Below are 129748 nucleotides of genomic sequence, written 5' to 3'. Positions count from 1 at the left end.
TTCAAAACAGTGTCTCTTCAGGATGACTTCATGCTCACTGATGTAGTGATGGTACATCGCCCCATCTTGGAGGTGAGCAGTGATGGAATGATACACAAAAAGTTCCAAAAAAGGACAACACAAATGAAAGAAAAGAATGTAGCACAATCCAATAAGGCATACAACTGATGAATGTAAACAAAGTTATCTTCCTCATATAGTGTCCTGTGGTGACAAAACCAAAAAGCATTGTATGTCAAGTACATCATAAACCAAGGACTTTTTGCTTATTTATATATATATATATATATATATATATATATATATATATATATATATATATATATATATATATATATATACACACACACACACACACACACACACACACACACACACACAATTTTGACAAAATCAGATATGGAAACAGGTCACTATAAACCCTGTTTGAATCCTGTAATATACAACAAGGTAAATACAGCTAGGTAAACACACACAGACACACACACACATACTGAGACAGACGCAGAGACACACAAACAAACACGCTCGCGTACACACACACACACACACACACACAATGGAAGAAAATAATCAACCGGTTAGCCATATTGATAGAATTTTCAGAGAGACGTATAATTTGCTAAGGAATATTGGAGTAGCATTTCACTATATGGACAAGGAAATGATGAAGAAATTGATAAGTACTAAAATAAGACCTAGATTGGAATATGCAGGAGTTGTGTGGACTCTACAAAAAGAAACACATAAGAAAATTAGAGAGACTACAAAAAATGGCTACAAGAATGGTTCTAGAATTTAAAGGGATGGCATATGAGGAGAGACTAAAGGCAATGGATCTACCAACCTTAGAGCAGAGAAGAGAGAGAGGGGATCTGATACAAGTTTATAAATTGATTAACGGAATGGATGAAGTGAATAATGAGAAACTGATCCTGAGAGAAGAATATGACTTTAGAAGCACAAGATCACATAGTAAGAAACTAAGGAAGGGACGATGTCTGAGAGATGTTAAAAAATTTAGTTTCCCGCAAAGATGTGTTGAGACTTGGAACAGTTTGAGTGAGGAAGTGGTATCAGCAAAGAGTGTACATAGTTTTAAAGAAAAATTGGATAAGTGTAGATATGGAGACGGGACCACACGAGCATAAAGCCCAGGCCCTGTAAAACTACAACTAGGTAAATACACACACACACACACACACACACACACACACACACACACACACACACACGAGCATAAAGCCCAGGCCCTATGAAACTACAACTAGGTAAATACACACACCTCTAGCTGGACATAAAAAAGGCTTTTGATAGGGTCCCTCATAACAGATTACATTGGAAATTGGAGAACATAGAAGGACTGAGAGGAATAATATTAGATTGGATAAGGGATTACTTGACAGACAGAGATGAAAACCGTGATCAGGAATACATACTGATCCTGGAGTAAAGTATCAAGTGGAGTGCCACAGGGGTCAGTGTTAACCACCATTATGTTCCAGGTACAGTAAGTCCTCGTTATACGGTACGTATGTGATCCTGAAAACCTTACCGTATATCGAATTTGCCATATACCGAACCCATTATAACATGTAATAATAAGGAATGTGTTCCAGCACATCAAAAGTCACCCCTACAGAAATGAAAATACATGAAAATAATCATTAAAACATATAAAAAAGTGAACTACTGTGCAAAAGAAATAAACAAAATATTTTTATTTACCTTTCAATCACTATATATTCTATCAGATGATGTCCTTCCCGAGGCTAAGGGACAATAGGGATTTCAGCCCTTACTCATCTTCCGCTGAGTGGGCAGACAAGGACAAGACGTCGTCGTCTGCACTGTCGGAAGCAAATGTAGAAGCTGTACTAGGGTTGGCACGTTTCAATGGTTTGAAGAAAGAGGATATAGAGGAAGGGCCAGCTGTACCAGGATTGGCAGGTGTGACAAGGACAGCATGTCTGATTGGCTTGAAGAACGAGTAGATGGAGGACTGGTTTTTCTTGTTTTTTCATCATAGACTTCTTGATAAATCTTGACACTTTTCTCTACGTCATGAGCCACTTTGCTACTCCTGGCAGGATTTGGGTCACGTTCCTTCAAAGTTTCCCGAGCTTTTTCGATACCAGCGAGACATTCTCTAAGAGTTTTGATGTCCAGGCCACGCACAGGTTCCTCCTTGTCTCCCTCTTTTTCTGCCTCCTGTGATGCCTTGTCTAGCTTTATAAGTTCATCATTTGAGAGAGATTCAGCATGGCTTTCCAAAAGATCTTGAACATCATCATCTTCAACTTCATCGAAGCCAGCCCTATGGCACAGATTTACTATGTCATTTCTGATCGCACCGATGTTGTCTTCAGCGAAGCCTGGGAAGTCATGTGCGCATTCTGGCTATAATTTATTCCACGCCAAGTTCATGGTAGACGTCTTCACTTCATCCCAAGATGACTTGATGCTATCTAAGGCGTGCTTGATGTTATATGACTTCCACCATTCTCTGACAGTGGGCTTGCCAGGCCCATCTGTACCCTTTATCAGTTGCTGCATGATTCGCCGCTGGTAGTAGGCTTTTAGTGTTTTCCATGATTATTATGAATATATTTGTGCTTACAATAGACCCTTTAATATTCTATTTATTCATCTAATTAGTAATGCCTGTAGGTAATATGTAATGCAGTTAAAAAAAGGGGAGGGGAAGAGATAACAGGCTCCAAAGGTGGTCAAGTTAAAGTCAGTATTGTGAGTGGCAGGGAGGTGTTTACCCCTGCTCCCCTGCGCTGGCCCCTCTCGGATGACGAGCGGATACCGTATCTGTGAATTTTTCTTACCGTATATCGAATTGAAGGTAGTAATTTCCAAATACCATAACTGTGAATTTACCGGATAAAGAACTACCGTATAACGAGGACTTACTGTATATGTAAACGACGTACAGTATGGAATGACCAGCTATATCAATTTATTTCCTAATGATGCAAAATTGTTAAGAATAATTAAGACCCAAGAAGACTGTTTGCTACTGCAGGTAGATATAGACAAAATTTACGAGTAGAATAAGAAGTGGAAGTTAGAATTCAATGCCAAGAAATGCCATGTAATGTAATTCGGAAAGAGTAAGAGAAGACCAGTATGGAACTATTTGATTGGAGAGGAACAAATAATGAAGACTAAAGAAGATAAAAGATCTGGGAGTGGTTATACAAGAAACGCTGAGTCCTAAAAAACACATAAGTATAATATTTGCAACAACATATAAAATGATGACTAATATTAGGGTGGCATTTCACTACTTGGACAAGGATATGATGAAAACAATTAATACGAGCATGATATGTCCACAGTTGGAACATGCAGCAGTGGTGTGTTTCACGAGCTTGAAAAAGGATATAAGAAAATTACAACGGATCCAGAGGATAGCTACAAAGATGGTGCTGGAAATAAAGGATCTAACATATGAAGAAAGGCTGAAGGAAATGGGACTGCCAACCTTACAAGATAGAAGAGAAAGAGGGGACCTAATAACAATGTATACAACTAGTTAATGACACTGAAAAGATAGACAAGCAAGACCTGGTGCTGGTGACAGATGAAGCTGGAAGGACAAGATGACATGTAAAGATCAGGAAGAGGCAGTGTGTGAAGGATATTGGAAAATACAGTTTTCCACATAGACCAATAGAAAAGTGAAACGTATTGAGTGATGAAGTTGTTACAGCACATAATGTGCATAGATTTAAAGGAAAATTAGATAAATGGAGACATGGAGATAGGACACTATGAGCCCCGCTCGAACCCTATACAATACAACTAGGTAAATACACACACACACACACACCATATATTTCTGCATGTAAAACAACACTTGAGTCATCCTAAATAAGACACAGGTGAGAGAATCATCCTGTACCCCAAATACAAAAGCTATGACCTTCATATTTTGTTCAAAATACTATTTTATGTAAAAATCAACCTTATATTAGGATTTTTAGGAAGTTAGACATAGTAAAATAGGAATCTGTTTGCAATGTATACAAATGAATAAAGCAGAAGGCAGCGAAGTTTTTTATTTTTTTTCCTAAGAGCTGAAGAGGAGATATATTAAGCTTACCAAAGATATGGAACACCAAACAAAGCAACAAAGGAAAGAAAAAAAAAAAAAAAACGGGAGAATGTATCTCTCCAGCTTGCAACGATTTATAAAGACAAAGCTCATATACTGAGAATCTAATGAAAAGAAATAATATGAGATTATGCCAAACAGTCCAGCAAATAGCAGTGGTGCAAGGCAAGAGTTTGTATGTGTTTAGGAAAACTGATAATACTCCATATAATTTTTCACCATCTTCATTCATCCATCCTTTCTCATGATAATGTACAAAAATACCTGGTAGATTTTTGTTTGGTTCAGTTTTGCACTTTTAAGATTATGATACATATCTTATTACTGGTGTTTTATTTATTATACTGCTTTCTATAGTATGTAACCACCTCAGTTGTCTGGTGCCCTTTGACACTAACTTCACCACCAATTAATTTAGTAGTTTGGTTGTTGCCTTATAGCACTGATATTACCTAATACCATGAAATTCTACCAGAAAGTTGTCTTATCCATTAAAAGATATGGTTTGTATTTACCTAGTTGTAGTTTTGTGTGTGTGTGTGTGTATTTACCTAGTTGTAGTTTTACAGGGCCTGGGCTTTATGCTCGTGTGGCCCGTGTGTGTGTGTGTGTGTGTATCTATTTACCTAGTTGTATATTACAGGATTCGAGTGAGGCTCATAGTGACCTGTCTCCAAATCTACGTTTATCCAACTTTTCCTCGAATTTGTGTCAACTTTCTGCTGTCACAATCTCTTCACTCAATCCATTCCAGATGTCTACTATCCTTTGTGGAAAACTGAACTTCTTAATGTTCCTCAGACACCGACTTTATCTTTATCCTTTGCCAGTGATACCAGGTGTTGTCTATCTATCTTTTCCATTTGGCTTACTAACTTATACATCATTATTAGGTCTCCTCTTTCTTGTCTATCCTTCAAAGTCGGTAGTTCCATTTTCTTCAGTCTTTCTTCATATGGAAGATCCTTTATTTGTGGGACCATCTTTGTAGCAGTCCTTTGGATTCTTTCTAGTTTCTTGATGTCTTTCTGCTGGTATGGTGACCATACCACTGCATATTCTAGTCTAGGTCTTATCATAGTAGTTATGATCTTTTTCATCACACTCTTATCCATGTAATTGAATGCCACCCTGATGTTAGTTAGTATAATGAAGCAAATAGTCCATTTAAGTGTTTTTCTGCAGTCAGGGTGTCTTGTATAATCACTCCCAAGTCTTTCTCTTCACTCCTTTTCATTATAATCTCTTCCCATTTCATATTCCCATGCAGGTCTTCTATTACTTTTTATCTATTTCAATTACATAGCATTTCCTGGTATGGGCAACCCCTGTTTAATGAAGGTTCACAAAGAAATTTCGCTACAATGAAGGTTTCATTTGACTACCATCTGCTCATTTAACGAACATCAAACTCGCTTTAACGAAGTTTTATCCAGGTAATTTTTTCAAGTTTGAAAGCCCCGCTGTATCACGCAAGCCGACAAGCTTTTGAATACACCAGCGCCTCTCGTGGACAACACGCGCACCACTCACTCCCCCTGTTCAAAACAATAACAGCATCACCAGCAGCTCGTCTTCCCTTGCTCAACTTACCACCAAAACACCCTGCAATGTCACCTAGCATTGCTAAGAAGACCAGGAAGTTTCTTACTCTCGAAGTGAAGCTGTATATTATTCACAGACACGAGAGATGAGAAAACTAATAGCATTGCTCGCCACCATGGCTTCACTCCATCTACTGTCTCTACTATTTTCAAGTCAGCAGACTCTATTAAGAAGGCTGGTGAGACTGTATCTTCCTTGCAAGCTAAAAGAACCACCTGAACTCGTGACTCTACAATGGATAAAATGGAAAGCCTTGTGGAAATGTGGTACATAAGTTTTGTATGTGATACAATGATGCGCCCTTTGTTTACATTCCACAGGTTGCCGGTTAGTGTCTTTCCCATCTCACTCTCCCTCCCTTCATAAATTTAAGATCATCAGCATTATAAAGTTACGTACATACATACATTAGTGTACATTATAATGACTTAAATTAAACTGCCTAAATGTTTAACTTCATAATTTTTACTTTTATTAAACCTTTCACTGTACTATGATGCACTCTCGCTTTGTTTACTCTCAATGGAAGTTCAAGTCAGGGGTTATACTTGTTATAATCAGTTCGCTTAATGAAGTTTCACTTAACGAAGGGTTTTTTAGGAACGTAACCCTTTTGTTAAGCGGGGGTTGCTTGTATTAAATTCTAATTTCCACATTTGGTTCCATGCCCAGATCATGTCAATCTGTGTGTGTGTGTGTGTGTGTGTGTGTGTGTGTGTGTGTGTGTGTGTGTGTGTGTGTGTGTGTGTGTGTGTGTGTGTGTGTGTGTGTGTGTGTGTGTGTGTATATATATATATATATATATATATATATATATATATATATATATATATATATATATATATATATATATATACAGGCAATCCCCGCTTAACGAAGGGGTTACGTTCCTAAAAAAACACTTCGTTAAGCGAACCAATTATAACAAGTTTAACCCCTGACTTAAACTTGCATTGAGAGTAAACAAAGCGAGAGTGCATCATAGTACAGTGAAAGGTTTAATGAAAGTAAAAATTATGAAGTTAAACATTTAGGCAGTTTAATTTAAGTCATTATAATGTACACTAATGTATGTATGTATGTAACTTTATAATGCTGATGATCTTAAATTTATGAAGGGAGGGAGAGTGAAACGGGAAAGACACTAACCGGCAACCTGTGGAATGTAAACAAATGGCGCATCATTGTATCACATACAAAACTTATGTACCACATTTCCACAAGGCTTTCCATTTTATCCATTGTAGAGTCACGAGTTCAGGTGGCTCTTTTAGCTTGCAAGAAAGATACGGTCTCACCAGCCTTCTTAATAAAGTCTGCTGACTTGAAAATAGTAGAGACAGTAAATGGAGGCAAGATGGTGGCGAGCATTACTATAGTTTTCTCGCCTCTCTCGTGTCTGTGAATAATATCCAGGTTCACTTTGAGAGTAAGAGACTTCCTGGTCTTCTTAGGAACGCTAGGCCACATTGCAGGGCGTTTTGGTGGTAAGTTGAGCGAGGGAAGACGAGCTGTTGCTGATGCTGTTAATGTTTTGAATAGGGGAGTGAGTGGTGCGTGTGTTGTCCACGAGAGGCCTGATCTTGATCTTGATCTTGATTCCACAGGTGTCCCAGGATTTCTCCTGAGGCAGGCCTTAGTATTGGCAGTTCCTGGTGTATTCAAAAGCCTGTTGGCTTGCGTGATACAGTGGGGCTTTCAAAATTGGAAAAAATTACCTGGATAAAACTTTGTTAAAGCGAGTTTTGTGTTCATTAAACATTAAACGAGCAGATGGTAGTAAAATGAAACCTTCGTTGTAGTGAAATTTCATTGTGTGAACCTTCGTTCAAGGGGGTTATATATATATATATATATATATATATATATATATATATATATATATATATATATATATATATATATATATATATATATATATATACAGTCAACCCTCGGCTATCGCGTTTTATTGCTATCTCGCACCCATGAAAAGCTGCTAAAATTTCATTATCGCGACCTCAGATGCCTGCTATCGCGTGCCGCGCCATGACGTCATGGAATATCTGAGCACTCATTGGCCAAAACCGCCTTCCCGCCAAGATCAATTCGGCTATCGTGTTTTCGGCTATGGAGCGGCTATTTCGGCCGCTATTGGGCGCGACAGCCGAGGGTTAAGTGTATATAATATATAATATATATATATATATATATATATATATATATATATATATATATATATATATATATATATATATATATATATATATATACTAAGGATGTAACTTGAGTTTTTACAGATATTGCTAGAGGCAAAAGCACAAGTTATTCTAAGTAAAAAAGTGTTTTATACACATGCATTTCAAAGCCTTGTTTATTGGAAGGATTAAATTTGAATGTGCAGGACAACAACAGGTAGTTTAGTGTCTTGGTGGGACTTATTGATACAGGAAGTCTGGTGGTGAAATTGTGAGTTATTCAGTCATCATTTCTACAATTATTGGGTATTACTGTAACCTATACTGAAATGACTATCATTGACAGACTGGTTATTTATCAATAAACACTGCACAATGTTAGCATCCAAGTAATTAATAATAAACAAAATAAAAGAGCTCCATGACACCTTGCCCTCCTGAAAGGGAGGAGGGAAGGAGCAAGACCAGCAGCAAATCAGCTGACTGCAGTTTCATGCCAAGACAGTGACACTGAATACCCTGTAATTTTACAGCAAGAATTTGAAAAAAATTTAATAAATAAATATAAAAAGAAATTTTTAAAGATGAAAATGTCACATGCTTACAGTAATTTGGAATAATATAAAGTAATATAGAATATGTTGACATGGTATTTTTACAACATAAACATCTGTCTGGTCTGGCCATTGTATTTGTTGCATCACCACACTCAAATCACAGCTAAACAATGCTTCAAAATGCATATGTACAGAACAGTTTCCACTTAGCATAATAATGTGTTAAACCCTGTATAGGAAATTAGAGAAGTTGAAATTTTCCATTTAGTTCTCGTTAATTTACTTCCATTTTTTATCTATTAGTTTTTAATGGAAACAAGGTCAATAGGTAGTGAACATGGTGATTTATTTTCTGTTTTCAGTATTACTTTCTGTGCTTATATTGCATTTTGGAAAACTAGTGACAGATAATGGGTTCAGTGGAGACATAGCTGGGTGTCTCTCATCAGCACAGGATATATTTGTTGATCTACTGGTGATTGAATTTGAATTTCTATTAATTGCAATGTGATCAATTGAGCCAGCTCCTTGGGACATTTTACTCACACTAGATAAGCTGTCATTTAATGGCAAATTTTTTGGCATCTTCCCATAATTAGACATACTTGAAACTGCATCATTAAAAGGTAGTTTCCCCTGCGCTGGCTTCGAGGTCATGAAAGATGGTGCAGTTGGATTTTTACTGCTAAGATGAGGCATATCAGTCCCAGGTGGTGGGTAATACACCATTTCTGTGGCAGGACAAATGGACAGGATGCTGCCGAAGAGTACGTGCTGCACAACTGGGAACTTGTGTAACACCTGAAAATAAGCACAAATTGTAGAAACACACACAAATCCTGTGGATTACAAACAACTAGGGGATGATATTAATAGGAAAAATTGCATGGCTCTTTGTGATAATAATGCATCAACTCTCTGGTTCTACAAAGAAAACAAAACAATAAAATGCGATGTTTGAGTTACTGAACTATTGTTCGAAAACATCTATTTTGAGTGAAGCAGCTCCAGTGCGGGTTTAGCTGTACTAACTGAGTGCACAATGTACTATCTGTGTAGTACTACGCCTCAGGGTATTGCTGAAACATCTCATTAAAAATGAGGCCCCATGCACATAGGAAAACACTATCCTCAAAATAGAATCAGCACAATAGCGCAGTAACCCCTACCTACAATCACAATAGCGGTCACTCCTACCAAAAGGAACCAAACCCCCCATACCCGACCTCCCTACGTCCTGTTTTCTATCTCTGGGTGTCACTCTCCTGATAATAAGACGCCGTTCCATGTGAAGCGTGAGAACAGAGATTGGCGAAGGATGACCGGGGGAGGGAGCGAAGCGGTGGAAGAGGGACCTGATCACCCGCACTGGAGCTGCTTCACTCAAAATAGATGTTTTTGAACAATAGTTCAGTAACTCAAACATCGCATTTTGAGGTACAATCAGCTCCAGTGCGGGTTTAGCTGCATCACAAGTGGAGGAAGGATCCGCCGCCAGACTATACTGAAAGGGAAGGGTACTGTAAACCTCTAACCTGGCAGAGTGAGGACGGTCCGAGAGAGCAGCCTACCTGGACCAGTGTGTGGAGGACGGTCCGGTAGAGCTGAGGCAACCTTTGGGAGGGGTGAGGTCTGGTCCTGTCGGGTGAGTGCAGACCTCCCCCAAAGCTACCATTTCCCCGTAAAGTCCGACCCGTCAGGTCGGAGAGGGGGGTCCGGGAGGAGTAAGAGGGGCTCTGGAAGCAGCAAAAACTCCTTCTACCGGAGGGTAGGGAAAGGGTCCCGTGTCGTTGCCGTGTAAGATGGGGGTGAGGTCCGGACCCGTAGGGTGGCTGACGACCTCCCCTGACGCTGCCATCCCCCCCCCCAACTCCGACCCGTCAGGTCGAAGAGGAGGGTCCGGGAGGCGGAGGAGGCCCTGCCATGGAGGTGCAAGGGACCTCCTCCAGCGTGTGATCCAGATAGTGGGCTACGAAGGAGCGGTCCGAAGCCCACTGTCCATGCTCCCGTACCTGGTCCAAGGAGAAGTGGCGAAGGAAAGCCATGGTGGCCGACATGGCCCTCACTTCGTGCCCCTTTGGTGCATGTCCTGGATCCGCCTCCTCTATCACCCCGCAGAGGACCTTTGAGATGTGGATCCTGGATAGGGGCTTGTGGGTGTCAGGCCAGATGAACAGACGGGTATGTTGGGAACCGGAAGTTGACCCAACATACTGTTGCAAGGACTCCACAGGGCAGAGGGGGTGGTGGTGAAGTCCCTCCATCCACGCCTGGAGCATCATGGGGCCCAAGGAGTGTCCTTCCCTCTCATTCTTGGCCAAGAACTTGGGAGAAGGTGCTAGGGAGACCCGTCGCCCATCCCTGGAGAAGACCAACCAGGAGGAGTGCCGGATAAGGGCGTGAAGTATGGAAGCCCTTAAGCCAGAAGCCATGGCCACCAAAAACAGTGCCTTCCGCAAGCTCTGTTGAGGGGTAGGATTAGTAAAAAGAGGGCCCCGAAGGAGGGTCAGGACTTTGGACAGAGACCAGAAGATCCTTGGTCTCTTCACAGGAGGCCGCTGGTAGAAGTGACCCTTTTTCAGTAAATCCAGGACCCGTCCTCTGATGGTGATGTTAAACTCCAAAGACATGGGGTCCGCCAGAGTAGCCGCATAGGTGGCGACGGTCGGGGCAGCTCTGCGTCTGACATGGAACATAAAGGACAAGAAGTCATAAACCAGAGGTAAGGAAATATATGAATAAGGGCGATTGAGGAGAAAAAGCTGGAAAGCCTTCCATGCCAACTCGTACTGGCGGAGGGTAGAATCCCTGGACCCCTTGATGACATCAGAGGAGACCGCAGGCGAGAGGGAGGTGGTTAAGCATGCGTGCAGAAACTCCATACGTTAAAGCTGGAGGATATTCCAGACTGACGGATGCCATGGCCCCATACCGCCAGTCTGTTGAGAGGTAGAGGGGAAGGACACCAGAGCAGTAGACGTTGGCACCAGGGCCAGGCCTTCCAGAGAGGGGCGATGAGAAGAACTCGGCCCCTGAACGTCTCCAGCTTGCGCACCACCGCCGTCATCACTGTCGTCGCTGGGGGAGGAAAAAGATAGACGAACCCCCATGTGTTCCAATCCATAAGAAAGGAGTCTGGCCCTTCCGTGGCCGTGACCATGCTCCTGGTGATGTACTGTGGGAGCTGATGGTTCTCCGATGATGCAAACAGGTCCACCTCGGGCAGACCGAACAACTCCACTAGATCCGTGAAAACGTCTGGGTCAAGCGACCATTCCACTGAGGAAGTATTGCTGCGGGACAACGTGTCTACCCAGACATTGTCCCTGCCCGGTACGTGCACGGCTGACAGCGTAAGATGGCGCGACGCTGCCAGGTTGAAGAGGGCCTCGGATGTCCTGAGGAGGGAGATCGACCGGGAGGAGCCCATCTTCTTCACACACTGGACTGCCAACTACGTTGTCCATGTAGAAGTAGACGTGGAGTTGTCGAAGGTCCACCTGTTGCTGAAGGAAAAGCAGAGGCACCATCAACTCCCTCACGTTGACGTGCCTCTGCGCGTCAGCCTGCTCCCAGCGTCCCCGGCCCTGTCGACCGTCGGACGCCTGGAAGCCCCAACCGCTGTCCAAAGGGTCTGTGTAGACTTGGAGCTGTGGCGCTGACAGCCTCCAAGGAACCGCAGTCTCCAGAAGGCCCGGAGAAAACCACTGACTCAGCAGCCGGTGAAGGTGTGGTGGAACCGGGCTCAGACGGTGCGGGGCCGTCCGCGGAAACACCCTGTTGCCTTCCCACCAGAGCCTCCTGCACCACAGAGGCCCCAGTGGTGTCACCTGGGCTGCAAACGTAAAGGAGCCCATGAGCCTCGTCCACATGCGGTGGGTGAAGGTGGTGGACCAGGAGGCCCTCCTGACCCGCTGCAGAACCTTCCTCCGATTGTCCTCGGACAGGCAGATGGTAGAAGTCCAAGTATCCCACCACATGCCGAACCACTGCAGAACTTGAGTGGGCTCGAGACGAGACTTGGGAAAATTGAAGTGGAACCCGAGGGATTCGCTGATGGTTGCAGCTTGGGCTTCCTCCCTCGACGACCCCTGGACGAGCCAATCATCCAGATACATTATGGTTCTGATGTTGACGTCCGCCAGCATTGATGCCAGAGTCTTCGTGATCTTGGTGAAGACCCGTGGCGCGATGTTCAACCCGAAGGGCAGGACTGTAAAACACAGGACGCGGGAGCGGTCCTGCACTGCCAGGTAGGAACGGAAACGCGGACCTATCGGCACATGCCAATAAGCATTGGCGAGGTCCAGGGAGGTTAGCCAAGAGTGCGGAAGAAGAGACTCCCTGACCTGCTTGAGCGTTACCATCCTGAAGTGATGACACTCGATGTGGGCGTTGAGAGCCGAAAGGTCAACGACCAGCCGGGGGTCCTGCCTGTCCCACCGAGGGACCAAGAAGGGACGTGACAGGAAGACAGGGCCGGAATACTCCTCCAGTACCCCATGGAGGAGCATCTCCTGCAATATCGCCGAGAGCTGAGGTGAAGTTGAAGAGAAGGGAGGAGGCATCCGTAGACGCGGGGCACGGCCTTGAGCCCACTCCCAGGAGAGGAACCAATGAACCACCCTGCCCTGCCCGCCCACGTGCCGACCGGCCACTTGTCGGCCGCGTTGGACAGGCGACCCAGTGCTGGGGAGTCACCGCCGCGACCCCCGGGGTGCTGCGGTGGTAGTCTGAAAGGGCTGGCCCGAAGCTCTGCGGGTAGAGAGACCGCCGTCCCGACCCAACGGAGCTCTCCTATCCCTTGAAGAGGACTGGGCCTGGCGAGAAGCTGACAGGTAGGGGAGGAATCTGTTGGAGGTCCTCTGGAAACGCAATGGGCCTTGGTATCGAGGAGGGGCAGCCCGAGATGATGAAGCGCGCGCTCTCGCAGAACCTGCGCAGCCTTGTGGAGCTCCCTGGTAAACCACTGCAACCAGCAGAGGACAGGGTGGATGGGACCGCCGTCCGAGAGCCCCGGACCATGAAAGCCAGGCGGAAAGCTTCGTCCTTCCAGACCATGTGCTTTCCCTTCCTCTTGGCCGAACGCTGCACCGCCTCCCACGATTGGCGAAGCGAAGTGTACTGGAGGCAAAGCTTATCCACCTTGCCCACACATTGGAGGAATTTCACATTTTCCCGGCACTTCTCACACTTGTCAGTGTCAAACAAGAAGTCCTTGGAAACACAAGGACGATGGGGCACACACAAGTCATGGCCATCGCATGAAAACTCATATGCGCACCCTTTGCCATCAGAGGAAAACTGGCACTTGGAAGTAGGCATGATGAACTGAAAAGAAATCACACGTAAAACACTACCTTATCGCTCCCAACACGGGCGTAGGAGACGCACAACACTCGGCGGCGAAAAAGACAGCAACGTACGTCAAAACGCCATAAAAGTGGCATCAATACACTGCACACGCACAGGGAGCCGGACAGCAAAGGCCATGAGCAAAACACTATGCCCCACACCGAACGAAAATGGCCACTAACGCACTCGAGAACCTTCGAGAACACCTGCCGGCTCCCCCACCATATGGTCACTATAAACACACATAATAAAAGCACCACACTGCACTAAATCACACGAAAAGGGCACAGCACAGAGTAATCCGTCCATAAATCCAAGATTCTTGCCAAAAAGCAAGAGGAAAAGCAGAAAAGAAACGCCCAGGTAAAACACCGGCTCTCAGAGCCGGCGATACAGGCGCAAGCGAGTGTAGGTCCGGCTACCACGAGCGCTGAAACATGGAATGGCGTCTTCTTATCAGGAGAGTGACCTCCCAGAGATAGAAAAAGGGATGTAGGGAGGTTGGGTATGGGGGGGGTTTGGTTCCTTTTGGTAGGGATGACTGCGCTATTGTGATTGTAGGTAGGGGTTACTGCGCTATTGAGCTGATTTTATTTTGAGGATAGTGTTTTCCTATGTGCGTGGGGCCTCATTTTTAATGAGATGTTTCAGCAATACCCTGAGGCGTAGTACTACACAGATAGTACATTGTGCACTCAGTACAGCTAAACCCACACTGGAGCTGATGGTACCTCAAAATGTGCAATTTTTCCCACTATCATAATACATAATAGTAATGATAATAATTACAAGCATTTATCTATAATTATATCTAATCTCACTACCATTGGGAGATTTGGCTTGCAGGCTAACTTTCCTTTTTGTGCCAAATTAAAGTACCTGATTTTTTTTTTTCTGTGAGTTGGTTAGCATAAACAGCAACACAATCTAATAATTTATTGATCTAAAACTTATATTCTTTACATAATTACAATAAACTACAGCCCCATTGCAAGCTTGGTACTATCCACATTTTATATGTACTGAGGAGCATCTCCATCCACATTGTGAGGAGAAAGTATACCTTACTGGTAAATGTATGATATTTCTCTCAATTCTCCCAGCTATCTTGGATCTTGATGACCATTTTGCTTTACAGTTTTTGTTGCCCTTGTCCAGTTTCCCCTCTTACATAAAAAAAAAAATAAATAAATAAATAAAATAAAAAAATAAATAAATAATTATAATTCATACAGAAAGTTACCAAACAGCCTCCTGTGATGCAGAAAGACAGACAGTGCTAAGCATACCATAAAATACTGATTTGCTGGCTAGAAATCAGGGATCAACCTGTATTTAGATATCAATCTATACTTGAGGAAATATTGTGTATTCTTTTTATGATTGTCTGCTACATCAACTTTGCACCTTAGGGAGATGTATTTACCAATGGAGACTTTTGCTAAGAGATAGGAAGGAAAAAAAAAAAAAAAAAATAGAATAAAAAAATAAAAGCTCATACATGAAACTATAGGAGCTGAGAACATAGAATTCCTGGAAAAGGCAGCTGCACTTGTATCTGATGTTTTACCTGAGTACATACCACATTTGTAACTTCAGTACAACTGTATCCAGATTAATAAAAAAAATAAATGAATAAATAAATTAAAAAAAAAAAAATTTTGACATCTTAGTCCAATGCTAAGAAAGACTTTTTTTTTCAAAGATTACATTTTTCTATTTCTCTAATCTACCTAAATGTTTTTGTTACAAGTGCTGAGCTTTGAACTGACTTCTGCATGACTGCCATCATTTCTACATGAATGACTGTGGATCAACTTCTCTTAATAATAAACTATTAAGTTTATATCTATTTTTCTATTTTCCAAGTAGAAAGTGCTAAAGGTGTACAGGTAACTCTTTATTTATGCGTGTTTGATTTACGTGTTTTTGTTATGACGCAACCAAAAAAATATTACAATTAATTCAATTTGCGCGATCGGTTTGCTTATACGCGATTTGGCCCAACCGCATTTTCAAACTGAGCACCAGACATGAATTCAAACTGTGCACCAGAGAGTTCCGCAGCTGGCCGATAGGTGGGAGCTCCGCTCTTCTCATGCTTCATTTGCAGTCTGCCAGCACTGAGTACAGACGGAATCTCTTCAATCTGCCTATAATTCACCAAAATGGCCCCAAAACATCCTTCATCTTCTTCTGCATGTGGGGGTTATTTTTGATAAGTGGATTTTTGATAAAGTGGTAAACCTCAAAGGAAGATGGTGACTGACTGTGGTGTGAGTGGTGAAGGCAGTGACGCAGTGAGTGTTGTGTTTATGTATTCTTTGTTTTGTTGCTTTCTCTTATTATTTTTTGCTTTCTCTTATTATTTCTTGCTTTTCCTTTACTTTAAACACACTTCTAGTATTTAAAATGGCAAATAATAAAAACATGTTAATTTAGCCAAATAAATAGAGTATTTTGTACGAATCTTTTTGGACCACATCCCGCATCCCCCCTATTTATTTATTCTTTCTTATGAGAATTACATGTTTGTTTTGCGTGAATTTTGATATACGTGATCCCTGGTAAACCCTGGAACGAGATCTCTGCCTATGTCTGTATTTCCATCTTCCTATGACTTGACTTCATTCAAGACATTGTCCTTATCCTTTGGCTAATTCTATCAGCTCTGTAAAAAGACTGGCAACTGAGTGGGCTTTTTCTTTATATTATCCCTGCCCTTGGCCAGTCCTCATCTCTTACAGAAAAATAAAAAATAAAAAATAAAAATTTTCTAAATTCCTTCTTTCTGCAAGGGTTTGTTTCATCCTCCTTTTCAGAATGTTTTGGATATGAGTTAAACATGTCATTACATGGTGCACTTGCTTAGAACTAATGGTTGAACCAAAATTTAGCCATCTAAATGCATAAAAACCACATGAGAAATGCTTCCACAGTGGGAGAAAAAAAAAAAAAAAAAAAAAAAAAAATAAAATTTTCTAAATTCCTTCTTTCTGCAAGGGTTTGTTTCATCCTCCTTTTCAGAATGTTTTGGATATGAGTTAAACATGTCATTACATGGTGCACTTGCTTAGAACTAATGGTTGAACCAAAATTTAGCCATCTAAATGCATAAAAACCACATGAGAAATGCTTCCACAGTGGGAGAAAAAAAAAAAAAAAAAAAAAAAAAAAAAAGTCAACTGAACATGTTGGATGTCATTGCGCTAAACAGTGGTGGCATACTTGAAGTTAGCTCGCAACTCAAGTTTTGACTCACAATTCAAAGCAAAAATCTGACTGAGTGACAGCTTGTACCTCGGATTTCTTGTAAGTCGAGTTGCTCATAGCTCAATGTTATACTGTACACTTAACCCTCTGCTATCACACCTTTCACAATCACATTTTATTTGTATCACACTTACTTAAAAAGCTGCACATATGTCTATATCATGTTACGCTATTCAAAATCACATTTTTCAAACATAATTTTCTGATAGACAATAATGGTAACAGGGGAGGGGTTACATCTTGGCCACTGGGAATCTACCTGTTTTGGAGATTTTGTTACTCAAAACCTTAAAAAAAACTATTAATACATTACTAGATCAAATCTTGCATGGGACATTGAAAAAAAAGCAGGAAATGAGGAAGAGGCGCCGCATTTTGTCTGCCACCAATCAGCATCGGCCACTTCTTATTGTGATGTCTAAAGCTTGTGCTTTAACCACAAGCTTTGTGTTTCCGCTCCTCTATTACCTGCTATAATGGACATCATATCTTTGAGTTCAATTTTTTTCTTTTTTCTAAGCAGGAGGGAAACCAGCCAAGGGCAACAAAATATAAAAAAAAGAAGCCCACTTAAAGTGCTGGTTCCCTTAAAGATTAAGGAACAAATGTCTTGAAAACTCCCTCTTAAAAGAAGTCAAGTCGTAGGAAGATGGAAATACAGAAGCAGCCATGGAGTTCAAGAATTTACCAGAGAAAAGTATGAATGATTGAGAGTAGTTTAACTCTTGCATTAGAGAGTTGGATAGAATAGGGGTGAGAGGAAGAAGAAATCCTTGTGCAGCGAGGCCAAAGGAGGAGGGGAGGCATGCAGTTAGCAAGATCAGTAGAGCAGTTAGCATGAAAATAGCAATAAAAGACAGACAGATAGATAGATAATCATGCCATGAGAATCACCTTGACTCTGTGATACTAAATAACAGTGAACTACCATTGAAATACCGTTTCCCTCGCCATGAACTTTCCTCTTTGCAACTTCATCTGACAGAGGAGGAATCAGTGGGGCAAGCAATTCTCACTCATACCTAAATTTTGCTTCACTTACTGACTATATGTGAGAACTGCATGCCCCACTGATTCCTCCTCTGCTAAATGAAGTTACAAAATGAAAAGTTCATGCCAAGGGAAGCAGTAGTTCAATAGTACAGGTTTCCCTCACAATCTGATGCCTCCTTATTTGATATTTTTATTTCCTTTTTTTTTATCTATTTATTTATTTATTTATTTTTATCTATTTATTTATTTATTTTTTTTTTTTTTTTTGTTAAGGCCTATAGTGCCTGTAGACACACTTGAAGAGTATGTAAGAAGCGCTGTTCAGCTTCTGCCCATTAATGACGTAGGCAATTTTATTTATAGTGGTACCCATATCACCACCCAAGCTCATCTTGGGTGTAAGGCAATTACACCTCCACCTAGAACCTGGGTATCATGGTGACATGTAGGTAACTTTAAACCACTTGACAAATGACATAGCTTCAAAGCAGTATGCGGTGGGATTCGAACCTACATGCGGATATCTGCCCAATCCCACGCTCACCACCTTATCCACTACACCCACCATTACCACAGTTTTTAACCTCTTACCAGTGGTTAAAAACATATAGGGGAAACCACTACATAAAAAAATAATGAGCCTATAACACTGCCTTTTTAAGTGGCTATTTGATCATTTGTTATTTGATCTGGTTTTCAGGAACATAACCCAATTGTAAAATGTAGTTCACTGTCACTCAGTGCCATGGAGTCAAGGTGATTGTCATGGCATGACTGTATGTGAATAAAGTAAGATATCAATTATAGCTGACAATAAAGGAGCGGAAACACAAATATTGCAGTGAAAGCAACACACTAGCTCAAGGGATCACAAAATGAAGCAGCCAATGTTGATCAATAGCGGACAAATGCGGCACCTCCTCCTCATCTCCTGCTTTGTTTTCGGTGTTCTATGTAAGATTTAACTTTGTGCTTCATAAAACAATTCTTTCTTTGTGGTAAAGCTTGTAGAAAACTAATAAAATGTTGTTTGGTGATCACTTTATGTACACAAAAGACAGTAACACCTCCTCAGGAGGTGGTGTTACCAAGATCCTGCTAGCAACCTTGTTACCATGGCAACGATGTCTCCCTACACATTGATGAATACATATCATGGCCGGAAGATGCTCCATTTCCTCTTTAGTTTCTTGGATCCCAGCCCAGAGCATCTCAGTGCAGTTCCCGCCAGAAGCAGTGTGGGTGTGTTTGATGTCATCGAGTTGAATTGACCCACATTAAATTGAATAAATCGCATTATTTAATTGTATCTCCTTAAATATCAAGTCATGTTAAATCAAAATTACTTCATTCAACTCATGTTAATCTAAAGTTGACTGTTTTGCTTAAATACACAAAAACTCTCTTCCTGAATTTGACTTGCTGAAATGTGTGAGCGTCTTTTATACCCATGTGTAATATATGCCGTCAAATATGCTAAATAAAATGTTATAAATATGTTGCTATTACGATTCTTGATTAATCTTTTTACACAGTATTATTTCTTCATTTTATACTATTACATGGTAAAGAAACTGGGCAAAAAGTGACAAAAAATGACAGTTTGAAGGTCCTTGTGTCAATTTCAATTATTACCATAGGTTCTTCACTTCTGCTATTGCAATTTCAGCTATTGCACAGTGACATGCACCAATCAGGCATGGTAGCAAAGGGTTAAGTGTATATATAAATGTCTCCACTGAAGATAATGCATTTCATTGAGGTTCTTATAATGGAAATTTGGGGAACATTAAAAAAAGAAGGCAATATGCAATATATCCATAGCATCTCAGAATGCATATGATATGAGCTCATTACATCAAATCTTTGAATGAAAACAGTTAGAATGTTTTTAGTTCATATTGGTGGAACTACCTTACCCTTTTTAGTGATACATTATCATAAATTTACATGTATTGATGATGATGATGAATGATTACCTCTGCTTTGTACATCTTGATCAAACCTTGGTTGATTTTGGTCCAAGACTGAACACCACTGATGTTCCAGAGCTGATTGGAATGTTCAGCAAAGGGTCCAGTTTTTACCTGGAAGGAAAGACAGACTTAAATAAAAAAAAATAAAAAAGTAAAGCAATCAATCACTGTCTAAAGCAGTGGTTCTTAACCTGAGGAGTGCACCCTCCCTAGGGGGACATCAGTAATTTCTAAGAAAGAAGTGAGCCCTTTGGAAAAAGCAGGAATTTTCTCTAATTATATTTGTCATTCTCTTAACAAGAACATGGCCAAGTAATGACTTTATGAAAAATGGAAAAGTATTGCCTTTTTCTTTAAAATCTGGGAGGGAATTTTATTCATAGATGTAAGGAGTTGAGTAAAAGGAAGGACAAATTCTTAGATGAGGTGTGGTAGTAAAACACTTAATATTAAGAACCACTGGTCTAAAAGTATCTATTAATGATAAGCTTTAATTTTTACAAAATAATGTTACTGTAAAATGTACACTTATGAAAAATTTATACCTGAGTTCTTTGCACATGATAGGAATGAGTAGACAGCAATTGTGAATAGACAGAAGTGATGGAACTTATGAGGCCTCTGTGGGAAATTTCCTCCTTGCTTGTACAGTGATACCACAGGTTATGTCCTTAATGCATTTTTTTTTTTTTTTTTATTATTTATACAATGTGGACTTTTCACAGGAATTTATGGTCTAAAGGGGATATTTTTTGAGGTACCTCCTATCTCAAAGCCCACACGCTAGGAAACCGTTGCCACGAGTGAGGAAGCCCAACCTACACTCAGACTGTGGACAGGATTCGAACCCATGCACTTGGAGACCCCTCAAGTCTCCGAAGAACGCATTGTTCCACTGTACCATGGCGGCCCCTTTCCATGACCTAAGGCACAACCTGATTCAGGAACAAGTCCAATCTTCATTTCCTATTGAAATCAATACAAGTTCATTCATTCATTCCACGAAAAAAAAAAACTTTATCACTTACATTACAACCAAATAGATATAAAATGGTAGTAATATGAGGTATCTAAATCATAAAGGTCATTAAATGAGGTGAAATGTTCTGTCATTGCTGGGAGGAGTGAGTGAGGGAAAGTGTGGGTAGGGATGGTGAGTAAAAAAAAAAATAAATAAATAATATAATAATAATAATAATAATAAAATAATAATAATGCATGATTTATTAGTATTACAGTATATACATACTGAAAATATACATAGGTCATGTTGGGGTGCTATGACCATCAGACATTAATGTGATTTATGTAACTTAGGTTAAGTGTAATGGTGTCCTGCAAGCAATGTCTATTGTTGTGTTATTATTGTTATGCTCCCAGGATGACTCATCATTTATCTATTTCATATATCCCTTTATTATTTCATTGTATTACATGTTTGTATCGCATGATTCATGTGTGTATTGTAATATTTATATAATTTTAGTAAGTCGGATTTCATAGGACATTCTATAGAGTTCGATGATGTCACTCCCTTGTGGAGAGGATTCATGCCAAAACCAATGAAATTAGTTCATGCCCTTTTTGAAAGCTCCAAGCGTTTAGCCAATGAGAGCATAGATCACACCATGTGGTGTAATATTTTACCCTCAAGCTGAGAGGGGCACCCACGTGAGCAGACATGTGCTAGCTGGCAGACTGTTCACCATCACAAACCCCGCACTTCCTTTTTTTCCTGGCTGAGTATTTTCTTTTCCATATTCTTGATTGGTAGGATTCTGTCTCTTTGGCACCGTTTTGGCCACTGTGCTTAGTGATTTTGTGAGAATATTTTGTGTTGGGTTTCATCACTATATTATTGTGATATTATCTTGGAGCAGCGTGTAGAAGCTGGCTCGGTTTTTTTTGTTGGTGTTTACCAGGGTGGTATTTTGGGTGTCAACCTGTTCATATATGGCTCAGCAATCTCACTCTATGTTGGTGATTTATCTATTTTTGTGTGAATCAGCTATAAGAGAGGACAAGTGTGTAGTGTGGTTATTTTCTTATTAATTCTGATAAAGTTTGTCCTTATTTATTTACTTATTTTGTTCTCTCATGTAGCAATTTATATGCATGAGAGCAGCCTAGTTACTAAATTTTCCTGTGTTGAACAGTTATTTCTCTTGTATATGTGACTGTGCTGCAAGAGAGGTTAACATTAAGTGTGTGGCTCTTTTTTCATTATAAGGCTGTTGTGTCTGTACCTATTGTCTGATTAATTTATATTTTGAAGTGAAATATTTTATAATTGTCTTTATGCTATTTTATTGGATGTAACTATGATTACTTTAACTGTCAATGAACTTTAGCTGTCAACTGTCAACTTTAACTTTCCCCGTCATTGTGATTAAACTGAACTTCTGCTCTATTTAAGTGTAAATAAATATTGTTAAGGACTTGAATCACTTTTCTTAAATCTCTCCCCAGCAATTTTTTAGTTTCTCTTATGCCCTTGAGTTAACCCTTAGCGTTAAACTGTTGCAACAAAGCCTCCTCACTCTTCATTCTTTTATCTCAATATTTTGTACTTTAAAAAATTAATTAGCCAACTAAATGACAGGTAACCCAGTCATTGTGGGAACCTTGTCAGGCTTAACTCTGGGGTTGTAACATGGGGCTTAAGATCAGTTCACTAGCCTAATGATTTATCACTTGCACCATGGTGGGGAGAGCATCAAGATGGTAACGGTCCGTGCGAGGTGCCTTCAGGGACATTATCTTGTTTTGGTGTCTTGTGGCATGGACTGGGTGAGGTGCATCAAGGGGGAGCAGGTGATCCAGTAAGCCTCTCCAAAGTTTCTCCAGAATCTCTCAATGTCTGGCAGACAGCTTGGGGAGACTCAGGGTGATCAGGGAGTCATCATAGGTTGTGTAGGCAGGGCCTGAGGATCAATCTGTATGCCCTCTTTTGCACATTCTCCAGCTGCTGCTGTTGAGAGGAGCTGAGAGAGGAGGACCATGCTGTGGAGGCATACATGAGTTTGGGAAGGATGAAGGTGAGATACACCCCCACAACTCATCTGCTGGTGCCCCAAGGAAATGACTCTGTACAGTATGTATAGCCTATAGGCCACTGACCTAACTGTGGTGGTGACATGCTACTTCCAGGTCAGCTGGTTGTCTACCATGACACCGAGAAGCTTGGCTGACCGGACTACTTAGAGGTGATGGAGGCCCACAGAGAGTTGGGGAGGAGGCACAGCCAATGAGGAGGCACAAACATACATCACCACAGTCTTGCTGTGGTTGATTGTCATCCTGTTCTCCTTGGTCCACACCTGTAGTTGCTCCACAGTTGCCTTTTTTTTTTCATGTTTTGGTCTATAGTGCCTATAGGTCTACTTGAAGAGTATGGAAAGCGCTGTCCAGCTTCCACCCATTAGCAGTGCAGGCAATTTTAATTACAGTGGTACCCATATGAGGGCCCATATCACCACCCAAGTGCATCTTTGGTGTAACCACTTAGAACCTGGGTATCATGGTGACATGTCGATAACATTAAACCACTCAACAAATGGCAAAGTTTCAAGGCAGTATGTGTTGGAATTCAAACCAACGTGTGAATGCCTGCCCAATCCCACGCTTACCGCCTTATTCACTATGCTACTGCCTTCCTGCTTCGAGTGCTGAGCAGTCTGGGTCTCTATTGTTGATTGGCATGCCCAAGGTGCAGTCATCTATGTACTTCTAGTGGTGGGAGAATGTTGGTGAGAGCGTCATTAATCAGAAACAGGAAACACAATGCATCCATCTTGGTGCCTGAGAGACTCCACAAATCAGTTGTTGGAAAGAGAAGATGGAGCCCTGATTTCAGATGGCCTATTGTCTCTCTGTCAGGAAGTTGGCAAGCCATGCTATCAAATAGGGAGGAAGACCCAGACTGATGGCCTTATTAATGGCAACAGTATGATCTACAAGATCAAAGGCTTCTTTTGAAATCCACAAATGCAACAGCTAGAGAGGTATTTCATTTGTCCAGTGACTATGAATGAATTCAAAGAAGCTGACTAGGTAGTGAGAGGTGGAGGTGGCTGTTGCCAGACTGTTGGTTGTCAAGAGTTATTAATTTTGTTATAAGCCCAGTCAAACACAAAATCTTCACAAATGAGGCTAGGGATGGGTGTGTTAGTGACTGGTCAGAGGTCACTGAGTGACTGTGGACTGGGTTTAGGGACTAATGGCTGAGTCAGATGTGGGGCAGTGGGTCTTGGTGACCGCTGGTGAGTGTGGGGTCCACAGGATGGAGAGGTGGGTGCTGCTGGATCAGGTCAGTCATGATAAGGTTGAGAGTTTGCTGGTGGGTGAGGAAGTCCACAACCTGGACAAAGTTAAGCTGGTATAAGATGCTGCTGATATCTAGATGATTGAAGTCCACAGAGACAACCAGCTTAGCAGCAGGATACCTCACCCTCAGGGAGGGAGGAAAGGGGAAGAAGAGAGAGTGATGGACCCTTGTGTTACCAACCAATGTCAAGGCTATTCACTGGCTACCACACAGCCACAATTCATCTCAAAAATACACAGATACACAGTTGACTGTGTATCAGAACACTCTCATACATTTTAAAACCTACAATATTTATAAAACAAATCAAGCATTGAAAATTATAAAATGTGGCAAAATTTGCAAAATTCTGTAAAATAAAACAAGTGTTCAATAGCCTTTAAGTGATTGCTATACCCAAAATTTGGTAAACAGAGCAGAGTAAAAATATAAAGTGTTTGTATTGGCTACTGGTAAAGCTCCAGCTGATGATGTGCCAATTACCATTAGGTATTTTCTAGACCCACACAGCTGCTTTTATCACAATAAAGTGAGATTTTCTGCATTGTAAGAATAGTCAGGTTCCAATGAAAAATCATGTAAAAGTGAGTAAGTGATAACTGAATAATGAAAAACTGTGATTTAACTGTCCTATGGACTGCCACATGTAGGCCTGATGGTTTCTTGCCATCTCTCTTATTTTACTTTGTCAAATCACCTTCTGCTGAGGTAAGCATTCCCATGAGATCAGCTGTTCTGTTCCACACCATCAGTTGCTGATACGTGCCCGCGCTGTTCAGACATTCGCTCTGCCGCCTTCTGTTTCCAGCCACGTCACCAAAGACGTAGGTACATTGCCTCATGGTAATCTTTGTACATATGGCATGGGTTGGGCCTGCCATACGGCTATATGGTATGGGATGGGCCTACCATTGTGATCTGGTATGAGTTGGGCCTGCCAGTTAGCCAAAGTTTAACCGTTATGCAGGTATGATATGTGGCATGGGTTGGACCTGCCATGGGCTATAGATTGGAATGGGGGCCTTTCATTATGCTATAGTGGGGTTGTGCCTTCCATTGTGTCATTTGTCGATGATTATATATTGAGGCAGTGTTTGTTTATGGTGCGGCTCCCCACGTGCAGGTGCGGGAGTCATGTCTTGCTCTGGGGATAGCAACGCACTTCTGACTATGGCTTCCTGCAGTGCTTCGGCGAGGAGGAGTGTCAGCAGGTCGTCCAGGGAAGGAGTGAAGAGGCGTCATTCCCGGGATAGGAGTAGCAGCTCCAGTGCCTCGCCTGTTGGGCGGGGAAGCAGGCGCTCTGGCCGCAGGCACAGGTCGCCCACCCACTCGCATGCCCGGTCCCCGACCGAGCATGGTACTGCGCCTGGGCCTTCTTTGCGCTTTGTGTTGGATGAGTTGGCAGTCTTAAGAGGTGAGATTGCCAAGCTCAGTGCCAACCCGCCGAAGTCCGAAGAGGAGGTGCACTTTCAGGCCACTGCTTCTACAAGACAACCGTCCCCTGCTAACTTTTCTGGTTTTGTTGCTGAGAGTAGTGAGGAAGGTGAGATCACAGAAACAACCCCGAGGGGCAGTGTTTTGCTCCAGAATGCGAAAGACTTGGGGCCCCCTGACACGGTTTCTGTGGACATTGATGACCAGGTTGCGAGGATGGTCAACTTCTTGTTTGACAATGGCATGCAGGACGAGGACTACAAGGCCATCTCTGAGGATGTGCTTACCACACGACCTAAGAACTGTCCTGTGCTGGCTCCTGTGGAGTGCAACCCACAGATCCTGGAAGCAATGAAAACAGATGCAAGAAAAGCAGATGCTCACCTCAAGGATGTATGTGGGGACATTCTTAAGGCAGGTACCATTCTTACTAAGTCTCTTCTGGCCTTGGATCAGGTTGCACAGGAGTCCGCTCACCCTGTCGTGGAGCAGGAGGTGAATAATATTAACGGTGCCTTGGCACTTCTTAGCCACGCCAATCATAGAATAATTTGGCGAGACGGTTTGTGATGAAGAGGGAAATTAACCAAAAATATTCCCACTTGTGTTCAGATAAGTTGCCGATGTCCCGCTTACTGTTTGATGATGATGTGTCTCAGTTTACCAGGCAGATTGAGGAATCTAAAAAGCTGCGGCATAAACTAGCAGCCAAGAAAACCACCCCTGTCCCGTGGAGGTTCACAAGTGGCAGGTCCAGAGGCTTCTGGGGGAGGACAACTCACAGGACCTACTCACCTAGATTCCAGCCCTACGGACTAATCAGGGGCGTCAGGAGTGGCCAGTGGCAACAACAGCCTCGTCCAGACCAGAAGTCAAAAAACGCCCGGGGCCGGGGCCACTTTAGGCCCCGGCGTTAGCTGAGGTTAGTAACAAATTTGAGGCAGGTAGCGGTAGGCTTCATAAATTTACTAATGTATGGTGACAAATTACCAAAGATCCATTAATATTGGACATGATGCAACATTGCCATTTGGACATAAATGTTGCTGATATTGGGCATTTATTCAGTGGGGAGCTTACATACTGCTTCAATTTGGAGGAACAACATATCATTGATGAGGAAATCAATAATCTTTTGGAGCTCAAGGTGATTGAGATTACTGATAGAAAGGAGGCACAGATTATTTCACCTATTTTTCTTAGACCTAAAAAGAATGGTGGATACAGAATGGTACTCAATTTAAAACGACTAAACAGCCACATCCCTTATAAACATTTAAAAATGGAGAACTTTGAACAAGCCATCAGGCTCGTCAATGCAGTTGACCTCTGCCATGCATACTATTCAGTTAGTATTGCACCTGAACAACAGGATTTATTATGTTTCAAATGGAAGGATACTATTTATAAATTTACTTGTCTCCCCAATGGTGTTGCTGAAGGCCCAAGGCTTTTCACAAAATTGATGAAACCAGTATTTGCTTATTTGAGGAAAAGTGGTTACTCTATTACAAGCTTCATTGATGACACTTTAATTTGTAATAGTTCTCAGTCAGGTTGCCTTGCCTGTATTGGGGACACAATTGATCTGTTACAGAAGCTGGGGTTTTGTATTAATTATGAGAAGTCTGTATTGACTCCCACTAGGAATATTGAGTATTTAGGCAATATTATTGACACCATCTCTATGACGGTTTCGCTTCCAGCCCGCAGGGTGGAGAAAATTACTGACGCTTGTACGAGACTGCTTGGGAAAAGTAGAGATAAGATTCGAGAGGTGGCTAGAATTACTGGCCTCCTGGTTGCTGCTATTCTGGCAGTGGAGATGGACAAGCTGCATTATCAGCAGTTGGAAATGGAGAAAATTGCAGCATTGCAGGTTGAAAGGGGAAATTTTGATCGATGGATGTCCATTACGGAAGGGATGAAATCAGACCTATGCTGGTGGATTGATAACATTACCATGCAGGACAGAAATTTTTTTTAGACCAGGCACTGATATCCATTTATATACTAATGCTTCTACTTTAGGTTGAGGATGTCACCTTAAGCAACGGTGTACTGGTGGTGGATGGTCCTGGGAAGAGAGATTGATGCATATCAACCCTCTTGAACTTAAACCTATTTTCCTAAGTCTTCAGACGTTCAGACGGGACCTAATTGATAAACATATTAAAGTTTTTTGTGACAACACCACTGCTATCAATTATGTGAATGAGATGGGCGGCACAAAGTCTCCAGTTTGTAATGCTCTCACTACTGAGATCTGGGATTGGTGTATTGCTCATAGTGCCTGGGTCACATGCTCACATATTCCAGGTAAGGACAACACAATTGCCAACATGCAGTCACGCACAATTAATGATAGGCATGAGTAGAAGCTTAATGAAAATGTTTTTCAACTTTTGTGTGGGGTGTTTGGCACACCAGTTATAGACTTGTTTGCCTCAAGACTTAATAAGCAAATTGCCTCTTTTTGTTCCTGGCACCCGGACCCAGAAGCAGGATACTTCATGCCTTCTCGCTAAACTGGGCTGACTTTGACCTGTCCTACATGTTTCCCCCATTTTCTTTGATTGCTAGGTGCCTACAGAAGCTGCGGGCAGAAGAGGCGAGGGGGTGGATGTTTGTTCCCATGTGGATGTCACAGCCATAGATGGGGACTTTGCTTGGCATGTTGGTCGACCACCCCCGCCTCATTGCAATGAGGACAGGTGTTCTCACACACCCGTCCTCCAATGAGGAGCATCCGGTCATGTGTCACACCAGACTAATGGGATGCTTGCTGTCAGGGAGCAGGTCCGAGCACGAGGGGTATCTGCAGAGAGTGCAGATATCATCATGGCCTCATGGATAGAAGGTACAGAGAAGCAGTACTGACCGCATTTCAGAAGATAGTCGCAGTTTTGTAATAGGTGGAACATTAATTCCATTAATCCCAATGTCAGCGACATAATAAACTTCTTGTCTGATACTTTTCACAGAAACGTGAGGTATGAATCGGTCAACACGGCGAGAAGTGCTATCTCTTCTTTAGGCATCGTAGTGGATGGTTGCAGGGCTGGTAACCACTCCTTGGTCATCAGATTTATGAAGGGAGTATTTAACCTGAGACCACCCCTACCTAGGTATGCTGTGACTTGGGACATCCAGCCTGTTCTAAGGCACTTGCAATCCATGCACCCGTTGCACATGTTGTCTCTTAAGGACTTGACTCTAGAATTAGTTATGTTGATGGCACTGACACAGGCTGCAAGAGTACAGACTTTGTTGCACTTATTGACAATTAAGGGTTTATGCATCGAGCAGAATTTCATTATGGTTCCCCTAAGTGGAGACATCAAGCAATGCAGGCCGCAGTTTAATGTGCGTGTGATAAAATTTCAAGCTTATCCCAAGGATGCAAGCTTGTGTGTGTATGGAACTTTACGGCAGTATCTTGCCAGAACACAGGAACTTAGACAAGGCATGGGGCAGGAGTCTTATAGTTTATTTCTCAACTTCATCAAACCACACAAAGCAGGAATTAGAGACACCATTGCTCGGTGGCTCAGGAAGATGTTGGATAGGTCAGGGATTGATACTACTAGATTTATGGCTGGCAGTGTTCGAGCGGCTGCAGCATCCAAGGCCAAGGCTATGGCGGTGCCCATTAATTGTATTATGGCGAAAGCAGGGTGGACAAGGGCAAGTACTTTTGCTAAATTTTATAATAGGCATGTGGGCACAACAGACCCATTTCAGGATGCTGTACTACAATAATAATGAGTTTTTTGCAAATTTTTCTATGAACACTGTGGAATATTTTTTGCTGATGGAGGCAGACAGGATGTATTTTGGACTCTGGAGAATTTAGGATGGATTTGTTAAAGTATTGATTGGGTGGTTGGTATGTTGGGGACCAATGTCTGGGTGATACATTTGTTTTCGGGTTTAATGTAACGTTTGTATATTGAAGGTTACTGGTTTGCACAGTTTATTTTTGTCACCCTACATTCTGGTTTGGTTACTCGGTTACAATTTACCAGGAACGACACTCACATGGCTTCAAAGCCTCATGGGAATGCTTACCTCAGCAGAGGGTGATTTAACAAAGTAAAATTATAAAGTACACGAGACTTACCTCTGGGGAGTTGAAGTGTGCTTGTAATTTTACGAAGCAAATCACCTCTGCTTGAGGGAAGCATTAACATGCCCGCCTCTTTTCCAACCCTTGTTTTTCTGTTTCCTTATGAGGAAAGTTTTATTTGTGATTTGATGTATGGAAACTTAGGGTGTAACTCACGTGGGTGTTCGTTGCTACAAAGTCTGATGGTGTGGAACGGAACAGCTGATCTCATGTTAATGCTTCCCTCAAGCAGAGGTGATTTGCTTCATAAAATTACAAGCACACTTCAACTCCCCAGAGGTAAGTCTCATGTACTTTATAATTTTCTTATGCTCTTATGTTCTTAAGTACATGCGTGCAGAGAGAGCGAGTGCATATTTGGTTACTGTAAAAATGAAACATAACTGATCTTGCAGAGGACAAATGGTAATAAAAAATAACAATTGTAGAAGTAAAATATTGTGTGTGGCTACTTGTCTCAAGATTTAATACATAATCCTTAAAATATGACTTACTGATAAGATGAACTTGATGCAACTGAGGAACATGTAATCATCTGCATTGTCATTAACAGTCTTTTCATTGCAAAACATCTCTGGAGAAATTTTTGGGTTCATTTGAAGTTGAGATGATCCCCAAATGAATGGAATGAATTGATAATCATCCAAACTCCAAACTCCTTGACTTCCTGCTGGCTCCATCTTGTAAGTTGTCTGAAGTTTACGACACAAGGAAAGGTACCTATGGATAAAACCTGATGGTAGTGAATAAGCTACATGTAGTAATTATATTTTATATTTATAGAAGGGATGACATTTGAATACGTAAGAATAATGTAAAATTAGAGAAATCAAATTTGCAATTCAGAGGTTTAAAATATTTTAAAAGGAGACTTCACATAATACTGCTCAGGATTGTAGTCTCTATAATCCATTTTTAAATAAAAGTAAATTTGAAAATTATTATTTTTCCTGAATAAAGACACTATAATATTAAGAATACTCACACAAACACACACACACACATGATATATTCCTAGACAAGTAAAATGAAGGAGTTAATAAATGTTCCTAAATACAGAGTAAAAGAAACCAAAGGCACACACGAGACGTGGTCGAGAAAGGACGCAGTGACGTCGCCCCAAGAATCAGCTGATCTTCACTACCTATTGTTTGCAGTGGCCTGGGCGAGTAGTGTCGACTCATTTTCATGAATACAGCGTTACAAAATCATGAGTAAGGAAGAGATTCCATCTAAATGCAGGTATGAGACATGGGAAAGAATGAAAGATGATGATGACTATGTTGGTGAGGGTGAAAGAGCATTCAAAGGCTTTGATACGGGCATACGGCACATACTTCACTATTTAATAGAGTGTTGACTATTGAACGTAAATTAGATAAATGGATGAAAGAGAGTATGGGAATTAAAGAGAACAAAGAACAGGAAAAAGAGCTCCAGAAATTGAAAGAAAGGATAAAAAGAATGGAAGAAAACGAAACTAGGCTAGGAGCAGAAAATGAAGAATTAAAAAAGGAAGTAGCTAACTACAAGAAATTGATGGAAGAAGGACTCGGTAAAGCCGAGAAAGAAAAAGAGGGGCTGAAAGATCTAGTTAACAAAGAAGAAGAAAGAGTGCAAGACGTGATTAAAAAAGAAATACAAGCATGGAAAATCCAAGATAAGAAAGACAAGGAAACATTTCAGGAAGTATTTCAAGAACAGTTAAAAGAAAAAGATGAGAATATGACAAACAAAATGATAGGAGTCCTTAAGAAAATCTGGTGAGAGAAACTGCAGAAAAAAAAGTGTAATTTTTTTTGGCCTGAAAGAAAAAAAATGTTAAATATAGACCAAGAAGGGAAAAAGAGGAAATGAAACCAGTAAAAGACCTACTAAAAAATCTAAATGACGAGGATAGACAGAACTTAGAAGAGGAAGTAGAAGAAATCCACAGAATGGGACCATATCAAGAAGGAACAGTGAGACCAATTAAGATATTACTAAAATCACAAACAGCAACAGAAGAAATACTATATAGAACAACAAAACTCAGAGAAACAGAAGGTTGCAAAGATATATATATATATATATATATATATATATATATATATATATATATATATATATATATATATATATATATATATATATAAAGAAAAATAGAAATGAGGAGGAAAGGAAGACACACAACGAACTGGTGGCAGAAGCAAGAGAAAAAAATAATGAAAGGTCAGAGGAGGAGAAGGCAGCATTTTTTTGGAGAATTATAGGAGACAGGATAAGGAAATGATATATAAAAGAGAAGGAAGAGAAAAAAAATGGAGCAAGTTTAACTAAAAATGATAAGAACAAGAGATTAAAAATGATGTATACAAACATAGATGGAATTTTATGAAGTAAATTAGAATTAAGAGATTACATAAAGAAAGAAGAACCAGATATTGTATGCCTGGTGGAAACAAAGTTAAATGAGGCAATAAAAATAGACATAGATAAAAGGTATAATATATGGAGGAGAGACAGAGTGGGTAAAAGAGGAGGAGGAGTCATGATGATGTTAAGGAAAGAGATGGTGGTAAATCAAGTGGAGTTTGAGGAATGAAAATCAGAAATACTGTATATTAAGATACATATTAATAAAAAGGAGTTAACAATCATTGGAACATATGTGCCACCAAAAACAAATTCATGGACCAATCAAGAATATAAAGACATATTAAATAACACAATAAGGAGTCTTATGAGAATCATTAAAGAAAGGAGAAAAGTTATATTAGTAGAAGATTTCAACTGTAAAAAAGTGGATTGGGAAAATTATGAAAGTGGTATGGGGGAAGAAGCCTGGGTAGATAGATTCCTGAACCTAAAGATAGATAATATGATGGACCAAAGAGTAAAGGAAAACACAAGATTCAGAGGAAACGATGAGCCAGTGAGGTTGGACTAGTTTTTACAAGGGGTATACAAATGAACGATGATATAAGATATAAGTGCCCATTGGGAAAGAGTGACCATGTAGTATTAGAAATGGATATAGAAGAGGGAAAGGAAGATAGAGACGAATCATACAAAGGAGACCGATTAAATTACAGAAAGGCTGATATTGAGAACCTCAAGAACTATTTTAAAAATGTAAACTGGGAGGAGATGGAAAACTCAGAAATGGTGCAAGGGAAGTATAACTTATTTTTGGAAATATACAAAACTGGTGTCAGGGAATATGTCCCGAAATATAGACCTAAAGAAGAAGGAAAGAAAGATTGGTTTAATGCAAGGTGTGCTAGGGCAAAGGAGAAACGAGATGGAGCAAGGAAAAGGTGGAGGAGAAACAGAAATCCAGAAAATAAGGAAAACTTCAAAACAGCAAGAAATGAATATGCTAAGGTGAGAAAGGAAGAAGAAAGGAGCTATGAAAAGGACATTGTCGAAAAATGTAAGGAACAACAGAAATTGTTCTAGATTCATAAATGGAAAAATAAGGTAAAAAGAAACAAGAGAAAGGTTAAAAGGAAAGAACAGGATGGTGGAAGACCCTAAAAGTATGGCAGAAGTGTTAAATAGTAAATTTCAGGAGGTCTTTACTAAGGAATCCAAATTTGAAAGACCACAGGGTAATAGAGCGACTGTCCATATGAAAGAGATTAAAGTAACCAAGCTTAAAATAAGAGTTGACGGAATTAGATGAGGAGAAGGCAATGGGACCGGATGAAGTCTCAGGCAGAATATTAAAAGAATGTATAGAAGAACTAGCAAGTCCTATATACAACATCATTAAATGCTCAATTGAAAATGGAACAGTACCAGTAGAAAGGAAAAGAGGTGAGGTGGTTCCAATATATAAGAGTGGAAGGAAGGAAGAACCTTTAAATTACAGACCGGTATCACTAACTAGTGTAATATGCAAGATGTGTGAAAGAGTAATAAAGAAACAATGGATCGAGTTATGGATCGAGTTTCTTGAAGACAACAAATTATTATCAAATAGCCAATTTGGTTTTAGAAAATGTTGGTCGTGAGTAACAAATTTATTGAGTTTCTACTCTAGAATAGTTGATAAAGTACAAGAGCGAGAGGGATGGATTGACTGTATTTATTTAGATTTAAAAAAGGTGTTTGATAAAGTGCCACATGAAAGATTACTATGGAAGTTAGAGGAGAAGGGTGGCTTAAAAGGAAGCACATTGAGATGGATGGAAAATTACTTGAGGGGGAGAGAAATAAGGATGGTAGTTAAAGATATAAAGTCCAAGTGGAGAGCAGTAGAAAGCGGAGTGCCACAGGGGCCAGTATTGGCGCCAATACTTTTTCTCATATACAGTGCTTACTCCAATTTTGTGAGTTCAAGTTTTGCAATACGCCAATTTTGCGACCAAGGACCAAAAATTGCCATTTTTTAAATTTGCCCATCTTGCTCCTTTCTGGATTACGATGGAGAGAGAGCGTTCCAGCAAATTATATATTACTCTATTATATAGGCAACATTTTATTAATTTATTCATATTTATCATATTTTACTATATCATTATCATATTTATATTATATTTATCATAGTTTGGTGGTTTTTGGCTAGTTTTCATAAAAATCTGGTGGTAATTCAACGAAGCTCATCTGGCAACACTGGACTGACTTCCATTGAAGACACCTCCACGGAGTTCTCTCTGCAAATTTGGAGGAATCCTTGTGCTCGACTTTGTGCAACATGGCACAACCATCCAAGAAAAACATTAGGCTAACTTTGGAGCAGAAGATGAAGACAATTAAGATGAAAAGAGATGGAAAAAGGAACTGTGATATTTCCAGAGAGTTTGGTGTGGGAGAATCAACTGTGAGAATGGTGTTTAAAAACAGTGAGAAAATTGAAAAAGCTGTAAAAACCTATGGTGGACAGATTTTTTTATTCTTGTAGCCATTGTACAAACACTATGATCATTCATATGGAAAGATACCTGGCTCAATATATATGTGATATAAATATGGGTAAAAATATTAGGAAAATATTGAAAAATTAGGCGACCATGGACGAGGGGTCCACCATATTCAATTTTTCCAATAGGAATAATACTTCCAATTTTGCGATTTCCAAATTTGCGACTCACAATGCCACCCCATTTCTCGCAAAATTGGAGTAAGCACTGTATATAAACGACATGTCAGAGGGAGTGAACAGCTACATAAATCTGTTTGCGGACAATGCGAAACTGTGCAGAGTCATAAAACAAAAAGAGGATTGTGAAATACTGCAGGAAGACTTAAACAAGATCTGGAAATGGAGTAAAAAATGGGAGATGGAATTCAATGTGGACAAAAGCCATGTCATGGAAATGGGAAAAAGTGAAAGATGACCAGTCGGAATCTATAAGATGGTAGATGGAGTAGAACTAGAAAAAGTAAAAAAGGAAAAGGACTTGGGAGTGACAATGGAAGAAAACAATCAACCGGTAAGCCACATTGATAGAATTTTCAGAGAGACATATAATTTGCTAAGAAATATTGGATTAGCATTTCACTACCTGGACAAAGAAATGATGAAGAAATTGATAAGTACTAAAATAAGACCCAGATTGGAATATGCAGGAGTTGTGTGGACCCCCATAAAAAGAAATGCATAAAGAAATTGGAGAGACTACAAAAAGTGGCTACAAGAATGGTTCCAGAATTTAAAGGCATGACATATGAGGAGAGACTAAAAGCTATGGATCTACCAACCCTGGAACAGAGAAGAGAGAGAGAGGGGATCTGATACAAGTTTATAAATTGATTAACGGAATGGATCAAGTGGATAATGAGAAACTAATCCTGAGAGAAGAATATGACATTAGAAGCACAAGTTCACATAGTAAGAAACTGAGGAAGGGAAGATGTCTGAGAGATGTTAAAAAATATAGTTTCCAAAAGATGTGTTGAGACTTGGAACAGTTTGAGTGAGGAAGTGGTGTCAGCAACGAGTGTGCATAGTTTTAAAGAAAAATTGGATAAGTGTAGATATGGAGACCGGGCCACACGAGCATAAAGCCCAGGCCCCGTAAAACTACAACTAGGTAAATACAACTAGGTAAATACATGTAGTACAATGCTATATGTGCAAGAGCTAAAAGTATAAGGATGCATCTTGGAAAAAATTAAGGAAGCAATGGAATGAAAAAATAGGAAGCAGTACAAAGAGGCATGGAATGAATACAATAGGATAAGAAGGAAAGGAATTTTGAAAAGGGTGTAGTGAAGAGATATGAAAAGGAACCCAAGCTTTTTTATAAGTATATCAATGGAAAAATGACAAACAGAGAGAGGAGCAAATAATGAAGACTAAAGAGGAAAAAGATCTTGAAGTGATCATACAAGAAAATCTGAGCCCTGATAAATACATAAGCAAGATATTTGGACTATCATATAAGATGTGGACTAATATAAGAGTGGCATTTCATTACATGGATAAAGATATGATGAAAAAAATCATCACAAGCATGATATGCCCTAAGCTGGAATATGCAGCAGTGGTGTGGTCTCCGAGCTCTAAAAAGGATATAAGAAAATTGTAAAGGATACAGAAGATTGCTACAAAGATGGTGCCGGAATTAAAGGACCTCACATATGAAGAACGACTGAAGGAAATGGGACTGCCAACCTTACAAGATAGAAAAGAATGCAGGGACCTAATAACAATGTATAAGATAGTAAATGATATTGAAAAGATAGACTAAGAAGACCTGATGCTGTTGGCGGAAGAGGATGGAAGGACATGAAAAGATCATGATGAGGCAGTGTGTGAAGGATTTTGGAAAATACAGTTTTCCACACAGAACGGTGGAAAAATGGAATGCACTGGATAATGGAATTGTTGCAGCACATAGTGTGCATAACTTCAAAGAAAAATTAGATAAATGGAGATATGGAGACAGGACACTACGAGCCCCGCTCGAACCCTGTACAATACAACTAGGTAAATACACACACACAAGATTCAGAGGAAACGATGAGCCAGCGAGATTGGACCTGGTTTTTACAAGGGGTATACAAATGAACGATGATATAAGATATAATTGCCCATTGGGAAAGAGTGATCATGTAATATTAATAATGGATATAGAAGAGGGAAAGGAAGATAGAGACGAATCATACAAAGGAGACCGATTAAATTACAGAAAGGCTGATATTGAGAACCTCAAGAACTATTTTAAAAACGTTAACTGGGAGAAGATGGAAAACTCAGAGACAATGCAAGACAAATATAACTTATTTTTGGAAATACACAAAACAGGAGTCAGGGATTATGTCCTGTAATATAGACCTAAAGAAGAAGGAAAGAAAGATTGGTTTAACGCAAGGTGTGCTAGGGCAAAGGAGAAAAGAGATGGAGAAGGAAAAGGTGGAGGAGAAATAGAAATCCAGAAAATAAGGAAAACTTCAAAGCAGCAAAAAATTAATATGCTAAGGTGAGGAAGGAAGAAAAAAGGAGCTATTAAAAGGACATTGTCAAAAAATCTATGGAGCAACCAAAATTGTTCTAAAGATTCATGAATGGAAAATTAAGGCAAAAATAAACAATAGAAAGGTTAAAAGGAGAGACGGGATGGTGGAAGACAAAAAAGTATGGCAGAACTGTTAAATAGTAAATTTCAGGAGGCCTTTACTAAGGAATCCAAATTCGAAAGACCACAGGGTAATAGAAAGACTGTCTATATGAAAGAGATTAAAGTAACCAAGCTTGAAATAAAAGAGTTGATAACGGAACTAGATAAAGAGAAGGCAATGGGACTGGATGAAGCCTCCTGCAGAATATTAAAAGAATGTAAAGAAGAACTAGGAAGTCCTATAGTATACATCATAAAATGCTCAATAGAAAATGGAACAGTACCAGTAGAATGGAAAAGAGCTGAGGTGGTTCCCATATATGAGAAAGGAAGGAAGGAAGAAACTTTAAATTACAGACCAGTATCACTAACCAGTGTAATATGCAAGATGTGAAACAGTAATAAAAAAACAATGGATCGAGTTTCTTGAAGACAACAAATTATCATCAAATAGCCAATTTGGTTTTAGAAAAGGTCGGTCATGTGTAACAAATTTACTGAGTTTCTATTCTAGAATAGTTGATAGAGTACAAGAGAGAGAGAGGGATGGATTGACTGTATTTATTTAAAATTTTAAAAAATACAGTTAATCTATCCTCTCTCTCTTGTACTTTATCAACTATTCTAGAGTAGAAACTCAATAAAGTTACACATGAATCATTTCTAAAACCAAATTGGATTTGATAATAAGTTGTCTTCAAGAAACTGATCCAGATTACTGTTTCACACATCTTGCATATTACACTGGAGTGATACTGGTCTGAATTTAAAGTTTCTTCCTTCCTTCCTTTATATATGGGAACCATCAGCTCTTTTCCATTCTACTGGTACTGTTCCACATTGAGCATTTTATGATGAAATAGGACTTCCTAGTTCTTCCTTACAAATATTCTGCAGGAGGCTTCATCCAGATTGTTCTCTTCATCTAGTTCCGTTATCAACTCTTTATTTCAAGCTTGGACAATCTCTTCATATAGACAGTCTTTGTGGAAGGATTCCTTAGTAAAGGCCTCCTGAAATTTACTATTTAACAGTTCTGCCATACGTCTTCCACCATGTCTCCTTTTAACCTTTCTATTGTTTCTTTTGCCTAATTTTCCATTTATGAATCTTTAGAACAAGGTTGCTCCATAGAGACAATGTCCAATAGCTCTTCCTTCCTCACCTTAGCATATTAGCTGCTTTGAAGTTTTCTGGATTTCTATTTCTCCTCCACCTTTTCCTTCTCCATCTCTTTTCTCCTTTGCCCTAGCACACTTTGCGTTGCACACTGAGATGGATGGAAAATTATTTGAGGGGGAGAGAAATAAGGACGGTAGTTAAAGATATGAAGTCCAAGTGGAAAGCAGTAGAAAGCAGAGTGCCACAGGGGTCAGTATTGGTGCCAATACTTTTTTTCATATATATAAACGACATGCCAGAGGAAGTGAATAGCTACATAAATCTGTTTGCGGACGATGCGAAACTGCAGAGTTATAAAGCAAAAAGAGGATTGTGAAATACTGCAGGAAGACTTAAACAAGATCTGGAAATGGAGTAAAAAATGGGAGATGGAATTCAATGTGGACAAAAGACATGTCATGGAAATAGGAAAGAGTGAAAGACGACCAGTGGGAATCTACAGGATGGGAGATGGAGTAGAACTAGAATAAGTAAAAAAGGAAAAGGACTTGGGAGTGACGATGGAAGAAAACAATCAACCGATATTGATAGAATTTTCAGAGACGTATAATTTGCTAAGGAATACTGGATTAGCATTTCACTATATAGACAAAGAAATGATGAAGAAATTGATAAGTACTATAATAAGACCCAGACTGGAATATGCAGTTGTGTGGACCTCCCTTAAAAAAGAAACACATAAGGAAGTTGGAGAGACTACAAAAAATGGTCACAAGAATGGTTCCAGAATTTGAATGGATGACATATAAGGAGAGACTAAAGGCTATGGATTTACCAACCCTGGAACAGAGAAGGGAGAAAGGGGATCTGATACAAGTTTATAAATTGATTACTGGAATGGATCAAGTGGATAATGAGAAATTGATTCTGAGAGAAGAATATGACATTCGAAGCACAAGATAGCATAGTAAAAAACTGAGGAAGGGAAGATGTCTGAGAGATGTTAAAAAATATAGTTTCCTGCAAAGATGTGTTGAGACTTGGAACAGTTTGAATGAGGAAGTGGTGTCACCAAAATGTGTTTTAAAGAAAAATTGGTTAGTGTAGATATGGAGACGGGGCCACACGAGCGTAAAGCCTAGGCCCTGTAAAACTACAACTAGGTAAATATAACTAGGTAAATACACACACACACACACACACACACACACACTAAAGAAACTTACGTATGAGCGGAATGTAATGTATTCCAACATAAATGGAGTGATATCGGGATTTTAGAACTCAACGATTACTTGAGGGACAAGAACCCAGATATTGTGGGTCTTACTGAAACAAAACTGAGAGAGGGAGAAGACCTGATGATGGTTGGAGAAGGGAAATATAATGTTTGGAAAAGAAATAGAGTAGGTAAGATGGGAGGAGGAGTGATGTTGCTGGTTAAAAAGATATAAAGGTGGATCAAGTGAAAGAAGGTATGGGAAAGGCAGAAGTGCTAAAGATCAGAGCAGAAACTAATGAAGGAAAAAGAGGCACTACATAGTGGTGTACGTACCACCTAAGACAAATGCATGGTCAGTACAGGAATATGAAGAAATGATAAGTGATACAGGAACATGTCTGGAAGAAATGTTGGGTGGCTGTGAACGAACTATAATGATGGGAGATTTTAATTGTAAAGAGGTGTGTTGGGAGGACTGGTCAATGGAAGGATCAGAGACAACATGGGGAAATACACTATTGACACTGGCAATGGAAAATGTGTTAACTCAGTGGGTCAAAGAAGATACTAGGTTTGGAGGAGAGGGAGCATCGTCAAGACTGGACTTGGTCTTTAGTACAGAGCCAATGGTCATTGAGGAGATGAGGGTGGAGTGCCCTTTAGCAAAGAGTGATCATGCAGTTTTGGAGTTCAAGGTGATAGATGAAGAGAAATCTAGAAGAAATGAAGAATATAAAGTGGGAAGATGGAATTATGCCAAGACAGATTTTGGAAACCTAAAGAAATTCTTTCAAGAGACAAATTGGATGAAATTCAAGAGTGCTAAGGAGCAAATGAAAAGTGGAAGGAATTTATAAAATATACAAAGAAGGTGAGAAAAATTTGTACCAATAAGACAACATAGAGAAGTTGGAAAGCAGGACTGGTTTAACGATAGATGTGAAAAGGCTAGAACAAGAAAAGAGGATGCATGGAAGAGGTGGAGAAGGAAAAGACGGATTAAGCAGTGGGAAAGTTACAAAAGAGCAAGAAATGAATATGTGTTGATTAGAAGAGAAGAAAGAAAGAAACAAGAAAAGGATATAATTGATAAATGTAAAGACCAACCAAGGCTTTTTACAGACATGTGAACAACAACATCAAAAATAGAGAAAGTATTGAAAGTTTAGAAGTAAATGGAGTATGCAGTGAGGATCCCAGGGAAATGGCAGAGGCTATGAATGGATGCTTTCAGAAGGTATTCACAAAGGAGACTGCTTTTGACAAACCACTGGTAATGGAACAGAAAGGGATTATGAAGGAGTTTCAAGTAACTGTGGAGGAGATCAAGAATATGATGGGGAGTTTAGAAGTGAGAAAAGCTGTGGGACCTGATGGGGTATCAGGATGGATTTTAAGAGAATGCAGGGAGCAACTGGCAGAAAAAGTTTGTGAAGTAATTGATGCCTCATTAAGGGAAGGTGTAGTGCCCCAAGACTGGAAAAGAGCTAACATTGTCCCAATCTATAAATCAGGTAACAAGAGAGACCCATTGAACTATAGACCAGTGTCACTTACAAGTGTGGTAGCTAAGATGTGTGAGAGGGTGGTGAAGAATAGATGGACAGACTTCTTGGAGAAAATGACATACTTTGTGAGTGTCAATTTGGTTTTAGAAAAGGGCGTTCATGCACGACAAACCTGATATGTTACTATTCGAGGGTGATAGATGTAATACAGGAAAGAGATGGTTGGGCTGATGGAATATATCTGGATTTAAAAAAGGCCTTTGATAAGGTACCACACCGGAGACTGATCTGGAAACTTGAAATGGTAGGAGGAGTGCATGGCAGTTTACTAAAATGGATGGAAGACTTTTGGTAGGAAGAGAAATGAGAACAATAATTAAGGACAGACCATCAGAATGGGGCTTGGTGGAGAGTGGAGTTCCACAGGGATCAGTGTTGGCACCAGTAATGTTCGCGGTCTACATAAATGACATGGTGGATGGGGTGTCCAGTTATGTGAGCCTATTTGCAGACGATGCAAAATTGTTAAGAAAAGTGAGATGTGACAAAGATTGCGAACTACTCCAGGAAGACTTGGACAGAATATGGAAATGGAGCTGTACATGGCAAATGGAGTTCAACACGACAAAATGCAAGAAAATAGAGTTTGGCAAGAGTGAAAGAAGAATCAGGAGTATGTACAAGATAGGAAATGAAGACATAAAACCAGTCATGAAGAAAAGACCTTGGGGTGACAATTACCAATGACCTATCGCCAGAGAGACATATAAACAAAATAATTGGAGAAGTATTGAACTTATTGAGGAACATAAGAGTGGCGTTCAGATATTTAGATGAAGAAATGATGAAGAAAATAATTACTGCAATGATAAGACCGAGGCTTGAATATGCAACAATACAGTGGGCTCGAACTTAAAGAAACACATAAGGAAACTAGAGAAAGTACAGAGGGCTGCAACAAAAATGGTGCCTGACTTAAGAGATTTGACTTATGAAGACAGACTGAAAAGAATGCAACTTCCGACCCTGGAAAACAGAAGAGAAAGGGAGACCTGATAGCAATATACAGAGTGATGATTGGCATGGAAAAATGGATAGGGAAGATCTGTGTATGTGGAATGAAAGAATGTCGAGAGGGCATGGGAAAAACTAAAATGGCCACTTATAGGAGAGATGTGAAAAATATAGCTTCCTCATAGAAGGGTGGAAGCATGGAATAGTTTAGACGTGGAAGTGGTCAACGCAAGGAATATTCATGATTTTAAGAAAAAGCTGGACATTAATAGATATGGAGACGGGACAACACGAGCATAGCTCTTTTCCCGTATGTTACAATTAGGTAAATACAATTAGGTAAATACACACACACACACACCCGGTAGCTCAGTGGTTAGAGCGCTGGCTTCACAAGCTAGAGGACCTTCGATTCCCCGGCTGGGTGGAGATATTTTGGTGTGTCTCCTTTCACGTGTAGCCCCTGTTCACCTAGCAGTGAGTAGGTACGGGATGTAAATCAAGGAGTTGTGACCTTGTTGTCCCGGTGTGTGGTGTGTGCCTGGTCTCAGGCCTATCCGAAGATCGGAAACAATGAGCTCTGAGCTCGTTCCGTAGGGTAAAGTCTGGCTGTCTCGTCAGAGACTGCAGCAGATCAAACATTGAAACACACGAGCATAAAGCCCAGGCCCTGTAAAACTACAACTAGGTAAATACACACACACACACACAGTCCTACCCGAAGATCGGTCTATGAGCTCTGAGCTCGCTCCATAATGGGGAAGACTGGCTGGGTGACCAGCAGACGACCGAGGTGAATTACACACACACACACACACACTCACAGAGACACACATTAGATCAAAGATGAAATATAAAGTAACATGTAAAAAGGCTAGAAAGAATACATAAGAATAGTAAAGAAGATAGTTCCAGAACAAGAAGAATTAGCAAACAAGGTCAGGTTAAAGGAAATGAATCTGCCAACATCGAGTAGAAGAAATAGATAATGAAAAACTGCTACAAAGTGAAGTAGAAAATACCAGGTCTATATGTGAATGTCAAAAAAAAAAAAAAAAAAAAAACTAACAAAATGTAATTCCCACAGAGATATAATAAGTTTGGAACAAACTAAATGAGGATACAGTATCAGCAAGGAGTGTAGACAACTTTAACCCTTATTTTCCGGCGATCGTATATGAACGATTGCATCAGTGCATCCGTAGTGACGGCGATCGTTCCCGTAATCAAGAATTTTCGCGCCTCATGTTTGAGCTCCACGCGCAGTTTCTCGAGTCAGATGGCGAGTGGAAGTATCTGGCTTCTTTTTCCACCCATAGTGTTGCCACTAGCTCTGAATATTTAGGGGTAACGAAGCTATTCTCCCATTCTGAGGGCGACACTTGGCAACCCCAGCGACCCGCCGTGTCAAAAGCACCCTGATAAGAGCGAAGGGACGTCTCAGTTCATAACTCACTATGGAACAAGACAGATAATTTTTATTTAGCAGTGCTTCTGAGCCTGACTACAGTGACAGTGATTATGAGGAAGAAACTGAAGAAAGCAAAGACAGCAGTAGTGAAGACTCAGAAAATGATTCAGAGGATCTACCTGTTTTTGCAGAACAGAGAGAAGACAGAGATAATGGTGATGGAGAACAGACTCCAAACATTGTATTGAGAACCTAGTGCCCACGGAGACGCAGGCGTGCCTCTCGTGTTCTAGGAAGACGATCAAGGGGGCGTGTGTGTGTATTTACCTATTTGTATTTACTTATTTGTGTATTACAGGGCCCAAGCTAAGCTCTCTGTGTCCTGTCTCCTTGTCCATTCCTGTCATGTCTCTCTTTCATTTGATTGACACACACCGCGTCAACGACATCACTGCTCAGTTTATTCCACTTATCAATGCTACGATGCGGGAAACTGTATTTTCTCACGTCATTTAGAAAGATGTCTTTTATTAGCTTTTTTCAATGTCCTCGGAGCTGAATACTTGTGGTCACCTTTATCAACTCTCTGTCCAGTATGTCAATCTTGTTCACCAATTTATACATAGTTATCATGTCTCCTCTTTTTCTTCTCTCTTCTAATGTGGTCAGCCCCAGCTTCCTCAGTCTTTCCTCATAGTCTAACTCCCTGAGTCCTGGTACCATCCTTGTTGCCAGCCTCTGTACCCTTTCTACCTTCTTCACATTTTTCTTCATATGCGGTGACCAGACACAAGCTGCATATTCTAACTGGGGTCTTATTAAGGTACATAATATCTTCTTCATCATTCCTTCATCTAGGTAGTGGAACGCAAGGCCAATATTTTGAAGCATGTTATATGTTTTCAAAAAAATCTTGTTAATGTGTTTCTCCGGTGACAAAGTGTTTTGCTCGGTTACTCCTAAGTCTTTCTCTTCATTGGTCTCTTTAATTTTTTCATTACCCAGCCTGTAATCCCAGTTTGGTCTGTATCTACTTCTTCCCATTTTCATAACATGGGTCTTGTCTATATTAAATTCCATCTGCCACTCCTTACTCCACTTATATATTTCATCAAGATCTTCCTGTAACTTGTTACAATCTTCCACATTCCTTACTCTCCTCATAATTTTAGTATCGTCCGCAAACATGTTCATGTAACTGTCAATTCCTACTGGCATATCATAAACATAAATCAAAAACATGATGGGACCCAGCACTGACCCTTGTGGAACTCCACTGGTTACCTTCTTCCACTCGGACTTCCTTCCTCTCACCACTGTTCTCATTTCTCTTCCCATTAAGTAATTTTCCATCCATTTTGCTAGTTTATCATTTACTCCTCCAATCTTCTTTAGTTTCCACATCAGTCTATTGTGTGGTACTTTATCAAAGGCCTTTCTCAAGTCCAGGTAGATAGCATCCACCCATCCCTCTCTATGTTGTAGTATGTCAGTCACTCTTGAATAAAAACATAATAAATTGGATATGCACGATCTTCCTTTTCTGAAACCAAACTGTCTTTCACTCAGAATGTTTTCACTTTCTAGATACTCACTCCACTTAGCTTTAATTACTTCTTCACATACCTTGCACAATATACTAGTCAACGATACTGGTCTATAATTTAGTGGTTCCATTCTACTACCATTCTTATATATAGGCACAATGTCAGCTCTTTTCCACTCTTTCGGGACTAATCCTGTTCATATGGAGGTTTCCACAATATCAAATACGGGGTTCAACAATTGATCCTTACATTCATTTAGCAACCTCCCAGATATGCCATCAGGCCCCATTGATTTATTAATATCCAGATTGCTTATAATTTTCCTTACATCTTCCTTAGTAACCATGATGTCCTGCATTTGCTTTATTTCCATAGGCCTTCCTCCCATAAAATGCTCCTCCTTTGTAAACACTTTGCAAAAGTTGTCGTTCAAAATTTCAGCTATATCTCCAGCATCCTCATATACTTCTTCCCGTTTTTACCTTTACTATTGCCTCCTTTATATTTAGTTTTCCATTTATGAATTTGTAAAACATTTTGGGTCACTATCACAGTTTTCCACCACCCTCTGTTCATATTCCTTCTGTGCTGTTCTCCTTACTTCAACATATCTATTCCTTGCTGTTTTGTAAACTTCTCTTGATAATACATCACTGTTTTTCTTAAGTTTCTTCCATGCCTTTTCTTTGTTCTTTTTGCTTCTTCACAATTTCTATTAAACCACTGTTTATTATTTAAAGTCCTCTTTCTGTAATATGGCACAAACTTTTTCACAGCAGAGTTATACAAATCCATAAATTTATCGTATTTCAATTGCATATCCCTTTCCTGGTATACCACGGACCAGTCAATTTCATTAATCTGGCATCTTTTACCACACAAGTGTTTCCACAAGAGCTCCTAATTTTAGAGGTAACTGAACTGTTTTCCCGTTTATGGGCGACACTTGGCAACTCCGACTGGGTAGAAAGGTCAGTGATAACAGCAAGGATCTCAGATTGTAAATCACCATGGAGCAAGGCAGAACCCTTTACTTAGCAGTGGTTCTGAGCTAGAAGAAAGTGACAGTGAATATATAGAAGAAGAAACTGGGAAAGTGAAGAGACTAGTAGTGAGGACACGGATGTAGAGCATCATTCACCTGCTTTCTCAGGAGAACAGACAGAGACAGAGACTCTTACACAGTATAAGTGACAGTGAAGGCAATAATGATGAAGAACAGACTCCAGATAATGTTAAGGACACAGAGTGTTTCTAGGAGGCATCATCTGCCTCGCTTCTGGGGACGATCAACGTCAGAGGTGGCGCGAGACCCCGACCTGTCTTTCAATGGAGAATATGACACACACACACACACACACGTCTCAGAAATCAGTGATAATATGTCCTTCCTTCCTTATTTTTCTTCTTTTTTCTCTCTCTCTCTCTCTCTCACACACACACAGAGAGAGAGAGAGAGAGAGAGAGAGAGAGAGAGAGAGAGAGAGAGAGAGAGAGAGAGAGAGAGAGAGAGAGAGAGAGAGAGAGAGAGAGAGAAGCTCTCCGGGCTGTTTCCTCTTGACTGGTCACACTTCGGAGGAGGAAACTTTGATAAGGCAATAACTAAACTCTCAGACGTCATATCGAGCTGGAAAGTACATCATTGTATTCAGAATAACACAGAGAAAATAATTATCAGTATTCAAACTGTGTTCTGACAATTTTAGGTACCATTTTTCCCCGTCATTAGACAGGAAAAAATATTTTAATCCCCGGAAGTTAAGGGTTAAAGAACTCCCTTATATGGTTATAATTTGCCCTAATATAATTTAATTTTTCCTCCCTGCGTTCCACAATCTTATTCGTGCTTAATTCCGTATCCAGCTCAAAGCTTAGGACATCATAATCGCTTCTCCCCAAGGGACATTTATGTTCAATTTCCTCTTTTAGAGAGATGCCCCTGGTAAATACCAAATCCAACCTTGCTGCAACATCTTGTTCCCTGCACCTTGTTGGTGATCTCACCCACTGTGTCATCAAGTTATTTGTTGCTACCTTTAACAATTCCTCTGCCCACTCACCACTGTTCACCACTTCGTAGTCTTCCCACACTATTTCTTTACAATTAAAGTTTCCGACTATCATCACTCTATCCTTTCTGATGAGTTCTTGCTTCATTCTGTCTAGAGTATTTCTCATCACCATTTGGTACTGTTCATATTCCCAAGCATTGGTTCTGGGTGGTATGTATGCTGTTATAATATTAATGTCTCTCTTGCCATCTGTTATAAGCATACTTATCACTTCCTCATTTCTCTTACTATAGTTCACCTCCTTCACTATCAGATCTTCCTTAGTAAGAACCATTATACCACCACCTCCTTTATTTTTCTATCATTTCTCCATACTTTGTAGTGTTTTACAACAAACCAGTCTAGCTTTATTTCGGGCCTTAGCTTTGTTTCCACTATACACATTATGTCCGGTTCGTTATTTCTTAGGTAATCTATACATTCTAGCCTCTTAGACAGAAATCCATCTATATTCATGTAAGTCACTTGTATTCCATTCCTAGTCTCTTTCTTCCATGTAATGTCTATTCCGCCTGTTTTATCCACCACTTCTTTAGCCTCCCATTTCTCATCCTCCAAAAAAAAAACTTGGTCTTTTTCTCCTCTGTTCTTTTGTCATTCCTCTCTTTCACTTCAGTTACAAGCTCTTTCATTTTCATTTGCTCATGTTGTGACATATTTCTTCTTATGTAAATTGTTTTGGTTTCCTCAGAGTCCTTAAGTTTCCAAGCCCTCCTCAACAAGGCCTGAGCTGTCACCTGAGACTTTAATTTCAATTTTAATGGTCTATTCTTGCCTTCCTCAAAAGCTCCCAATCTCACACTTTCTTCTACCTCAGCATATAGGTCCTCTTCCTCCACAGAGATCTTATTCAGTAAAGACTTAATCCTGTGTGTGTGTGAAAGAATACTCTCTCTCTCTCTCATTGGAAGTGTACAATTTCTCTTCCAAGATGAGAGAGAGAGAGAGAGTGTGTGTGTGTGTTTGCACGGTGTCATCGCTCACCGAGCTGTTTCTGCTTGACAGATCACACAGCGGGCAGAGGAGGAATCCTTGATAAGGCAATAACTAAACTTTAAGAGGTCACATCGAGCTAGAAAGTACATCATTGTATTCAGAATAACAAAGAGAAAATAATTATTAGTATTCAAACAGTCTTCTGACAATTTCTAGGTTTGCTATTTTTACCCGTCATAGGATATTGGAAAATAGTTTAATCACCGGAACATAAGGGTTAAGGAAAAACTGGATAAGTATGAATATGGAGAGAAGGGCATGAGTGTAGTTCAGTCTCTCTGAATTGCAGTTACATAAATACACAAATATACTAAAAAAAATAAATAAATAATAATAATAATAATAATAATAATAATAATAATAATAATAATAATAAAATATATGAATAAAATAAAAAGAATAAAGAATAAAAGAACACCAGTACCTGTTAAATATCTGTGTAACAACAGCAGCTGAATCTTCCTGTTTCAATGCACCTATTTTGAATATGCAGCAAAGAAACATGATAAAGGATAGCTCATGTCCAGTACCATAATCAATTCTTGTAGAGTTACCAAAACTTTCCATAAGATAAACTGCAATCTCTGCAACAGCTGGATGAAATTCTTCAGGTAGTGACTCTCTCAAGATTCTTTCACCTTGCTGAAATGTTAATAGTGTATAGCATATAAAATTACTAGATGTGCATACACATATATGATCCTCACTTAATATTATCTTATAACCCATCATCTAGCAGTTTTTAAATTCTTAAGTTTCATTGTTTCTTTTTAGTATGGTAGTCTCAAAGGCAGAATGCAGCTCTGACCTGCACTCCAAAGTCAAGTCAAGTCTTATCATCAACACTACACTAGATTCAGCCTCAGAGTTCCCTAATGGGAAGGGGACCAGAAATGTACTCTCTCGTTGGCGACCCAAAATGTCTTGACACCTCCCTCAACTTTTCCTTCATTAACTTCTGCAACATTCACCGTCCTAGATCTAATTTTCAATCTGTGGAACACCACCTCTCCTCAACTAAACCTCATCTTCTTTTCCTCACCAAAACACAACTGTCTGAGGCAACTGACAGTAGCCCCTTCTCTGTTCCCTCCTACTTTCTCCATCCTCATTTTCATTTCAAAGCTGGATGTTGCGTCTATGTGTGCAATGACTTAACTTACTCTCGTGCCCACACTCTTGAATCCTGTGAGTTTTCCACCATCTGGTTTCAACTCAACAGTCACCCTCTAAATTTATCTGTGCTGTCTATCTCTTCCCTAACTCCTCTGGCTATAGTAAATTCTTTGACTATTTAATTTCCAAATTGGAGCACATTTTATCCCTATATCCTTTCGCAGAGATTTCAATGTTCACCACCAGCTTTGGCTTTCCTCTCCCTCCACCGACCAACCTGGTGAACTAGCTTTCAACTTTGCTATCCTCCATGACCTAGAGCAACTGGTGCAACATCCTACTTGTATCCCTGACCGTCTTGGAGACACGCCCAACATTCTTGATCTTTTCCTCACCTCTAGTCCTTCAGCTTATGTTGTTACCCTATCTTCTCCGTTGGGCTCCTCCGATCACAATCTCATTTCTGTATCTTGTCCTATTTCTTCAATCCCTCCACAGGATCCCCCAAAGTGGAGGTGCCTCTGGTGTTTTGCTTCTGCCAGATGGGAAAACCTGAGGAGGTATCATGCTGATTTTCCAAAAAATTATTACTGTTTCCGTGTCAGAGACCCATCTCTGTGTGCTGAACACATAATGGAGGTGACAGTGTCTGGCAAGGAGGCATATATTCCTCATTCTTTTCTCAACCTAAACCTTCTAATCCTTGGTTTAACACAGGCTGTTCTCGTGCTATACATGATAGAGAGGTTGCCCACAAAAAGTACTTGAGCCTTCCATCTCCTGAATCTCATCCACTTTATATTTCTACCCAGAATCATGCAAAGTCTGTCCTTCAACTTGCCAAACACTTCTTCATAAATAGAAAATGTCAAAATCTTCCAAACTCAAACTCCCTTCGTGACTTTTGGTATGGCAAAAAACATCTCCAATAACTTTATTTTATAATATTTCCCTCCTTTACTTCATCCTGATGGCACCACTACCATCTCATCTGCCTCTAAAGCTGAACCCTTCTCTCAAACCTTTGCTAACAACTCCACCTTGGATGATTCTGGGATTGTCTCTCTCTCTCTCCTCCCTCTGAATATTTCATGTCTTCATTCAAAATTCTTCGTAATGATGTTTTCTATGCTCTCTCTGGCCTAAACCCTTGGAGAGCTTATGGACCTGATGAAGTTCCTCTTGTTGTTCTTAAAAACTGTGCTTCCGTGCTTGCACCTTGCCTGGCCAAACTCTTTCAACTATGTCTATCGACTTCTACCTTTCTTTCTTGATGGAAGTTTGCCTACATTCAGCCTGTTCCTAAAAAGGGTGACTGTTCTAATCCATCAAACTACTGTCCTATAACATTAATCTCTTGCTTGTCTAAAGTTTTAGAATCTATCCTCAATAGGAGAATTCACAAACGTCTGTCACTTCACAATCTTCTATCTGATCGCCAGTATGGCTTCCGTCAAGTCATTCTACTGGTGATCTAGCTTTCCTTAACGAGTCTTTGTCATCCTCTTTTAGAAATTTCGGTGAAACTTTTGCTGTCGCATTAGGCATATCAAAAGCTTTTGGTAGAATCTGGAACAAAGCTTTGATTTCAAATCTGCCCTCCTATGGTTTCTATCCTTCTCTCTGCAACTTTATCTCAAGTTTCCCTTCCAACCATTCTATTGCAGCTGTGGTAGACGACCACTGTTCTTCTCCTAAATCTATTACAAGTGGTGTTCCTCAGGGTTCTGTCCTATCACCCACTCTTTTTCTGTTATTCACTAATGACCTTAACTAAATTTCTTGCCCTATCCACTCCTACACTGATGATACCACCTATATTTTTCCACATCCTTTCAGAGACAACCAACCCTTCAGGAAGTCTACAGATTATGCAGGGACACCACAGAAAGCCTGAATTCTGATCTTTCTAAGATATCTTATTTGGGCAAAGAAAACTTAGTAGTGTTCAATGCCTCAAACACTCAATTCCTCCATCTATCAACTTAACACAACCTTCCAGACAAGTATTCCCTCCTCTTCAATGACACTCAACTGTCTCCCTCTTCCACACTAAATATTCTCAGTCTGTCCTTTACTCATAATCTTAACTGGAAACTTCACATCTCATCTCTTGCTAAAACAGCTTCTATGAAGTTAGGCGTTCTGAGGCGTCTCTACCAGTTTTTCTCTCCCCTCCAACTGCTAAGGGCCTTATCCATCCTTGTATGGAGTACTCTTCACATGTTTGGGGATGTTCCACTCACATAGTTTTATTACACAGGGTGGAATCAAAAGCTTTTCATCTCATCAACTCCCCTCCTCTGACTGACTGTCTTCAGCCTCTTTCTAACTGTCGAAATGTTACATCTCTTTCTATCTTTTATCACTATTTTCATGCTAACTGTTCTACTGATCTTGCTAACTGCATGCCTCCCCTCCTCCTGCGACCTTGCTGCACAAGGCTTTCTTCTCCCTCTCATCGCTATTCTGTCCAACCCTCTAATATATGAGTTAACCAGTATTCTCATTCTTTCACTGGTAAACTCTGGAACTCCCTGCCTGCTTCTGTATTTTCATCTCCATATGACTTGACTTCTTTTAAGAGGGAGGTTTCAAGACATTTTTCCCAGGCTTTTGGCTAATTCCTTTAAAATCTATTAGGGAATTTGCAGTTCCATTGGACTTTTTTTAATACTATGCTGCCCTTGGCAGGTCTCCCTCTTGCATAAAAAAAAGAGATAAGTTCACACACATACACAAGATGTCAGGCCTATTGATCTGTTCCTTCTAGAAAGCAAGATAGCAAGGTAGCAACTTTTCAACTGAATTTCACACCTATTATGTGCAGGTTAAATGGGAACTGTAGAGAACAAAAGATGAGATAAGACTGCATCTTCCTCTACATGATTTTCATCTTTCCTTTCTGATTTAGGTGTTTTCCTCAATTCTCAGGCATGATCTCGCTAAGGAATTTAATCTCTCTCTCTCTCTCTCTCTCTCTCTCTCTCTCTCTCTCTCTCTCTCTCTCTCTCTCCCTCTGATCTTAGAATATACATGGAGACAAAATGCAGCTATCATGATATTTTATCTGGTTTCAAAACCAAAGCACAGTTTATTGTTTTCCCTGCTGGTATTTCTATACAACAACAATACATTAGTTAGAAACAAGGAAACTTTTGTTGGCATATTCCACGTGTTTTGAATGATCATGAAGCAAACCAATTATGGATAAGAATAATATCTAGTATAATTATCTTTTCAATGAATATCATTGATTTACTGAGTATTTTACCTCTTTAAGTCTTGAATAAAAGTCTCTGAAGGCTTTATTTCCATAGCGCTGAGGCTGGTCAATTGGGAGGATGTCATCAACCCACTGGCAGATAGTGTCCAACATCTTTAGCAGACTTGCCGTGAGTGAGCTAGTGACACATGGTGCACTGGTTTTCTTGCCCTTCACTGCAATATTCATTGATGTTATGAACCCTAAAATATCCTGAAAAGAGATAGTTTGCAATGAGACACAAACAAATCCAGGAGACAGCAGACACCTGCCAAAATGATAATTACTCCCAGTGAGGTCTAATATAATTTTCTAAGTCTGGTAAACTTCATCATTTTTTTAATCTTTGATTTTTAATGCTGTTAGCCAAATGCCTGGAGATGAGGACATGGGTCTTCAGAGTATTCTTATGAGGTGTACCAGACTTGGAAAGTAGGGTGAGTACAGTAGCCTCACCAGCATCCTTGAAATGGTCCATTAACCACTGTGTTGTCCTCAATCTAACTCCTGTTTGAGTGGAAATAAATGGGAGATCATAGCCACCCTTGTAAACTATATGCATCTCCTTAAGTTTCCCTTTACTTATACTCATTTTATGCCTGTTGAGAGGATGGGAGAAAAAATAGCAGCATAGTTTGCCTTTGGTATACCAGATGATGTACCACACATTCTTCATAGCAGCAAAACAGCTAACTCAGGTGACTAACACACTGGTGCCTACTCCTTGGACAATGTAAAAAGTTATTGCTTAGTTTTCCAAAAGCATTAGAACATTTTGCCTTCTACGAAGATAATTGTGAGCCTCAATATCAGCTTTGTAACATCAAGGTTTTTCACACATATTGTACATACAATCAGCCTGTTCCTAAAAAGGGTGACTGCTCTAATTCCTCAAACTACCACCCTATTGCTATCTCCTGCTTATTCAAAATTCTTAATCTATCCTCAAAAGTAAGATTCTTAAACATTAATCACTTCACAATCATTTAAGAGGAATGTTTCAAAACATTATCCAGTTATTTCAACTAACTCTTTTGACCCTGTTTGAAGACTGGCATTTCAGTGGGACTATTTTTCTTAATAATTTTTGTTGTCCTTGGCTGGTTTTCCCCTCTTACATAAAAAGAATCAGTAAAAAATCTTCCTAGTCACTGAGTGAAGACATTGAGCTAAGATAGCTTGAAGGGATAAGCTGAAAAAAGTTGTGCAGATTAAACTTTTGTAATTAAAATGTTGTAGGAGGAGAACTTAGAAAAAAATAGAATGTGGTACGCAGCTTTCATGGACTTAAGAGAAAGCACATAAGAAGATTGTGGTGGAGCCCACTCACCAGTTATTATTATTATTATTATTATTATTATTATTATTATTATTATTATTGTTACTATAATATATCATCACATTATTATGATACTGTGAATATATGTTATGTTTATACAGACATTATGCTCATATGTACTTGCTCTTCCTGGATGTTCCCACACATCTCTCTGTTTTTGGCGCCACACAGTAGCACCGCACCCCTCAGCAACGGGCTCTCCTCACTAACAGACAACCACACACCCATATCACTCTGCCCTCGTAACATTTATCAACCTTTTTGTTCTATAATACAATAAGTGTATCCACACCTTGTTTGGTCTCACCTCTACACTGTGAACCAGTGGTGTTCACACCACTACATACTATTTTGCTGTCAGTGGTGTTTCACTGCTACATACAGGTTTCTCTCATTTTTACGATTCAGTAAAACAGATCAAATAACAAACAATTGAATAGTGAAGTTAAGGTTCAATAGGATTTGATCTAATGGGGAGAGTAACCTAGGCCTAGCTTGTATTGAGAGATAGAGAACACTTTCCTGCACCACCTAAAGGTGGCTCATTATTTTTTCATATAGTGGTTTCCCCTATAGGCCTATATCAACTGGCAAGAAGAAAAAAATAAGCTTCAGTTAAGTTAGCAGGTGCCACTTGGCAAGACCACAGCCTTAACCCCTTCAACACAATAACACACATATTGTGTCATGGCTGCTTTCAGCTAAGATGGTAGGCTTTTTTATCCAAGATACTGTATGAGATCTTTCAAATGTAGGTCATATATTACTTGACCTTCATCATTATTACAAAGGTGTATAATAATTAACTTATACAATGATAAGTATCAATACACTCTATTGAAAACAATTTTATTTTATTTTTTCATTTAATTATTATTATTATTTTTTTTTTTTATTGTGGCCTATAGCACTTGTAAGTCTACTTGAAGAGTATGGGAAGTGCTGTTCAGGTTCCACCCATTAGTGGCATGGAAAATTTTATTTATAATAGTACCCACATTAGGACCCACATCACCACCCAACCTGGGTATCATGGTGACATGTAGGTAACTTTAATCCACTTGACAAATGACAAAGTTTCAAGGCAGTACATGGTGGGATTCGAACCTATGCATGATGGACATCTGCCCAATTCCACGCTCACCACCTTATCCACTATGCCACTTCCCCCTACCCCCCAACATTATGGAACCAATAGATTAGTTTTACCAAAATAATTACTGTTTTCTCTCCTTTGTCATTTAAAAAAATGGCTAAGAGAAGGCAAATTACAATTTTCTCTAAAATTTACATGAGTTTATTTCTTAATGTACATACCTATTATGAGAAATCATTTACCATCATCATTATTTCCACAGTGGAGAGAGAGAGAGAGAGAGAGAGAGAGAGAGAGAGAGAGAGAGAGAGAGAGAGAGAGAGAGAGAGAGAGAGAGAGAGAGAGAGAGAGAGAGAGAGAGAGCTGCCTCTGAGCCAGGTATCTCCCCACCTTCACCCAGCCCAGATATGGCGCCGAGGGCCATTTTCAACTGCCCAGAGTGAGATCACAAGTAAGGATAGAAGAAATATTAGTAAGAAATGGAAAGTTGGCTGATAAGACAGAATATAGCAAAATTTGGATAAAGAAAGGATGGGATGGATGGATTTAAAATTAGGCGCCGCAACAGCTTAGGTCATTTGGCGCCACTACAGTATCATAATAAAAACCATAAAGTTAGTAAAAAGCTAACTATAAATGATTAAAAAACAAGGAAATTAAAAGTAACTAAAAATACTAAAAAACAATAAAAACAAATAAAACATTAAAATACATATAATAAAATAAAATTCACACATTGGGGAAGAGACCAGCTTCTCCCAGGTACTTGTAAACGTCATGGCCTGGGGCCAGACATGCTGGTCCAAGGACCTTTGAGAGATAGTAGACACCGCTATCTCTACCGCGACACCGGTATAGGTAGCGGTGTTGTAACTCAATCAAACTAGGGCACTCTACCAGCAGGTGCTCGCACGGTGAGCGGCACCAGTCAGTCATCACAGTAGGGTTGAGGGGCCCTGGTCATGAGATAACTTTGTGTAAGATAGGTATGACCTATCCAAAGCTGCGCTAATACAATTTGTGTACGGCGATCGCTGATATGGGTGTATGTCCAGTCAGGGAGAACGGAAGTGGTGATCTCTCCCATTTTCGAGGTGGCAATTCCCGTTTGCCACCTCCTCTGCCATCTTGCAACAATCGCCAGATGAATAGACTGGAATACATCTCGAAACAGGACAGGGGCAGGGGGTGGAGCGCGACTTGCTGCCTCTTTAGCAAGGCCGTCTGTGTGTTGAACCCAAAACAATATCCTCTTTTCGTAAGCAGATATAGCCACTCCAAAGCTGATAAAAAGGAAAAAAGAAAAAGAACTGAGAAATGAAGCTAAGGATAAAAAAATAATAGAAGAACAGAGAAAGAGAAGAAATTCTACTGGAGAGTACAGGCAACCCCGTTTAACAAAGGTTCACACAACAAAATTTTGCTACAATGAAGGTTTAATTTTACTACCATCTGCTTGTTTAACGAACACCAAACTTGATTTAACGAAGTTTTATCCAGGTAATTTTTTCCAAGTTTGAAAGCCAATCCGTATCATGCAAGCCGAGAAGCTTTTGAATACACCAGTGCCTCTCGTGGACAACTCGCGCACCACTCACTCCCCCTGTTCAAAACAATAACAGCGTCAGTATCAGCTCGTCTTCCCTCGCTCAACTTACCACCAAAACGCCCTTCAATGTCGCCTAGCGTTGCTAAGAAGACCAGAAAGTCTCTTACTCTCGAAGTGAAGCTGGATATTATTCACAGACACGAGAGGCGAGAAAATTAATAGCATTGCTCGCCACCATCTTGACTCCATCTACTGTCTCTACTATTTTCAAGTCAGCAGACTCTATTAAGAAGGCTGGTGAGACCGTATCTTCCTTGCAAGCTAAAAGAACCACCTGAACTCATGACTCTACAATGGATAAAATGGAAAGCTTTGTGGAAATGTGGTACATAAGTTTTGTATGTGATACAATGATGTGCCCTTTGTTTACATTCCACAGGTTGCCGGTTAGTGTCTTTCCTGTTTCACTCTACCTCCCATCATAAATTTAAGATCATCAACATTATAAAGTTACTTACATACATACATTAATGTACATTATAATGACTTAAATTAAACTGCCTAAATGTTTAACTTCATAATTTTTACTTTCATTAAACCTTTCACTGTACTATGATGCACTCTCGCTTTGTTTACTCTCAATGGAAGTTCGAGTCAGGGGTTAAACTTGTTATAATCAGTTCGCTTAACAAAGTTTCGCTTAACGAATGTTTTTTTAGGAACGTAACCCCTTCGTTAAGCAAGGGTTGCCTGTACTTGACATGAGGCTGAAGAAATGGTATACAGTCATACCTCGCCAAACACGAATTCGCCGAACACAAAACCTGCGTATACACGAATCGGTAAAATATCCCATATTTCGCCAAGCACGACTTTGACTCGCGATTGCACGATTTGGTCTCCATTTGAATCTCCCGCTGGTCCTGGCGGATGCACTTGACCTCCCCTCCCAAGCGTCTTGGACTCGCCCCGGGGCTTGCGGTAGCACGCTGCTTCCCGCCACTCGCTCTCTCCTTGTTGTGCTGTTGTTATGTACAGATGTGGCTCCCTTATGCTCTCTTCATTTCATTTTAAGCATCCTACCCCATCTACCCTTCTGCTGCCAAGAAGAGGAAGGTGCTGAGCCTAGCACAGAAGATGGAGGTGATTGAGAGTGTCGAAGGAGGCCTGGAATGGACCGAAGCTGCCAAGAAGTTTGGGCTGCACGAGGCGTCTGTCCGCACGATTTACAAGGCGCAGGACAAAATCAGGCAAAGTGTGCATTAAGTTCAAGAGGGGTGTTGAGGAGTTTTTTTTTTCCCCTACAAGGAGACCTTATGCCATATGGAAGCATCTGCCAGTCAGAGGCCCATCACTTCATATTTCAAGCCCTCTCCAACCAGCAAATAAACTAAAGGTACTAGTACTATAATTAAATAAAATGTGTGCTTAGTACTTCATTTATTATCTTTTTCAGCCTTTTTGGTAAAAAAAATTTTGGGGGAAGGATTTGGGAACGTAACCCCCATTTTCCCATAAGGCCTATTATTCGCGAACATGAATCTCGCCGTACACAACGAGCTCAGGAACGTAACTGTCGTGTTGGGCAAGGTATGACTGTATTTGAAAAGGGGAGGGAAAGCATTAACCCCTTCCTGGCAGAGGATCTATATATAGATGTTTAAAAACGAGACTTTCTTCAGATCATCTTATTTTACTCAACTAATTTGTAGCATCATCTATATATAGATGATTCCTTACAAGCAACAAAATTCATAAAATAAATACAGTGGTGCCTTGGAATACGAACTTAATCCATTCAAAATTTTGTTCTTACTCCAAAACGTTCTTACTCCAAATCATCAAAATACATGTAGGGGAGAGCGGTGATGATTCGGACGGTTGGATGGTTCGGACAGAACGTTTTCTTCATAACGTATGGGACCTACAGTCCCGCCAAATCGTGTGAAGTTGCCAAATAGTGTTTACTTCAGTCACGTATTGTTTGGAGACAGGGGCGGACGTACTTTGTGTTGCAGGTCAGTTTATATGGTTTTTGCAATTCTCATGTAATTTTTGGAGTTATTATCGTAAGTGGTACTGCCGTGAATATACCAGGTGTCAGAAAACTCAGTATTGTGAGCAAATCTGTGTTATATGGCGAAGATATTGCAGTGTATACATGATCGAAAAAGCTAGCATGCGCCATCTTAGTAGGTTTATTATTATAGTATATAATGTGTGGGATGGTTCGGCAATCCAGGGGAAGTGATAGTTTGGACGTGTCCGAAGTATCCCACTTTTAAAGCCTTAAGACAAAATAAAGGGTAGGCTTTTATAATTATGTATAGCTTTTCTTGTGACTCGCCCAGCCTCGATGTACCAACGCCCAACCAGTAGAGCTACCAAATAATATTTGTATTCGTGTGTAGCATAAACACACACACAAACACATGTACAGTGACAGACAATGGTGTTATTTTAACAAGTACGGTGTTATTGTAACAATAATTATTTCTATTGTTTCAGAGTGAGTGGACCTGCAACATGGGATGAAAATACAAGAGAAAAACTGATAAACAGCGGGATTCCACTGCCCTAGAAAATGCAACGAGGGAAGTTAAAGAGAAGGGTGCTTCAGTTAGGGTTGCTGCTGCCATGTTTGGAGTACCTAGAAGCACACTTCAAGACTATGTACAAAGATCCAGAACCAAGCCTGTTGATGACCAGACCTTTGAATTAGCAAGTTACTCTGTTAGACAAGTACTAACTCCAAACATGGAAAAGGAATTAGGCACTTACTTAAAAGACTCCTCTAAAATGTTTCATGGTTTATCTACCAAGGTAACAAAGCGGCTGGCATATGAATACGCTGTTGCTAACAAATTATGTGTTCCAGAATCATGGGCAAGGGATGAATCTGCTGGAAGAGATTGGTTAACTGGATTTCTTGAAAGACAAGGGGATCTCTCTCTAAGAACCCCTGAAGCAACAAGTCTGGCTCGGATGACAAGTTTTAATAGAACTAACCTTGGCATTTTTCAGACTAAACTAGAAGAGGTTTTACAGCGATATCAGTTAACAGAATCACAAATTTATAACCTGGATGAGACAGGATGCACAACTGTTCAAAAAGTACCAAAGATTATTACACAGAAGGGTGTTCATCAAGTTGGGCAGGTAACTTCACGTGAGCGTGGTGAGCTAGTAACAATGGTTGCCATTATATGTGCCAATGGAAATGCCCTGCCACCATGTTTTATATTTCCACGAGTGAGATTTGATGAAGCTCGGATGATGAATGGTGCTCCACAAGCATGCACAGGACTTGTTCATCCCAGTGGGTGGATGACGAGCAAGAATTTTCTCAATGTTCTGCAGCACTTTGTCTTGAATTCTAGGTGCAGTCTGGATCAGAAAGTTCTGCTCATAATGGATAACCATGAGTCGCATCTCTCTCTAGAGGCGATTGATTATGCAAGGGAACATGGCATTATAATCCTGACTTTGCCTCCACATACATCACACAAGCTCCAACCCCTCGACAAAACTGTCTTTGGCCCATTTAAGACCTACTACAATCAGGGACTAAATGCGTGGATGCTACAGCACCCCGGACGTCCAGCAACTATCTATGATATGGCCCCAATTATGTCCACTGCTTGGGACAACAGTAAATATAAAATCTGGCTTTCGTTCCACAGGCATTCACCCATTCGACACTGGTGTCTTTCAAGAGGAAGATTTTGGAGGGGCATTTGTGACTGATAGGCCTTTACCAAATCATCCAACTCCTTCAACCTCAGCAACCTCACAGGGAGCATCAGGGCAGCCGGACCTTCCACCACCAACTCAGCAGCATCCAAATTCGACTGTTCATACACCCCAGCTTGATCAACCATCAAGAGTTCAAACACAAGTCTCTGATCCTCAGCAGTCCCAGCAAACTTCAGCTACTTCAGATTTAAACAGAGATAAGGAATCAGCGATTATAGGCCTACCATCTGGAGAAACAGCAACTGATGAATGTTCTCTTCAAGCCAAACCTATTTCAAACCCTGGCCATCAACTGCAGGTTTCTCCTCGGGATATTCGACCCCTCCCAAAAGCTGCACCGAGGAAAGGGACAGTTAAAGGTAGAAAAGGCGGAAAATGTATGATAGCAACAGATTCTCCAGAAAAGTTTGAAATTGAAGAGAAACTAAAGAAAAGAAGTAAAGCACAAACAAAGAGAAAGATCACGTTTGCCAATGAAAGTTCCAAAACACCAAAAATAAAAGTAAAGAAGGCAGGAGCACCAGAGAACACCAAGGGAACACCCGAAGACCACAGCAGTGATGAAGACACACTTGAAACAGAACACCTCCTTGCTGAAGAGCTCAACAAGTCTTCCGACTTTTCAGAGGAGGAAATCGACACCCCAGAAGTGGACTTCATTGACAAATTCCCAGAGAAAGGAGACTTTGTTGTTGTTGGAATAGACCCAATAAAAGGTAGCAGAGTTTATTATGTAGGACGTTTAATCAGTGACATGGATGAGGATAATGAATTTCAGGTTTCATATTTGAGAAAATCATTGAAAGGCCATTCAAATTCATTCCATTTTCCCAATATTGAGGATGAAGCCTCTGTTCATAGAGATGCAGTAATTGGAGTGCTACCAAAGCCAGTGGAACAGAGTATCAAAAGAAGACAGGGCTATTTTAATTTTTGTTTCAGTTTTGCTGGTTACAATATGCGTTAGACTACTAGCGATGAATTTTATGTTTATTTGGCCTATAGGATCAGTGAAGTGTTTTCTGCAAGTTTTTTTTAATGTGCCTATAATAAATCAAGATGTTCAGTTTAAAATTACAGTCATATTTTTGTTATGCGGAGCTATGTAATAGGCTATTATTAATTTGCCATATTTTTGTTATGGTATGTTATACCTCGTTAACAGTGCCTCAAAGTCCAGTATAAGGGGTAAAAGTTTGTGAAATAGTTAAGAGTGAGTTTGGGTATGGTAGCGGATGTTCAACCCCACTCAGATAGACCAGACCACACAAAAGTCAGTAATTTTTTTTCAAAAAACTAATTTATTTTATTTTTAAAGCAATAGGGAGTCTGGTCTTTGCCATGTATAAGTGCCTTAAAGGTGTATTTTCTTTATACGATCAATAAAATAACATTATTCTTTACTCGTCTTTTTATATATCAACTATTCTAACATTAAAAGTCATATTTTTGTATAATCCGAACCATCCCACACACATGTCCGAATTATCACTACTAGGAAGGATGATTCGGACATTTTAGAAACATTTATTTGAAAATCTATAGCTTGAAAGGAAATAGATTGCACTGCTTGGCTTTTGCACTGGAAAAAGCCAAATAATGGGGGTACACGTGGAGATTCATAAAATAACGTTAATGCTTCAACTTTTTTTTTAGGAATAAAAATAAAAAAAAACGTCCGAATCATCACCGCTCTCCCCTATTCTTATGGAAGTAATTATAATTCGCTCCAAACCACCTCCCAAGACCAAAAAAATTCTATTTTCCACCTATTTTCTTACTTTTTTAATACTATTACTATAAATACTACTACTATTATGCTATAACTATAAAAGATAAGAAAATACAGCAGGAAAGTAAGCAAAATGTAATATAATGAAAATTCAACTTCTCGTGGTCAGAAACAAGCGTCACCACATCCTCATGTGACTCCATCATGCCAGCACCACACACTCTTATATAGGCCAATAAGTTTTTCTTTGATATACGGCATTCATTATGGAAAATAAATCAGGGAAGTAAGCAAATTATAATATGAAAATTTTACTTCTTCACGGTCAGAAACAAGCGTCAACATTTCCTGGTCAAGACGGCCATTGACCACAACGGCCCCCCACGATGGCCCTCCCCGACGGCCCCGTGTTTACCATGACAACCCCACACCAAATTTTAGGTTATTGTCTTATTTCTTTCATTATGTTAATACGTTAACCGTGGATGGCAACTCAGCGTTCCTGAGATAGTGTTTTGTAGTATGTAGTGTTAAAAACCATAACGTATTGGTACACCGGTGTACTGTACCTTGCACATATAGTGCATATACGTATCCAGGGTGTAACACGACTTTCTGTAAATATTGAAAGAAGTGAGAAAACATGCATTTCTAAGCAGAAAATGTTAAATACACATATGCATTTTAAGGTGATTTAAAATTTTCTTTTTTATGTGTTTTTTATGAGGTGACGACGACTGTTGCTGGCTTGCTGCAGCAGCCGGAGGTGCCACTTGGCTGAATACCAAATGTTTTAATATTATGTTTTGCAATTTTACATTTAAGACAGATTGTATCAACAAGTATGCAATTTACTGATAAACATTACACGATAACATTATTGCGGTGATTAAAAACACTCACGTACGGTACTACGTGGTACAGTACCTATCACTGGGTGAGGAACGATAGGGAGGGATGGGGGGAGTGGGGAGCAACTGATTTATTAATACAATCTGTCTTAGTATAAGATGCTCTATTAACAAGTATAATCTAAAACCATCTTATGGGTAAAAAAGAAACTGAGGCCACTGTGGTCTGTAGTGTGGAGCCGTCATGGTAAACATGGGGCCATCGGAGGGGTCGTCGTGGAGGGCCGTCATGGTCAGGGGCCGTCTTGACCATGACCCAGCGTCAACACATCCTCCTCAGCTGACTCCATCAAACCAGCACTACACACTTTTATCTAAACCAAAAACAATTCCAATATTGTCATGCATCATAATATGTTTCTGAACTGCTTACTTATCCATGGAAATACATGTATATCTTATATCTCACCAAGAAATAAATAAAAAATGATAAAAATACAGCATACTGACAAAGTGCTCTCACCATCGTCACGCTTGGCGCCCTCACACCTACACAAACATATCCTTGTAAAATCTTATACATGATTGGCTACGTGTCCACAATCTTGAAAACAATGGGCCAATGATAGGCCTCGATATATGACAGATAGCCTCAAGCATAAACAAACTGTGCAACATAAAGGAGCGCGGCTTCTGAAAAGCGCCAAGATCATGCCTGAAAGGCTCTAACGTAAAAGCCACAATCGTGCCTGACTTGCTATAAGGGTTAGGGCTTTTAATTCATGAGCTGGATACTCTTTCTTCCCCTTGGATCTTCTAGAATCTTCCATACGTCTTTCTGTATGTCTCGTGACCATGCGTGCTGCTACGCTAGGCAATGATCTTAATAACTAAAAAACACTTAATATTATTATCCCAGGGACTACAAAACAACAAACAAACAACTGCAAACAACACTCCTGGGGCACTGAGGCAGCGTGGTGCCCCAGCATGCAGTCAGCTGATCGCAAAGAGCTGCGCGCAATCTGTTGACCGCGTTTGTTATTGTTCTCACTCCAAAGCAAAGTTCGTCCTCCAATGCAAAAAAAACAATTTTTTTGTTCGTAATTCAAGTTATTCGTACTGAAAAGCGTTCGTACTTCAAGGTACCACTGTAATTATTTGGCATTTTAAATACCCAAACACTGGTCAACATGCCCTTTGCAGTCCAGTCACCGCTTGTGCTGTGTTGATGGTGGATGTGCTATGCACATAAGCTAATACAGGCAACCCCTGCTTAACGAAGGGGTTACATTCCTAAACAACCCTTCGTTAAGCGAAACTTCGTTAAGCGAACCGATTATAACAAGTTTAACCCCTGACTTGAACTTCCATTGAGAGTAAACAAAGCGAGAGTGCATCATAGTACAGTGAAAGGTTTAATGAAAGTAAAAATTATGAAGTTAAACATTTAGGCAGTTTAATTTAAGTCATTATAATGTACACTAATGTATGTATGTATGTATGTACGTAACTTTATAATGTTGATGATCTTAAATTTATGAAGGGAGGGAGAGTGAAATAGGAAAGACACTAACCGGCAACCTGTAGAATGTAAACAAAGGGTGCATCATTGTATCACATACAAAAATTATGTACCACATTTCCACAAGGCTTTCCATTTTATCCATTGTAGAGTCACGAGTTCAGGTGGTTCTTTTAGCTTGCAAGGAAGATATGGTCTCACCAGCCTTCTTAATAGTCTGCTGACTTGAAAATAGTAGAAGTAGTGAAGATTGCACTATGGCGGCATTGGTCTGTATGTAATGCCTTAACCATAAAGAGCATGATCTTGTGGTGTTTTAGCAAGGACCAAGCTAGGTATGTCCAGGGGAGGGGGAGCAGGTGTCATAGACGTGGATGATGCAGCAGCCCCTTCCCCAGTTTCTCCATGGCCTCTTGATGTCTGGCAGACAGCTTGGGCAGACTCAGGGTGGTCAAGGCATGGTCATAGTTGGTGTAGGGCCAAGGATGACCCTGCATGCCGTTGCATGCCGTTTTTTGCACAATCTCCAGCTGCTGCTGTTGAGTGGAGCTGAGAGAGGAGGTTCACGCTGGGGAGGCATACATGACCCTGGAGAGGATGAAGATGAGGTACAAGAGATCCAAGAGACTTGAGTCTGTGCAGCATGTAGAGTCTATAGATTGCTGACATCACTGTGGTGGTGACATGTTGCTTCCAACTTAGCTGGCTGTCCACTGTGACACCAAGAAGCTTGGCTAACTGGACCACTTGGAGGCAATGAGGGTCTACCGAGAGCTGTGGGGGAGACACTGCCACTGAGGAGGTACAGACGTAGATCACTGCTGTCCTGCTGTTGTTGACTATCACACTATTCTCAGGCCAGCTGCACCAGCATTGCTTGGAGTGCTGAATACTCCAGGTCTCTATTGTGGATTGGCACACTCACAGTGCAATTATCCACGTATATTGAAAAAAGTTTCTTTGTTGTAATGTATTGTTACGTAGCCATGGGAGAGGGTGGCAACAGCAGAGTAATCCTTATGGCCACCTTAACCTTGGTTTCCTCCGCTGGTCTTTATAGCAATCCATCCTTGCTGTCTATCCATTCTCCATGGTATTCTGATGGCGTGAAGGGCAGCGGTGTAACTATCTTGTGGTTCGTTGCACAAAGCTGCACAGGGTGGTATAGCACCATCCACAGTCACCAACCCAGCTCTGGTCCTTGATGCAGTTGCCAATCTGGCTCTGCTTCCAAATAATCCTTTTTAATGCCGAGGACAGCAGTGTAAACCACAGATTATCATCTATAGTGGCATTTAGTCCCTTAAGCGAAGCAACTCTGGTCAGCCAAGGATAGACAGACGACTAGTTTTCTTTTGTTCCTCCTCTCTTCTCCTTTTATTGTTACAAACCTTCAGAGTAACTCAGCCCAGCTGAGCACCTCAGATGCCTCTCACAAACTTACGCTAAATAAACAGAAATAAACCTATTCTTCCACCTTTTAAAAATTCCACATATAAAAAAAAAAATAATGCTAACTATTGGGTACATTATATTTCACTTACTGGTACATAGACAATCAATATAAAAGAAAATTATTATTATGAAAGAGTTTTTACAGACTTTTTAATTGTGATACCTAAAACACCGACACTCTTCCCCTCAGTGCAATACGTTTTCCTCTCAAGTTACTGGCCTGACTAAACAAGTTGATTTGCCCTACATTTTCAAAACAATGCACATAGGAAAAACTATAGTACAGTACTGTATAATATATTGTACTATAGAGTACTGTATTGTATTTATGTAATCTACTTACCTAATATTTACACTACGTATGCACAAGCTCACTGTTAAGAAAAATTTACTCCTCTGAATCTGATAAATCCATGAACATCAGATCATCCACTTCCTCATCTTCTGAAGTAGATGGAGTAGATGGAGCAGTGCTGAGTGAGGTTGAGGGACACTGCTAGGGCCAGGTTAAGGAGTACTGCTAGGGCCAGGTTTACAAGCACTGCTAGGACCAGGTTGACGAGCACTGCTAGGGCCAGGTTGACAAGCACTGCTAGGGTCAGGTTGATGAGAACTGCTAGGGCCAGGTTGACAAGCACTGCTAGGGCCAGGTTGACAAGCACTGCTAGGGCCAGGTTGACAAGCACTGCTAGGGCTAGGTTGACAAGCACTCCTAGGGCCAGGTTTACAAGCCCTGCTAGGGCCAGGTTGACAAGCACTGCTAGGGCCAGGTTGACGAGCACTGCTAGGGCCAGGTTGACAAGCACTGCTAGGGCCAGGTTGACGAGCACTGCTAGGGCCAGGTTGATGAGCACTGCTAGGGCCAGGTTGATGAGCATATTTGATGTACATATTTGGGACACTGATGTGCCTTCCTCCTACTCCTTGAGACGTTCTAGCTTCTGTTGTACAGACTGAGTCACTCTTTGGTTTTTGATAGGCTTCAGAGCAGAGGCTTGCAAATTTTTTCACCTTGTTACCCAATTTAACATGACACACTAAGCATATTGCCCCTTTCATAAAATGTTGTCAAAATTGATATGCATAGTTAAATTTTGAATGGAACAGAGCAAACTTAGTACAGTTCAATACTTCCAAATCTAAATTTCTCCGTAAAATGTCAAAATTGATATGCATGGTTAAATTAAAACACTAGAGAAACTAGCTGTGAAATAGAGGCAGCAGTGCCAGATTTTCAAACCCAAATTATCACATTTTTACAATAATCACAAATGATCTTATTACAGACCAATATATCACTTGTTTACAAAAATTACTGCATTATCTTATCACATGGTTACTATCATCTATTACACAGGAGGGCAAATGATTGTAATTTGCAATACACTTGACCTTCAAAACAACGAACAAATGCGTGCACGACCCTGTCCCTAGATTGCAAAAGTCCATTCTTTGCAAAAGTACGTAAAAAACTGTATAAAATGTACGTAAAATACTGTGTAATCATTAAGAAATCATTCAAGCAGTACATTAAGTCCCCGTTTTACACTAGTTTAGTATACGATAAACTCGCAGATACGATAATTGACAATTACTACCATTTTTTCAATTTACGATAAAAAAAATCGCACTTACAATATTTGAAATTCCCGCCGCCTGTGATTGTGGCGCTGCACTGCGACCAAGTCGGAGTCAGAGTGTTGGACCAACAACAAACCAGTCACTTTCGCGCCAGCACAACGAAAATATAACAGTGAGACTGTGCTCGGTGATTTACTTACATTATTCTCTGCATTTAAGACCAATTTCTGTCCAAAATGTCACCGAAATGTAATTTGGATCTTGGTGAAGAAGTGGGTAAGTGTGAACGAGCCAGGAAAAGTTTAATGTTGGAAATGAAGCTTGATATAGTCAAGAGAAAAGAACTTGGGGAAGGCTCGTCAGCCATAAGCTGTTCCCTGAATTTACCACAGTTGCTACTGTTTTGAGGAATGCTTCAAGTGTTAAGGAGGCAGCAGCTAATGCTTCAAGCCTGCAGGTAAAATTGCTGACAAAACATCAGGAACCCATTATGGATCGGATGGAGGGTTTACTTAAAATTTGGATAGACAGCCAAACACGCCAGCATGCCCCACTTTCATTGAGCCTCATTTCAGAAAAGGCCCCGTCTATTATTGAAACCTTGAAGGTTGAGATGGATGTTTGTTTAATTTTTTCAATTGACTTTCATACTGAGCTGGAACGTATTCCTATCTAATACATGTTAAAACGGGTTCGGTTTACAATAGCTTTTTGAGGAACGCATTTCTAGTGTAAAATGAGGACTTAATGTATTACAAAGCATTAAGTACAACAAATAACCTGAAATAGATGACATGAGCACTGGGCAATGTTCACTGTTGGTTGAAAAAGTACGGACTGAAGATAAAACATGGCGGTCAACAGCTGATGACGCGACCGACCCGCCCCGCCACCTACCAGACAATAATTTGCCGGGAACAGACAATCGCGCGCATTTTAATATTCGTCTAATATTCGTCTGTACATTAAACCGGACTCCAGAATTTGTCCGTAGTTTCCGAAATTCGTTGATGGGAGGTCCGTTGTTTCGAGGGTCGAGTGTAATTATCATATGTCTGGCAACACTGAATAGAGGCAGTCTCAGGCAGTGAGTGACGCGTACCAGACACGTGGATGAGTCATCAGGGTTACTGAGTGACTTGTGTCCTGAAGCATACCTATCAAAATTCTTTTAGGTTGCTACACACTTAGATACATATTTTTCTCTTTTCGAAAACTGTATATCATTTCTTAATGTTTTTTTGTTATTCGGTTTAACTTTATTAATTATAATTAATAATCATTTTCAAGTTATTTATATTAAATAATAATATAAATAATAAACAATTATTTATATAGGTTTACTTCAAAACTTTGCATACTAAGACTAAATTAACTTTAATACTAATGCCAGGTACTGCAATGTTTTCTTGATTTTCAGGATACTAACTTTTTTTCTGTCACCTCTCAATTACCCCCAAAAATTGTTAAATTACCCCCAGGGGGTAATTCAACCCCAGTTTGGGAACCACAGCTTTAGAGGCATGGTAAATCCCTTGAGTGCTGAAATGTGGTGAAATATAGTGTAGAACAAGGTTCACTAGGCAAAGGGCAGAGCTAAACTGATGGTAGAAACTTCGTCACGTGTGTGCATTGATACATGTGCCATCATCTAACGGATGTTTGCCACATTATTCTGATGATCATTCAGTTGTGTGAGATAAGAGAGTTGTCTTTAAAGAGCAGACCTTGAGTAGTGGGACACAAAGGGAAACATTCAGCCCCCCCTGAACTGATCCAGACTAGAACTGGTCCAAAACAGAACTAGTCTTATTAGACGTTGCTGGCAGTAAACTATCATTTTGGTAGGTGTCTACTACCTTCTTTATAGTTAAACTAAATCTGACTCAGGCAGCTCTCTCTCTCTCTCTCTCTCTCTCTCTCTCTCTCTCTCTCTCCAAAATCTTTCATACTAGGTACATATATTTAGAAATAAACACTTACAAATCTCATAGAAAACAATTATAGTTTGCCTACTCTTGACTATTTTCTGAAGATGGCAAATGACAGAAAATAATTATTTTTATGATACACTAATCTATCATTGCCAGCAGGACCCATCAGTACTTATCTTGGTATGAGTGAGTCATACACATACCAGCCATTGTATCATGTATGACCTACATTGTGAAAGATCTCAAACAGTATCCGGAAAAAAGTAACACCATCTTGGCAGAAAGCAGCAACGACACAATATGTACATCCTTGGATATATCACAAATGCTCCAATGATGCAAAATATGCACCATTGTGTTTAAATATAAAATAAAATAAATCTTTTATTGATTTAGATATTCTCCGGCAGCACTTCTAACAATAGGCGACAAATTTTCTACAAAGAAGAGTACAGGCAACCCCCGCTTGACAAACGTTCACACAACGAAATTAACTACAACGAACGTTTCCTTTTACTACCATCTACTCGTATAACAAACACCAAACTCGCTTTAACAAAATTTTATTCAGGTAATTTTTTTCCACGTTTGAAAGCCCTACCGTATCACGCAAGCCAACAGGCTTTCAAATACACCAGTGCCTCTTGTGGACAAAACGAGCACCACTCACTCCCCTACTCTTCTCCACTCTTAGTTAAAAACAAAAATAGAGTCCCCACTCTTAGTTAAAAACAAAAACAGAGTCCAGCAGCAGCTCGTCTTCCCTCACTCAACATGCCACCAAAATGCCCTGCAACCAGCCCTGCAATGTCACCTAGTGTTGCTAAGAAGACCAGGAAGTCTCTTACTCTCGAAGTGAAGCTGGATATTATTCACAGACATGAGAGGCGAGAAAACTAATAGCATTGCTCGCCACCATGGCTTGACTCCATCTACTGTCTCTACTATTTTTCAAGTCAGCAGACTCTATTAAGAAGGCTGGTGAGACTGTATCTTCCTTGCAAGCTAAAAGAACCACCTGAACTTGTGACTTTGCAATGGATAAAATGGAAAGCCTTGTGGAAATGTGGTACATAAGTTTTGTATGCACAATGATGTGCCCTTTGTTTACATTCCACAGGTTGCTGGCTAGCATTTTTCCCACTCCACTCTCCCTCCCTTCATTAATTTAAGACCATCAACATTATAAAGTTACTTACATACATACATTAGTGTACATTATAATGACTTAGTTTTAAATTAAACTGCTTAAATGTTTAACTTCATAATTTTTACTTTCATTAAACCTTTTACTGTATTATGATGCACTCTCACTTTGTTTACTCTCAATGGAAATTCAAATCAGGGATCAAACTTGATATAATTGGTTCACGCAAAGAATGTTTTTTTTAGGAATGTAACCCATTCGTTAAGTGGGGGTTGCCTGTATGTATGGGATTAGATAATCTATTCCTAAATATTCTACTTGCTCCTTAAACACTTATAGAGATCATATAAAATATTAGTAAAATATAAAATTATTTACCTGGTAAGCAGATGACTGTTCCCATTTTTTCACATCAGCAGGAGAAAGCACGGCACGCTTTGGCTCCTCAAATTTGTGATTTCCTAAAAAAAGAAAGTTTTTAATGTAAATAAAAGTAACATGTTAATTGGATTGAAGTGCAAGAACTACAAGCTGAAACAAGCAAGTGTTGCCCTGAATAAATCTTATGCCCTGTAAATATTACTCATGTATGTAGCTACAAAATCTTTTAATTCAAATACAGTGTTCTTATATACTTTCAGGAAGTAAAAAAAAATCATAGAGGGAAATCAGATAATGACTAACTTCTGATTTCTCTAAAAGTTCTGAGTGGAACAGAGCAAACTTAGTTCTGTTCAATACTTCCAAACCTCAATTTCTCCATCTGTCAGCTCAACACAAGTTTCCAAGCAACTATACCCTCTTCTTCAATGACACTGAACTGTTATCCTCTTCTAGACAGAATATCCTCAGTCTGTCCTTATGTTATAAACCTTACCATTTATCAGCAATGAAAAGCAAAGAAATAAAAGGTATTTCAGCAGTTAGGTCAAGAAATAAAATAATACCCAAGCAAAACATACATGTACATCACTAATATTCCCAAAAAGTTAACAGAAAGATGGTAAGGTTAAGTTAGTGTAGGTTAGAATGGGTTGGTATTGGTAGTGTCCAGTTATGTGACAATAATTTGCTCTGGTGTACATATAGTCAGTAACTGAAGCAAATTCTGGGTATGAGTGAAAACTACATGTCCCACTGAGTCTTCCTCTGCCATATGAAGCTACAAGGAGAAAAGTTCATGCCGAGGGAAGCGGTATTTCAATAGCAGTTACTTATCACTCAATGCCATAGAGTCAAGGTGTTCCTCCTGGCATGATTGTATATGAATTTAAAGGTATGTTATCCATTTCACTCCACGACTATTTAACTGATATCACCAGTAGCTAATTCCACATCAGTTCGCTGCTACTCTCTACATAGTCCACAGTATCCATTGCTGCTTCTCTACAGTGGCCACTATTACTCCCGCTTGTCAATCTACTTGACTTCTTTTCACCAGCTTTCTCTAAGGGGTCAGCCTGGCAAGCTTTCACCCTTTTATCACTACAGCAAGCAGTCAGTACCAGGGTGAATACACATACGTCATCCAAGGACGTATATGTTGGCCTCTGTGTCACCTGGCCTTCTCCGTTCTTTCTGACAAGTTATGTCGAAACGGGATATGGGCCAGAGAATGCCATGGCATCCCTCTTTGCTTGCTTCAGGAAGAAAACTCGTTGAGAGATACCCTCTGGAAGGCAGTGCCAAGTGAAGGAAGGCCTCCCGAGTTTGTTTGCAGCACTCAATCTCTGGTGATATGCACTTTTCAGCAGTCTGTTGCTGGCTAGTGCCACATAAACAATGCAGCTGTGTCTTCTTCTTTAGGGGACAGCAATTTGGTATGGCTATCTACCCCACTGAGCATTCTAATTGACATATTAGACAATCTGACAGATACTCCAGTGTCATAGGGGGCCAACTTTAGCCTGTTCCCTGACTTCTCCCATTTTGAAGACAAAGCAACTGGAGTTTCCCAGTGACTGCCTGAGCTTGAACCCTTGACGACCTCGATTTGCTCTCCATCACACGACCAACCGGTGATACTGTGGTCAATACTTCCAGAAAGCTCTTGATGAGCTTGCAGGCCACTTCCATGGTGAGGAAGAAACAGGTGACCCTTTATCTGAATGTCTGGCTAGCATTCTTAATGTGAATCTGTGATGTCAGTCTTCCTTGGACAGCATGACAGTCACATGTGATACAATCAAACTCCCAAGTAATGTGCACAACTTAAAGGTCCCAGCAACCAATCCTATCATCATCAAGGCAATAAGTGTTGGTGGAAAATTAATTGATACACAGCTTTCACTTACTAATAGACTATTGACAAAAGCACTGGTTTCTATTGTCCCTTGCATTAAAGATTTTGGTGAAAAGAAAGATTAGCCCTTAAACTTCTTCCTTGATGGTTTTAATAACAGCCTGTGGCAACTAACTTCCACTGTTAACTACATCAATCAGCTATGGAAAGTGGTTGCACGGGCTCATGTGAATGACGCTGCCTTGGCAGATCTCTGCAATTATGACTGTGAAGGTGGCAAGGATGAATTGTTCTCCTTCAATGTCATGAAGAAATGTTAGTATATACACAAGTCCAAACAAACTTGGGAGGTCCAACTTCCATCATTACACAGCTCCTAGAAGACGGGGTGCTCCACCTCGCCAGCTACCTTGATGACCTCACCCACAGCAGTCAAGGCTACTTTTCCAGGTAAGGCCTTTTAGGCCAGAGACCTTCCTAGGGGAAGGGTATATTGAGACACAGAACTTTTCAGTAAGAATACCTTTGGTAAGTGCCTTGTTAATGCCTTTGGTTAACACTCATTACAGTGTTATCACTTTAAAAATCAACTATCGGAAAAATAAAAATAATCCAACATGTGAGGCATGTTTATAAATATCAACTAATTACCATTCTGACTCAATGCCATCTAGTGGTGAGGAATAACACCAAGTTTGCAATCATAACAACACATCAACACTATCACTGTTATGGCAGCAGGTGGAAAAAAATTGAGCTACACAATCTCCTACAAACTACATGTGGTATATTATGCCAAGAAATATGATACTAGAGCAGCAGCAAGGGCTTTTGGACCACCACCTATGGGAAAAAGATAATTTCTGGCAACAGTAAGAAGCATTTTATTCATGTTGTTATTTTGATTGTTATTATGATTGCTCTAATTCTAGACTAGGTAAGTTTTTCTTATATTGTATACCTTCATTTTTATACTACAGTGGAGACTCAATACTCAAACTTAATTTGTTCCAAATGGTTGTTTGAGTATCAAAAACTTTGACTATCAATACCTATAATTATATAAAGCAATTCATTCTAACCTTAGCAAAACCTTAAGTTTACAAAAATTTCAATGTAAATATCTTTTATTTTATTTTAATTTGTACATACCATAAGGATGATGATGGATAATGTAGATGAGGAGGGAAGAAGGGTGTGGAGGAGGAGGGAGGTTATTCGTCGCAGGATGAGTGCTCCGGTATCCAGTATACTGGAATAACGATATCTCTGCTTTGGTATTACCGGTATCAGAATGGGACAACTGTTGGCAACGGGGAGGGTGCGGCCAGAGTTTTGTTTATATTCGAGTACCAGATATTTTCACTACTAGTAAATCTCTTTGGTGCCATTGTACGTTTCTAAATGGAAAAACTACAGACAGAACACAGGAGAATGTTATTCTCATGACTGCAGCGGGACAACTGGCAGAGGTGGGAAGGGAGAGGCCTGGAATCTTTGTTTACAACCATGTGTGCAGATGTTTGACTACCAGGTATTTATTTGAGTATTAAGTTAAACTTTTGCATTCAAATATTGAAAAGTTTGACCATTAAGACGTTTGAGTACGTATTGAGTCTCCACTGTATTATATGATATAAAAACTGGACAAAAAGTGACAAAAAATGGCAGCTTGAAAGTCTTAGTGTCAATTTTATCCTCAATAGGAAGATTCTCAAACATTTGTCACTTCACAATCTTCTATCTGATTGCCAGTATGGCTTCCATCAAGGTCACTCTACTGGTGACCTTCTGGCATTCATAACTGAGTCTTGGTCATCCTCTTTTAAAGATTTCGGTGATACTTTTGCTGTCACGTTAGACATATCAAAAGCTTTTGATAGAGTCTGTCACAAAGGTATGATTTTAAAACTGCCCTCCTATGGTTTCTATCCTTTTCTCTGCAACTTTATCTCAAGTTTCCTTTCCGACCGCTCTATTGCAGCTGTGGTAGATGGCAACTGTTCTTCTCCTAAATCTATTAATAGTAGTGTTCCTCAGGATTCTATCCTATCACCCACTCTCTTTCTATTATTCATTAATGGCCTTCTTAACCAAACTTCTTGTCCTATCCACTACTACGCTGATGAGACCAACCTTTCCATGTCCCTTCAGGAAATCAACAAATCTCGCAGGACGCCACAGAATGCCTGACTTCTGATCTTTCTAAGATTTTTGACTGGGGTAGACAAAACTTAGTAGTGTTCAATGCCTCAAAACTCAATTCCTCCATCTATCAATTCGACACAACCTTCCAGACAACTATACCCTCTTCTTCAATGACTCAACTGTCACTCTCTTCCACGCTGAATATCCTCGGTCTGTCCTTTTCTCATAATCTAAACTGGAAACTTCACATCTCATCTCTTGGTAAAACAGCTTCTATGAAGTTAGGTGTTCTGAAGTGTCTCTGCCAGTTTTTCTCACCCCTCCAACTACTAACTTTGTACAAGGGTCTTATCTGTCGTTGTAAGGAGTACTCATTGCATGTTTGGGGGGATTCCACTCACACAGTTTTATTAGATAGGGTGGAATCAAAAGCTTTTCGTCTCATCAACTCCCCTCCTCTGACTGACTTTCTTCAGCCTCTTTCTCACCGCTGAAATGTTGCATCTCTTTCCATCTTTAATTGCTAATTTCATGCTAACTGCTCTACTGATCTTGCTAACTGCATGCCTCCCCTACTCCTGTGGCCTTGCTGCACAAGGCTTTCTTCTTCCTCTCATCCCTATTCTGTCCAACTCTCTAATGCAAGAGTTAACCAGTACCCTCAGTCATTCATACCTTTCTCTCTGGTAAACTCTGGAACTCCCTGTCTGGTTCTGTATTTCCCTCTACTTATGACTTGACTTCTTTTAAGAGCGAGGTTTCAAAAGATTTGCCCCTATATTTAGACTAATTCCTTTAAAATCTTTTAGGGAACCTGGAGTTTCAGTGCATCTTTTTTTTTTTTTTAATGTTTTGTTGCACTTGGCATAAAAAAGAAAAAAAAATTGAATTATTGCCATAAGTTCTTCACTTCAGCTATTGTGCAGTGATAGATGCACTAATTAGGCACTAATAAGGTTGAGTGTACTTATCATTCGATAAAGACGTACAATTGATCATAAGTTAATACAAGAATTAACAAGTATTCTCTATCATTCATACCTTTCACTGGTAAATTTTGGAACTCCCTGCCAGCTTTTGTATTTCTATCTTCCTATGACTTTACTTCTATTAAGAGTGAGGTTTCAAGACATTTGTCTCTCTCTTTCAGTAATCAAACAGTTGCACATTTGGCTGTATACAAAGCTCTGTCCTCTCCCTTCTCGCAGCCGCCATTGTCCCATTCTGATACCATATTACCGGTAATACCAGTAATACCGGATGCCGGTGTGCATCCCTATTCCTGCCAGTCTTGAAAAAAAATTAAATAAATAAATAAAAAATTCTTCTGCATTATCCAGCAGTTTTTCATTTAAAAACTTACAATGGCACCAAAGAGTGATGAAAATCTAATTTTTAATACTAAAATTAATTTCTTCACTTACCTGTTTTTCATACAAAATATAGCAGTGCCACTGCTCCACATACCTTTTCGCCGAGAAACCGCCCGCTTTAGCGCTACGCCTGGCAGCGCAGCGCTCATTGCTGCCGCCAGCACACTGCGTGGGCAACCGTCAGTTATTTCTCAAGGGAGAGAACCTGACTGGGGGAGGAAGGGAGGGCAGTGAAGTTTTGTATGAAAAACAGGTAAGTGAAGAAATTAATTTTAGTATTAAAAATTAGATTTCTGTCACAGACACCTGTTTTTCATACAAAATATAGCAGACTCCAACATTGAAGGAGGCGGGAGTCAGAAGAAAGTGCCAGGCGTAGAGGGTGAAAACAAACTGTCCATATGTAGACACTAACCTCTTGGCTGAGGCCGGGCAGCATAGGGGTGCCAGCAGGCTCGGCTAAGGGTTTACGAGGTCCTCCTAACCCGTGTGTCTAAAAGGGAGCAGGCCTTAGGGGTCAGGGGATGAGTGTTCCAGGAGTGTGCTCAATACCCTGACGCAGAGGAAAGAACCCCGGCTACTGACCCAATCAACTAAGACGAGCAGAGTAAGTGAGCACTGGGGTGTTCACCTGAGGGAGCCGAAGCGTTACCCCAGAGCAAGGAGGACCTTGTGGTAGTTGTCAGCCCACAATGTGACCGGCTGCAACAACTGGACCCAGAGAAAAAACGTCGCCTTCCTTCCGCACTATAACGCGGAGATAATGGTCGGCAAAGACCGAGTGAGTCCTCCAGCGTGCTGCCTTCAGGATGGTCGGAACCGAGCAGTTTTCCCAGAGGAGCATGGAGGCAGCAATGCCATGGATGTCATGGGCACGGGCATTGACCTCGAGGCAGACAGAGTCAGAAATAGCCTCATGGGCAGACTTGATGGTATCCCTGAGGAAGTATGAGATGGCCGCTTTCGACATCGGTCGAGAAGGACGTTTAACTGCAACAAACAGATTCCTGGGCCTTGTCTCTGAAGCAGTCCGTTGTAAGTAGTGGCAGAGAGCCGGAACAGGGCACAAAAAGCGCTCCTCATCCATGGAACCGAGAATGGAAGTAAGGCTCTTAATAAGGAATTCCCGGGGCGTGCTGTGAACTCCCGTATCCGTCTTAGCAATGAACTCATGGAGATAGCAGACCATAAGATCCTGTCCTTGCCAGCTAGTCCGGGAGGAGAGGGCCTGGATCTCCCCTATCCTCTGCGCTGTAGCTAATGCCAGGAGAAAAAGAGTCTTCCTGGTCAGGTCCCTGGAGGACGAGAGCCGAAGGGGCTCGAAGGGGGCCTTGGACAGGTAGCGAAGAACTACATCCAGGTTCCAGGAAGGACTAAGATTCCTAGTAGGTCTGCGGGGTTGAGAAGAGCACGCCTTGACAATAGCACTCAACATCCAGTCATTGTTGAGGTCCACGCCCCTGATTGCAAAGACTCCATTCAGCATGGCCTTATAACCCTTAATGGCAGAGGTAGAGAGATTGCAATCCTGGCGCAGGTGAACGAGAAAATCTGCAACCTTTTGGACCGTGGGATTGGAGACAGTGTGGCCGTGATCTTTGCACCACTTCCTGTACACCTTCCACTTGTGCTGATAGTTGGAAGCAGAGGAAGGCCTCTTGTCATGAGATAAGAACTGGGCCACCTTAGAGGAGAAACCCCTGTGCCTCAGAAAGTGCTGGATAGTCTCCACCCTGTCAGCTGAAGCCCGGGGAGACCGATGTGGAACTTGTGGATGTGTGGCTGTCTCAATAGATCTTTGCGAAGAGGGAGGCGGCGGGGAGGCTCCACCGACGCCGCCAACAGATCTGGAAACCATTCCTTCTAAGGCCAGTAAGGGGCTACGAGGATGAGACAGGTGTTCCGGGAAGCCTGGAGCTTGTTGAGAATTCTCCTGATGAGGGGGAAGGGTGGAAAGGCGTACAGATCCAGGTTGTCCCAATTGTAGAGGCAGGCATCTGTGGCGGTGGCCGCCGGATCCTGAAAGGGGGACACAAAGTTCGGAATCCGGTAACTGAGACGAGTGGCGAACAGGTCGACTGTCGGGTAGCCCCAGACCCGCCACAGCAGGTGACAAACATCCATATGTAAGGTCCACTCTGTGGACAGGGATTGGTGTCGGCGGCTGAGGCAGTCGGCCACCACATTGACTGAGCCCCTCACAAACTGGGGCAAGATCGACACTGCATGCACTTCTGCCCAGTCGAGGACCTGGCGTGCCTCGAGGTTGAGAAGGATAGAGTGAGGTGCAGGTAAGCGAGGGCCGTGGTGTTGTCCGAGAAGACAGCGACAACTGAGCCCCTCACCACCTCCGTGAAGTGCTGGAGGCCGAGGCGGATCGCACGGAGTTCTAAAACGTTCACGTGGAGCGTCTGTTCCTGGATGTTCCACAGGCCACTCACAGAAGCCTGGAGGAGCGACGCACCCCAGCCGACTGTAGAGGCATCTGTGCAGAGAAGGTGGTCCGGAATGGCAACCTGAAGAGGCTGACCCTGCCCCAAGTTCTCGTCCTCCAGCCACCATTCCAGGTCCTGACGTGAAGCACTGTCCCAGCTGACTGCATGGTCGTTTAGTATCGACCACCTGTCCCATTGCTGGTTCAGTTAGATCTGCAGGAGACGCGTCCGCCTCCTGGATCCCGGCACTAGATGTATGAGGGAAGACGTGCCCCAGAGGTCTCAACCAGTGCTCCGCTGGGGGGGACGGGCAACTGAGGAAGGAGCGGAGTAAATCCTGGAGGCCTCGAATCTTCCCCTGGGTCGGGAAAACCCTCAAAAGAGGGAAGCGAATCACCATCCCGAGGAAGTTCTTCTCCTGTGCAGGGGTCAGGGATGACTTCTCCCAATTTACTCGGATGCCCAGGCCCGAGCAGAGCCTGAGCAGACAAGCTGTGGCATGTCGAGCTTCTACCGCTGAAGAGGCCAGTACCAACCAGTCGTCGAGGTAGCGAAGGATGCGGAAGCCCCGACGATGGAACTCTGCCGAGACAGGAGCCATCAGACGAGTGAAAACCTGCGGAGCAGTGGAGAGACCGAAGCAGAGGACTCGAAACTGAAAGTGGTACCCCTCCCACACAAAGCGCAGGAACTGACGGCTGTGGGGATGAATGGGCACCTGAAGATATGCGTCCTGAAGGTCCAGTGACACCATCCAGTCGTCCTGTCGGATGGCCGACATTACTGTCGGGACAGTCTCCATCCTGAATTTGGTGGTGACGACGTACTTGTTGAGGAGGGAGAGGTCGATGATGGGGCGGAACCCACCTGTGGCCTTTGGAACGACAAACACATGGCTGTAGAAACCTGGGGAGGGAGGCTCTTCCTCTATAGCCCCTTTTGACCAGAGACGCTGGAGCTCCATCTCGAGGGCGAGACCCTTGGGTGACCCTGGGGCATAACCCCTGGGATCCTCGAAGAGAGTGGTCAGGGGTGGAGGGGAAGAGAAGGGGATCTGGTAGCCTTCCCGCAAAACGCTGAGGACCCATTCCTCTGCCCCGATCTTGAGCCAACCTTCCCAGCAAAGGGCCAGACAGCCCCCCACCACCCCATGGTGAGAAAGACTGTCATTTCCGAAAGGGCTTACCCCTCCGTCCTCCTGACTGCCCACTAGGGCGGGCAGAGAGCGGTCCGGAAGATCCACTCTGAGGATTCCCAAGACGAGGGCGAACTTGTGCTCGCCGGGGAGGAGCAGCTGGAGGCCTCGAGGCTGAGGGGGGAGGAAGATGAGAACCGCGCTCCACCAAGGGAGTACCGGTGGCCGGACGTGGACGAGCCAGGGCCCTGAGAGCAGTCTCATGGAAAGTCATGGCAGCATTACTCTTGGAAGACTGGAACGCCTCCTGCAGCTTGGCCTCATCAAAGAGGAGAGGAGAAAAGACGGGTGACCGTCTAAGGATGCCCTTCTCCACCTGAGAGAAGGTGGGTCTGAGGTGGGCAATGTAGAACTCCCTTCTCCAGGCCCGAAGATTGGCATTGACGTAAGTAGAATCACGGCAGATGTCATTCAAGGCCATACGAACAGCCTTAAAGAGCTGTCCCTCTAAATCCAACAGGTGTGAGGGGAGATGCGGTACCGTCAGTAGGTGAAGGGCACCTAAGCACCAAAAAGAGTAGTTGAGTGCGTCCAGAGAACGACCAACCACTCCCTCCATCCTGGCAACCTCCTGCTGGTCACGGATAATCCTCAGCTCACGGGAGCCCGAGTTCAAGGCATGGTGCAAGTCCTGGTTAACGGCAGTAGCCTTCCCTGAGCATTCCTGGTCCAATACTGTGTACATCCTGGCAAACCTGCCTGAAGGATAACCTGTCATTGGCCTTCAGGTAAGCATTGTTGGCTTGCTCCCTGAAGAACTGGAGGGGTTGAGCCCTAGCGAGGAGAATTGGCCCTCCCTGTGACTCAGGTGCACCAGCTCCGGGCGCGAGAGGACCCTCTTGCTCAAGCCTTTGGCCCCTCGCGTCCTCAAACACTGAATTGATGTAATCCATCATGCGATGGTACATGGAGGCCGATGGGGGCTGGGTCTCATCCTCCTCCAGCCCCCTGGGGATGTGGAGGGACGGGGCAGGTCCTGGAGACAAGGAGGCCGGGCCCTGCCACCCCGAACAAGAAGGCCGGGGGGAACCATGGAGTACCTATCTATCAGTGCTATTCATGAGGAGAAGGTCACTACCCCGGAGACGGGCAGTCCGGGGGGTGCCTCCAGGAGCGGAGACGCCAGCCTCAGAGGGGAAGCGCACACCTCGAGGGGAGAGGAGGTCCTGGCGCCTCTCTGGCATAAGACAGTGGGTTTGGTAGGACGTAGGGGGGTCGGCTGACTCTGAGCCCCTAGCGGCCGAAAGAACATAGGTGGCAGCCCATGGAAAGGGCGTGGGCAAGCCACCTGGTAGGCGAAGGGGCAGAGCATCACCCTTGCCTGGGCCCTCACCCTGGGCCTTGGGGAGGGGCCAGGAGCAGTGCACTGGTCCACCCTCTCCCTGTCCCCCCCCACTGACCGGGCCTGGGAAGGAGCCAGGGCACCGGTCACCACTGAGGTGGGGCGGGACTTCTTGATCCTTCTAGCGCCATCCTTAGGAGGATGAGAACAATTGGAAGCCACCACAAGCCCCCGGACGGCCCCCCTTGGCCCCTGACTTGATGTGACTGCACACACCTTTTTGCGTCAGGACTCTGGGGGGGCAGGACACTGAACTTCATCAGGTCTCTGTCCGAGGACGAGGGGAGAGCTGAAAGAGGTGGGTCAGTAGCCAGGGAAGACACAGGGTTATGTAACTCTCCCAACCGTGAAGACACCAGGCTGTCAACAGAAGCAAGGAGTTGCTCCTGCCAGGATTCCAAAAACAGGGAAAGATCTATAGAGACTGGAGGCTTAGACCCCTGCTGAGAAGCTGAATCATCAGCAGTGAGCTCATCCTGAGAAATTACACTGCCTGCCTGAAGGGCAGCACCTCCAACAGAACCAGCAGAGGAGACCTGAGAGCTAGAATCCCCAGACATATGGCTCGTGTCACTGCTGATACCAGACCGGGTAAGAGAGCCCTTAGACTTACCCTTTAAGTTAGCTTTAGCCTCCCGCTTGCGCCTCAACCCGCATTGATACTTGTAGGCAGTAAGAATCTTATCCTTGCTCCAGCCAGAACACTCATCACACCTCTTACCTAGGCTGCAGAACTCCCTGCACTTGATACAGACCGAATGAGGATCATGGAGGACACTACCCAAGACCCTGGAACAGTCAGGCCTAGACCAAATCCGCCTCGTGGGCTGTGGTAAAGGAGACGTAAACACTGCAGAAGGACCAGCAGGGGCGTCCATATGGCTGGCCAAAACACCCTCCAGGACGGGAACAGACAGCCCCGGAGACACAGGAACATCACTAGAATCTTCCTCCATAGAAACAGGAGGAGAAAAGAAGGCGAAAAGAGGCGAGGAAGAAAGGAAGCAGCGGCGGAAACTCAGGTCTACTTGCTCTGCACGCCGAGAAATAACTGACGGTTGCCCACGCAGTGTGCTGGCGGCAGCAATGAGCGCCACGCTGCCAGGCGTAGCGCTAAAGCGGGCGGTTTCTCGGCGAAAAAGTATGTGGAGCAGTGGAACTGCTATATTTTGTATGAAAAACAGGTGTCTGTGACAGAAATAAGGAATATGGTGAGAGTGCAAAATGTTAGTGAGCCACACCCCTCCACTAGTGGATTCACATTAATAACACCAGGAGAAAAGTTACAAAGATGTTTTCATGGATAGTGACTGGTCCTCTGACGACCTCCCTCCTCCTTCCCCAGCGTTCTCCCCACATCTTCTAAGTTATCGATCACCAGCCTTCACTTATGGTATGCACAAATCAAAATTATAAAAAAAAAATAAATAATAAAAAAAATTTTAAAAAAATACTTTGAAATTTTTATAAGCCTGAGGTTTTGCTAAGATTAGAACGAATTATCTGATTCATAGGTATCAATAGCTGAATTTTTTTATACTCAAACAGCCATCTGAAATAAATTAAGTTTGAGTATTGAGCCTCCACTGTGTGTGTGTATTTACCTATTTGTGTATTACAGGACCCGAGCTAAGCTCTCTGTGTCCCGTCTCCTTGTCCATTCCTGTCATATCTCTCTTTCATCTGACTGACACACACCGCGTCAACGACATCACTGCTCAGTTTATTCCACTTATCAATGCTACGATGCGGGAAACTGTATTTTCTCACGTCATTTAGACAGATGTCTTTTATTAGCTTTTTTCCATGTCCTCGGAGATGATTACTTGTGGTCACCTTTATCAACTCTCTGTCCAGTATGTCAATCTTGTTCACCAATTTATACATAGTTATCATGTCTCCTCTTGTTCTTCTCTCTTCTAATGTGGTCAGCCCCAGCTTCCTCAGTCTTTCCTCATAGTCTAACTCCCTGAGTCCTGGTACCATCCTTGTTGCCAGCCTCTGTACCCTTTCCACCTTCTTCACATTTTTCTTCATATGCGGTGACCAGACACATGCTGCATATTCTAACTGGGTCTTATTAAGGTACATAATATCTTCTTCATCACTCCTTCATCTAGGTAGTGGAATGCAAGGCCAATATTTTGAAGCATGTTATATGTTTTCAAAAATCTTGTTAATGTGTTTCTCCGGTGACAAAGTGTTTTGCAGTTACTCCTAAGTCTTTCTCCTCATTGGTCTCTTTAATTTTTTCATCACCCAGCCTGTAATCCCAGTTTGGTCTGTATCTACTTCTTCCCATTTTCATAACATGGGTCTTGTCTATATTAAATTCCATCTGCCACTCCTTACTCCACTTATATATTTCATCAAGATCTTCCTGTAACTTGTTACAATCTTCCACATTCTTTACTCTCCTCATAATTTTAGTATCGTCCGCAAACATGTTCATGTAACTGTCAATTCCTACTGGCACATCATTAACATAAATCAAAAACATGATGGGATCCAGCACTGACCCTTGTGGAACTCCACTGGTTACTTTCTTCCACTCGGACTTCCTTCCTCTCACCACTGTTCTCATTTCTCTTCCCATTAAGTAATTTTCCATCCATTTTGCTAGTTTATTATTTACTCTTCCAATCTTCATTAGTTTCCACATCAGTTTATTGTGTGGTACTTTATCAAAGGCCTTTCTCAAGTCCAGGTTATAGATAGCATCCACCCATCCCTCTCTATGTTGTAGTATGTCAGTCACTCTTGAATAAAAACATAATAAATTGGATACACGATCTTCCTTTTCTGAAACCAAACTGTCTTTCACTCAGAATGTTTTCACTTTCTAGATACTCACTCCACTTAGCTTTAATTACTTCTTCACATACCTTGCACAATATACTAGTCAACGATACTGGTCTATAATTTAGCGGTTCCATTCTACTACCATTCTTATATATAGGCACAATGTCAGCTCTTTTCCACTCTTTCGGGACTAATCCTGTTCATATGGAGGTTTCCACAATATCAAATATGGGGTTCAACAATTGATCCTTACATTCTTTTAGCAACCTCCCAGATATGCCATCAGGCCCCATTGATTTATTAATATCCAGATTGCTTATAATTTTCCTTACATCTTCCTTAGTAACCATGATGTCCTGCATTTGCTTTATTTCCGTAGGCCTTCCTCCCATAAAATGCTCCTCCTTTGTAAACACTTTGCAAAAGTTGTCGTTCAAAATTTCAGCTATATCTCCAGCATCCTCATATATTTCTTCCCCATTTCTTACCTTTTCTATTGCCTCCCTTATATTTAGATTTCCATTTATGAATTTGTAAAACATTTTTGGTCACTATCACAGTTTTCCACCACCCTCTGTTCATATTCCTTCTGTGCTGTTCTCCTTACTTCAACATATCTATTCCTTGCTGTGTATTTACCTAGTTGTAGTTTTACAGGGCCTGGGCTTTATGCTCGTGTGGCCCCGTCTCCATATCTGCACTTATCCAATCTTACTTTAAAAGTGTGCACACTCATTGCAGACACTACTTCTTCATCTAAACTGTTCCACGTCTCAATACATCTCTGCAGGAAACTATATTTTTTAATATCTCTCAGACATCTTCCCTTTCTCAGCTTTTTACTATGCGATCTTGTGCTTCGGATGTCATATTCTTCTCTCAAGATCAGTTTCTCATTATCCACTTGGTCCATTCCGTTGATCAATTTATAGACTTGTATCAGGTCTCCTCTCTCCATTCTTTGTTCCAAGGTTGGTAGATCCATAGCCTTTAGTCTCTCCTCATATGTCATCCCTTCAAGTTCTGGGACCATTCTTGTAGCCATTTTTTGTAGCCTCTCCAATTTTCTTATGTGTTTCTTTTTATGAGGGGTCCACACTACTCCTGCATATTCCAATCTAGGTCTTATTATAGTATTTATCAATTTCTTCATCATTTCTTTGTCCATGTAGTGAAATGCTACTCCAATATTCCTCAGCAAATTATATGTTTCTCTAAAAATTCTATCAATATGGCTTACTGGTTGATTGTTTTCTTCCATCGTCACTCCTAAGTCCTTTTCCTTTTTTACTTTCTCCAGTTCTACACCATCTCCCATCTTATAGATTCCCACAGGTCGTCTTTCACTCTTTCCCATTTCCATGACATGGCTTTTGTTCACATTGAATTCCATTTCCCACTTCTTACTCCATTCCCAGATCTTATTTAGGTCTTCTTGCAGTATTTCACAATCCTCCTTTTGCTTTATAACTCTGCACAGTTTCGTATCATCCGCAAACAAATTTATGTAGCTGTTCACTCCTTCTGGCATGTCGTTAATATAAATGAGGAAAAGTATTGGTGCCAATACTGACCCCTGATGCACACCGCTTTCTACTGCTCTCCACTTGGACTTCATATCTTTAACTACCGTCCTTATTTCTCTCCCCCTCAAATAATTTTCTATCCATCTCAATGTGCTTCCTTTTAAGCCACCCTTCTCCTCTAACTTCCACAGTAATCTTGCGTGTGGCACTTTGTCAAACGCCTTTTTTAAATCCAAGTAGATGCAGTCAACCCATCCCTCTCTCTCTTGTACTCTATCAACTATTCTAGAATAGAAGCTCAATAAATTAGTTACACAAGACCGTCCTTTTCTAAAACCAAATTGGCTATTTGATATTAATTTGTTGTCTTCAAGGAACTCGATCCATTGTTTCTTTATTATTCTTTCACACATCTTGCATATTACACTAGTTAGTGATACCGGTCTGTAATTTAAAGGTTCTTCTTTCCTTCCACTCTTATATATGGGAACCACCTCAGCTATTTTCCATTCTACTGGCACTGTTCCATTTTCTATTGAGCATTTTATGATGTTGTATATAGGACTTGCTAGTTCTTCCCTACATTCTTTCAGTATTCTGCCTGAGACTTCATCCGGTCCCATTGCCTTCTCTTCATCCAGTTCCTTCATTAACTCTTTTATTTCAAGCTTGGTTACTTTAATCTCTTTCATATAGATTGTCTCTCTATTACCCTGTGGCCTCTCAAATTTGGATTCTTTAGTAAAGACCTCCTGGAATTTTTTATTTAATAGTTCTGCCATACTTTTGGGTCTTCCACCATCCCGTTCTCTCCTTTTAACCTTTCTATTGTTTCTTTTTGCCTAATTTTTCCATTTATGAATCTATAGAACAATTTTGGTTGCTCCTTACATTTTTCGACAATATCTTTTCCGAAGTTCTTTTCCTCTTCCTTCCTCACCTTAACATATTCAATTCTCACTGCCTTGAAGTTTTCCTTGTTTGTTGGATTCCTATTTCTCCTCCACCTTTTCCATGCTCCATCTCTTTTCTCCTTTGCCCTAGCACACCTTGCATTAAACCAATCTTTCTTTCCTTCTTTTGGTCTATATTTTGGAACATATTCCTTGACTCCTGTTTTGTATATTTCCAAAAATAAGTTATATTTGTCTTGCATTGTCTCTGAGTTTTCCATCTCCTCCCAGTCTACGTTTTTAAAATAGTTCTTGAGATTCTCAATATCAGCCTTTCTGTAATTTAATCGGTCTCCTTTGTATGAATCGTCTCTATCTTCCTTTCCTTCTTCTATATCTATTTCTAATATTGCATGGTCACTCTTTCCCAATGGGCACTTATATCTTATATCGTCATTCATTTGTATACCCTTGTAAAACTAGGTCCAATCTCTTCGTCGTTTCCTCTGAATCTTGTGCATTCCTTTACTCTCTGGTCCATCATATTGTCTATCATTAGGTTTAAGAATCTTTCTCCCCAGGCTTCTTCCCCCATACCACTTTCATAATTTTCCCAGTCCACTTCTTTACAGTTGAAATCTCCTACTAATATCACTTTTCTCCTTTCTTTAACGATTCTCATTAGACTCCTTATTGTGTCATCTATCATGTCTTTATATTCTTGATTGGTCCATGAATTTGTTTTTGGTGGCACATATGTTACATTGATTGTTATCTCTTTTTTATTAATATGCATCTTAATATACAATACTTCTGCTTTTCCTTCCCACATTCCACTTGATTGATCACTATCTCCTTCCTTAACATTATCATGACTCCTCCTCCTCCTTTACCCACTCTGTCTCTTCTCCATACATTATACCTATTATCCAAGACTATTTTGATTTCCTCATTTAGTTTTGTTTCAGCCAGGCATACAATATCTGGATTTTCTTTCCTTATGTAATCTCTTAATTCTAATTTACTTGATAAAACCCGTCTATGTTCGTATACATCATTTTTAGTCTTATGCCTTTATCATTTTAGTTAAACTTGTTCCACTTTTTCTCTTCCTTCTCGTTTATATACCATTTCCTTATCCTGTCTCCTAGAATTCTCCAAAAAAAATGCCTTCTTCTCCTCTTCTGACCTTTCATTATTCTTTTCCCTTACTGCTGCTGCCAGTTCATTGTATCTCTTCCTTTCTTCCTCATTTCTATTTTTCTTTATATAGATATCCTTGCAGCCTTCTGTTTCTCTAAGTTTTGTTGTTCTATACAATATTTCTTCTGTTGCTGCTTGTGATTTTAGTAATATTTTAATTGGTCTCGTTTTTCCTTCTTGATATGGTCCCATTCTGTTTATTTCTTCTACTTCCTCTTCCAAGTTCTGCCTATCTTCGTCATTAAGATTCTTCAGTAGGTCTTTGACTGATATCATTTCTTCTTTTTCTCTTTTTGGTCTATATTTTATATTTTTTTCTTTTATTCCAAATACTACACTCTTCTTTTTTCTGCAATTTCTCTAACTAGATTTTCTTTTGTCTTGAGGACTCCTATCATTTTGTTTGTCATATTTTCTTCTTTTTCTTTAAGTTGTTCTTGAATCAACTCTTGAAAATCGGCCTTATCTTTCTTATCTTGGACTCTCCATGCTTATACTTCTTTATTAATCACGTTCTGTACTCTTTCCTCTTCCTTGTTTACTAGATCTTTCAGCTTCTCCTTTTCTTTCTCGGCTTTACCGAGTCCTTCTTCCATCTGCTTCTTGTAGTTAGCTACTTCCTTTTTTAGTTCTTCGTTTTCCGCTCTTAGCCTAGCTTCATTTTCTTCCACTTTTCTTATCCTTTCTCTCAGTCTTATAAACTCCATTTCCTGTTCTTTACTCTCTTTCATTTCCATCTTCTCATTTATCAATTTATCTAGTTTACATTCAATATTTGACACTCTCTTAAGTAGTGAAGTTATCGTCCTATCGAACCCTTGAATCTTTCTCCCTCACCGACATAGTCATCATCAGCCCCTTCTCTATTCTCATTTCCATTCCATTTGGATGGAATATCTTTTTCACTCATTATTCTTTAATAATTGATTTCATGAGTGAGTCCACACTACCTGCCCAGACCACTGTAAATACTATACAACAGGTGTAGTGAAGATCAGCTGATCATCAACTGCGCCATCGTCCGCCTCAACCGTGTCTCTCGAATGTGTGTGTGTGTGTGTATTTACCTAGTTGTATTTACCTAGTTGTGTTTTACAGGGCCTGGGCTTTATGTGTGTGTGTCTCCATATCTACACTGTGTGTGTGTGTGTGTATTTACCTAGTTGTAATTTTACAGGGCCTGGGCTTTATGCTCGTGTGGTCCCGTCTCCATATCTACACTTATCCAATTTTCTTTAAAACTATGTACACTCTTTGCTGATACCACTTCCTCACTCAAACTGTTCCAAGTCTCAACACATCTTTGCGGAAACTAAATTTTTAACATCTCTCAGACATCGTCCCTTCCTTAGTTTCTTACTATGCGATCTTGTGCTTCTAAAGTCATATTCTTCTCTCAGGATCAGTTTCTCATTATCCACTTCATCCATTCCGTTAATCAATTTATAAACTTGTATCAGATCCCTCTCTCTTCTCTGCTCCAAGGTTGGTAGATCCATTGCCTTTAGTCTCTCCTCATATGCCATCCCTTTAAATTCTGGAACCATTCTTGTAGCCATTTTTGTAGTCTCTCTAATTTTCTTATGTGTTTCTTTTATGGGGAGTCCACACAACTCCTGCATATTCCAATCTAGGTCTTATTTTAGTACTTATCAATTTCTTCATCATTTCCTTGTCCATATAGTGAAATGCTACTCCAATATTCCTTAGCAAATTATACGTCTCTCTGAAAATTCTATCAATATGGCTAACCGGTTGATTATTTTCTTCCATTGTCACTCCCAAGTCCTTTTCCTTTTTACTTTTTCTAGTTCTACTCCATCTCCCATCTTATAGATTCCCACTGGTCGTCTTTCACTTTTCCCATTTCCATGACATGGCTTTTGTCCACATTGAATTCCATCTCCCATTTTTGCTCCATTTCCAGATCTTGTTTAAGTCTTCCTGTAGTATTTCACAATCCTCTTTTGTTTAATGACTCTGCACAGTTTCGCATCGTCCATAAACAGATTTATGTAGCTGTTCACTCCCTCTGGCATGTCATTTATATATACGAGAAAAAGTATTGGTGCCAATACTGACCCCTGTGGCACTCCGCTGTCTACTGTTCTCCACTTGGACTTCATATCTTTAACTATCGTCCTTATTTCTCTCCCCCTTAAGTAATTCTTCATCCATCTCAATGTGCTTCCTTTTAAGCCACCCTTCTCCTCTAACTTCCATAGTAATCTTTCATGTGGCACTTTATCAAAAGCCTTTTTTAGATCTAAATAAATACAGTCAACCCATCCCTCTCTCTCTTGTACTTTATCAACTATTCTAGAGTAGAAACTCAATAAATTTGTCACACATGACCGACCTTTTCTAAAACCAAATTGGCTATTTGATAATATTTTGTTGTCTTCAAGAAACTCGATCCATTGCTTCTTTATTACTTTTCACACATCTTGCATATTACACTAGTTAGTGATACCGGCCTGTAATTTAAAGGTTCTTCCTTCCTTCCGCTCTTATATATGGGAACCACCTCAGCTCTTTTCCACTCCACTGGCACTGTTCCATTTTCTATTGAGCATTTTATGATGTTGTATATTGGACTTGCTAGTTCTTCCCTACATTCTTTCAGTATTCTGCCTGAGACTTCATCCGGTCCCATTGCCTTTTCCTCATCCAATTCCGTCATCAACTTTTTTATTTCAAGCTTGGTTACTTTAATCTCTTTCATATAGACAGTCTCTCTATTACCCTGTGGTCTTTCAAATTTGGATTCCTTAGTAAAGACCTCATGAAATTTACTATTTAACAGTTCTGCCATACTTTTTGGGTCTTCCACCATTCCGTTTTCTCCTTTTAACCTTTCTATTGTTTCTTTTTGTCTTATTTTTCCATTTATGAATCTGTAGAACAATTTTGGTTCCTTACATTTTTCGACAATGTCCTTTTCATAGTTCTTTTCTTCTTCCTTTCTCACCTTAGCATATTCATTTCTTGCTGTTTTGAAGTTTTCCTTATTTTCTGGATTTCTGTTTCTTCTCCACCTTTTCCATGCTCCATCTCGTTTCTCCTTTGCCCTAGCACATCTTGCATTAAACCAATCTTTCTTTCCTTCTTCTTTAGGTCTATATTTCGGAACATATTCCTGACCCCAGTTTTGTATATTTCCAAAAATAAGTTATATTTCTCTTGAACCGTTAATGAGTTTTCCATCTCCTCCCAGTTTACGTTTTAAAATAGTTCTTGAGATTCTCAATATCAGCCTTTCTGTAATTTAATCGGTCTCCTTTGTATGATTCATCTCTATCTTCCTTTCCTTCTTCTATATCCATCTCTAATATTACATGGTCACTCTTTCCCAATGGGCACTTGTATCTTATATCATCGTTAATTGGTATATCCCTTGTAAAACTAGGTCTAATCTTGCCGGCTCATCGTTTCCTCTGAATCTTGTGTTTTCCTTTACTCTTTGGACCATCAAATTATCTATCATTAGGTTCAGGAATCTATCTCCCAGGCATCTTCCCCATACCACTTTCATAATTTTCCCAGTCTACCTCCTTACAGTTGAAATCTCCTACCAATATCACTTTTCTCCTTTCCTTAATGATTCTTGTAAGACTCCTTATTGTGTCATCTATCATGTCTCTATATTCTTGGTTAGTCCATGAGTTTGTTTTGGTGGCACATATGTTCCAATGATTGTTAACTCCTTTTTGTTAATATGCATCTTAACATACAGTATTTCTGATTTTCCTTCCCCAAACTCCACTTGATTTACCACTATCTCCTTCCTTAACATCATCATGACTCCTCCTCCTCCTTTACCCACTCTGTCTCTCCTCCATATATTATACCTTTTATCTATGTCTATTTTATTGCCTCATTTAACTTTGTTTCCACCAGGCATACAATATCTGGTTCTTCTTTCTTTATGTAATCTCTTAATTCTAATTTACTAGATAAAATCCCATCTATGTTTGTATACATCATTTTTAATCTCTTGTTCTTATCATTTTAGTTAAACTTGCTCCATTCTTTTCTCTTCTTTCTCTTTTATATACCATTTCCTTATCCTGTCTCCTATAATTCTCCAAAAAAATGCCTTCTTCTCCTCCTCTGACCTTTCATTATTTTTTCTCTTGCTTCTGCCACCAGTTCATTGTGTCTCTTCCTTTCCTCCTCATTTCTATTTTTCTTTATATATATATATATATATATATCTTTGCAACCTTCTGTTTCTCTGAGTTTCGTTTTTCTATATAGTACTTCTTCTGCTGCTGCTTGTGATTTTAGTAATATCTTAATTGGTCTCACTGTTCCTTCTTGATATGGTCCCATTCTATGGATTTCTTCTACTTCCTCTTCTAAGTTCTGTCTATCCTCGTCATTCAGATGTTTTAGTAGGTCTTTTACTGATTTCATTTCGTCTTTTTCCCTTCTTGGTCTATATTTAACATTTTTTTCTTTCAGTCCAAAAATAATGTGTGTGTGTGTGTGTGTGTGTGTGTGTGTGTGTGTGTGTGTGTGTGTGTGTGTGTGTGTGTGTGTGTGTGTGTGTGTGTATATATATATATATATATATATATATATATATATATATATATATATATATATATATATATATATATATATATATATATATATATATATATATATATATATATATATATATATATATATATATATATATATATATATATATATATATATATATATTGATAGACAAATAGATAGATAGAAAGATAGATAGATATAGATAGATAAATGGATAGATAGATAAATATATATAGATATAGATATTTTTTATGCAAGAGAGTAAGCCAGCCAAAGGCAACAAAAGATTAAAAAAGGCCCACTTCATTGCCAGTTCCCTTAAAAGAAAAAAAAAAAAAAAAAACAGTGAAAAGTCTAGAACAAATGTCTTGAAACCTTCCCCTTAAAAGAAGTCAAGTTGTAGGAAGATAGAAATACAGAAGCAGTCAAGAAGTTCCAGAGTTTACCAGAAAAAGGTATGAAAGATTGAGAATATTGGTTAACTCTTGCTTTACAGAGTTGGACAGAATAGAGATGAGAGGAACAGGAAAGCCTTGTGCAGTGAGGCTGTAGGAGGAGGGAAGCCATGCAGTTAGCAAGATCAGAAGAGTAGTTAGTATGAAAATAGCGATATAAGATAGCAAGAGATGCAACATTTCGGCACTGAGAAAGAGGCTCAAGACAGTCAGTCAGAGGAGGGTGAGTTGATGAGACAAAAAGCTTTTGATTTCACCCTAACTTGAGAAGCAACAATATCATTAACAGAAGCAAGTACTTCCTCCTGCCAAGATTTTAAAGACAAAAAAATATGAAGAGCAACCAGTGGCTTAGAGCCCTGCTGTGAGGCTGAATTGTCAACTGTGAGCCCATCCTGGGACAAGACATTACCATCCACAGCCAGAACCTCCAAGCTCCCAGGAGTATCAGGTAGAACAGAGGAGGCTCAAGATCACAAATCCCTGACCTCCAGAAGAGAGAGAAGTGCCATGGTCAGTGGCTATAACAGCAGGTCAGCAGACTTGCCCCTATACTTGGTCTTGGCAACCCTCTCGCGACCCAAACTGCACTGGTACTTATATGTGGCAAGCACTTTATCACTGCTTCAGTTAGCACACTCACCATACCTCTTACCTGGGCTACATATATCCGTACATCTAACGCAAACTGAATGAGGGTTGTGGAGGAAACTACCCAAGACCCATGTGCATGCCGGTCTTGAGCAAAATCTCCTAAAAGACCTTGTGGAAGCCTGGGAGCCAGAGGAGCCAAGAGCCCCAGGTGTATCTCCGCAAAGCGGCAAAACATTCTCCTGAGCAGAAGCAGGAAGCTCAGCCTGGTGGTCATGGGTGTCCTCCCCCTTGACAAAATCCAGGAGGAGGAAGGAGAATCACCAGAAACAAAAGTAAGGCAAAACATGGATGAAAACACAATGTGTGTAACCACGATGTGCATAGAGAATTAACTGAGGCGGTGCACAGCTGATACCCTCGGCAACGCCAAGGCACCACACTGTCAAGCAAAGCGGATTTTTAATCTCAGTGGAAGGAAGTAAGTAAAACAGTGGAACTGCCAATTTTTTGTATGAAAAATAGGTCTCTGTGATAGAAATGCAAAAATTGGTAACCTCCAAACCTTGGAATCTTCACCCCTCTCTAAACACCCCCCATGAGATTAAATAATCTAACATTTTGGGTATTACCTGAGTTCCCCATCAGTTTTATTAGTATGAAAAGAGTTCACCACTGGACAATAGACTTCTTTCTGAGACACTTTTCTTCCATACCCTTTCCCTTGCAAATCACTCATTTAGTTTTAATGCTAATGAATAAGTTTTGCATAAAACACAAGAATTCCTACATCGTTAGGTTAAGTTTAGTTAGAATGCATCAGTGGTTGTATATGTTTATTGACCCAAACAGTAGAGAATGCTACATGAAGCATTTTGAACCCCTCTCAGCTTTGCCTGTGACTGCTCACACAGCTACCTACCACCCCTGTAGTGGGTTATACCACTACAAATTGTTGGCTGTAGCAAATGGGATAGTTCAATGACTAGAGTGTTTGCTACTGTGGTTAGTTGAGTCACTGCATCCCGTGTGTAGATAAATGGTAAAATTTTGTGTAAAGCACACCACAATCATGGCCAACCTCGGGAACAGGAGACGAAGAGATAAGAAACAGGTGTGCGTGTTTCATACGTCACGACCTAAAGTTTAGAAATTTTCCACAAAGCTATGCGGTGTGCTGTAATGACCTTGTGATTTAACAGTCTACTCGTTGCATGTCAGAACCCTTCAGGTCATAAGGAGGAAGAGGAGATGTGGATAGTTTGTATTTCTTTCTTTTTATTTACGGGGAAAGGCTTGTGACTTCCTATGAGTTTAATTTGAACCAAGGAAAATGCATGGCCTGAGGAGATTCAAATGACTGAGTAGACAGCTCACAGGCCTTTGTTAATGAGTTCATTTGCCAATATTCCATCTTAGAAACTAAATTTGATACTGAAGATTTGCCAAACAGGGATCAGTTGCTCAAGAAGAAACTGTTAAGGGGAATGCCAACAGAGACCCATGACAAGCTGAGCAGTTTCTAAGAACAAGCCATACCATTAAGAAAGTTCATAGATAGATTAGAAAGTTGTTGTTTTTTTCATTATGGCGTATAGCGCATGCAGGCATACTTGAAGAGTATATGTGGGAAGCGCTGTTAAACTTCCACCCATTAGTGGTGCAGGCAATTTTATTTATAGTGGTACCCATATTAGGGCCCATATCACCACCCAAGCGCATCTTTGGTGTAACCACCGAGAACCTGGGTATCTTGGTGACTTGTAGGTAACTTTAAACCACTCAACAAATGGCATAGTTTCAGAGTGGTATGTAGTGGGATTCGAACCCATGCATGGACGTCTGCCTGATCCCACGCCCACCACCTTATCCACTACACCATTGCTTCCTTATGCCTAAGTAAATGTACTGTAAGATTATATCAACAACAGACAGTTAGTACTGAAAAAAGAAAGCCTTGAAGAGGAATTTAAAAAGATAAGTTTAGGAGTTAACTTTAAAATTATAGCAGACCAACAAGCCACCTGCTGCTTGATGTAAATTTTGTAGGACAGCCACCCATAACACCTAGGAATGTCACAACAAGCATAGGTACAGTGCATGTTATGACTGTGGTAGATAGAATTGTAGGAGAGGACATCTACACTGTCCAGATCAGAGAGTTTGATAGATGAGGCTAAATATGTCTCTCACCATCCAGTTAGTAGTAAATTGTAAAATGTTATCAGCCATTATAGACAGAGGTAGTGAAGTAACCCTGATTAAAAGATCCACTGTGCCTCATGTAAATCTTGACATCAAAGGCAAACTTTACCTAATTTAGCTGGAGTGACAGGTAATCCCTTGTGTTTGTTAGGTGCAGTACTAGTAACAATTGCCATCAGTTATGAAATGGAAGTGCAACCGTGGGTACCAGTACACATGGAACATAAAAATCTCTGCATTTAGAAAAATTTCTAAATCTAAGGATTTCTGTCATGAACGTAAGGAATTTTTTCCAACGGTCAGGAATACTCATTTCATGTTCTAGACATTACAATACAACCATTGATGCATTCCTTATCACTTGAAGTCAGACTGACGCCTTTCAGTACTATTACAGTGTTACACCATAATCAACACGGCTTTTCTTACCCTTCTCATCTTATAGACTCTGCTTCTCATTCTAAATAATTTGAACCCCATATATACTCATCACAAATTGTTTATAACGTTGACAATTCTAAAAATTTACCATTTTTTGCGCCAAGAACCAGCTAACACGCTGTGATACCCAAGTGTGCTACACTCCTGGGCACCGAGGAATGCAGTTAGGTGTGTTTGTTCGTGTATACATGTATACAATCACAGTGATTGGTTCTTTTGTTTGAACATGCAGTCACTGACTAATAAAAATAATACATAATAAATATAAATCTAGGCAATCAGAGCAGTTTCTGGAGAGAAGTGACTAGATTTGAATCAGCCTATGGAAGAAATCTGGCAGCGAAGGGTGTCAACTCAATTACAGGCAACCCCCGCTTAATGAAAGGGTTACGTTCCTAAAAAAACCTTCGTTAAGTGAAACTTCATTAAGCAAACTGATTATAACAAGTTTAACCCCTGACTTGAACTTCCATTGAGAGTAAACAAAGCGAGAGTGCATCATAGTACAGTGAAAGGTTTAATGAAAGTAAAAATTATGAAGTTAAACATTTAGGCAGTCTAATTTAAGTCATTATAATGTACACTAATGTATGTTTGTACATAACTTTATAATGTTGATGATCTTAAATTTATGGAGGGAGGGAGAGTGAAACGGGAAAGACACTAACCGCCAACCTGTGGAATGTAAACAAAGGGCGTATCATTGTATCACATACAAAACTTATGTACCACATTTCCACAAGGCTTTCCATTTTATCCATTCACTAGTTCATGAGGTTCTTTTAGCTTGCAAGGAAGATACGGTCTCACCAGCCTTCTTAATAGAGTCTGCTGACTTGAAAATAGTAGAGACAGTAGATGGAGTCAAGATAGTGGCGAGCAATGCTATTAGTTTTCTCGCCTCTCTCGTGTCTGTGAATAATATCCAGCTTCACTTCGAGAGTAAGAGACTTCCTGGTCTTCTTAGCAATGCTAAGCGACATTGCAGGGCGTTTTGGTAGTAAGTTGAGCAGGGGAAGACGAGCTGCTGCTGACGCTGTTATTGTTTTGAACAGGGGTAGTGAGTGGTGTGCGTGTTGTATTCAAAAGCCTGTCGGCTTGCATGATACGGCGGTGCTTTCAAACTTGGAAAAAATTACCTGGATAAAACTTCGTTAAAGCGAGTTTGGTGTTCGTTAAATGAGCAGATGGTAGTAAAATGAAACTTTCGTTGTAGCGAAATTTCTTTGTGTGAACCCTCGTTAAGCGAGGGTTGCCTGTATTTCCATTGTATTGTCAGATTTTACAAAGAGAAATAAAGTAACAACTTCATATTAATTTCTTAGTGTTGCTAGTCTGGTTAGGCTAGTTTGCTTTGGTTATATCAGTTTAATTGGATTAGATAAAGTTAATTTGTTCTGGGGAAGAAGTATCAGAGGTGTGTGTTGCCTCAACTAGGTTACGTTAGCTAGATTAGGGTAAGGTTAAAGTTAGGGTTAGGTTAGTTGTAGTGAAATAGATAAATTTAAATGAGTTGGCTTGGGCAGCAGTGACTAGCAATGGCAACGAGTACTCTCCACAGCAGTAAGAGTCAAAATTTTGGACTGTTACTTTTGTGGTACTTTGTGATGACCAAACTATTTTCTTCTAGTACAATTTGATCTGTTTTGTATTAACCTCTTCAGTCCTGGGATGAATTTCTACTATAAGTTTGGGCATGATTAGACAATTTTATTGCCATTAGGAGGCTTCTATGTAAGTTAAAAGATTTATGGCCAGAAACTTAACTATTTTAAAAACCAAATAAGCTTCTGAAGCTGTTTAAAATCACAAAATAGTAAGTAGAATGAACATGAAAATGTGTCATGGTAGTGAAGGAATTAATCTTTTTATTTCTTTATTTTCATCACAACAGTACTTTCTAAGGGAATATACCATATTTTTTTTTTTTTTTTTTTTATTTTTGAGGGGGCAAGAGGGATAATATAAAAACTACCAATCTGCAACGGAAACAAAATGCAGATTCATTCAAAACAGGTCCAACACTACCAGGATAAAGCAGTTTCATCCTGAAGTGAGTGTTGTGTTAGACTGTACATTTTGTAACCTCTTTGCCGAGAAGTCTTCACCGCCCCTCCCCCTTCCACACCACCCTCCAAAAGATTAACTTAATCATGTCCGCCTAGATAAAATGGCGTTAGAAATGCTCCAAACTGTGAGATGTGGACCATGCAAAAGGTTATAGGGTAAATTTGCAGTTTCAACCAATATACCATCTTATATTTCTTTTCCCTTATGTCTAACAAGCTTGGAGACCTCCTGGGAAACCTAACCTAACCAAAACTTGGTATTTATTTCCGATAGGGTAAAATGGGGTTAGAAATGCTGGTGGAAGTGTGATCTAGACCTGGAGAATATGAAATTATTACAGTTTCAATCAATTCGCCACACATAGATATACACATTCTCACTGTCTAGATCACACTTCTACCAGCATTTCTAGCTCCATTTTACCCGAATGGAAATTAATAATAACTTCAGGATAGAATTTAGGTTAGGTTAGGTTAGGTCTACGAGCATTTCTAGACTAACCCCATTTTACCCGATCATAAATAAATAAAATAAATAATAACTTCAGGACAGAATTTAGGTTAGGTTAAGTTTCCCCACCCTAAAACCCCACTTTCTCAGGAGATCCCCAAGCCTGTTAGACATAGGGAAAAAGAAATCTAAGATAGGGTATACTGGTTGAAACTGCAAATTTATCAGGAATGTGTACAGTTACGTGTGGTGTATTGGTTCAAACTGCACTAATACGTTATAGTTACGTATGCTGTACTGATTAACACACCCAAACAAACAGCAAATGTAACAACAAAAAGTAATGAAGCACGTCACCAATTACTTACCACAATCAATTGGCATGTTGCTGTGCGTTCTCCTCACAGAGTTAAATAAAGAACTATACTGTTTCACTCTCAAAAGCAATCTTAATCACATCAAAAAGCAGTACCGCAGCTATATCTGATGCATCATTAACGAATAATTCAACACATTCCAAGTCTCAGCAAGCCACAAAAATGTATGTGCAGTGATTTGTTTATTTGGCAGACACCACGGCGCTGATCCTGAGCTTGAGTGAATATATGCCACAACCACCTCTTGGTATCTTATTCACCAACCTCGGCCTTCTTACTCGTGTTGGCCAAATTCCTCCTTTTATATTATATATGTTATAACTCGATATCTATTTTTGCTACATTACATAATCTCCTTGGTTATCTTTGTCTTACACTGTTAGAGTCACAGCTCCACAATAAACAGATACAAGTGTTACTGTACGTCGATCCTCTGTCATCATAAGAAGTGTTCAGTATTTTTCTATGTGCATGAAAACATGTGTAAAATACTTAAGTATCAGTATTCAATGTCACATAAAGCCTCGCCTCTGCTTCCACCTCTGCTTGAAGTTATTTACTTTGTAAACATGTACATTCATGCTGGTGCCTTGAATATTACAATATTTCCTGAATATGTCCTTGAGAAGCAGAGTGTTATCATGGATAACATTAATGCCAGACATAAGGAAGCCACCTCACCACCAATGCTAACGGTGCGGTTTCGACAAAAGTCGGTGTAGGTATTACCGATATTCTGAAACGTACCGATATCGTCCTTTTCGACATGAAATCATGACACCAATATACTGATACCTACTTTGAAAATACCGGTAATACCGGTATCATTTTTCCTTTCTTTTGCGTAGAAAAAGTTCCCTTTATCTAACATTTTCGGACAGTATGTAAATACAATCACTCAAGGTAGTTTTAGGCTCGTGTTGACATCAGAGAGAGAGAGAGAGAGAGAGAGAGAGAGAGAGAGAGAGAGAGAGAGAGATTGTTGAATTAATAAATAAATACAACAAAGGAGGAGATTGGACCTTGCCACCCACCCCCTGGGCAAAGACTTAAGTTTAAAGTATAAAAAATATATAGACAGTATACCTAATAAGAATACTAGTACTTAAATAAATAAATACAGATAGTGCACACCTTATTGCATAAACATCCTACACTCTGGGAGCAAACTGAGGATATTCCCTGAGTGTATCCCTGAGAGTGGTTGAGTCTAGGAGATGGTCAATGAGGCTATACAAGTCATGTTGACCTTGTGGCCTAAATTTAGCAATGAGAGGACATTCCATGATATGATGACACAGAGTGTGCAGCACACAGCACACGTACAGCACACACCAGGAGAAGCACTGACTTTCCAAAAGTATTTGTAGTCTAATCTGAGCCTCATTGCCACCCTGTCATGTGATGCAGTATGTCTCCCGTAGGTGTAAGCACAGCTCTGGGAGACACGTGCATAGTGAAGACTAGTGCCACTGCCTCTATGGCAACAAAGCTCCAACTGATCACTAATGTTACTTTGTTCAAAGTCCTTAATGCTACTCTTAACATAACCCAGAGTGTACTCAGTGCCAGGGTTCACTGTGTCATCTTGGAGGGCACACTGAGCAAGGCAGTCTGCCTTTTCATTTAGCGGGATACCCACATAAGAGGGTATCCAGATGAAATGGACCGTGGCACCAGCACCTTCTAGGGCGTGGATGAGATCAAGACACTTATTAACTAGATCACAGTCCATGGAGGTGGTGGATTGAAGGGCGTAGAATGCAGCCTGACTGTCAATAAAGAAATTCACATTCTTATGGACACACACACACACACACACCGCGTAGTGTAGTGGTTAGCACGCTCGACTCACAATCGAGAGGGCCGGGTTCGAATCCCGGGAAGCGGCGAGGCAAATGGGCAAGCCTCTTAAAGTGTGGCCCCTGTTCACCTAGCAGTAAATAGGTACTACGGGATGTAACTTGTGGCCTCGCTTTCTCTGTGTGTGGAGTGTGTTGTGGTCTCAGTCCTACCCGAAGATCGGTCTATGAGCTCTGAGCTCGCTCCGTAATGGGGAAGACTGGCTGGGTGACCAACAGACGACCGAGGAGAATTACACACACACACACACACACACACACGAGAAAGTAAAAAAGGAATAGGACTTGGGAGTGACGATGGAAGAAAACAATCAACCGGTAAGCCATATTATATTGACAGAATTTTCAGAGAGACATGATTTGCTAAGGAATATTGGATTAGCATTTTACTACATGGAGAAAGAAATGATGAAGAAATTGATAAGTACTATAATAAGACCAGATTGGAATATACAGGATTTGTGTTGACCCCCCATAAAAAGAAACACATAAGGAAGTTGGAGACTACAAAAAATGGCTACAAGAATGGTTCCATATGACATATGAGGAGAGACTAAAGGCTCTGGATCTACCAACCCTGGAACAGAGAAGGGAGAGAGGGGATCTGATTCAAGTTTATAAATTGATTAACGGAATGGATCAAGTGGATAATGAGAAACTGATCCTGAGAGAAGAATATGACATTCGAAGCACAAGATCGCATAGTAAAAAACTGAGGAAGGGAAGATGTCTGAGAGATGTTAAAAAATATAGTTTCTCACAAAGATGTGTTGAGACTTGGAACAGTTTGAGTGAAGAAGTGGTGTCAGCAAAGAGTGTGCACAGCTTTAAAGAAAAAATGGATAAGTGTAGATATGGAGACGAGGCCACAAGAACGTAAAGCCCAGGCCCTGTAAAACTACAACTAAGTAAATACACACACCTCAACCAAACTAGAATCATTAACTCGGAAAGTTACACTGCAGTTATCTGATACAATGCCACGTATAATTTTTGCGTCATTGCACTTAGATTTTCAAACTTAAGCACTGCATTCCCCCTCCCCCTCCCTTCCTGTCTCCCACCTCCTCCATCCCCATCAATCCCATCCCCGTAGCAACATCCCTCCTCCAACTCACAATGTCCCCCAACCCCACTCGCCACCCGCCCACCCTCCCGCCATCATCTCTCTTACTATATAACAACCGCGTCCCTCCGCGCCCACCCTCCCTATCATCCCCTCAGTCACAAGTTCCTGCCTGCACTAATGATAATAATATTAATTATAATAGTACTACTACTACTACTACTACTACTACTACTACTACTAATAATAATAATAATAATAATAATATAGATACTCAGACAAGTTGGAGGAGGAGATGGAAAGAAACAGGTTTAAGGAGTTGAGTTTATTCCCGACTAAAGTTTCGCTTGTGGCTTCTTCACTCTTCAGGGAAGTTCAGTTCTCCTGAAGAAGCCACAAGCGAAACTAGTCGGGAATAAACTCAACTCCTTAAACCTGTGTTTCTTTCCACCTCTTCCTCCAATAATAATAATGCTAATAACAATGCTAATAATAATAATAACAATAATAATGATGATAATAACAATAATAATAATAATAATAATAATAGCAGCATCAGTACGTAGTTAATAGTTAATACTAAAACTAATAGTAGCAGCAGTAGTATTACCAATAGCAAATGCAGCAGCAGTTATAATAGTAGCAGCAGCAGCAGTAGCAGCAGTAGCAGTAGCAGCAGCAGCAGCAGCAGTAGCAGCAGAAGTAGCAGTAGTAGCAGCAGCAGCAGCAGCAGCAGCAGCAGCAGCAGCAAACAGTGGCAGCAAACAAAAGCAGTGGCAGCAGCAGTAATGTGTAGTAGCAGTAGCAGCAGCAGTAGTAGCAGCAGCAGCAGCAGTAGCAGCAGCAGTAGCAGCAGTAGCAGTAGTAGTAGCAGCAGCAGCACCACCACCACCACCACCACCACCACCACCACCAACCACCACCACCACCACCACCACCACCACCAAAAACACAAACAATCACCACCACCACCACCACCACCACCACCACCACCACCACCACCACCACCATCACCACCACCACCACCACCACCACCACCACCACCACCACCACCACCACCACCATTATCACCACCACTATATATACATAACCACCACCACCACCACCACCACCACCACCACCACCACTGCCACCACCACCACTACCACCAAACCACCACCACCATTACCACCACCACCACCACCGCCACCACCACACCATTCTGTTACCACCACCACCATTTATGTTGCCACCACCACCACCACCACCACCACCACCACCACCACCACCACCACCACCACCAATATCACCACCACCACCACCACCACCACCACCACCACCACTGCTGCTGCTGCTACTACTACTACTACTACTACCACCACGACGACGACGACGACGACCACCACCACTACTACCACTATTACCATACTACTATTACTACTACTACTACTACTACTAGCCTACCACTACTACTACTACTACTACTACTATTTCTGTTGCTACCACTATTACTAGTACTACTACTACTACTACTACTACTACTACTACTACTACTACTACTACTTCTGTTACTACTACTACTACTACTACTACTACTACTACTCTTGTTGCAATCAGTAAGGGACACTAACCCCACTGCTGCGTAGTCAATCAAGGATCGGACAGCCTTTTTTTTTTTTTTTTTTTTTTACATTACAAGGGCACTGGCCAAGGGCAAACAAAGTGTTGGAAAAAAAAAAATCCCGCTGGTTGCCAGGCCCTGTTAAGAGGAAAGTAGAAAGAGAAAACAAAAAATCTAAAAGGAGGGTCCAGTTAACGTAAGAGGTGTCTTGACACTCCTCTTTTGAAAGAGTTTAAGTCATAGGCAGGTGGAAATACAGACACAGGTAGAGAGTTCCAGAGTTTACCAGTGTAGGGAATGAAGGAGTGAAGATACTGGTTAACTCTTGCATTAGGAAGATGGACAGAATAGGGATGAGAAGAAGTAGAGAGTCTTGTGCAGCGAGGCCGCAGGAGGGGGAAGGCATGCAGTTAGCAAGTTCAGAAGAGCAGACAGCATGAAAACAGCGGTAGAAGACAGATAAAGATGCAACATTGCGGCGGTGACTTAAAGAATCAAGACAGTCAGTTAGAGGAGAAGAGTTGATAAGACGAAAAGCTTTAGATTCCACCTTGTTTAGTAAAGCTGTGTGTGGATCCCCCAGACATGAGAGCCATACTCCATACACGGGCGGATAAGGCCCTTGTACAGAGCAAGCAGCTGGGAGGGAGAGAAAATGGACGAAGACGCCATAGGACACCTAACTTCTTGGAAGCTGATTTAGCAAGAGTAGAGATGTGAAATTTCCAGTTTAGATTTTTAGTGAAGGATAGACCGAGTGTGTTTAATGTAGAGGAGAGGGAAGTTGAGTGTTATTGAAGAAGAGAGGATAGTTGTCTGGAAGGTTATGTCGAGTAGATAGTTGTAGAAATTGAGTTTTTGAGGCATTGAACAAAACCAGGTTTTCTCTGCCCCAATCAGAAACAAGTGAAAGATCAGAAGTTAGGCGTCCTATAGCATCTCGCCTTGAGTCATTTAATTGTTGTTGGGTTGGGCGTCTGTTGAACGCTGTTGAATAATGCAGGGTGGTATCATCAGCATAGGAGTGGATAGGGCATTGAGTCAGATTTAGGAGATCATTGATGAATAATAGAAAGAGAGTGGGTGATAGGACAGAACCCTGTGGAACACCACTGTTGATAGTTTTAGGGAAGAACAGTGACCGTCTACTACAGCAGCAATAGAACGATCGGAAAGGAAACTGGAGATGAAGGTACAGAGAGAAGGATAGAATCCGTAGGAGGGTAGTTTAGAAATTAAAGATTTGTGCCAGACTCTATCGAAGGCTTTCGATATGTCAAGGCCGACAGCAAAGGTTTCACCGAAGTCCCTAAAAGAGGATGACCAAGATTCAGTTAGGAAAGTAAGAAGATCACCAGTAGATCTGCCTTTACGGAAACCATACTGGCAATCAGAGAGAAGGTTGTGAGCTGATAGATGCCTCATTATCTTCCTATTAAGGATAGACTCAAAGGCTTTAGAAAGGCAGGAAATCAAAGCTATAGGGCGGTAGTTAGAAGGATTGGAGTGGTCACCTTTTTTAGGGACAGGTTGAATGTGAGCAAACTTCCAGCAAGAAGGATAAATAGAAGTAGAGAGACACAGATGAAAGAGTTTGACCAGGCAGTGAGCGAGTTCGGAAGCACAGTTTTTGAGAACAACAGGAGGGACTCCATCCGGACCGTAAGCCTTCCGAGAATCAAGGCCAGAGAGGGCCAGGAAAACGTCTTTATAAAGAATTTTAATTTTAGGGATGAAGTAGTCAGAGGGTGGAGGAGTAGGAGGAATATGCCCAGAATCATCCAAAGTTGAGTTGGTAGCAAAGGTTTGAGCGAAGAGTTCAGCTTTAGAAAAGAAGAGACAGCTGTAGAGCCATCTGGATGAAGTAAAGGAGGGAAAGACGAAGAAGTAAAGTTGTTAGAGATATTATTGGCTAGATGCCAGAAATCTCGAGAGGAGTTAGAATTGGAAAGACTTTGACATTTTCTATTGATGAAAGAGTTTTTAGTAAGTTGGAGAATAGATTTGGCATGATTACGGGCAGAAATATATAGGGCATGAGTTTCAGCAGTTGGATGGCTACGGAACCGTTTGTGAGCCGCCTCTCTATCATTGACAGCACGAGAACAAGCAGAGTTAAACCAAGGCTTTTTAGCTTTAGGGTTAGAGAAAGTATGAGGAATGTATAGCTCCATGCCAGAGATAATCACCTCTGTTATGCGCTCGGCACAAAGAGAAGGATCTCTGACATGAAAACAATAATCATCCCAAGGGAAATCAGAATAGTACTGCCTTAGTTCCTCCCACTTAGCAGAGTTAAAATGCCAGAAGCACCTCCGCTTAGGCGGGTCCTGAGGCTGCACTGGAGTGATAGAACAGGTAACGGAAATTAGATTGTGGTCGGAGGAGCCCAACGGAGAGGAAAGTTTAACAGAGTAAGCAGAAGGGTTGGAGGTTAGGAAAAGATCAAGAATGTTGGGCGTGTCTCCAAGGCGGTCAGGAATACGGGTAGGGAACTGCACTAGCTGCTCTAGGTCATGAAGGATAGCAAAGTTGAAGGTTTGTTCACCAGGTTGGTCAGTGAAAGAAGATGAAAGCCAAAGCTGGTGGTGAACATTGAAATCCCTAAAATGGAGATCTCAGCAAAAGGAAAGTGAGATAAGATGTGCTCCACCTTGGAAGTCAAATAGTCAAAGAATTTTACATAGTCAGAGGAATTAGGTGAGAGGTATACAGCACAGATGAATTTAGTTAGAGAGTGACATTGAAGTCTTAGCCAGATGGTAGAAAATTCTGAAGATTCAAGATTGTGGGCACGAGAGCAAGTGGTGTCGTTACGCACGTATGCGCAACATCCAGCTTTGGATTGAAAATGAGGATAGAGCAAGTAGGAGGGAACAGAAAAGGGGCTGCTGTCAGTAGTCACAGACAACTGTGTTTCGGTTAGGAAGAGAAGATGAGGTTTAGTAGAGGAGAGGTGGTGTTCCACAGATTGAAAATTAGAACGAAGGCCACGAATGTTGCAGAAATTGATAGTGAAAGTATTAGATGAAGTGTCAAGACACCCAAGGTCGACAGCAGAGGGCAGTCCGACCTGGGGACATTTATGGTCCCTCCCAGAGGGGACTCCGAGGCAGGGCGTGGTGAAGCCATTATTAAATTTTGATTTGAAGAGAGTGTAAAAGTGTAAGGTGTTGTAGTGTAGTGTAGGAAGTAGTAGAAGTTGTCTTTAGAGGGCAGGCTGCAGCTGCTCAATTGTATAAATGAGACCACAAAGGGAACCGGGAAGAGAGGACACGGGGAATCACTCAGTCTGCAGCACTGCCTACATCCCCGTAAGTACCTCTCCTGGAGTATTCCACCGGGCGGCAGGTGACTACTGCCTGTATGTAATACATTCGCAACACATGGTGGGTTGCCCAGCTCGAGTGTTAGTTATTGCTCCCATGACGCTTAGACGCATCTTCGTTCTTTCTTTGAGGTACTCTACCTCCTTTCTAAAGGTCAGTCTTTGGTCCACCCAAACTCCAAGGTACTAGTACGCCGGCACCCATTGCAGGCAAACGCCCTGGATGCTGAGACTCCTATCAGGGGTAGGAGACATCACGGCCATTGCCTGTAACTTTTCAGCTGAGATCTTAAGCCCCAGGTCCATGCATGCAGTGGCTACTGCATCAAGGCCAGTCTGCGCTCTGGCAACTCTGTCTCCCTGGCCAGTAGAAACGAGGGCCAGATCATCAGCATAGCTGAGAAGAGTGACGTGTCTGTGAAAAGGCATGCTCACAAGAGCTTCCATGAGGACATAGAAGAGCGTGGGGCTTAGGACTCCTCCCTGCGGTGTGCCGTTCTCGAACTGGGGAACGTTTGAGACTTGGCCCTGGAATTTTACTTTAGCTTTGCGGTCGGTGAGATAGTCGTGGATCCAACTGAGTAAGCGGCCACTGACTCCTCTCGTTACCAGCTTGTCAGCTATAGAGGTTGGTGAGGCCAACTCAAATGCTTTTTCTAAATCGAGAAAGACTACTATAGCTGGTCTGTTGTTTATCTCCGCTAGGAGAGAGGCGATGCTGTCCGCAGCGCTTCTCCTTTCCGCAAAACCATATATATTCTCATGTGGTTCACCTAGTTTCCACTTGAGACGATTTAGAACCATTCTCTCGGCTGTTTTGGCTACACAGCTTAACAGCGAGATAGGTCTGGTCTTATTTGGTTCCTTGGGTTTCGGAATGGGGTGGATGACTGCCGTTTTCCAGCTAATCGGTAGCCTTCCTGCTCTCCAGGAGGCATTGACGAGAGTGAGCAAAGCGCTCTCCCCTGCTGGTCCCATGCTTCTCAGCATGGTGTATGTTATTCTGTTCTCACCTGGGGCGGTGTCTTTGCTAGTTTTCTCAGCCCTCTGCAGTTCCTGCAGCGTAAAAGGCTGGTCTGTGCAAGCTGGGCGTTCCTTAGCCGCTCTGATACGGGCGAGTCGCTGAGGAAGCAGCTGTTCCTGGCGTCTCTGGGCATCTGCGGGGAGTTGCCTCGTGTCGGCTCTTTGTGTGTAAGAGAGGATGAGCCTCTCAGCCTCCTCCCTGGCATTAGGGTGTGCAGGGCTCTTTTTTGTCCTCCTTCCAGTCGCGCGCTGGAGGCAGGCCCAGAGGTCTTTGAATGATGTGGATTGCCTAAAGCCTTCACACCATTCTAACCACTTGGCCTCTTTCTGTTCTCGAAGTACCTGTTGCGCATGGGCCACAGCTTCCTTGAGAAGCTCAAGGTTGGCTTGTGAGCGTGAGCTGCGGAAAATTTTCCGCAATCTGTTCACCCTGTGATTCATTTCCTTTACGCGCTGATTGTGAAACCACCAGTTTTTGGTCGGTGGCTTGTAGCCGGTGGTGACCGGGATCGCCATGTTGGCAGAGCTGACTAGTGCATCTGTAAAGTCACTGTCAAACTGGTCGAGATCGTCTGTGTGTGTGTAGTTTCTCCACCAAGTGGCCATCTCTCTACGAAAGGTGGCCCAATTCGCCTTCCTGAAGCACCACCTAGGCGCCTCAGGTTGTGTGTGTGGTGTTGTTAAGTCTAGGGTGGTAACCACCGCAAAGTGGTCACTAGTAAGAGTCGGGTGTACAGACCAGTCAGCTCTTTCTGCTAGGGCAGCTGAAACAATGGTGAGGTCCAGGGGATTGCCAGTCGGCTCACCTGTGTTAAGCAGTTTGGCTCCTGGAACTTCTCCCAGTAACAGTGCAAGGTGGCGCCCTGCGTTGTTGGTCGGACTTCTGGAGTGGAGGATTTCATGGTGGGCATTGAAGTCCCCTCCAATGAGGACCTCCTCCTCTTCCGCCAGACTGAGCAGTTCGCTGAGATCGAGCTCTGCCTGCCTTGGCTTGTACACATTATAAACGTGTAGCTCTGTCCCGTCAAGGAAGAGAGTGACAGCTTGGACCTCGACGTCCTGTCCACAGCGTATGGGCTGCTCGACCACCCTGTGTGGAATGCTGTCTTTCACAAGAATCAGGCAGCCCCTCGTTGCACCTCTCTCACCGACCAGGAGATGGTGTGCAGTGAAGCCAGGGAGCTTGACCTGCTCTGGATTCGTAACCAGTGTCTCCTGTAGTAGACACACACTAATCTGGTCCTCTATTAGCGCGGCATGAAGCAAGTTTCTGTTGCTCCTGAGGCTGAAAATGTTCCATTGCAGGAACTTCAACTTCCTCTCCTGGACCATTTCTTCGTCTAATCGGTGTCGCTGTCGGTGGCCTGGGTTACGCTCTCTAGGGTCGTGAAGAACCTGTTGCAGCTCCCTATGACACCGGTCAGTGTCCTGCTGGTAGTCTCGCCTGGCGGGAGGGTCTTCGCCAGGTTTTCTACCAGGCTCTGCAGGAAGCTGCGAAGCAATTGGTGAAGCTGCTCCCTGTCCTTGGCGTTCTCTCTTGTGGGGGCAGGAGCGGCTCGGCGATGAGCCTTCTTCCTCCGTGTCCGTGTCTGGGGCGCAGCGTGGGCCTCCTGTTCCTCCGCTGAGCTCAGGGGCTGCTCTCCCTCGCTCTCTGGTGGCCCTAAAGTCCGTGGGGCTCTGTACTTCCGGGCCTGTCGTACGTCTTGGCGACGCCTCCGCTCGTCTGGTCGGGGGGCTGGCTGGCGTCGCCTGGGTCTCCTGTGACTGCGGAACTTCTTGAGCTCCCCAAGCGTTGTGCTGTGGTGGAGGGGCTGGTACCCATCGCACCCCTGGAGTGGGGGGACGTGCGGTCGAGGCCCGGTGGCTGGGAACATCCTCCTGGCGTAGCAGTGGGTGCCGTGGGCCATGTGCATGAGGGGGTGGGCAGCAGTGGTTGTGGGGAGTCTGCGTAGCCGCTCTGGGCACCGCTTGTACCAGGCATGGTGGTTCATCCCGCAGTTGGCGCACTTTGGCTCCGGCCGCGGTCCCTCCCCTTTCAGTGCCTCGATGCACTGGCTGGTAGGGTGCAGCTGGGAGCACACCCCACACTGCTCCCCCCTCTGCCGGCAGCGCCTGGCAATATGGCCGTAGCGCTGGCACCGATAGCACCGTGTTGGCTCCTGCACGTACTCGCGGACGTGGAACTGGCCCAGCCAGCCGAGGTCCAGCGAGTCTGGGAGCCGGTCCACTTGGAGGAGGATCTCCACGCTCCTTGTTGGCAACCGCCTCCCGGCCGACTTGACGGTGCAGCGGCGAGCACTCACCACTAGAGGGTGTGCCTCGAAATCGTACTCGACAGGAAACTTGAGGAGAATCCCCTTCCTCCTCCTGGGTTGGGGGGTGAAGGGCTCCAGCTTGATTCCCCGGGGCCCGCTGTCTGCCAGTTCTTGGAGAGATCTGGCCGCGAGCTCGTCCTGCGGTTGAATCACGAACGTGTCGTGTGATGGGACCGCGACCCTCACATTTAGTGGCGGGCTCTTGGACTCTTCCAGGTACCTGAGCGCCTTGTACTTGTTCTGAAACTCCCCTGCAGACTCCAGCACGTACCTGAGAGCAGGAGTGGGCTCCAGTCGTTGGGGCGATGGCGGTAGTGGTGATAGAAGAGGTGGAGGGCGATACACCTGCGTCGCCTGTTCTCGATCCGACTCCAAGTTTATCAGATCGCAGGTGATATCCTCCGCGAGCCTCTTGTTGGGCGTCGCAAGAACTCCGGTCGGCGAGAGGGGGAGTGCCCTCTTCCTGCCGTTGCTTGGAGGCGCGGCCTCCGTGGCCATTGCGTCTGTGTGACAGTTCTCTGCCACCATACGCAGAACAAACAACACTTCACTTTTGTCACTAATTCACTACACTTTTGTCACTGCACAAACACTTAGCACACACACACAGACAAAGGTAAAAGCACTGAAATAATAAAACAAACACGGGAAAGACAGGGTAAAAATAAGACTAAGTAAAGGAATAGGAGACACAAGGAAAGCACAGTAAAAACGGTGAAAGCACTCGCAGATATCGACAAAGGGGTGGGAGAAGTGAAAGAAGAGCGAGCACTGAAGTAATAACAGATATAAGTTAAAGTGAGAGATGCAGTGAGAGAGAGAGCAAACGGATAAACAGAGAAATATCAGGAACAATTATAGAAACTGTAGGAAACAGGAAATTAACACTCACTCAGTCGGCGTGTTCCTGTAGTGGTGACTGGCGTTGGTATAATCCTGCTGAAAAAAAACAAAATGCACAAACTCGGAAACACAAAGCACTTGTTGTACACAACAACACAACATCCAGTGTTCTCAGGCGGTCACCCATCCAAGTACCAACCGGACCAACGTTGCTTAACCCACACCACAACTTCCTCTCTGTATCTTCCTTGGTTCCCACGGAACCATCAGTCTCTCCCCATTCTTCATTCAAACAGAGACGATTACTCTCTCTCCCAGTGTGTACACGTGCGTGTGTGTTATATTTTGTTAGATTATGTAGAAATTATCAATAGGGCGGCGGTGTAGGGTGAAGCGAAGGTGGGGGGGGGGGCATCGTCACCCACCATGGTACGTCCTCCCCCACCATTTCTCCTCATGGTGTAACTAGGCCGTAAAGACAAATAAGTTTCTTCTTGTTTTGTTCCGTGAGCTATGAAGCCACGAGTGCCGCAGCAAGTAGAAAACCGCGTGTGTCGCCGCCACACTATGGCTAGGCTGTGAAATTAATGATGTTTAATATCTTTTTCTACATTGTATTTGTAGTGAGCGCATGTATCACCGCTACATTATTGCTAGACTGTGAAATTAGTGATCTGTAATTTTTTTTTTTTCGCATTATATTTTGTAGTGAGTGAGTGTATTCTCTCTCCGGTAAACTGGACTGTAAGCGAACTGACGTGATTTTGGGGAGAGAAATTAATTTAATATCATTCTATCAATTTGTGGCAAAGTTTTGTGGATTTGTAGTTCATGTTAATCAGTCAAAATCGAATTAAAAACTAGTACCTAGATAACGGCAGTTTTGCTACCAATTGTCAAATAAATTTAAAAATTTCTCAATCTTTCCATTATTCATTATAAGTTTATTTATTTATGCATTTATCTATTTTTCTCCTACCCTTCCTACTCCCCCCCCATTTACAAGTGTTGATATTCACTCACTGCATCAGCCCAAGAGGGACTGGCTCCCTCATGTGCTGCAAGACATGTTCATGACCAAATTGTCCAAGTTCAGGCTGTTCATGTTTATTGTAATGGGTCAATCAATGGCAGCAGGTCCGGATTTGGGCTGTTCATCCGTGGCTATACATCTTTGCCAATCAGTCACGACACTGACACTGAGGTTTCCAGGCGGGTTCCTGCACACATGTCATCCACAAGGGCAAAACTTTATGCTGTTCTGGAGTCGCTCCATATTGTGGCGCCTCTCCATAAGAATATTTATTTCTTTGCTGACAGTCAGGCTGCATTGTATGTTCTTCAATCTACCTCCCCCATGGACTGATTTAGTTAATAAATGTCTTGATCTCATCCACGCCTTAGAAAGGTGCTGGACAGTCCTTTTCACCTGTGGGTATCCCACTAAATGAAAAGGCAGACCGCCTTGCTCAATGTGCCCTTGAAGACAACGCAGTGGACCCTGCCACTGAGTACACTCTGGGTTTTATTAAGAGTAGCATTAAGGACTTTGTACATAGTAGCATTAGTGAGCAGTTGGAGCTTTGTTGCTATAGAGGTAGTGGCACTAGTCTTCACTATGCACGTGTCTCTCAGAGCTATGCTTACACCTATGGGAGACACACTGCATCACATGACAGGGTGGCAATGAGGCTCAGATTAGGTTGTAAATACTTTTGGGAAATTAGTACTATTGGTGTATGCTGTGTGCTGCACCAAGAGGCCACACTGCGTCATTATGTCACGGAATGTCCTCTTATTCCTAAGTTCAGGTGGCAAGGTCAACATGACTTGTATACCCTCATTGACCATCTCCTAGACCCAGCCACTTTTAGGGATACACTTAAGGAATATCCTGTGGTTGCTCCCAGACTGTAGGATAATTATGCAATAAGGTGTGCAATATTTGTATTTATTTATTTACTTATATTCCTGTAATGTATACTATATATTTCTTGATACTCTACCCTTATGTCTTTGTCCAGAGGGTGGGTGGCAAGGTCCAACCTCCTTTCATGTAAACAATAAATGTATCAATCAATCAAAGCCTCGCCTCTATGTGATTTTATTTGAATGTTTGCAGATCCTGTAGATTCAGGGTTAGCCTCAGAGTATCATCAGCTGGATTCTTAAACAGTACCTTCCACCTTCCATGAAGGGTACGCAGTGATGCGGCCTTCGCGGTAGACCTACTTTTTTTTTTATGTAGGATAGAGGGCCAGCCAAGTGCAAAAAAAATATTTTAAAAAGGCCCACTTGGGTGCTGGTTCTCTACAGGAAAGAAAAGCGTCAGCTAAAATGAGGGAGCAAATGCCTCGATACCTCCCTTTTAAAAGAGGACAAGTCGTAGGATGTCGGAAATACAGAAGCAGGAAAGGAGTTCCAGAGTATACCAGTAAAAAGTATGAATGATTGAGAGCACAGGTTAACTATTGCATTAGAGGTTGGACAGAATAAGGGTGAGAGGAAGAAGCCTTGTGCAGCGAGGCCGCAGGAGGAGGAGGAGCATGTAGTTAACAATATCAGTAGAACAGTTAGCATGAAAATAGCAATAGAAGATAGAAAGAGATGCAACATTTCAGTAGTGAGAAAGAGGCTGAAGACAGTCGGTCAAAGGAGGGGAGTTGATGAGACGAAATGCTTTTGATTCCACCGTATCTAATAAAACAGTGTGAGTGGAATTCCCCCAAACATTGGAAGGGTATTCCATACAAGGACGGATAAGGCCCTTGTATGTACAGAGTTAGCAGTTGGAGGGGCGAGAAAAACTGGCAGAGACACCTCAGAACGCATAATGTTTTAGCAAGAGATGAGATGTGAAGTTTCCAGTTAAGGTTATGAGTAAAGGACATGCCGATGATATTCAGTGTGGAAAAGGGAGACAGTTGAGAGTCATTGAAGAAGATGGAATAGTTGTTGGGAAGGTTGTGTCGAGTTGATAGGTGAAGGAATTGAGTTTTTGAGGCATTGAAAACCACTAGATTTTCTCTACCTCAATCGGAAATCTTAGATCAGAAGTCAGGCGTTCTGTGGCGTCCCTGCGTGATCTGTTGACTTCCTGAAGGATTGGTCGTATCTGAAAGGACCTGGAAAGATGTAGGGTGGTATCATCAGCGTAGGAGTGGATAGGGCAAGAAGTTTAGAAGATCGTTAATGAATAATAGAAGGAGATTGGGTGACAGGATAGAACCCTGGGGAACACTACTATTAATAGATTTAGGAGAACAGTGGCCGTCTACCACAGCAACAATAGAATGGTCGGTAAGGAAACTTGAGGTAAAGTTGCAGAGAGAAGGATAGAAGCCGTAGGAGGGCAGTTCGGAAATCAAAGCTTTATGCCAGACCATATCAAAACCTTTTGATATGTCTAATGTGACAGCAAATGTTTCACTGAAATCTCTAAAAGAGGATGACCAAGACTCAATAAGGAAATCCAGAAGAGTACCAGTAGAGTGATCTTGACGGAGGCCATACTGGCGATCAAATAGAAGAATGTGAGGTGACAGATGTTTAATAATCTTCCTATTGATCGAGGATAGTTTCAAAAACTTTAGTTAAGCAAGAAAGTAAAGCGATAGGACGGTCATCCTTTTTAGGAACAGGCTGAATGTAGGCAAACTTCCAACAATATTGAAAGGTAGAAGTCAATAGACAAAGTTGAAAGAATTTGGCCAAGCATTGTGCAAGCACGGAAGCACAGTTTTTGAGGGACCCCATCAAGTCCATAAGCCTTCTGAGAGTTTAGGCCAGTGAGGACATGGATAACATCATTACGAATAATTTTGATTGAAGACATGAAATAGTCGGAGGGAGGAGGAGAGGGAGGAACAAGCCCAGAATCATCCAAGGTGGAGTTATTAGCAAAGGTTTGAGAGAAGAGTTCCGGTTTAGAGACAAAAGAGATGGCAGTGGTGTAGTGCCAGGGATAATAATAATATTTTTTTTTTATTAGAAATTAAGAATCCTAGCCTAGCGTAACACTACGTGGATATGAGTCACCAGACATGCTGGGCGTCTCAGAGGAAGAGAGATTAGCCACCTTACGAATTAAAAACCTTAATTTTACTCGCTATATGATGAGAATTGCGAACAAATTGTTCACTCCACAAGTAGAGGGAGAACTTAACTGTACAGGAGATTGTTTTCCCCGTAATGTCCTCCCCTGAGTTATGGCAATCAAAATAATTTCTAGTTACTCCACACCCGTCTCTCCGGAGGCGTGGGACGGTTGGAAACAACGCGAGAAGAGTTTCCCACTCAGTGGCCGGTGCGGCTCTTCTCTCCGTTTGAACAGGTTAATTTTACGCTCGCTCCGTAGATTTTTAACGTGATATATATATATATATATATATATATATATATATATATATATATATATATATATATATATATTTTTTTTTTTTTTTTTTTTTTTTTTATTTATTTTTTTTTAACTCAGTGCCAAGGTAGGTATAGGAGAAGGTATAGTCATCCGCGGCGAGAGGAAATCACTCGTTGGTAACTCTTTAGACTAGCAGGTTTGGCCACGCCCCTTTGTTCCTGCCTCCGTGGAGAGTGCATAGAACACTGCACTGCAGTATGAATAAAAATATGGAGCTGTAATGATAAGAACATCGATTCTTCTTGTGAAATTTATTGTTTATATGGCATCATATACTTATATGCTAGAAAATAGATAATCAGGTGTACACCACACGCACTTAAATAGGCAAAACTAAGGAACTACACACACACACACACACACACACACACACTGACAAGGCAGAAAGTGGCACACTAGGGATATTATTAATACTCACTCTGTGTGTTGCTCATAAGAAATGAAGTTCTTAATGGTGCCTTGCAGTCCTGGCAGGTTTAGTGTTGGGCAGGACTGTGGTGTTAATGATAGTTTTATGTTTTCATAGGTTGTATGAAACTGGAAACACGCAACACTAAAATGCATTGAGCAGATCATGTGGCGTTTCTTTATGTCATTGTATTTATTTAGGTCTTTTCTTTTGCACGCTTCTATCCATTTTTTTTCTTAGTTTTCTGGTCCTTGGAAATGAATGAAAGCTTATATATTCCTTTTTGTTTTTCTATTTTATTAAACAAGTAGCCACAGCACACGACACCATGCCAAAAATGTGAAAAACACCACGACACACAAGCGATAAAACGTCGTGCTTGAACAAAGGGGCGGGGCTTATAAGGCTTGATGAAGGGGCGGAGCTTATCATGACGCCAGCCAATCACCGTCCAGGATGAGTTATCTTGAATATTTCTATTTATATTTTTTATTCAATAACAATTGCTTCATACGATATATAACAAAAAATCGACATCTTATTTTATTTTATTGTAATAGTTTATAACATTAAAAACATCCAAGAGCTCGTAATAAAAAAAGCTCATTTCAGATTTTGGTTCTTCACGTTCTATGAGAGTGACGCTACCTGACTACCTCTCCTATACCTACCTTGGTCAGTGCGGCTCTTCTCTCCGTCTGAACAGATACGATTACTCTGTCAGTGTGCCTAAATTACACGTGTGTGTGCTGGCGTATGTTTTGCTGGGTTAAGCTCTGATGATATTTAGTTTGCGGTAGTGTTAAGACAGGAGGGCATTGTGTCACCAGTCTGGTAGGCTACACGTCTCCAATAACAGTGTGTTCCGTGGCCAAAGACAAGTGAAGTGAGATGTGTTATGTGTGAGTGGAGATAAGACAGCCCACGGCTGTGTAGTGATTTATGTTGTAATTTTTTTTTTTTTTTTTTCGGGGGGTACTTATTTTACTTTTGTGAGTGAGATATCCTCTCTCCGGTGAACTGGACTGTAAACGAACAACGCGACTGTGGGGAGAGAAAGTTCATGTAATATCTTTCCATTTATTCGTTGAAAAGTGTGCGAATTTGTTCAGTGACAGTTTTTCTCCTAAATTTACAACCAGTGCCTTGATACAGCAGTTTCGCTACCATTTGTGTCAAAATAAAATAAAAAATTCTTCATAATCTTTCCGTTATTCATCGTAAGTAATTTATTTGTAATTTGATTTTGTTATTTATTTATTTATTTTTCCCGCATTACAGTGGTGCCATCAGGATGAAATAAAGGAGGAAAAGAAGAAGTAAAGTTACTGTAGATATTTTGGCTAGGTGCCAGAGGTCCCGAGGGAGTTTGAGTGTGAAAGATTTTGATATTTTCTATTTATTAAGGAGTGTTTGGCAAGTTGAAGAACAGACTTAGCATGATTATATTATATAAAGATATATAAACTGCGTGAGATTCAGGAGATGGAAGGCTAAAGTAAACTTTTTTGGGCAAACTGTTTATCATATATACCACGAGAACAGGGCTGAGTTTCTTAGAGGGTTCCGGAACGCCCCGGGTCGCCCGGACCCCTAAGAAACGCGGGTTGGGCCGCCCGGGATGCCAGTCCGGAACCTTTTGGGCCGCCCAAGCTCGCGTGGTGGAGCGCTCTGTGGGTGTGACGTCACAATGTCAACAAAGATGGCTGCCCAAGTAGATAGCTACAAGTGCCATCCTTAAGTGTGCTTTGAACTCTTGGTTACTATAGAATGGAACGACTTGCTCCACATATCCCTCAACTCTAGTTGGTTCTTGATGTCTTTCTTGCTCTTCTAGAGCCATTTTATTCAAGTTCTTGTTTCCTTGGGCTATCATTATAGCAGCTTGCAATTCTTCCTCTCCAGCAAGAAACTCGTCGAGAAGAACAGCGAGCTGTAAACGATTTAATTCAGGAGACAGTGCATGAGCCATTTTGTCTAAGATGCCCGCACAGGTTTGTTTACATGAGCCCCCCCACGCAGCGGGAGGCGCCCGAAAGCGTTGAAGAGCGCGCTGGGCGACTCGGGTTTCCGGAGCGTTCCGGAACCCTCTAAGAAACTCAGCCCAGGCTGTGTTAAACAGGTTTAGGTTGAAAGAAAGAATGAGCAATGTACGCCTCTATACCCGACACTATCACCTCCGTTATGTGTTCAGCACATAGAGATGGGTCTATGACATGGAAACAGTAATCATTCAAGGGAAAATCTTCAGGTCCCCTCAACAGGCCCGTCACAACAAGGCAAGGAAACCTCGCAATTGCTGAGGCCCTAAGCTGGCCAGGGACCCGAAACAGATTTTTTTTTTTTAATATAGCTATTTCATATATATTTGATAAAGTGTGATATCAAACAACGTGTCTTTGCTGTTGTTCTTGTAGGCTTGTAGGCTTTGGGCGATGGTCAGAGTGGGATGGGAAGGCTTTGGGTTTTTGTTGTGGTCCTCGGTTGTGTGCCGGGGAGGGTGAGGGCCTCCATCCCCATTTTGGGTAAATTTTTACAATAACATGAACAGGTCACTGCCCGCCTGTCCATCACACGTGGTGTTGCGTCGCTTCCCGCCATTGACACAGCAGTGAGTTTAATCTTGAAAAAAAAAAGTTAATAAATAACAATTTGCGACGGATATATATGGGTTCAAATTGATCAGAAGAAGAAGGTCTTTAAGATGAGAAGGGTAACGAAAGCCAACTTGCTGTTCATGTTAAAGTAAAATAATGCCCCATTTTGCTTTGGGCCCCCAAATGTCTTGAAACGGCCCTGTCTCTCAAAACTACCAGAGGCACCTCCTTTTTGGGGAATCCTGAGGAGGAATTGGAGAAATAGGGCAAGATACAGAAATGAGATTATGATTGGAGAAGCCCAACGGAGAAATAGGGTAACAGCATAGCTGTATAAGCAGATAGAATTAGATGTAAAAAATAGGTGAAGAATGTTGGACATATCTCCAAGACGGTCAGAAACACGGGTAGTGTTGCACCAGTTGCTCTAGTTAAAGGCTAGTTCACCAGGATGGTCAGCGAAGGGAGAGGAAAGCCAAAGCTGGTACGGTATACATTGAAACCTCCAAGAATAGAAATCTCTGCAAAAGAATAGAGGAAAAGAATGTGCTCCACTTGACTAAATAGTCAAAGAATTTACTATAGTCAGAGCAGTAAGGGGAGAGATAGACAGCATAAATAAATTTAGTTAGGTTGACTGATTGATTGATACATTTATTATTGCATTAATAATGAAATACAACCCGCCTGGAACCCTCACCGTGTCAGGGTTGATATTCACTCACTGCATCAGCCCAAGAGGGACTGGCTCCCTCATGTGCTGCAAGACATATTCATGACCAAACTGTAAGTACCACCACGTTCAGGTTATTCATAGTTAAAGAGTTACTACTGAGTCGAAGCCAGATGGAAAAGTCGAAAGATTCGAGAGCGTGGGCACGAGAGCAAGTTAAGTCGTTACGCATATAGACCCAACACCCAGTTTTTAGAACGATAAAGGAGGATAGAGAAAGTGCAAGGGAACAGAGAAGGGGCTACTGTCAGTTGCCTCAGACAGCTAGCTGTGTTTCAGTGAGGAAAAGATTGATTGATTGATTGATTGATTGATACATTTATTGTTAAATTAATAAATAATTACAACAAAGGAGGAGGATGGGCCTTGCCACCCACCCCCTGGGTAAGGACTTAAGGTTAAAGTATCACAAAATAATTCTGGACAGTATACACAGCAAGAATGCAAGTATTTCAATAAATAAATACACATATTGCACACCTTATTGCCTAAGACATCCTACAGTCTGGGAGCAAACTAAGGATATTCCCTGAGTATTTCCTTGAGGGTGGCAGAGTCTAGATGGTCAATGAGGCTGTACAAGTCATGCTGACCTTGTGGCCTAAATTTAGCAATGAGAGGACATTACATGATATAAAGACGCAGTGTCCCCTTGTTGCAGCACACAGCACACAGCACACACCAGGAGAAGCACTGACTTCCCAAAAGTATTGGTAGCTTATCTGAGTCTCATTGCCACCCTGTCATGTGATGCAGTATGTCTCCCGTAGGTGTAAGCACAGCTCTGGGAGACACGTGCATAGTGAAGACTAGTGCTACTGCCCCTATGGCAACAAAGCTCCAACTGATCACTAATGCTACTTTGTACAAAGTCCTAAATGCTACTCTTAACATAACCCAGAGTGTACTCAGTGCCAGGGTTCACTGTGTCATCTTGTAGAGCACACTGAGCAAGGTGGTCTGCTTTTTCATTTAGCGGTATACCCACATGAGAGGGTATCCAGATGAAATGGACCGTGGCACCAGCACCTTCAAGGGCGTGGATGAGATCAAGACACTTATTAACTAGGTCACAGTCCATGGGGGAGGTGGATTGAAGGGCGTACAATGCAGCCTGACTGTCAATAAAGAAATATACATTCTTATGGAGAGGCGCCACAATGTGGAGCGCCTCCAGAGCAGCATACAGTTCTGCTCTAGTGGATGACATGGGTGCAGGGAGCCGCCTGGAAACCTCAGTGTCAGTGTAGAGACTGGCAGAGATGTAGTCACGGGTGAACAGCCCACATCCAGACCTGCTGCCATTGACTGACCCATCACAATAAACATGAATAGCCTCAACGTATGGGTACTTGGACAATTTAGTCATGAACATGTCTTGCAGCACATGAGGAAGCCAGTCCCTCTTGGGCTGATGCAGTGAGTGAATATCAACACTGACACGGTGAGGGTTCCAGGCGGGTTGCAGCGGTGACATAACAACGTTAATACAAGCCTCGACTACACCTACACTTGTCAGTACTCCCAAGATCTTCCTGAGGTATGGTGTTGTAGTAGTGCGAGGATCATGATACAGGGGTCAGTGATCCCTTTAGAGAGTCAGAGCCCGTGCATAGCATCCGACTAATTGTGCAACAAGTAATTTCCTGTACCCTACACATAATACTCGGCAGGTGCAGTTCAGCTCTGAGGACTTCAATCCGTGCAGTCCTGGGGCATCCCAAGATTATCCGCATGGCTTCATTCTGTACAAGCTCCAGGGGACGGAGTTGGGTGGCACTAAACTGTATTAAAACAGGGCGGCATAATCAATAAGGGACCGTATGACAGATATATAGAACATTCTTAGGACTGGAATGCCCGCCCCAGGCCCCTGTTGGCTAGCAGCCGAAGTGGTGCTAGCCGTGGCAGACAGAGGTCTCGAACATAGTGGACGGCTTGAAGAGACTTCCTAAAACTCATCTGAACACCCAGGTACTTGTGTATATGAACTCTAGGGATGGGGATGTTATTTACAGTGGGCAGCCGAGAGACCTTCCCTTTAGCTTGAAATTTTGTTTTACATTCATTAATCACTAGTCCCATTTGGACACACAACACTGCCAGTTGTGACAAAGCAACCTGGAGAATCCTGGGTGTGGGGCATTGGAGGAGTATGTCATCAGCATAGATGAGGACCTGGGTGCCCTGCGGAAAGGAACAGCACGCAATTTTGTCCATTAAAACATTGAAAAGCATTGGACTAAGGACTCCACCCTGTGGTGTTCCAAGCTCAAAAACTTCCTCAGAGGAGACTGCACCTTGAAACCAAACCTGTGCTGTTCTATTGTACAAATAGTCCCTGATCCATCCTAATAATCTACCTTTGACACCTTTGAGAATGAGTTCCTCCATAATAACATCTTTGTTGGCCCTGTGAAAGGCACCCTTCAGACCAACGAAAGCTCTGCAGGTAGCATCCTTATTTATAAGACACTCAACAAAACTATGACTTGTAGAGTGACCTTTTAGGAAGCCATGTACATTGCCAGAGAGTACATGGCCCACCTTGTATATAAGCCTGTTCAATATTACCCATTCCAGCATCTTACACAGACAGGTGGTGAGAGAAATAGGGCGAAAAGTGCCATCACCTTTGGGTATTGGGATGACGATGGCTGTTTTCCAAGAGCGGGGAAGCTTTCCTGCAGTGAAAGACATGTTAAATAAATCCAAAAGAAGATAAGGTTTAGTAGAGGAAATCGAGGTGGTGTTCAAGAGATTGAAAATTAGATCTAAGACCACGAATGTTGCAGAAGTTAATGAGTCTCCATTTTTTAATGTTGATTTTTATTTGAAGAGTGTACGTGTGTGTGGTAAATCCATGTAGTTTTGTGTGAAGAAGGAGAGTTGTCTTTAGAGTGCAGGCCATGACTGGCCCCTTGAGTTGTGAGAAATAAAAGGAAACGTTTAGCGAAATCACGACGAACTTTGATAAGTTCACAGCACCCCCTGAACTGTAGCGCTGTTAGACCTCGCTTGGAGTAAATTATCGTTTTGGTAGGTGTCTACTACCTCTTCTATATAGTATCATTACTTGTACGCAAACATTGATAATTTTTGTTCTTTAATTTATTGCTACATAATTTGTTTAGAATTTTCCCTGAGAAAAGTTCATGAATATTTTATATTCATAATATTTATCTTGCTATGAGATTATTGAAATAAAGTAACTTATATTTCTACGCTCAGTGCTTCTTTATATTTATTATTTTCGTTTCTTATTTAATCTCAATCCCATATCATACTTAGGTATATTTTACTTGTTCTTTATACGAACTATATGCGAAGGCAAGGCAAGGAAGAAGGATTGTTTGGGTGACATGTCGAGCGTCTCACAAAATGACGGACTCCGCACAAATTGAGGCAATAGAGAAGGAATACAAGGACATAGAGGATTCTAGAGTTTGGAATCAAGTGTATCAGGTATTGCCTTCACGTTATGTGAATTACTATTAAGGTAGAAGATGCACAAAGCATGTAATTGTTTGTTGAGGTGGGATGGCGGGTGGCGGGTGCCAGTGTTTACATGAACTGCCCTGCCACAACATGCTTGGCTGAGGCCAGCCAGTGAGACGCAGGGGAAGCGGTGGTGGGTCAGAACAAGGCCATACGTTTAAAGCAAGGGGGTATGAAAACCTTACTAGATACAGAAGGATTGGTTGGAAAGAAGGAAAGAAAAGGTAGTCGCGTGGTTGAGCTTGTTTTCTAGTATATGCATGTTCGCTCATATATATATATATATATATATATATATATATATATATATATATATATATATATATATATATATGATATTCCCTTTATACCTTAATTTTATCTGACATGTAAGCATTAATTAATCTCGGAAGAAGTGACAAGGCTGGTTTCTCTGGCCTTCTTTCACTCCAGCCTACCGCCCTGGTCACTCTGGCCTGCTCACTTCGGCTGCTAGCATGGTGCGAAGCTATATTGGAAGCAGTGTTGCCACACCTGAGAAGCAAATGTTTCTCCCATAACAAATAGATTTGTTCAAGCACACAATCCTCTGTACATGATAATTGTTAATGTATTGTTTAAGAATAAGGCAGATTACCGATCACGTACCTTGAAAGTGTGTCATTTTCCTTAAACAAATTATAAAGATAATTCTTAAGATGTGGCCATCTTAATTTCGTAGATTTATGGGAATTTCCCATGAAGTGGTAACTCTGGTTTGAAGAAAATGACATGGAAATTATCATTATTATGTGAGACATGTAGTGGATTGATTGACATTCTATATAATTTCCGTTGCAAATGGATGGTTTTTAGGTTATGATTCTTTTCCCCTCCCATCCCTCAACAATTTTTGGGGACATGTGGGAAACTTTTTTTTTTAGGGGGAAGAGAGGACATTAAATTGAGTAACAATAGCTACAAAAAGATATGGGAAATCAACAAAATCACTTAAAGAAAACTGAAAATACGTCAATGACACCTTTGACGGTGGAGGCAGCTGCGGCGGCTGCCACTAGCACTGTGTTATTGGTGAGCAGTGTTGCCAACGATCAAAGGTTACTATCCAAACTCAACATTATAACCTCCTAATAATGATTCACACTGTAAACAATAATTTTGTCTGTTACCAAAATCTTATTGATCTCACCATAAAGCACTTGATGGGTTCAGACACTCGCCTGTCTCCCTCTTCCACACTGAATATCCTTGGTCTGTCCTTTACTCATAATCTTAAATGAAAACTTCACATTTCATCTCTTGCTAAAACAGTTTCTCTGAAGTTAGGTGTTCAGAGGCGTCTCCGCCAGTTTTTCTCGCCACTCCAACTGCTTACTCTGTACAAAGGCCTTATCCACCCTTGTATGGAGTACTTTTTGCATGTTTAGGGGATTGCACTCACATAGTTTCATTCCACTCATACTGCCTTATTAGATAGGGTGGAATAAAAAAAAATTTGTCTCATCAACTCCCCTCCTCTGACCGACTGTCTTCAACCTCTTTCTCACCGCCGAAATGTTGCATCTCTTTCTATCTTTTATCACAATTTTCATGCTAACTGTTCTACTGATCTCGCTGACTGTATGCCTCCTCTCCTCCTGTAGCCTCACTGCACAAGGCTTTCTTCTTCCTTTCACCCCCTATTCTGTCCAACTCTCTAATGCAAGAGTTAGCCAGTACTCTCAATCATTCATACCTTTCACTAGTAAACTCTGGAACTCCCTACCTACTTCTGTATTTTCACTTTCCTACGACTTGTCTTCTTTTAAAAGGGAGATATCATGACATTTGCTCCCTAATTTTGGCTAAAGCTTTTCTATCTTCTAGAGAACCAGCACCCAAGTGGACCTTTTATTTATTTATATATATATATATATATATATATATATATATATATATATATATATATATATATATATATATATATTTTTTTTTTTTTTTTTTTAATTAACTAATTTTTTTTTGTCCTTGGCTGGCCCTCTCTACATAAAAAAAAAATAAGACCCACTCATGGTCATACTCACAAGTGCACACAGGGAAGTCGGAGTGGAGTAACTTGGGTGGAATGCAGGGGAGGCCGGAGTGACTGGAACCAGAAGAACTAGGGTTTGGGAATTTCCCACGAAGTGGTATACGGTGGTTACGTATATATATATATATATATATATATATATATATATATATATATATATATATATATATATATATATATATATATATTTTTTTTTTTTCTGCATGGCAAGCTATTGTGTACTTGTATTGATGATTTTGAGATTAACATTTCCTATCAGTCCTTGTCAGTAGCTTCTGACACAATTGCATGTTGTGGTAGTATACTCACTGTATTTCACGTATATGATTTTTTTTTTTTTTTTTTTGTGCAGTCAGTCATTATTGACTCATGTTGATGCTTTTGAAAATTAACACATTGTGCCAGAAACATAGTTAGATTAGGTTTGGTTAGCTTTAGGGTTAGGTTAACTTAGCTTAGATAAAAGTTTGTTTTTGGTTTAGTTGGTCAGGGATACCAAAATATACCTAATTTTGCGTTTACTAAAAAAATCAAAGGAGACAGCCATATTTGACAAATGAATTACCTATAAATTTTTATCTCAGGTAAGATTAAGGTTGCAGGATGTCATATAATATGTATCAACTTCCACAAACTTATTGAAGCAGAACAAAATAAAATGAAAGGTTGGTAAATGTTATGAAGAAATTAGCCGTCTTTCTGTTTGAAGTTGTGATAGTGACCATCTCCTTGATGAGTTAGGCAGATAGTACTAGAAGGGGGTCCTCACTCTAGCTCTTCTTACATACAAAAATTTGTCCATAACTTTCTGACTTTCTAACTTTCTGTGGCACTCACTTATCTCCCACCTCAGCACAACATCTCAGTCATGCATGTTTTTAGGGTTTCATAAATTCCTTTCATTGTGTCTATGGCTTGTCTTTATAGTTCAGGATGGGCAGATCTAATTTCTGTAGTCTTTATTCATAGGTGAGATTTTTTAAACCAGGAAGCATATTTGTGACCTCTCTGTATGTTTTCTATCGACTTCAGGGAAATTCATTATACAGAGAAAGATAAAACTAATGCCAGGGAATTGAGCACACCACTGCTGCCACCAGTGATGCTAGTTGAATGAAAAGGATGAGCTACTGGCACTGCTTTGACTGTTACTGGTGCCGCTGCTATGCACAGTGATGCAAATTGAGTGAGGAGGGTAGTTTGCAACAACTGAACATTTGCTGAGTAACGGGTAAACATCAGGCTAGAGATGTTCATATGTTTACATTTATGAAAAATCTCCTTTGATTAAACATAAAAGCTGTATGCTAAACATATACTGAGTAAAAAAAAAAAAAAAAAAAAAAATAGGACTGCAGATCCCATGTTGGGATACTCCTTCAGAGCTTCTGTAACTTCTTGAACTTATCTCTTTATACATGTATTTATTTTTAAAGTTTTCATCCCTGATGTCACATAGACATTTGTTTTCCCAATTTAATGAGTGAGACAATTGCTCAGATGATTGATCTAAAGAAAGAAGACTATGCAATTACCAAAATTTGCAATATGACTGTCTTGGGGCGAACGAGTGTGAAGAAGTACATACGCAAATTTTGTGAAGGAGGAAGTAATCAAATACCACAGAAGAAACCTCGTAGAGTTGTTTCAGTATGTTAGTAGCACGATTTAATATCTTGCATGGTCTGCCAGAGTGAGGTTTCTTCTGTGGTATTTGATCCCTTCTTCCTTCACAAAATTTATGTATGTACTTCTTTGCATTTGTTCACCCCACGCCAATCAAATTGAAAATTTCAGTAATTGTATGGCCTCCTTTCTTTAGACCAATTATCTGAGCAATTGTCTCACTCATTAAGTCCTTAGATTTCAACAGTGTGGTAAATGAAGCATTATTAACCACCAAAATCATGTAAATTCAGAGGCCTGTCATGGAGCAAGACAGTACAGACAATCTCACCCTATTTACAGAAAGTATAAAGCAGGTCTTCTTTATATAGCAAGAAAAATCATAAACGTTTTAGTACATTTAGGAAATACTGAATTGATAATTTTTCTTTCAGAGGATACGAGATGAAGGAACTTTTGACCTGTCATGTACTGAGGCAAGAAAGTCGGTCAATAGGAACTTGAATCGTTACCGAGATGTTCTGCCATATGACAGCACCAGAATAGTTCTCAAAGACACAAATACTGACTATATAAATGCATCCCTTGTAAAGGTTTGTTTTTATTTAATTTTTACAGATAAGTATCAGTAAAACAAAAGTATGATTAATGGTACATGTTTTCCTTATTGGCCTTACTCAGAAGCTGGATACATGATTTTTTTTTCAGTATAGTATTTATACATTTTTTTATTTTATTTAATTTTTACAGAGAAGTATCAAACAAACAAAAGTATGATGAATGGTGCACGTTTTCTGTATTTCTTTTATTTGGAAGCTAGATAAATATGATTACCAAATTTAAGCTCAAACTTTGTCACTGAGTGTTTTCAATGTAATATTTATATCTTTGACTTATTTCAGGCAGAATGTGTGAATCGGTCATATGTTCTGGCACAGGGGCCTTTGTCTCACACAACTCCACATTTCTGGCTTATGATATGGCAGCAGAAAATTAAGGGTGTTATCATGCTCAACAAAATAATAGAAAAGAATCAGGTGAGTTATAAAAGGTGAAATATTTATTTTTTACCTGTAGCATAGCAATAGGCTGAGGGTAGATATGGTGCGACTCTGTGAGACATGGAGGCTTGGCAGTGGCAAGACCAGTAGCAAGGGTTTTACTTACTATTGGTCCGGCATGAGCAATGGTCACCATGTAAAGAGAGTAGCCAAAGGCATCTCCAGCAGACTGCAGCCGTCCGTTGTAGAGGTTACTCTGGTTGATGAGCATATGATGCGACTAAGGCTGAAGCACAGTCTAGGCTTCATGTCTGTTGTTGCAGTATACGCTCCTACCAAGGTGTGTGAAACTGAAGAGAAAGAGATGTTCTATGCCAAACTGGACTCTGTATTGGACCAGTGTTCCTGTTGTGATGCACTTACTGTCTTGGGCGACTTTAGTGCTGTCACTGGCACTGAGAGAACCGGCTACTAGCTATGTGTTGGTCCCCATGGCTCTGGTACCAGGAACAACAACAGCTCTTTGCTTCTGAATCTTGTAAGATACAGAAGGTTGAAAATTGCAGGTTCTTGGTATCAGAGACCAGTGCTGCACCGCTGGAATTGGTATAGCAATGCCGGAGGGGTAGCAAAGGAGATCGACCATATCCTTGTTAGTACTCGTTGGAGGATCCTTCAGAACTGCAGGATTTTTCGGAGTGCTGAGTTCTCTGCTACTGATCACAGGCTTCTTGTTGCTACACTCAAGCTGCATGTCAAGTCCAGAAAGTGAGTTGTGTTGTCTGCATGACTGGCTCAGGGTGTGACCATACTGAAAAACTGAAGGACTTAACATGTGCCCAGGAGTATGCAGTGATCATCTCCAATTGGTCTAGAGTACTCAACACCATCGAGGACCCGGTAAAACTATGGGATACCTTCAAACATGAGACTCTTGAGGCTGCCAAGGAGTGTGTTGAGGAGCACCCAAGATCATGAGGTGGTTTCACCTTGGTAGAGATGCTGAACAGTATTGAGGAGAGTCATGCTGCCAGACTTGCTGGGAATCACAACCAGTACATGGCTCTTGTCTTAGAGGACTAGAGCTCTCCTGAGGAGAGACAAGGAGAGATATGTCAGGGGTCTCGCTGAGGATGTAGAGTGTCATTTAGATGCTAATGACCTCCAACCTGCCTATCGAGCCCTGAAGAAACTCCACCCTAAGTCTACATCTCAGGCGAGCGCTATCCAGACAGCAGATGGTCACTTCATATCGGATGCTAATGGGCAGATGGCTTGTTGGGCTAAGTACTTTGAGCAGCTGTTCACGGTGGATCCTCCAAGCAGACAGCTCCAAACTGCAGGGTTGCAGATGCTGGATGATGATCCTCCCATTGACGAAACTGCACCCTCCATTGATGATGTCAAAGAGGCTGTGGTAAAGTAGAAGGGTGGAAAGGTAATTGGCATCTGTAACTTCAGTGCAGAGCTGCTCAATGCAGGGGGTGAGGCCATGATGAGTGGGTTGCATGCTGTCTTGGCTGCTGTATGGTATTCAGGTACCATTCCCCCTGACTGGAAATAGGGGTTGGTCATCCCTATCTGGAAGGGGAAAGGGGACCATCAGGACTGCAACAACTACCGTGGTATAACACTGCTCAGCATACCAGGCAAGGTGCTTGCTCATTTGCTCTTGATGCGTATCCACAGTCACCTTCTGAAACACCAGAGACCTCAACAGTCTGGATTCACTCCCGGTAAGTCAACAACTGACCTGATTCTAGCGCTTTGTGTTCTGGTGGAGCACAGATGTGAGTTTCAACAAGGGATGCTTGCAGTCTATGTCATTCTCAAGAAGGTGTTTGATTTAGTGCATGGAGAGACACTCTCGGATCTTCTGCATTTCCGTGGGATTCCTACAAACATTATTGGTATATTAACTGATCTCTACTCCAGGACTGTGAGTGCTGTGAAGTGTGGTGGGGGCGTGTCCAGCTTCTTTCCTGTGAATACGGCAGTGAGGCAGAGATGCGTGCTTGCTCCATTACTTTTCAACACTTGCATGGAATGAGTACTAGGCAGAGTTGCAGACCAAAGTCGTTGTGGAGCATCTGTCGGCAATACTGAGATCACAGATCTTGTTTTTGCCGATGATAGAGTAATCTTTGCTGAGGTTCTGGTAATAGCTGTAGAGTCATTGCATGAGGAGGTGAAGCCCTTGGAACTCCAGGTTTCCTGGCCCAAGACAAAGTTTCAGGTGTTTGGAGGCCTACTGGATGAAACAGTACAGTCCGTCCATGCGTGTGGCAAGGACATTGAGATTTCGGGAAACTTGACATACCTTGGTAGTGTAGTA

The 129748-nt window shown here is 41.3% G+C and overlaps 2 protein-coding genes across 7 annotated transcripts in view; one reads left to right on the top strand and one right to left on the bottom strand.

The window, feature by feature from the left end:
• Positions 1–8073: 8073 nt before the first annotated feature.
• On the bottom strand, positions 8074–99343 carry LOC123516280 (serine/threonine-protein phosphatase 2A activator-like). 3 transcript variants are annotated; one of them, XM_045275540.1, is made up of 8 exons: positions 99034–99343; positions 76601–76715; positions 71122–71204; positions 52788–52991; positions 48822–49039; positions 30450–30675; positions 20069–20176; positions 8074–9269 (listed from the first exon to the last, which is right to left on the bottom strand). In XM_045275540.1, exons 2-8 carry the CDS (start codon positions 76653–76655, stop codon positions 8814–8816), a joined length of 1350 nt encoding a protein of 449 aa, XP_045131475.1. In that variant the 5' UTR covers positions 76656–76715; positions 99034–99343; the 3' UTR covers positions 8074–8813. The 3 variants fall into 3 exon arrangements, with proteins under 3 accessions (XP_045131475.1, XP_045131476.1, XP_045131477.1); XM_045275541.1 differs by lacking the exon at positions 99034–99343 and adding an exon at positions 76922–77022; XM_045275542.1 differs by lacking the exon at positions 76601–76715 and having other exon boundaries at positions 99034–99334.
• Positions 99344–122570: 23227 nt separating this feature from the next.
• LOC123516279 (tyrosine-protein phosphatase non-receptor type 2-like) overlaps positions 122571–129748 on the top strand; it is a 206291-nt gene continuing 199113 nt past the window's right edge. For 3 of the 4 annotated variants that reach the window (XM_045275538.1, XM_045275537.1, XM_045275536.1), the window contains exons 1-3: positions 122571–122703; positions 126847–127005; positions 127315–127449. In XM_045275538.1, coding sequence (XP_045131473.1) covers positions 122620–122703; positions 126847–127005; positions 127315–127449 — 378 coding nt within the window. In that variant the 5' untranslated portion in view covers positions 122571–122619. The remainder of the gene's footprint in view (positions 122704–126846; positions 127006–127314; positions 127450–129748) is intronic. The other variant, XM_045275539.1, reaches the window with a different exon arrangement.

This window comes from Portunus trituberculatus, chromosome 40, assembly GCF_017591435.1.
Source record: "Portunus trituberculatus isolate SZX2019 chromosome 40, ASM1759143v1, whole genome shotgun sequence".
NCBI lineage: Eukaryota > Metazoa > Arthropoda > Malacostraca > Decapoda > Portunidae > Portunus > Portunus trituberculatus.
Note: the sequence above shows the minus strand (reverse complement) of the source record. Positions and strands in the feature narration are given on the sequence as shown.

Coding starts and splice junctions, on each gene's coding strand:
- LOC123516280 (XM_045275540.1), bottom strand. CDS start 76,655: ATGAGCGCTGCGCTGCCAGGCGTAGCGCTAAAGCGGGCGGTTTCTCGG. Junction 71,205..76,600: donor GGCGGTTTCTCGGCGAAAAG/GTATGTGGAGCA, acceptor TTCTTTTTTTAG/GAAATCACAAATTTGAGGAG. Junction 20,177..30,449: donor GCATCAAGTTCATCTTATCA/GTAAGTCATATT, acceptor CTTTCCTTCCAG/GTAAAAACTGGACCCTTTGC.